At 44.2% G+C, this 112,787-nt stretch overlaps 2 protein-coding genes across 12 annotated transcripts; one reads left to right on the forward strand and one right to left on the reverse strand.

The window, feature by feature from the left end:
* Window positions 1-20,146: 20,146 nt before the first annotated feature.
* On the reverse strand, window positions 20,147-60,406 carry ZNF141 (zinc finger protein 141). 5 transcript variants are annotated; one of them, XM_055245531.2, is made up of 4 exons: window positions 60,332-60,406; window positions 58,597-58,909; window positions 56,870-56,996; window positions 20,147-28,489 (listed from the first exon to the last, which is right to left on the reverse strand). In XM_055245531.2, the coding sequence occupies exons 2-4, from the start codon at window positions 58,597-58,599 to the stop codon at window positions 27,285-27,287; spliced, it is 1,335 nt and encodes a 444-aa protein (XP_055101506.1). In that variant the 5' UTR covers window positions 58,600-58,909; window positions 60,332-60,406; the 3' UTR covers window positions 20,147-27,284. The 5 variants fall into 5 exon arrangements, with proteins under 5 accessions (XP_055101506.1, XP_063475716.1, XP_063475717.1 ...); XM_063619646.1 differs by having other exon boundaries at window positions 58,597-58,891; window positions 60,332-60,383; XM_063619647.1 differs by having other exon boundaries at window positions 58,597-58,703; window positions 60,332-60,348.
* Window positions 60,407-60,473: 67 nt separating this feature from the next.
* On the forward strand, window positions 60,474-101,789 carry PIGG (phosphatidylinositol glycan anchor biosynthesis class G (EMM blood group)). 7 transcript variants are annotated; one of them, XM_055245967.2, is made up of 13 exons: window positions 60,474-60,765; window positions 61,682-61,887; window positions 67,301-67,510; window positions 69,000-69,188; window positions 71,479-71,620; window positions 78,133-78,345; window positions 82,592-82,809; window positions 83,192-83,473; window positions 84,983-85,437; window positions 88,593-88,784; window positions 92,021-92,330; window positions 95,548-95,711; window positions 100,755-101,789. In XM_055245967.2, exons 1-13 carry the CDS (start codon window positions 60,612-60,614, stop codon window positions 100,969-100,971), a joined length of 2,952 nt encoding a protein of 983 aa, XP_055101942.1. In that variant the 5' UTR covers window positions 60,474-60,611; the 3' UTR covers window positions 100,972-101,789. The 7 variants fall into 7 exon arrangements, with proteins under 7 accessions (XP_055101942.1, XP_055101943.1, XP_055101947.1 ...); XM_055245968.2 differs by having other exon boundaries at window positions 60,478-60,765; window positions 82,592-82,785; XM_055245972.2 differs by having other exon boundaries at window positions 60,484-60,574.
* The last annotated feature ends 10,998 nt before the right edge of the window (window positions 101,790-112,787 follow it).

The raw sequence follows: 112,787 nt of genomic DNA on the forward strand, positions 1-112,787 counted from the left end.
ATTGATTTTTTTAAAAAAATGTATAGAATAGTTCAATATAGATAGATGAGAGAGAAACAGAAAGAAAGTGTTAAGTGCAATTCAGAGGAATTTTTTATTTTTGTATTTGTATTTACTTCGAGAATTGTAAAAACAAACAAACAAACACTAAAACTATAGGGCTGGAGAACTGATTGCTGGATGAGATGTCTCTAGAAACACTGGTTTTAATTTTATAAAAAAGAATTCAAGGCACAAAAGTATATTGCTTTTCTCCATTTATCTGCTTTTGTGTTTCAGGAAATTGGAAGCACCAGCTCTGGAGAGGCAGTAGGAGTAGCCACCCCAAACTCAGGCAGTAGGAGTAGCCACCCCAAACTCTGATCTCTAAGCAGTTCTGTGAGAGATTTCAGTGTGGGGTCAGACCTGGACAAGATTCAGCAGAGGGTGGATCTGGGCAGGGTTGGGATAGAAAGTGGGCCCTAGGCTTCTGCTCTCTAGGCCATTAAGTATTTTCAGTTTTGTTTTTTCTAAGCCTGCCCAAGAGAGATTTTATTCCCAGAGTTTGTGTAATTTTAATCTACTTTCGCCACTTCCCTGTCTATATTACAACATACAATAAGAAGGAACTTAACCAAAATCCTCATTTTTTCTAGACCAATTATATTAGGAGCCAAATACTTATTATTAGCAAGCTAAAAACAATACAAATAATAATAATAATAACAAATTCTCTTCAGTCCACGAATAGCCCTTCAGGTGGAGGCATCAAAACTCACAAAACAATAAAAGGGAAGTAACCCAAATGAAGCTTAAGTCTCCTGTACAGTTTCCATCTTTGTGCTCCAGACTGCAAGTTACTTGATGGTAGGGACCATGACTGGTTCATCTCTTTTTCTAATGACCATACGAAATAGAAGCAATTACTTATTGATCAGTTTGAGTCTCTAGATCTCCTCATTTTCACCAAAGAACCAAAAAAACTGGAACAACTCTTATCTGTTATGAACCAAGGAGATTCTTTCTGTGAGGGGAGGAACAAACCCTGGTTAAGTCATTTCTCTTTATCTGAAATGGAACCAGAATTAGACTTTGTTGTCAGACTGACCCCAGTCTGCACAGGACATCCTCAAATGTCTCAAATACTCACTGATGCTGGTGAGAGTGTCCTCAGTGACCCTGGGCTGAAGCCCCCATAGTGATCCAGGCAAGAGAGACTCAGGCTGACTTTGTGGAGTGCAAATAGAAAACAGAACTGCCCTGGTAGAGCTGCAGATCCTGGATCCAGATGTCATATGCACTGTCCCTGATCAGCTAATTCTGAAACAAGGGGAAAGATGAAAGTACTCCAGTACCCCAGTATACAGGGTGGCAGACTAGTGATTATGGTTGTGATTATGGCTCTGGATATTTTGTGGCCCTGACCTCCCACTGCTAAGGTGCTTGTTTACAACTTCAGATTCTGCCACAGGATTCTGTTCACACCAGAAGCCTCTCACATAGTTGTACCAAGTGACTAGACAAGACCTGGAAAACTCAAAGGGCTCCACTCTGAAAGTGGGGTTTAAGATGTCTATGTTGACCTCTCATGATGCAGAAAATGCCTTCTGTGAGTTTTCTGTATGTCTTCAATCCAAAGTCTGGCCCTATCTTGTGAATCCTAGGCAGAAGCCAGCTTTTATGTGCAGATTCTAGGTGGAATTGTAGCAGGACGAGCCACAGACAAAACCTCTCAGACACCGAGTTGTAGAAGGAAGGGCTTTATTCAGCTGGGAGCACCAGCCAGCTACTATCTCAAAATCCGAGCTCCCGAGTGCACAATTTCTGTCCCCTTTAAGGGCTCACAACACTAAAGATTTCACATGAAAGGGTCATGATTGATTTGAGCAAGCAAGGGGTACATGACAGGGGCTGCATGCACCGGTGATCAGGTAGAAACAGAAGAGGGCAGGGAGTTTCACAATGTTCTTCTATACAATGTCTGGAATCTATGAATAACATCGGCTTCTAATTCATAAGTTGATTTTTAACTACTGGGTTTAGGCCAGGCAGGCCCAGGCCTGGTTTCGGGCCTGACGCCGGGCTGCCTGTCTTTGATTTTACTTCCTTGTTGTTTTTACTGAGTATAAAACAATATAAAACAATATGAGAGGGTCTCTCTCTTCTCTCAGAATCACTGTGCCTCTGCATTCTTGGGGATTACAGCAAACAGAGTAAAACCAGAGAGATCCTCTCATGGAGGCTCCTTCAACACATTCTGAAGAGTATTTTGACCTACAAGGAAAAAGCTGGAGTAAACATAACTAGAGAGTTTATTTGGGCCAAAGCTTGAAGATTGCAACCCTGGAGTATAAACTGCCCTGAACATACACTCCAATTAGAAGCAGTTACAAGTGTATTTTTAAAGCCAAAAAAGAAGGCAGAGAGGGGATTGATAGAAAGTTCTCAGACATTCCTATTGGTTTATAGAAGTAACACTGGTTAGTGTCTGGCTATATATATTGTTAAGCCATAGGGTGTGCATTATAGTGTCCATTGTGGTATTATTAGGTTAATTTATAGCCGCTGGTAGCAATAGCAAGGACTTTCAAAAAATAAATAGTTCAAAGCGGGGAAGAGAAGGACTGCGGTCTCATTTTAACAAGTCTGGGTCTCATAATTAAAAGAACTTGTATTTCTCCGACAAAAGTGCCGTTTTTCTCTCAAATCCCAGGACACTAATTCAGAATTTGGAACTGCACACATTTAGGTCTCGGAAGGCTGGTAAGCTATGCACATTTGTGGGCATTTGGGCAAGGGGAGAAGAGCGAGAATTGAAGTTCTCTGGTTTAATTAATGCACTTATGTGATCCTGGTTGGGTTTATGGACCCCATGATGTCTGAACCAGTGTCAGATCTGAAGATGCCAGGAGCGCTAAAAGAAATGGAATAACTGATTGCTGTCCTGAAAAGTTATTTTTGTAGAAATCTAGTCTAACTGCTTTAGAAGTGACTGTAGAACCCAAATAGAGAGATTTTTTTTTTTTTTTGAGATGGTGTCTCACTCTGTTGCCCAGGCTGGAGTGTAGTCTCGTGACCTTGGCTCACTGCAATCTCTGACTCCGGGGTTCACACCATTCTCCTGCCCTAGCCTCCCCAGTAGCTGAGACTACAGGTGCCCGCCACCACGCCCAGCTAATTTTTTGTATTTTTAGTAGAGACGGGGTTTCACAGTATTAGCCAGGATGGTCTCAATCTCCTGACCTCGTGATCTGCCCACCTCAGCCTCCCAAAGTGCTGGGATTAAAGGCGTGAGCCACTGCACCCGGCTGTTTTTTTTTTTTTTTTTTTTTTTTTGCAGCTTTGGGGAGCACTTTGCTACACTTTGTGCACTTTGCCACAAAATTGTGGATTGTGACTGGAATCCTTAGAAAAAAGGTTTTCTCTCTGTGGGGAAAAGAAAGAGAGATCAGCCTGTTACTGTGTCTATATAGAAGGAAGTAGACATAAGAGAATCCATTTAGTTCTGTATTTGAGATGCTGTTAATCTGTGACCCTACCCCCAACCTTGTCCTTGCAAGAGACATGTGCTGTGGTGACTTAAGGTTAAAAGGATTTTGGGCGGTGCAGAATGTGCTTTGTTAAACAAGTGCCTAAAGGCTGCTTATGGTTAAAGGTCATCACCATTCTCTTTAATCTAGAGAAAAAGAAAAACATTTGTCTTCTGCCCGTCCCTAGGCGATGAGCACAGCACCGGTGATGGTAGAGATAATTGGGTGATGGTAAAGATAATTGTGAAAACCGCCTTTAGGAATAAGGTGGGGCTTGCTGGAGCAATACTGCTAAAAGGTTTATGGAGATATTCGCATATACATCTCAAAGCACAGCACCGGTGATGGTAAAGATAATTATGAATAAATACTAAGGGAACTCAGAGGCCGGTGCCGGTGTGGGTCCTCTGTAAGCACAGCACCAGTCCCCTGGGCCCCGCTTTTCCTTCTCTACATTTTGTCTCTGTGTCTTATTCCTTTTCTCAAGTCTTTCGTCCCACCTAACGAGAAGCACCCACAGGTGTGGAGGGGCAGGTCACCCCTTCATCTGGCGACCAACGTGGAGGCGCTTTTCTCTAAGGTGAAGGTACGCTAGAGCGTGGTCATTGAGGACAAGTCGACGAGAGACTCCCGAGTACGTCTACAGTCAGCCTTGCGGTAAGCTTGTGCGCTCGGAAGAACCTAGGGTAACAATGAGGCAAACTAAAAGTAAATATGCCTCTTATCGCAGCTTTATAAAAATTCTCTTAAAAAGAGGGGGAGTTAAAGTGTCTACCAAAAATCTAAATACGCTCTTTCAATCAATAGAACAGTTTTGCCCATGGTTTCCAGAACAGGGAACTTTAGATCTAAAAGATTGGGAAAAAATTGGCAAAGAATTAAAACAAGCAAGTAGGGAAGGTAAAATCATTCCACTTACAGTATGGAATGATTAGGTCATTATTAAAGTAGCTTTAGAACCGCTGCAAACAGAAGAAGATAGCGTTCCAGTTTCCGATGTCCCTAAAAGCTGTGCAGTAGATTGTGAAAAAGAGGCAAGGATAGAGTCCCAGAAAAGAAAAGAAAGTTCACACTGTAAATGTGTAGCAAAGCCGGTAATGGCTCGGTCAACGCAAAATGTTGACAATAATCAATTACAGGAGGTAATATATCCTGAAACGTTAAAATTAGAGGAAAAAGATCCAGAATTGACAGAGCCATCAGAGTCTAAACCACGAGGGCCAACTCCTCTTACAACAGCTCAGATGCCTGCAACCTTAGAACCTCAAATGCAGGTTAAACAAGTACAAACTCCAAAAAAAGATCAAGTAGAAAAAGATAGAGTCTCTGTCACGGCAATGCCAATCCAAATACAGTGTCCACAATATCAGCAGGTAGAAAGTAAGATCCAGCTGCCAGTAGCCTATCAATACTGGCCGCCAGCTGAACTGCAGTATCGGCAGCCTCCAGAAAATCTGTATGGACAGCCAGGAGCATTTCCAGTGCCACAGGGCAGGGTGCCATATCCTCAGCCGCCCACCATGAGACTTAATCCTACAGCACCGCCTAGTACACAGGGTAGTGCAATACATAAAATTATTGATGAGGCAAGAAAACAGGGAGATATTGAGGCGTGGCAATTCCCAGTAATATTAGAAGCAAGACCACCTGGAGAAGGGGCCCAAGAGGGAGAGCCTCCCGTAGCTGAAGCCAGATATCAGTCCTTTTCTATAAAAATGCTAAAAGAGATGAAAAAAGGAGTAAAACAGTATGGACCCAACTCTCCTTACATGAGAACATTATTAGATTCCATTGCTCATGGACATAGACTCATTCCTTATGATTGGGAGATTCTGGCAAAATCATCACTCTCACCCTCTCAATTTTTACAATTTAAGACTTGGTGGATTGATGGGGCACAAGTACAGGTCCGAAGAAATAGGACTGCCAATCCTCCAATTAACATAGATGCAGATCAACTATTAGGAATAGGTCAAAATTGGAGCACTGTTGACCAACAAGCAATAATGCCAAATGAGGCCATTGAGCAAATCAGGGCTATCTGCCTTAGGGCCTGGGAGAAATTCCAAGACCCAGGAACCGCCTGCCCTTCCTTTAATACAATAAGACAAGGCTCTAAAGAGCCATACCCTGATTTTGTAGCAAGACTTCAAGATGCTGCTCAAAAGTCAATTACCGATGAGAATGCCCGTAAAGTCATAGTGGAGTTGATGGCATATGAAAACGCCAATCCGGATTGTCAATCAGCCATTAAGCCATTAAAAGGAAGGGTTCCCACAGGATCAGATGTAATCTCAGAATATGTTAAAGCATGCGATGGAATTGGAGGAGCTATGCATAAAGCTATGCTTATGGCTCAGGCAATCACAGGAGTTGCTTTAGGAGGACAAGTGAAAACATTTGGGGGAAAATGTTATAATTGCGGTCAAATTGGTCATCTAAAAAAGAATTGCCTAGTCACAAATAAGCCAAATGTAACTACTCAAGCTACTACAACAACAGATAAAGGGCCACCTGGCCTATGTCCAAGATGTAAAAAGGGAAAACATTGAGGTAATCAATGTCATTCTAAATTTGATAAAAATGGGCAACCACTGTCAGGAAACGAGAGGAGGGTCCAGCCTCAGGCCCCGCAACAAACTAGGGCGTTCCAAATTCAACCCTTTGTTCCTCAGGGTTTTCAGGAACAACAACCCCCACTGTCGCAAGTGTCTCAAGGATTAAGCCAGTTATCACAATACAGCAATTATCCCCCGCCACAAGTGGCAGTGCAGCAGTAGATTTGTGTACTTTACAAGCAGTCTCTCTGCTTCCAGGGGAGCCTCCACAAAAAATCCCCACAGGGGTATATGGCCCATTGCCTGAGGGGACTGTAGGACTAATCTTAGGAAGATCAAGTTTAAATCTAAAAGGAGTTCAAATTCATACTGGTGTGGTTAATTCAGACTATGAAGGCGAAATTCAATTGGTTATTAGTTCCTCAATTCCTTGGAGTGCCAGTCCAGGAGACAGGATGGCTCAATTATTACTCCTACCTTATATTAAAATTGGAAACAGTGAGATAAAAAGAACAGGAGGGTTCGGAAGCACTGATCTGGCAGGAAAGGCTGCATACTAGGCAAGTCTGGTCTCTGAGAGCAGACCTGTGTGTAAGGTCATTATTCAAGGAAAACAGTTTGAAAGGTTGGTAGACACAGGAGCAGATATCTCTGTAATTGCTTTAAATCAGTGGCCAAAAAATTGGCCTAAACAAAAGGCTGAAACAAAACTTGTCGGCATAGGCACAGCTGCAGAAGTGTATGAAAGTACAATGATTTTACATTGTTTAGGGCCAGATAATCAAGAAAGTACTGTTCAGCCAATGATTACTTCAGTTCCTATTAATCTATGGGGTCGAGATTTGTTACAACAATGGGGTACAGAAATCATTATGCCCGCTCCATTATACAGCCCTATGAGTCAAAAAATCATGACTAAGATAGGATATATACCAGGGAAGGGATTAGGAAAAAATGAAAATGGCATTAAAGTCCCAATTGAGACTGAGAAAAATCTACAAAGAAAAGGAATAGGGTATCCTTTTTAGGGGCAGCCACTGTAGAGCCTCCTAAACCCATTCCATTAACTTGGAAAGCAGAAAAACCGGTATAGGTAAATCAGTGGCCGCTACCAAAGCAAAAACTGGAGGCTTTACACTTATTAGCAAAGGAACAATTAGAAAAAGGACACATTGAGCCTTCATTCTCACCCTGGAATTCTCCTGTATTTGTAATTCAGAAAAAGTCAGGCAAATGGCGTATGTTAATGGACTTAAGAGCCATAAACTCTGTAATTCAACCCATGGGGCCTCTCCAACCTGGATTGCCCTCTCCAGCCATGATCCCAAAAGACTGGCCTTTAATTATAATTGATCTTAAGGATTGCTTTTTTACCATTCCTCTGGCAGAGCAAGATTGTGAAAAATTTGCCTTTACTATACCAGCCATAAATAATAAGGAACCCGCCACCAGGTTTCAGTGGAAAGTATTACCTCAGGGAATGCTTAATAGTCCAACTATTTGTCAAACTTTCGTAGGCCAAGTCCTTCAACCAGTTAGAGACAAATTTTCAGATTGTTATATCATTCACTATATTGATGATATTTTATGTGCTGCAGAAACAAGAGACAAATTAATTGACTGTTACACATTTCTACAAGCAGAGGTTGCCAACGCAGGACTAACAATAGCATCTGATAAGATCCAAACCTCTGATCCTTTTCATTATTTGGGGATGCAAATAGAAAATAGAAAAATTAAGCCACAAAAAATAGAAATAAGAAAAGACACGTTAAAAACACTAAATAATTTTCAAAAATTGTTAGGTGATATTAATTAGATTCGGCCAACTCTAGGCATTCCTACCTATGCCATGTCAAATTTGTTCTCTATCCTAAGAGGAGATCCAGACTTAAATAGTAAAAGAATATTAACCCCAGAGGCAACAAAAGAAATTAAATTAGTGGAAGAAAAAATTCAGTCAGCGCAAATACATAGAATAGATTCTTTAGCTCCACTCCAACTTTTAATTTTTGCCACTGCACATTCTCCAACAGGCATCATTGTTCAAAATACTGATCTTGTGGAGTGGTCATTCCTTCCTCACAGTACAGTTAAGACTTTTACATTGTACTTGGACCAAATAGCTACATTAATTGGTCAGACAAGATTACGAATAATAAAATTGTGTGGTAATGACCCAGACAAAATAGTTGTTCCCTTAACCAAGGAACAAGTTAAACAAGCCTTTATCAATTCTGGTGCATGGCAAATTGGCCTTGCTGATTTTGTGGGAATTATTGATAATCATTACCCAAAATCAAAAATCTTCCAGTTTTTAAAATTGACTACTTGGATCTTACCTAAAATTACCAGACATGAACCTTTAGAAAATGCTCTGACAGTATTTACTGATGGTTCCAGCAATGGAAAAGCGGCTTACACAGGGCCAAAGGAGCGAGTAATCAAAACTCAATATCAATCAGCTCAGAGGGCAGAGTTGATTGCAGTCATTACAGTGTTAGAAGATTTTAATCAACCTGTTAATATTATATCAGATTCTGCATATGTAGTACAGGCTACAAAGGATGTTGAGACAGCTCTAATTAAATATAGCATGGATGATCAATTAAACCAGCTGTTCAATTTGTTACAACAAACTGTAAGAAAAAGGAATTTCCCATTTTATATTACTCATATTCGAGCACATACTAATGTACCAGGACTTTTAACTGAAGCAAATAAAAAAGCTAACTTACTGGTATCCTCTGCATTCATAAAAGCACAAGAACTTCATGCTTTGACCCATGTAAATGCAGCAGGGTTAAAAAACAAATTTGATGTCACGTGGAAACAGGCAAAAAATATTGTACAACATTGTACCCAGTGTCAAGTACTACACCTGCCCACCCAAGAGGCAGGAGTTAATCCCAGAGGTCTGTGTCCTAACGCATTATGGCAAATGGATGTTACCCATGTACCTTCATTTGGAAAATTATCATATGTTCATGTAACAGTTGATACTTATTCACATTTCATATAGGCAACATGCCAGACAGGAGAAAGTACTTCCCATGTTAAAAAACATTTATTATCTTGTTTTGCTGTGATGAGAGTTCCAGAAAAAATTAAAACTGACAATGGACCAGGTTATTGTAGTAAAGCTTTCCAAAAATTCTTAAATCAGTGGAATATTACACATACAACAGGAATTCCTTATAATTCCCAAGGACAGGCCATAGTTGAAAGAACTAATAGAACACTCAAAACTCAGTTAGTTAAACAAAAAAAAGGGGGAGACAGTAAGGAGTGTACCTCTCCTCAGATGCAGCTTAATCTAGCACTCTATACTTTAAATTTTTTAAACATTTATAGAGATCAGACTACTACTTCTGCAGAACAACATCTTACGGGTAAAAAGAACAGTCCACATGAAGGAAAACTGATTTGGTGGAAAGACAACAAAAATAGGACATGGGAGATAGGGAAGGTGATAACCTGGGGAAGAGGTTTTGCTTGTGTTTCACCAGGAGAAAATCAGCTTCCTGTTTGGATACCCACTAGACATTTGAAGTTCTACAATGAACCCATCAGAGATGCAAAGAAAAGCGCCTCCACGGAGACGGAAACACCGCAATCAGGCACCATTGACTCGCAGGATGAATCAAGTGGTGATATTAGAAAAACAGATGAAGTCACCATGCACATTTGGAACTGTTATAGATTAGGCACCTCGAGGTCAATTCTACCACGATTGCACAGGACAAACTCAATTCTGTCCCAATGCACTAGTGAGTCCAACTGTTGATAGTGACTTAACAAAAAATTTAGACAAACATAGGTACAAGAAATTTCAGTCTTTCTACCCTTAGAAATGGGGAGAAAAAGGAACCTCTACTCCAAGACCAAAAATAATAAGTCCGGTTTTTGGTCCTGAACATCCAGAATTATGGAGGCTTACTGTGGCTACATACCACCTTAGAATTTGGTCTGGGAACCAAACTATAGAAACAAGAGATTATAAAACATTTTACTCTATCAACCTAAATTCCAGTCTAACAGTTCCTTTACTAAGTTGTGTAAAACCCCCTTATATGTTAGTCATAGGAAATGTAGTTATTAAACCAGACTCCCAAACTATAACATGTGAAAATTGCAGATTGTTAACTTGCATTGATTCGACTTTTGATTGGCAGCACCGTATTCTGCTTGTGAGAGCAAGAGAAGGCGTGTGGATCCCTGTGTCCATGGATCGACCATGGGAGGCCTTGCCATCCATTCATATTTTGACTGAAGTATTAAAAGGCATTTTAAATAGATCCAAAAGATTCATTTTTACTTTAATTGCAGTGATTATAGGATTGATTGCAGTCACAGCTACAGCCGCTGTGGCAGGAGTCGCATTGCACTCTTCTGTTCAGACAGTAAGCTTCGTTGACAATTGGCAAAAGAATTCCACAAGGTTGTGGAATTCACAATCTGGTATCAATCAAAAATTGGCTAATCAAATTAATGACCTTAGACAAACTGTCATTTGGATGGGAGATAGGCTCATGAGCTTGGAACATCGTTTCCAGTTACAGTGTGACTGGAATACGTCAGATTTTTGTATTACACCCCAAGTTTATAATGAGTCTAGACATCACTGGGACATGGTAAGACGCCATTTACAGGGAAGAGAAGATAATCTCACTTTAGACATTTCTAAATTAAAAGAACAAATTTTTGAAGCCTCTCAGAGTCACTTAACTGTTGTGCCTGGAACTGAGGCATTAGATCAAGTGGCAAAAAATCTTTATGGATTAAACCCCACGACTTGGATTAAGTCTATTGGAAACTCTACTGCAGTAAATTTTGGAATTATGTGTCTCTGTTTAATCGGTTTGTTTTTAGTGTGCCGGACCAGTCGAAGAATCCTGCGCCAAAATCGAGAGAACGAACAAGCCTTCATCGCCATGGCACATTTATATAGAGGAAAAGGGAGGGAGAATGTTGCGGGAAGTCAGGGACCTTGAACTGAGGGACTGGCTGAAGCCACAACAGAAAAGCATAAAATATGAAGATTTCATGGACATTTTCCAAAATTTATACTTTTGTAATATCTTATGTCTTTACTTTAATCTCTTAATCCCATCATCTTCTTTGCAAGCTGAGGAGGATATATGTCACCTCAGGACCCCGTGATGATTGCCTTAACTACACAAATTGTTTGTAGAAGACGTGTGTTTGAACAATACGAAAACTGGGCATCTTGGAAAAAAAAAAAAAAAAAAACGTGATAACAGCGGTGTTCAGGAAACAAGGGAGGTAACCTTGAACTGGCCGCCGGTAAGCCGGACGGAACAGAGCCATATCTTTTCTCCTTTTGCACACAAATAGGAGAGATATCGCTGAATTCCTTTTCTCAGCAAGGAATATCCCTGAGAAAGAGAATGCGCTCTGAGGGTAGGCCTATAAACGACCCCCTTGGAGGTGTGCCGCCTTTTACGGTTGAAGCCAAAGGGATGAAATAAGCCCCGGCCTCCTGTAGTGTTCCCAGGCTTATTAGGATGAGGAAATTCCCACCTAATAAATTTTGGCCAGGTTGTCTGCTCTCAAACCCTATTTCCTGATAAAACGTTATCAATGACTATGCGTGCCCAAAAATTTCGTTGGCAATTTTAATTTCAATTTTAACACCGACCTGTGAACTCATCCTGCCTCCACTTGCTTTGTGATATTCTATTACCTTGTGAAGTATGTAATTTCTGTATCGTGATGACAATGGTAGTCTTGTTGAAAAGAAAAGGGGGAAATGTGGGGAAAAGAAAGAGAGATCAGCCTGTTACTGTGTCTATATAGAAGGAAGTAGACATAAGAGAATCCATTTAGTTCTATATTTGAGATGCTGTTAATCTGTGACCCTACCCCCAACCTTGTCCTTGCAAGAGACATGTGCTGTGGTGACTTAAGGTTAAAAGGATTTTGGGCGGTGCAGAATGTGCTTTGTTAAACAAGTGCCTAAAGGCTGCTTATGGTTAAAGGTCATCACCATTCTCTTTAATCTAGAGAAAAAGAAAAACATTTGTCTTCTGCCCGTCCCTAGGGGATGAGCACAGCACCGGTGATGGTAAAGATAATTGGGTGATGGTAAAGATAATTGTGAAAACCGCCTTTAGGAATAAGGTGGGGCTTGCTGGAGCAATACTGCTAAAAGGTTTATGGAGATATTCGCATATACATCTCAAAGCACAGCACCGGTGATGGTAAAGATAATTATGAATAAATACTAAGGGAACTCAGAGGCCGGTGCCGGTGTGGGTCCTCTGTAATCACAGCACCAGTCCCCTGGGCCCCGCTTTTCCTTCTCTACATTTTGTCTCTGTGTCTTATTCCTTTTCTCAAGTCTTTCGTCCCACCTAACGAGAAGCACCCACAGGTGTGGAGGGGCAGGCCACCCCTTCATCTCTCAAGTGAAGCCTAGTGGGCACTTTATGTATAAATCTGGTAATTCTGAACAGTGTGGTAACTATAACTAAAAGCAAAATCATCTCCAATCCTAAAATACTCTCCACAATAACAGAACAGCAAGAAAATGTTGTTATTTAATTATACCAAAATATGATATGCATCACAGGCAATCAACTAATAGATTGCAAATACAGAAAGAACATCACCGTAATTAGTTCTCAAGTACAAGACATGACAGCACCATTTGTCATACACAGTTTATGTCACCTAGTAATTTGGGAGGTCATCTGGGCGCCTGTAGTCCCAACAGGGTTTTCTAATTGGTAACATTCAACAACAACAAAAAAACTTCCCACATCTTCGTGATAAGACATAGTTTTGAAATGTTGAGCCAGGTACCTGCTGAAAGCAGCCCCCTACTCTCCTACAAAAGCTGTGGCATAGGGTGTATATTCTTGCGACTTACATTTCAAGACAATAGTTTCCAGGTCCTAGATAAAGACAATTTTCAGTCGAAAAAGACAAATGACCTAGTTAACTGATAAAAATGATTTATATATTTTTCAAAGAAGCAGATAAAATATTTAAATATAAAAGTTTTCAAATTAAATGCTTTAAGAAAAGGGAGAAAAGCAAAAATTCTTCCCACACTCTAAAGAGAAAGCATTAAGCTTCTAATTTGTATTTGGTCCTACAACAGCCTGGTCTAAAGGCATGGTCTTGAACTTATATCTGAATTCTTGTAGGCACCTGAGGGACGGACTTGGGCACACTGTGAACACAGGAAAGAGGATTTGTGGGGAAGGAAAGAGCAGAAGAGAGGAAGGTGCCATCAAGAGCCTTGGGTGGGGGCAAGGCAGGACTGACTAAAGCACTGGTTTGTACTACAAGTGCAAGCCGACGCAGGGCTACGCTCTGACTGATTCCTGAGTCCATAAGGGCAGAGGAGATTAGGATCAGGTGGTCTAGAAGACTGGGTGGTGAAGAACAGATTCCTGCTACAGATCTGGGGTTGAGATGAGTCAGGAGTCTTCTGGGCACTTTGTGTGTTCTTGAGAGAAAACTGTAGGAGCAAAGCTGCCAATGGGCACAATTTCTGAGGGTAGAACCCTATCCTGGAAGGAGTGTGGCCATGTCAATGCCCAGTGGGCAGGCTCAGGAGTGGGTTAGCATTGGGTGGGGGCTGGCAGCATGGTGTGGGGAAGGATGTTTCTCAGAACTCCTTTCCTCTGTTTCCAGTCCCCTCTCTGCCCGGGAGGAGACCTGGAGGAACAGGACAGTGCCCAGCAGGACCGCGCATGTGCAAAACCCAGTCGCGCCTCCGGCAGACACCAGGCAACTCCCTCCAGCCCAGGCTCAGCCAAGTCTTTCTTCTGACAGAAAACGTGCGGAGTTTGCTCAACACCAGTGAATGCTCCAACCCCAACTCACTAAAGACACCACCCAGAGTCAGCGCAGACCCCACAAGCTCAGCGCTCTTCTCGCAGTCGCCTCTTGCAGATGCCAGTCCCTGCCTCTGGACACCCGTCTTCATTTAACACTGCCTACAAACCAGGGGCGCCCACACCCTCCTCAAGTTCAATAATATGGCAGAACTACTCACAGAACTCAGCGAAGCGCTGTGCGCGCCCACACTAGCGTATTCTAAAAGATGCCACTCAGGAACAACCACGCAAAGGAGGCGCACAGGGCAAGGGGACTGGTGGGAAAGTTGGAGCGGGCGGGTGATTTGCTTCGCTTCTTCACACACCTCACAAAAGCCTTTCCTTCAAGGCCCTCTGGCAGCCCCCAAACCACGAGTCACGGCCGGCGCTGTCCCATTAATGAGTCCCCGTTTGCTCACATGAACTCTATGTTTTGATGGGGCCTTGGTATCATTCCAAACAGGGTCCAGTAGGGACGGACCCCCGGACCACAGCTCCTCCCAAGCGACCACCTCCCACGCCCCGCCGGCGTCTTCCAGATGAGCTCCTCCTCACCCCACAGCCCGGGGAAGGTGCGGGGCTGCCGGCGCAGAGCTGCACAAGGAGGGCTGCAGGCTGGGCCAGAGCCGCCCTGCGGGAACCGACAGGAACCAAGGTCCCTCCCCGGAGGGGACTGAGGACTGAGGGCTGAGCGGCGGCAGCGGGGACTCTGTTCACAGACTCGGTCCCGCCGCCGCCATTTCCCGTCGGTTCTGATGAGGCCTCCCCCGTCGCCTCGGGACGCCCTGCCCCCCACACTCACCATTTCCCCACTTCAGGGGTGTAGCGGAGTCTCAGCTACGAATCATCCAATACCCGCAGGTCACAGAGCGACGGAGGCTGAGGCCCAATCACCGAGGCCTCCCTGAGGGGTGGAAGCAGAGCGGTGAGGCCTTAACCGAGCTGAGGATGGAGCTACAGGCAAAAGCCGCGCCAGATCCCGGATGCCCCACCCTCCTCTCCGGCTGCGTCCCTGATTGGGCAGTTCTCAGTCCAGCGGCCTGATTCGATAGGGCTCCAAGCTTCACGCCCTCAGGCTTTGAGTGACAGAAATTGCGAAAACACAGTATACTAATTGAGGCAAGAGTGACAGACTCGTGCCTCCAGGCACTTAGAGCCAGGGCTTTCTCTCTGTGCTAGGCCTGGCTCTACACACTGTTCATTTTTAACCTTGTGCACGCACGCGCACACAGACACGCACTTGTTCACAATTGGAAACAATATAATGACAATTATTTTAATATTTTAGATGTCATAACTTTTCTGGCCTGTGGTCTTTTGAGTAGGATACCCGAGATTTGAAGAGGAAAGCGAACCTCTAAAAAATAAAATGTTAGCTATTTGTGAATTTTCAATTTTGTGTTAGCCACATCAAAACTAAGAAAAAGAAGCAAGTGAAATTGTGATAATTTTAACCTATTGTATCCAAAATATTGGCCAGGCCCAGTGGCTCACGGTTGTAATCCCAGCACTTTGGGAGGCTGATGTGGGTGGATCACATGGTCAGGTGATCCAGACCATCATGGCCAACCTGGTGAAACTCCGTCTCTACTAAAATACAAAAAATTACCTAGGCATGGTGGCATGTGCCTGTAGTCCCATCTACTGGGAAGGCTGAGGCAGGAAAATTGCTTGAACCCAGGAGGCGGAGGTTGCAGTGATCCGAGATCGTGCCACTGCACTCCAGCCTGGTGACAGAGCAAGACTCCATCTCAAAATAAATAAATAAATAAATAAATAAATAAATAAATAAAACCCCAAATATTGTTTTAACATGTGATCAATATATAATTAGAAATAAGGTATATTTCTGATCTCATTCTTCTAAACTCACTGTGTATTTTATGTTTCCAACACATTTTACCTCAAACCAGCCATATACCAGGTACCCAGTAGCTACCTATGGCAGGTGGCACCACAGTGAGTGCAGCCATGAGGGCTCTCTTCCCTCAGGGAAGTGAGGGCCTGAACACTTCTGCTGTAAGTGAGGGAACAGCCTCTCTTCCAACTTTTCTCCTCAGGCTAAAGTGTGGGTGGGACAGTGCCTCTAGAAAGAGCAGGGGCTGCAAGCTGAGAGTGTCCACGTGAAAACCACGGTCTCCCAGTTGCTGTTTGGTGCCAGTGTCATGGTATCCTCAGTTTAGCCAGGTGTGGACTCTCGTTCCATGGCCAGGAAGAATAAGGCACACGGACATCAGAGAGTGAATAAAGCAGAAAAGGGTTTATTAAGCAAAAGGAAAGCTCTCAGCAGAAAGGGGACATGAAAGCGAGTTGCCAGAAATGGGGCTGAGTTCTGGTCTTTTACGTGGCAAGAACAAGGAAGTCATCTGTGGGTTCTGCCCAAATGGGAGAGGTAAAGTTCCCCGCTAAGGGTGTTGTATCTGTGCATGCCTGGACTTGACCACAGTGACTCCATCTTGGTTATTACCCATGAGTGCCCAAGCAAAACCGATGGCAGGTGGAAAGAGTGAAGCTAAAACCAAAATATTTATGTAATGTTGGTAATATTATAAGGAGCTGGGTCAAGTTAATGACATTTAGGTTGATTTATTACACCTGGGCCTGAGTGGGGACAGTCCCTTCTGATTAACACCCTGGCATAAGAGGAAGTTCTTAACCACATTTCTTCCTGCTAGCTACAGGGGTGGTGCAGGTGTGGTCCCGTGGGTGTTTTTCATCTCCCAAGACCTTCCCTCCCTATCTTCCTAACCAGCCTCTGCCTCCTTTCTCAGGGGTTCCTCTTCCTTTCAAATATCAGATGGTGAACAAGGAATGATGGGTACACAGGAGGAGAGAGCACCATGTCTTCAGATCTCTTCACAGCCTTGCCCTCCAGAGTTTAGATGTGGAGGGAATAGATTAAAGGCAAACTTCTTGTTTTGCTATTTATCTTTGGACCTAATTGTCAGGCTGTAACTGTGTGTTTTTCTCCTGTGGTGTGGGGCACTGTGTGAGTTTAACGACCAATCACATGCATCCACATGTACCTGCACTTCTGTTCCCAGAAGGAAGGCCGTGCGAATTGTCCCGGTCCTTGACATTTTGAACAAAAAAATTGAACAAAACACACAAAGGAATGAAAAACAGGAAGAGAACAGCAAAAGCAAGATTTTATTAAAGTGAGGAAGCACTCCACAGGGTGGGTGTGGGCCCCAGCAAGCCGCCCAAGGACCCAGTTACAACGTTTTCTGGGTTTTAAGTACTCCTTTTGAGGTCCCTATCAGCTACCCCTTATCTGAATGAAGGATTTGGTCCTTGGCTAATCAAAGGTTGAGGCAAATTGGTACCCCATGCAGATGAAGGCATGGCCTGTGCTTGGCCCACAGCCACTCCAAGGCACTCTACTTTTCTATCAGAGAACTGGTGCAAGGGGGAGGGTTGTAGCGACAGTCGCCTTTGATCCTTTGCTACTTGGGTGTAGATGAGGTTTTTCCTTTTGGTTTATATGTAGGAAGTTCACGTTAACTGGCTTTAGGTTCCCTGCCCCCAGACCTTGGTGTTTTTTCTTTAAGGAAGTCAGCACGAATTGGCCTTAAGTTCCCTGCCTCCAGACCCTATTCTCCTGCCTCACTTCTGTGTAACTCAGTATCATCTTACAACAAATCTAACTTTAAATAAAGGAAAAAAGAAAACCAATACTCACAGGGTGCCAAGCATTTGCAGGTTTTTTGTAATCAATGTGTCCTGAGATCCTGTCTTTAATGGGTGTATATATTACTAAGTTATAACTGCATAACAAACAATCCTGAAACATACTAGCTCATGATTGAGCTGGTTAGAAATTTAGGCTGGGCTCAGCTGGGCCATTCTTCTGGGCTGTTTGACTCCTTCAGGTGTGAGTGGTCAGCTGCTGGTGAATTAGGTGGCTCTGCTTCTGGGAGTGAGCTGTCTGTAAACTGAGGCACTTTGGCTTTTCTCAGATGCTACTTTATTCTCCAGAAAGCTAAAATGGGCTTGTTGTTATAGAGATGGAAGAATTCTGAAAAAGATAACAGAAGCATTCAGGATCTTTAAACCTGGGCCCTAAACTGGCACCCTGTGCCAGTGCAATTAAGTCAAGAGATTCAAGTTTGGGAAACAGAATCTGTCTCTTGATAGGAACGACTATAAAAGCCATTTCCAAGGACATGAATACAATACGAAATTTTTCAAATTGCTGTTTTTGCAATCAATTTTATCATGACTTTTCTTGCAGATGTGTCTCGTATAACTATCCCACAAGCTACTAAGCAGCTGGCTGGGACTCAGGATCACCATTGGCCTGACTCTGAAGCCCATGCACCTCCATAGACCACACTACTCAGCCAGGTTTCCTGGACCTTCAAGGGGCTGGAGTGACACTTCTGAAATAGGAGCAAGATGTTTTTGAGAATCTCATGCCATCCATCCATTACTCTTCACCATTGGAAATAATTCACTCCAGGGAATGGTTCTGAAGTCTCTTGGAAAAACTGGAAACAATTTGAGAAAACTGCTGAGCATTGGGTTTAGGAAATTAATGCCCAACATTACGTTTTTAATTTCATAGCAGAAATTTGAAAACACCTATAATGCACTCATCATAGCTGCAAATTCTTTGTATTTTTTGTATTTGTTGACTATGATTTTTAATATACACAGTCAAATTACTGTTCCTCAATCAACTTTTGCTCTGCAGGGAAGTGACATAGCAATAGTGGTGCTATTTTTTCCCAGTGCAATTCCGCCAACCAGCAGAGTATGCTTCGAAGGGACAAGATGTTTTCTAAGACCCCACATTAAGGAGCAGCTACAAGGCAAGTGCCTAGAGCACTCATAGAAATCACACGCAACTAAGGCCGGGCGCGGTGGCTCACGTCTGTAATCCCAGCGATCTGGGAAGCTGAGGCGGGCGGATCACGAGGTCAGGAGATCAAGACCATCCTGGCTAACATGGTGAAACCCCGTCTCTACTAAAAATACAAAAAAAAATTAGCCGGGCATGGTAGCAGGTGCATGTAGTCCCAGCTACTCAGGAGGCTGAGGCAGGAGAACGGCGTGAACCTGGGAGGTGCAGCTTGCAGTGAGCCGAGATCGAGCCACACTGCACTGCAGCCTGGGCGAGAGCAAGACTCCATTTAAAACAACAACAACAAAAAATGTTCCCAGAGATGGTGGTGGCCCTAGCTGCTTGGTCAGCCCTCCTGTTTCTCTGAGCAATTTCATCTTGACCCTTCTGGTGGCCCCAGCAATGAACTACAGCTACTTTCTGTGGTAGGTGGATAGGCTGGACTAGGGTAAAAATCTGTGACCCATATTTAATAGGGGTATTCTCTGCTGTCAAAAGTCTCCTTTCTTTCCAGATGGCTGCATAAACGTGGAGTACTAAGAAGGCATATCTGAGGGCATGGTGGCTCACGCCTGTAATCCCAGCACTTTGGGAGGCTGACTGGGTGGGTCACTTAAGGTCAGGAGTTTGAGACCAGCCTGGCCAACATGGTGAAACCCCTTCTCTACTAAAAATACAAAAATTAGCCAGGCATGGTGGAGCGCACCTGTTAGTCCCAGCTACTCGGGAGACTGACGCAGGCAAATTGTGTGAACCCGGGAGGAAGAGGTTGCAGTGAGCCGAGATTGCACCACTGTGCTCCAGCCTGGGCGACAGAGCAAGACAACGTCTCCAAAAAAAAAAAAAAAAAAAAAAAAAAGCACATTTGAAGTCTGTAATAGTAAACTTTTTGGTTTTCTTAGTTCTAGGGGTTTGGTCAGAGCTGTGAGTTCTGACTGCTCGGCTGAGGTTCCTAGAGATAATTTAAAGATTTATAAACAAATAAAAAGCTATTTGGGGAGCCAGTGTAAGACAACTGGTAGCATTTAGGCAAAACTGAGAAATAGGCACAAAGGAAACTAAACTAATAGAGTGAAATATTTAACTCAAGAAATAAATTTGTATTTATAAAAGTAATAAAATCATAGTGTACTATGTGAGTTTGTAGTAAATAATATTTAATTACATTACAGCATTTACTGACTACAGGTATAGGTAAAAATTATGCTATAAATATTCTGAATTGCTAAAGCGGTGGTGAAGGACAGTTGAAAAGAAAGCTGTTCCCAAATACGTCAGTATCAAAGGGCAATTCTAGAGTTTATATGGTTTAAATACAGGAAGTATTTCTCTTTTCTGTATATTTTATACGTTTTGCACACACATATATGACAAGAAACATTTAACAATTTTTGTTAAATTTTTATTAAGAATGTGTTTAAGATAATCATGTATTTTCTGTCTGAAGAGGGATTTTACTGTAATAAGTGTTACCTCTAGAGTCAAAGTTGCCTGTGTTGTGAGCAAGTCATTTTTCTCTATGGCTGTTTCTTTCTCTGTAAAATGAGGATAATAATACCTATGCTATTAATTTTCTGTGAAAATTAATTTTTTTGGGGGGGGGATGGAGTTTTGCTCTTGTCACCCAGGCTGGAGTGCAATGGCGTGATCTTGGCTCACTGCAATCTGGCCAAAAATAAAATTTATTAACATATATACGGTATTATGGTTAGCATTTGGTAGAAATCAACTATTAATAAAACATGTATATACTGAATTACATGCTTTAATACAGAAATATCTTCTCATTACATGAGTTTTTCAACCAAGAAATGAATGTATTTTTCCAAAAATGTGGTATACACAAGGAAATACAATTCAACGTTAAAAGGGAGGAAATCTTTTCATTTGAAACAATGTGAATAAATGTGGAAGACACTATGCTAAGTGAAACAAGCCAGACAGTAGAATGCTGGTTACGAGATGCTTGGGTATTTACAAGAAAGGGGCATCTGGAGACATGTCTGTAAAATAACACATAGTTGCCTAGGAGGAATAAATTCAAGAAATCTATTGTACAGCATGGTGAATACAGTTAACAATAATGTATTTTTGGAAAATGCTAACACATTCAATGTTATGAGCTCTTATCCCAAAAGTAATTATATGCGGTGAAGAATTTGTTACGCAGCTAGAATTAAGCTTTTGACAATTTATATATACTACAAAACACCATGTTCTACAGGATATTTCATCTGTCAATTAACAAATATATTTTAAAAATTATAGAATAATGTTGCAAATGATGAGTATCTTTGTCAAACAACTTTAATATTATCAAAAATATATATTTTGTGCTGTTTTTGTAATATAATAACCATAGGGGCTGGGCACGGTGGCTCACGCCTGTAATTCCAGGACTTTGGGAGGCAGAGGTGGCAGGATCACAAGGTCAGGAGTTTGAGACCAGCCTGGCCAACATGGTCAAACCCCGTCTCTACTAACAATATAAAAATTAGCCAGGCATGGTGGTGCACACCTGTAACCCCAGCTAATAAGGAGGCTGAGGCAGGAGAATCGCCTGAACCCGAGAGGCGGAGGTTGCAGTGAGCTGAGATCGCACCACTGCACTCCAGCCTGGTGATAGAGCGAGACTCCGTCTCAAAAATAAAATAAAGAAGAAAATAATCATAGGAACTCTAATATTTACTAGCATGGCTTAGACCCCAGAACAATATATAATACAAGACAATACACTCTAGAGCTCTTACTTTTAAGCTTGAAGTACCTGGCATTTCCAGTGCTGATGGTAATCATACATATGACATTAAAAGGGCAAGTGATGCTAAAGGTCCCAAAATTGGCCACTTTGTGAACACAGTAAATGAATTTGCATCAAAAATCACTGAGAGGCTGGGCACAGTGGCTCATGCTGGTAAACCCAGCACTTTGGGAGGCTGACGTGTGTGGATCACGAGGACAGGACCTCAAGACCAGCCTGGCCAACATAGTGAAACCCCATCTCTATTAAAAATACAAAAATTAGCTGGGTGTGGCGGTGGGCACCTGTAATCCCAGCTACTCGGAAGGCTGAGGCAGGAGAATTGCTTGAACCCGGGAGGTGGAGGTTGCAATGAGCTGAGATTGTGCCACTGCACTCCAGCCTGGGCGACAGAGAAAGACTCCATCTCAAAAAAAAAAAAAAAAATCACTAAGAAATTGTTTGAATTCAACAGCTGCCATAATCTTCAGATTTTTTCCAGAGAAGGTGACCACGGACTTGGATAAAGTTAGGTGAGTAAAAATGAAAACTGTAGCCCATGAAATGCATCGACTAAAACAAAAAATTATGAGAAATTCCTCAAGATTGTAATATGAATCTGGACAAAAAAGATCAGTGCAGATTTTGAATCTACAGGATCATTCTATTGTTTCTCCACCATTTAACATTCACACTCAAAGATACAATATTCTGGCCAGGCGTGGTGGCTCATGCCTGTAATCCCAGTACTTTGGGAGGCCGAGGCAGGCAGATCATGAGGTCAAAAGATCGAGACCATCCTGGCCAACATGGTGAAACCTTATCTCTACTAAAAATATAAAAATTAACCAGGCGTGGTGGCAGGCGATTGTAGTCCCAGTTACTCAGGAGGCTGAGGAAGGAGAATCACTTGAACCTGGGAGGCGGAGGTTGCAGTGAGCGGAGATTGTGCCACTGCACTCCAGACTGGTGACAGAGTAGGGCTCCATCTAAAATAAATATATAAATAAATAAATAGAAGATTTGGTATGGAAAAATGTTTTGCTATGTCACAGAAAATTAAATGTAAAATTCTTCACTTACCATTGTCTCCTAAAAATTTTCTTCCTTTTTTTTCTTTGTTGTTGTTGAGACGGAGTCTTACTCTGTTGGCAGGCTGCACTGCAGTGGTGCAACATCAGCTCACTGCAACCTCTGCATCCTGGGTTCAAGCGATTCTCCTGCCTCAGCCTCTCGAGTAGCTGGGACTACAGGCACATGCCACCACACCCGGCTAATTTTTGTATTTTTAGTAGAGATGGGGTTTCACCATGTTTGCCAGGATGATCTTGCTCTCTTGACCTCATGACCCGCCCATCTCGGCCTCCCAAAGTGCTGGGATTACAGGTGTGAGCCACCGCACCTGGCCTAAAAATTTTATTTCTAAGATATATTTCCTCTTAAGAAATTTCAAAATTCTGATGTTTCTTCATATGGTGGTACAATATACAACCCACTTATATTAATGCTTTACTTATTCTAATTTTTGTTACATTTTACACACTTTGTGATAGAATCTCATACAATTTTTCTTTTACAAACACAGAAAAACAATGCCAACTGATTTAATCCTCTTGATAGTGAATTACTCTTATCTCAATTAAGTGATCTAAATGTTACACTGATAACCTACAAATAACCTAACACCCCAGTTAAAAACAATTTACCACAGTAAAAAACTTGAAACTTATCATCAGAACCTAAAGTCCATGTGAAATTACGTGGAATGAAGAGAACAGTGACAAACTAGCCATAATGCACAAATGAAGAAAGGCTCTGAGGCATACATAGCTAGGGATAAATCATAAAGACATCACAAAACTGAAGACAATTAGAAAATAAGAAAAGAAATCCTCTTTACATTCATAATGAATTGGTTCTCCAGCCTGGGAACAGATGTCCTCTCCACATGCACAATTAATGCCATTTGTTCACCACAGATTATTTTCCATCTCTTACTTGGAGCTACAAACTAGCTCCAGGAATATTTATGGCTAATTATGAAGCATCTATTACACACCCAGAACTTTGTTTGTTCACTACAATAATAGATCAAAACATCCCCATGACTAAGTTTTCCAAGTACTTAGCTGAACAAATTGGCAAAATAAACTCATTTATGTCAATTATAAAAACTGAAAGGAACAATAACTAAAGAAAACAGCTTATATAGGGTTCTTAAAACAACAAAATGAAATGTTCTAACTAAAATATAACTTAATACATATGAAATTACATCTAAAAATGTTATGTTCACTACATTTTATAAAAATCATTCTTATAATTTCTGACCAGCTCACATAATAAACACTTCATGAAGTGAAAACAAAAAAGATAATCAAAGAAATTATAGCTCTAGCATGAGCACCAGACAAATAAAAACAGGGAATTTGTATGGGGAGATTCTCAACAACAATCCATTAGATTTTAGAGTAATTAATTAAGTAAAAAGAAGAAAATATAGAATGTTTCAGGCTTCTAGATTTCCAGTAAATTATCCATGGTATTAACATAATCTTCTTTGTTCTAATATTGCTATTTTCTTTGGAAAATAGGTACAAACTCACATAAACACAATTGCTTGCTCCATAATTTTCTTACACCTAAGGTTTATGTTTAGGGCAACACATTTATATACTTAACTTCATGTAAATGTAACTAAAGTTCATATAAGTTTGCAGGAAAAGATGCCACATGTTCAAAGAGAAACGTAAAACATTTTTTAAAAGTATTCAGGATGCATAAATGTATGAATTATAATTATACTCTGATATAATACTACAATCATAATTGTACATTTAGAAATAATTAAAGTGTATAATTGGATTGCGTGCAATACAAAGGATGAATGCTTGAGGTGATGAATAACTCATTTACTCTGGTATATTACATGTTGTATGCCTGTATAAGAAAATAACCCATATATGCCATAGATAAATATGCACACTATGTACCCACAAAAATTTTAGAAAGTAACAAGAGTGAAAATGCAACACATGGGAATGATATTCTTCAATGTATTCGCTATTTAAAGCCACTGGAAAAAGAGAATACTAGAAATGTCATTCAACTATGTTACCATTGTTACCATCTTTTACCTACCTACACTCTTGAGTAAGGTGGGATAGGTTTAAGTTGGTGGCATAATGACACTTCATTCAAGCAACAATTATTTCAACACGTTAACAATTTTGTTTAGTTAAAAAATTATGTTCCCACATAATCTTAAAATAATTTTAAAATTTACTGTATTTTATTACGTAACTGTATAATTGGTAAAACAATTTACTACTAAAACAGATTTTCTCTCACTATAATGCAGAAGAATATTACTCTGAACACCTACCTCATGCATCACTCAATATTGTCAACTACAAAAAAGCCTCTCTGCTAGATTTTCATCATGGATCTTTCATTTCTGTCCTCACTCTTTATTGTAAAAATTCATGAATAATGTCCACCTAATGAAAAAGAATCTCTCTTATCTCTGATGCAGCAACAATTCATCACATGCTCTCATATAAACGGGAATGTTGAAATAGTATGAAATAATTTGAGTTGAATTAACTATTATATGCTTTTCAAAAAATCCATACTTTTTTCAAGTGAAAAAATATACTTTAAATGTAGTATCTCTTCAAAAATATTTTCAACTTATATACAAAGAAATTCTGTAACAGGTTCAACTTTGGATTTTTTTTATACTTAATACTCTGATTTACTGCAGTGTCTGAAGTGTTAGTTCCTTAGTTCTTTCTACTGTAAATCCTCTGATGTTTACATACTCTTAATTTTAGACTAAATATTTCTTCACATTTACTGCATCTACAAAATATTTTCTAGTGTAAACTCTGTTTTTTAAGCTGCAGTTTTTGAACAAATGTTTTTCCACATTTATTACATTTGTAGGATTTCTCTCCAATATAAATCTTCTGATGTTAAAGAAAGTCTCCTTCAGGGTTTTCCCCTATTACAAAATGCATACAACAAAATCCATGAGAGAAGTACAGGTACTACAACCCTCTTTATATTTGTATTGTCTGTCTTAAGAATACTCTTCTTCACTTTAAAGGCCTATATTTTCTGAAAAGTCTTTCAATAGAAATTACATTTATAATGTTTTTATTAAGTATGAACATTGCTAGTTAGTAAAATGTGAGTAGATATGACTTTTGTATATTTTTTATATTTCTACAACTTTTCTCGAGTATAAAGGCTATCATGTGCAAAAAGATGAGGATTGGTAAAAATTCTGCCACATTTTTTGCATTTCCAGGGGATTTCTTCAGTAGGAATTATATATATACACTAAGATGTGACAAGCATTTGAAGGCTTTGCCACATTTTTCATATTTTTGTGGCTTCTCACCAATATCATTTCTCTTATATTTAGAATAGATTGAGTGTGGTTGCAAGCTTTGTCACACTTTTCACATTTGCAGTTTCTCTTCAGTGTGAATTATCTGATTAGAAAAGACTGAGGAATGATTTAAAGACTGCCACATTCTTCACATTTGTAAGACTGTCCTCCAGTATAAGTTCTCGTATGTTTAAGAAGCCTGGAGTATGGCTTAAAGGTTTTGTCACATCCTTTACATTTCTATGGTTTTATACCTAGGATGAATTTTCTTATATTCATCTTTCTTTTTTTTTTTTTTTTTTTTTTTTTTTGAGACGGAGTCTTGCTCTTTCGCCCAGGCTGGAGTGCAGTGGCGCAATCTCGGCTCGCTGCAAGCTCCGCGTCCCGGGTTCACGCCATTCTCCTGCCTCAGCCTCTCCGAGTAGCTGGGACTACAGGCGCCCGCCACCACGCCCGGCTAATTTTTTGTATTTTTTAGTAGAGACGGGGTTTCACGGTGGTCTCGATCTCCTGACCTTGTGATCCGCCCGCCTCGGCCTCCCAAAGTGCTGGGATTACAAGCGTGAGCCACCGCGCCCGGCCAATATTCATCTTTCATATCTTCTCAATGTAAGTTGGTGGAATGAATCTTCTACGCTCAAATATGAATTTTCATAAAGGTTTGCGGATGGTCTGAAAGCTCTGCCACGTTTTTCACATTTGTAGCAATTTTTTCCCCAGAATGAATTATCTTGTGTACAGTAAGGGTTCAGAACCTATTAAAGGCTTTGCCACATTCTTTACATGTGTAGGGTTTCTCTCTGGTATAAATTCTCTTATGTTTAACAAAGTTTGAGGATGTGGTAAAGACTGTGCCACATTCTTCACATGTGAAGCATTTTGCTCCAGCATGAATTCGCTTATGTTCATTAAGGGTTGAGGACCATTTAAAGGCTTTGCCACATTGTTCACACGTGAAGTTTCTCTTCAGCATGAATTATATTTATTAAGCATTGAGGACCAATGAAATGCTTTGCCACATTCTGCCACATGTGTAGGGCTTCCCTCCAGCATGATTTTTCTTATGTTTATTCATCGGTGAGGGCTGTTTAAAGGCTTTGTTACATTCTTTACATTTGCAGGGTTTATCTCCAGTACTAATTTTCTTCTGCTCATTCAGGTTTGTGGACCATCCACAGGCTTTGCCACATTCTTCACATTTGTACAGTTTCTCTCCGGTATGAATTCTCTTGTTTATCAAGGTTTGAGAATGAGGTAAAGAACTTTGCCATGTTCTTCACATTTCCAGGGTTTCTCTACAGTATAAATTTTCTCATGTTCATTCAGGTTTGTAGACCATCCAAAGGTTTGCCACATTCTTTAAATTTGTAGGATTTCTCTCAAGTATGAATTTTCTTATGTTTATTCAGGTGTGAGAACCGTTTAAAGGCTTTGTCACAATCTTTACATTTGTAGGGTTTATCTACAGTATGAATTTTCTTATGTTGACTCAGGAGTGAGAATTGTTTAAAGGCTTTGTCACATTCTTTACATTTGTAGGGTTTATCTGCACTATGAATTTTCTTATGTTGACTCCGATCTGTGGACCGTCTAAAGGCTTTGCCACATTCTTCACATTTGTAGGGTTTCTCTCCAGTATGAATTTTTTTATGTTCATTCAGGACCCTGGACCGTCCAAAGGCTTTGCCACATTCATCACATTTGTAGGGCTTCTCTCCAGTATGAACTTTCTTATGTTCATTCAGTTTTGAGGACTGTCTAAAAGCTTTGCCACATTCTTCACATGTGTAGGGTTTCTCTCCAGTATGAATTCTCTTATGTTTAGTAAGGGTTGTGGACCTATTAAAGGCTTTGCCACATTCTTCACATTTGTAGGGTTTCTCTCCAGTATGAATTCGCTTATGTTTTGCAAAGTTTGAGGATGAGGTAAAGATTTTCCTACATTCTTCACATGTGATGGGTTTCTCCCCAGCATGAATTCTCTTATGTTTAGTAAGGGTTGTGAACCTATTAAAGGCTTTGCCACATTCTTCACATTTATAGGGTTTCTCTCCAGTATGAATTATTTTATGCTTAGCAAAGTGTGAGGATGTGGTAAAGATGCTGCCACATTCTTCACAAGTAAAAGGTTTCTCTCCAGTATGAATTCTCTTATGTTCATTAAATATTAAAGACCATTTAAAGGCTTTGCCACATTCTTCACAAGTGTAGGGTTTCTCTCCAGCATGAATTACCTTATGTTGAGTTAGGTGTGAAAACTTCTGAAATGATTTGCCACATTCTTTACATTTAAAGTGTTTCTCTCCAATATGTCTTGTCTTATGTTTGTTTGAATTTGAAAATTTACTAACAACTTTGACACTTGCTTTACACTGAAATATTTTGCTCTGGGTAGTTGACAAGCATTCATTAAATTCATTATAACCTCCTTTCTGCAACTTACACTCATTCAAACTTTTACAGCCTTTTCTTAATTGTAAATTATCATGTCCACATTTCTCATATCTTCTCAGTATAAGTTTGTGGAATGAATCTTCTATGCCCTGCACTGGCCAATGGTCTTGGGTGAAATGAGAACACACAGCTGAAAGAAATAAAAATTACAAATTATCCCACTTAGTAGATTCATATAAATATACTTTACAAATCTTACAAAATTATTCAAAATACATCAGTAAGATGGCGTAACAAAATCCCACAGGCCATAACTTCTTCACAGACATATACATGTAGCAAACATATACTAACAAAGACGCCTTTCTGTGAAATCTATAAATGAGTTAATTGTATGTAATGCCTCAGGTAAGCAAAATGCCAAGAGCCACATAGAACAGGAAGGAATATTTGTTAAATTTACCCACCAACAGCTCTTCCTCCCCAATATAGCACTGTGCCATTAAAAGAAAACTCTCAACTCCTGTCTTTTTCCTTAAAAGAGAAGAAAAATACTGACACACATATCCTTACTTCTGGCTTTTGGGGTCTTTACAAAAACTGATTTCTACCTCCAATAAAACAGTGCTGAAAGAAATGGTGATACTTTGGAAGAACAACTTGGGTATTCGAAGACAAAATATAAATATTTCAAAAGCAGACTGAAGTGCTAAATACAGGCAACACGTACAGCAAGTGATTAGAGACTTATTTATTTATTTATTTTTTGAGATGGAGTCTCACTCTGTTGCCCAGGCTAGAGTGCAGTGGCGGGATCTTGGCTCACTGCAAGCTCCACCTCCTGGGTGCATGCCATTCTCCTGCCTCAGCCTCCCCAATAGCTGGGACTACAGGTGCCCACCACCACGCCTGGCTAATTTTTCTATTTTTAGTAGAGATGGGCTTTCACCGTGTTAGCCAGGATGGTCTCATCTCCTGACCTCGTGATCCACCTGCCTCGGCCTCCTAAAGTGCTGGGATTACAGGAGTGAGCCACCATGCCCAGCCGATTAGAGACTCTTAAGAGGAAACATGAAGAAACCCTTTTAACTAAAAAATAAACACAAAATTCCAGATGAGACATCCTTCCAACATGTATGACAAGTTCCCATAATCTCTATCAAAGACAACTGACTTCATACTACATCATGACAAAGCAACATAATAAAGATTGTGACAAATAGCTTTTTGTTAATGTTCAAATAACAAGCAAATATTACAATGTATACAAAATATTAGAACACATTATAATAAATGATTTTAAAATTTTCAGAAAACCATAAAAAAAGTACAAATTTTTTAAATGTAACCTGAATAATGCTGAATCAGTTAACTGAAAACACATACAACTAAATGTAATCAGAAAAATTAGAACATCAATGAAAACATTAAAAACATAAAAAAAAACATGGAGGTGAAAAAATTTAAAATAATGACTCGGAAATTTTCAAAAGTTAAAAAAAGGATGTAATAAATGAAGCAGCTCAACAAACTTCAACTAGGATACACACACAGATTTATTGCAAGGCACATATATAGATAAGCAAAGTTTGAAAAATCAAACATAAGAAGGGCATCTTAGGAACTACAAAAAAAGTGATGTGTCATTTGTAAGCACGGTCTTATAAGACTACCAGTGAATCTGTCAACAAAACTATTTCACACCAGAAGGAATTGCAATATAATTAAGATCCTGGAGAAAAAAAAAATTCTACGTGGGAATAATATAACCCGCAAAACTGTCCTAAAAATGAAGAAAAAGTAAAGACCTTTCAAGATAAGCACATGCTGAAAAAGTATATTAACACAATACCTGTCTTACCAAAAAAATGCTGAAGAAAGTGTCTTCCAGTGAAAATAACATAATGCAAGAAAACCAAACATAATCATACGAAAATACGTAACTTTCTGAAAAAGATATGCACGTGCACAAAGTTCTGTACCACTATCATAATAGTGCAGAAAACATTTTAATTATTCTCTAAAATTTTAAAGTTAAAAGCATAAAAATGATCATAAACTATTGATCATTATCTGGTAATAATATATACAACATAAAAAATATGATTACTGACATCAATAGCAAACTTGAGGACAGATGTAATGAGGAAGTTTCCCTTTTTTTTTTTTTTGAGAGAGTCTCACTCTGTCACTCAGACTGGAGTGCAGTGGCACTATCTTGGCTCACTGCAACCTCCGCCTGCCCAGTTCAAGCAATTCTCCTGCCTCAGCCTCCTGAGTAGCTAGAACTACAGGTACACACCACCATGCTCTTCTATTTTTTGTATTTTTAATAGAGACGGGGTTTCACCATACTGGCCAGGCTGGTCTCGAATTCCTGACCTCACTATCTGCCTGCGTCAGCCTCCAAAAGTGCTGGGATTACATGGGATTACAGGCGTGAGCCACCACACCCAACCCCGAATTTTCTTTTTCTTTTTTTTTTTTTAGACGGAGTCTCACTCTGTTGCCAGGCTGGAGTGCAGCAGCGCAATCTTGGCTCACTGCAACCTCTCCTCCTGGGTTCAAGCAATTCTCCTGCCTCAGCCTCCCAAGTAGCTGGGACTACAGGCGCGACACCAAGCCCAGCAAATTTTTGCATTTCTGGTGAAGACGGGGTTTCAACATGTTGACCAGGATAGTCTCGATCTCTTTTCGTAATCTGCCTGCCTCAGCCTCCCAAACTGCTGGGATTACACACGTGAGTCACCGCACCTGGCTGAGGAAGAATTTTTCAAATGCAACTCAAGTTTTTACCAGTTTAAAATATATTATTTTGCAGGGCGCAGTGGCTCACACCTGTAATCCCAGCACTCTGGGAGGCCGAGGCAGGTGGATCACAACAAGGTCAGGAGATTGAGACCATCCTAGCTAACATGGATAAACCCCGTCTCTACTAAAAATACAAAAAAATCTAGCCAGGTGTGGTGGCGGGCACTGTACTCCCAGCTACCAGGAGGCTGAGGAAGGAGAATGGCATGAACCTGGCAGGCAGAGCTTGCAGTGAGCCGAGATCGCGCCACTGCACTCCATCCTGGGTGACTGAGCAAGACTCCATCTCAAAATAAATAAATAAATAAATAAAATAAAACAAAAAATAAAATATATTATTTTAAGAAATTTTATGTACTTTCCAAGATATTAGAAAAAAATATCTCTATAGATACACCAAAAAATAAGAAGTAAAGGTGTATCAGTACAAAAACCAAAAAGACACTAAGGAAGACAGAAAAAGAAAATAAGGGGCAAAACTGATATAATCCAGTAAAACAATCAATAAAATGTGTAAGTCTATTTCAGCAAATTATTCAAATATTTATGAAGTTTCCATTCAAAATACATGCACCAAATGAAGGGACTGATTGCAACAATTAACATGATCCAGCTTGCTTTTCTACAGAAGTCACTTGAGATGTAATGATTAAAAAAGACTGAAAAAGGAAAGAAGACATTTGATGCAAATAACCAAATTATATAACACAAAGTACATCTTAAGTCAAAACTGTCCTATTTCATAAAATATACTTTAAAAGTTCCTAAGAAAGGCCATTAAACAATAATAAAAACGTTCCTTTACTGGGAACTCATGACAAATGTGTGTATACATATGTTAATGTGTCTGTTTGTGTGTGTCCCACATTGAGTTCCAAATATACAAAAGCCAATACTGACAGAATTAAAGCAAGACAAAAAATATATATATATAATTATACTAGGATATTTAAATACCCCAATTTCTATAAAGAATAATGAAGCAAGATAAAATATTCATAAGGAAACAAGAGACGTGAAAGCAGTATTAAACAATTATGCCTAACAGAGTTTTAAAGAACACTGCTCAACAACGAGAATACACACCTTCCTGAATAGCTCATATAATATTCTCCTGGATAAACTACATATTAGGGCACAAAAAAAGTCTTAACAGAAGTTTTTAAAATTCAAATTTTACAGACTTCTTTTAATGACCAAACTGGAATGAATGTAGAATCAAAGGAAAGAAAACTATAAACCCCATCTCTACTAAAAATACGAAAAATTAGCCAGGCATGGTGGTGGGTGACTGTAGTCCCAGCTACTCGACAGGCTGAGGGAGGAGAATGGCATGAATCCGGGAGGCGGAGCTTGCAGTAAGCTGAGATCGCGCCACTGCACTCCAGCCTGGGCGACACGGCAAGACTCCGTATCCCAAATTAAAAAAAAAAAAAATTACATACTTACAGAAATTAAACAACACAAACTAAAGATTGAAATAATAAAGATATCTAGACTGCTTAACGTAATCTACAGATTAAATGCAATCCCTGTCAGATTTGTAATTAAATTATTGTAGTAACAGAAACAACAACGCCCATATTATATGGAATTAAGAAACAGTGAAGTACCCAACAATATTCAAAAAGACAAGCAATCTCAGAGGCTTCACAGCTCCTGATTTCAAAACACATACAAAGCTAAAGAATTAAAATAATTTGGGATAGATAGAAAGCTGAACAGCTAGATCAATAAAATAAAATCTGGCGAAAATATAAACTCACACACGGTCACATGAAGAGTTTTAGACACTCATAATTATTGCAGCATTGTTACTGAAAGCAAATAAATGCAACACAGATTTCTCTCACCAAATTGGTAAATTTGAAATATTAAAATAATGAAATATTACTCAGTTTGTAAAAAGCAAAAATTAAACAAGTACAGTAAAGATCAACCTTGATGACATTAACACAAAATAAGTCATGAAGAGACAGAAACTGTATGAATCAACTTACATCAGATATCTAAAGCAGTTTGACTTTAAAATAAAAAGCAGAATTGTTTTTGTAAAGGGCCAGAGAATAGAAAAAGTAGGTAGTTGTTTAATGTGTACTGAGTGTTAGCTTTGCAAGATAAACATATTCTAAAGATAGAGTGCATAACAATGTTAATATGACTAAGCTGAGTATTTAAAAATATATGATTGTAAAGTTTATGCATTTTTGAAAACAATTAAAAATAATATCTAAAAGATAGAGGTATGACAGTTTTGGACATTATCTTCAAATCACAAAAGTGTTTCTCCCACACACACAAAAATATAGATTTTCCAATAACATTTTTGTTATTGGAAAAAGACAATCTTTTCAATAAATGGTGCTAGGAAAATTATCTACAAGATAATAAAAAAAATAAAACTAGGCTCCTACCTCTTATGATATAAAAAAGTCAATCACAAATAAAGATTTAAATGGGAAACCCAAATAAAGCTATTTGAAGTAAACATACAGGAATGCTTTACCACACAGTACAGAGCAAAGAATCTTAAGACCTCAAAAGCACAGGCAAAAGAAGCAAAAATATGCAAATGGGATTACAACAAAGTAAAAATGCTTTGCATAGCAAAGACAGCAGAGTGAAGAGATAATCTACAGAATGAAGGAAAATATTTGCAAAATATACGTATGACAAAAGATAAATTTACAGAATATATAACAAACTTAACAAAAATAACACAATTTGAACATGGGCAAGAGACTTTAAGAGACATTTTTCAAAAGAAATACAAATAGCCAAAAAGTATATGCAAAGATGCTCAACATCACTAATTGTCAGAGAAATGCAAATCAAAACCACAAGATATCACTTCACTCCAATTAGAATGACTGTAATTAGAAAGACAAAAAAATGTTAGTGAGAATGAATAGAAAAGGAAACACACAGAGTTGGTAAAATTGTAAGTTAGTAGAGCCATTATAGAAAAAAATAAGTGTCACAGGATAACATATATTTAAACTATCAACAAATGGTATTTTAACAGTTTCTTTGACTCCTTGCCTACACAATAAACTGTGGACAACCACACACAGAAAAAATAATTGAAATTGCTGGATCACATGTTCTATTTTTAATTTTTTAATTAAATGGGATTGCTGGAACATATGTAAGTTCTATTTTCATTGTAGCTAAACAAAATCAGTATGTCAAAGAGAAATCTATACTCCCATGTTTATTACAGCACTGTTTACAATGGCCAAGATATGGAATCAATCCAAGTGTCCAAAACTTGGATGAATAAAGAAAATGTAGTATATAGACACAATAAAATATTATGCATCTACAATACAGAATACAATTTTGATATTTGCCACAACACAGATGAACCTGGAGGCTATTATGTTAAGTGAAATAAAAGATATACTGAGACAAATATCACATGATCTTACACATATGTGAAATCTAATATAAACATTTATGATGCAACTAGTCTCGGCAATCAGTTTTTGAATATAACATCAAAGGCTCAGGAAAAAAAATATGGACATACACATGGTACCACATCACTGTATAAAAAATATCTCAAAAATATTCAAGGCAGGGCTTTAATTACATGCTTACACATCTATTTAAAATATCCCAAAAAAGCAGGGTGCGGTGGCTCATGCCTGTAATCCCAGCACTTGGGGAGGCCAAGGCGGGCAGATCGAGACCATCCTGGCTAACACGGTCAAACCCCATCTCTACTAAAAATACAAAAAATTAGATGGGCATGGTGGCAGGTGCCTGTAGTCCCACCTACTTGGGAGGCTGAGGAAGGAGAATGGCGTGAACCCGGGAGGCGGAGCTTGCAGTGAGCCGAGATTGCACCACTGAACTCCAGCCTGGGCGACAGAGCAAGACTCTGTCTCAAAAAAAAAAAAATCCCAAAAATATTCAAGGCAGGGCTTTAAATACATGTTTACACATGCATGTTCATTATTATTTACAAAAGACAATTCCTTTTGTAAATAATAAAAAAATAAAAAAAGAAACACAAATGTCCCTTTAGAGATAAATATCAGATTTTTAAAATGTGACATATACATACAATTTTTTATTTTAAAACAAAGATATTCTGAGACATCTTTGTGGAGAAAAAGTTAAATATTACATTTGAACTCAATTGAACATGGACACAAACAATGATCACCAAGTCCCAGAACGGGTTGTGTGAGCCCCTTGACGTCTTCAGCCGGCACTGCTTTGAAGAAATCTCTATCTCAATCTATTCCTATACGTTAGTTATTGAAAAAGAATAGACAATCACAAAAACAAGTTGACCATTTTGTGTTCCTTGAGCCCAGTTCACAAAATGCCCTACTGATGGGACCTCATGCCAAACAACTCATTACAAAAACAGCTAGGGTCCCACAGCATGACGAAGCTACATGACACCCCTCCTCATCTGTGCACGGATGGTGGCCGACTCTGGAGCCCAGGCTGTTGCTTCCCAATCTGGTGGTGAATCCTCCACAGTCTGGTGAATGTAAATACATATACCCTTTTTCCCCTTCTCCCCTTCCCATTGCAATTTGGTTATAACATCATTTGCTTATTATATCTGCATTGCTATTTACATGAGATAAAGGTTGTTTATCCTTAAAGGTAATGTGTGTGTGTCTTCTTCTCCCCTTAACGCATTTCCTGCACAGAACATTTTGGGTGTCAGGCACAGGATCCAAAAGCGAAAACGTGCCATTTTTCAGCCACAAGGACTGGGCTGGGAGGTTGGGGGCTTCCCATATCCTGGGGTGGGAACTCCCCCAGTTCTCTCCCTTGGCCACCGAGTGATCCAAGGAACTGGCCTTTTTGAAAATTGGGAATCTAAATTAGTGCATTTTGAACCGTTGGCTGTGTGTGAGGTGCTGCAGGGAATCCCAGCTGGTAAAGGGAATGCTGAGGGAATTTCCCAGCATGGATGGTGCTTGCTTACTGCTTGTAAGTTAATGTGCCAAGATAGGGACTGGTTGCTACACGAGAAATGTAAGCTGGAAAAAAAAATGCTAATCTGACATCCTGACTGGCCCTGGCCAGGCCTGTGTCTTGACTGACCAGGCTCAAAGCTATCAGCCTATTGCTGAAAAAAGCAGCTGTCCAAATGGCCGGTCAGGGTAAAACTGAAGAACTAGTCAGCCGGGGCTTGGAGCAGGTAAAAGCCCAGCTCCTATCTCAAGGATGGGAAATTAACCCTAGGAAAATTCAAGAACCTACAAAAACTGTAAAATTCCTTGGCATCCTCTGAAATACACGGTAATAGTCCATTTTACGAAAGGCTATAGCTAAAATACTAGAATTTGCAACCCCTACCACTAAAAAGGAGGCCCAGAAATTTATTGGCTTGTTTGGATTGTGGAGACATCATATGCCCCACATGGGGTAACATTTTACAACCTAGAAAACGCTATGACTTTCACTGGGGACAGAAACAGAGCGTGGCTTTTCAACAAGCTAAACAAGCAGTGCAACTGACCCCGGATCTATGGCCCATACAAAACAGGCCAGTAGAACTGCAAATAGCTGTCCTAGATCAACATGCCAATTGGAGTCTTAGGCAGAAACAAGGTGGGAAGAGGGTACCTTTGGGGTTTTGGACCCAGAAACTGCCATAGGCTGGCAAAGCTTATAACCCTTCCAAGAAGCAATTGTTAGCTTTTTATTGGGTTTTGCTGCAAACAAGAGGACCTCTGCTTCAACCATGAGGTCTTTATGAGGCCTGAAATTCCTGTTATGACTTGGGTCATGAGTTTCCCCAATACTCACCAGATAGGGCACACTCAAGAAAGCAGCATTATAAAATGGAAATGGTATACACAAGATAGGGCTAAGCCAGGACCAAAGGGGATAGTGCTTTTGCATAAGGATGTACAAAACTTGCCAGCTCAGAAAACCACTAAGCAAGCCCTTCAGATAGGGAAGAAAACCTCCCCCATCCAATGGGACAAATCCTTTAAAAAACTAAGCCCAGAGGACCAGAAATATGCCTGGTTTACTAATGGAACACCAAATACATCGGTGGCACTTGACGCTAGAAGGCCGTGGCTTACAATCCTGTTAGAAAACATAAGCATTTCTGATGAAGGAAAAGGTGGAAGCAGCTAGCTGGTTAAACCAGTAACGGTCCTCTGAGCTATTTAGGAGGAGGCCAGAGGGATGTCAGTTGTATGCCAACTCTTGGTCAGTAGCAGATGGTCTTACTACCTGGTTGTCCCAATGGCAACGAAACAAATGGTTAATTGGGAATAAAGAGGTTTGGGGAAAAAAATACTGGGAAGATACCTGAATCCTGGCACACACCACCATTATCACTGTTCTCCATGTTGATGCTCATGCATCTCTGTTTTCTCTTGACAGACTATTTAACCAGCTGGCAGATCAACAGGCCAAAATTTCCACCACAACTGCAAACTTGAATGTGAACGAATGGATTACAACATGTTCAAGCCTTGCAATGAGAGGCATTATAATGGAATAACCTATCTACTAATGGTCAGCACCTGTGTCTTTGTGTCTGAGGCCAAGGATAAATTCATCAACTGGGTAGCCACCACTATAGAAGAAGCCAACCACAATCAATGTTGACTATGCGTCGAGTTGCCAGAGGCCGCCAGGAATGAGCTACCTTGAAGAATCGTCCCTGACAACATTTCTGAATGGCTATGTCACTACCAATGGGACCACAACAACAACACTTGCAATCCAACCTGGACTTCCTATGACCAAACCAAGCAATCTATTTATGCCCAAGTCAGGTGAAAGATGAACTCCACCCTCACCGTGCATCAAAAGCCTTGGTATCCTGCCCAATATGCCTGGAATGGTATATATTGGGAACCTGCTGTGCTGGTGGCCGGATTCCACATAGCCCCCCCGCCACTTTGTCTGGAGGCCTTCAATGGCTCCTCTAATGTTACTCTGGGTTTCTCCCACCAGACAACTGTCAACACATACTCCAAATCAACAACATTGTCCCTAATGAAACACAATCTCTTTCCCACTTTAATAATACATTAGTACACTATGATTACAGTAACTATATTGCAGTCCCCTGGGGGGGGCCCTCTGGATATGTGGATCCTACCGGTGGTGATACCTGCCCCTACAATGGACAGAGAGATACACTTGGGGGTGGCCATTAATTCCATCCACCATACAAATGCGCTGGACTCCCTGGTGGTGATAGCCTACTACAGTATTCTCCCCTGCTGCTGGTACAATCTTGCTTCAGCAGCAAATTAAAATATTAAGCTTACATGTAGACAAAGCTCTTAATGATAGTAGCACTGGACTTATGTTGTTGTCAGAGGAATTTGCTCAGCTGTGTACTGTTGTGTTGCAAAACTGAATGGCATTAGATATGCTTACCGCAGCCCAAGGAGGGGTTTGAGCCTTACTGCATACTGAATGTTATGTGTACATCCCTGCCAATTCTCACAATCACTCTCCTTGCAAAGCCATGGTGGGTGTGGTTTTTATTAACTGTGCTTTTAGTTCTCCTGTGCTTACCTGTATCTGTAATCTATATCAACTACGCCTTCTCCATGTATCTGTAAGGGTATTTTCCTACAACTGAGTATCAAACTGAGGCCGAATGTGGAGGAAAAGTTAAATATTAAATCTGAACTCAATTGAACATGGACACAATGGTCACCAAATCCCGGGACGGGCTGTGTGAGCCCCTTGACGTGTTCATCCAGTGCCGTTTTGGAGAAATCTCTATTTCAATCTATTCCTGTATGTTAATTATTGAAAAACAATAGACAATTGCAAAAACTAGTTGATCTATTTGTGTTCCTTGAGCTCAGGTGCAAAAGCCCCTCGTGACTGGGCCTCATGCCAAACAACTCATTACAAAAAGAGCTAGGGTCCCAGACTGCGCCAAAGCTTCACAAGACCTCTCCTCATCTGTGCATGGATGAATGGTGGACTCTAGAGCCCAGGCTGTTTTGCTTCCCAGTCTGGTGGTGAATCCTCCATAGTCTGGTAAATGTAAATATATGTATCCTTTTCCCTTCTCCCGTTTCCACTGCAATCTGCTTATTATATCATTTGCTTATATACCTACATTGCCATTTACATGGCATAAAGGTTGTTTACCCTTAAAGATATTGTGTGTGTCTCTTTCCTTCTCCCTTCACCCCGCAGCACAGAACAATCTTACAAAACCAAAAGCCTGAGGCCAGTTGTCCTGGCTCACACCTGTAATCCTAGCACTTTGGGAGGCCAAGGCGGGCAGATCACCTGAGGTCAAGAGATCGAGACCATCCTGGCCAACATGGTGAAACCCTGTCTCTACTAAAAATACAAAAATTAGCCGGTCGTGGTGGTGTGCACCTGTAGTCCCAGCTACTTGGGAGGCTGAGGCAGGAGAATCATTTGAATGTGGGAGGCAGAGGTTGCAATAAGCCGAGATCGTGCCACCACACTCTAGCCTGGCAACAGAGCAAGACTCCATCTCAAAACAACCAACCAACCAACCAACCAACCAACCAAAAACAAAGCCTAAGAACATTATGTGAAAATAGTAAAAAAAAAAAAAAAAAAAAAAAAAGAAAGAAAAGAAAAACACTACACCAATGACAATATAAAAATCAGTCAAAATTGCAGAAACAGTAAGTAAAATGGTGTTCTTCAGGAGCTGAAGAAAAAGAAAAAAATGGCAGTTTATAGTTCACGGAGTATTAAACTTTACTTTTGTAAGATAAAATGTAGAGATCCATTTCAAAATAATGTAAATGTACTTAACTCCACTAGACTGTACACTTGAAAACCTTTAGGCAATTTTATGTTTTTCATCACAACTAAATATTTACATCTACCTAAAAAGGTTCCATTTTTCAAAAATCACCTTCAAATAACAAAAGTGTTTCTCTCACAAAATAACATAATCAAACAATAAATAGGTAGTAATATTCCACTGTTTCTTTGACTACTCACCTACAAAAGAAAACAATGATGACCACCAAAAAAATTTTTATTTATTTATTTATTTATGTATTTATTTATTGAGATGGAATCTAGCTGTGTCGCCCAGGCTGGAGTGCAGTGGCACGATCTCGGCTCACTGCAACTTCCGCCTCCCGGGTTCAAGTGATTCTCCTGCCTCAGCCTCCTGGTAGCTGGGATTACAGGCATGCACCACCACGCCTGGCTAATTTTCTATCTTTAGTAGAGACGGGGTTTCTCCATGTTGATCAGGCTGGTCTTGAACTCCTGACCTCAGGTGATCCGCCCGCCTCGGCCTCCCAAAGTGCTGGGATTACAGGCGTGAGCCACCACGCCCGGCCCATCAAAAAAATAATTTATAAACCAGGTAAGGGCAATATTTATAAAGGCAAACACCACATAGATAACTTTTATAGGCAATAGAAATGTCTGAATTATACATGTATTTTAAATTGCTTTGAGTAAAACCCAATGATTTTTATTTGAATTAAACACCACATGGTCATAAAAGGTACAGAGTTGAAAATTACCATACAAATATGAAAATTAAAAACAAAAATAGGCCAGGCGCGGTGGCTCATGCCTGTAATCCCAACACTTTGGGAGGCCAAGGCGGGCGGATCATGAGGTCAAGAGATCAAGACCATTCTGGCTAACACGGTGAAACCCTATCTCTACTAAAAATACAAAAATTAGCTGGGTGTAGGAGCACATGCCTGTAGTCCCAGCTACATGGGAGCCTGAGGCAGAAGAATCAGTTGAACCTGGGAGGGGGAGGTTGCAGTGAGCTGAGACTGTGCCACTGCACTCCTGCCTAGCAACAGAGCAAGACTCCATAATAAATAAATTAATAAATAAATGATGGAGAACCTACATGAAAAAACACTCCCCAGTAAGACAGAGTTGAAAGTAAGAATAAAAATTCTGATCTAAAAAACACTGAATATAATATAGATGTATCATAAAAACAATCCTTTAAATAACTACAGTTTTCAACTCTGACTATGTACCTATGAAGATCTGGCATTTTGAATCCTTACATGCAATGAAAATGCATCTCAATTAAAAAATGCTCTAATAAGAATGAAGCATTTCAATACATTTATTTATTACACAATGAGTAAATGTGAGCATTTTATTTCAGAAATTTTGAAATTGAAATCAGATAAATTTGACACAGAATATATCAGAAACTGAAAACACAGTAAGATGGCAGGAGGTTCTCTACCCACAACTTCTACAGTTATAAAAAAGCAGCAGTTATGTCCTGAAAAAAGGAACTTTATGGGAGCTTTAGAATCCACGTCAAGGGTTGTGAACCCAAGACTGTGGAGGGCTGTATTGAAGAGGCATGCCCTTGCTTGAGTGGCATGCTTGCCCATCACAGTCCTAGCTACAGAATAAAATATGTCCAATTTTCATTGTAGACTTAGCTGTAGACCATTTGGTTTTGTTCCTGCCACTAGCACCATCTGCGAAGACACCTAAACCAAGACACCTATGCCTCAGGTGAAAGGCCTTAGAAGTTGGTTCTATCTGTGATCTCTGAATTAGCCCAAAATCCACCCTTTGCACATATCAGTCATGGTGTGGAAGAAATCCTGCCCAGACACCCACAGAGAGAAACATCCATCTGTGCCCCTGGATGTAGGCTTGCCAATATTTATTTGATGGTGGATCTTGATGTGGCACTATAAGCTGGCTCCAAGTCCATGCAATCAAAGTCCAGAAGAATTTTTTCCTAACCTGGGACCTGCCAAAAAAACACACCCGTATGTGCCCCTGTAGGCATGCTGACTTTATTCCCACTGTGAATTGTGAAGCAGTCCTATAACCAAGCTCTGGTCTCTGTCACCTAGAGTCTGAAAGAAGTCCTGCCAACCCAGAAATCTGGAGGGAGAAATGCCATGAATCCAAAAACAGACCTGAAGACTTTGATCTCAGCTGTGTATCCTGAAGCAGCCCTATGAATCAGTTCCACACCCTCTCAGCTGTGATCAAGGGTCAGTACTGCTCATCTAGGAACCTGTCCAATGACTGGGTTACAGCATTTCCAAACACCTCGCAAGAGCGACACAGCAGGAGCCACACCTGCTCAAATTGATTTTATCAGCACCTTAATCTGCAGATATAACTGGAGGCTTTTTTCCTCAGTGCCAGTCACACTGATCAACATCTTGAAGAAAGTTCAGTCTTGTCAGAAAATAGAATCCACAACTGTCTGATGCCCAGATAACAGGTCTGCCAAGCATGAATTTCACTGCAGACCCAGTAGTACTCAAGTGACCTGGATCCGAAACACTTTATTACAATCTCAGTGGAAATCTCATCAGCCCAGAAATCCAACAGGAGAAGATATTTACCTCCCCAAACTAGTCTATAATGACTGAAAGGTGTATTTACTCCTTCAGATGCAAGGACATCAAAACAAGGCTTCATGAATTATGAAGGATCAGGCAAACATAACACCACTAAAGGAAACGAAAAATGCTCCAGGAACCACTAACAATAAAACACAGATCTAGGCCAGGTGTGGTGGCTCACGCCTGTAATCCCAGCACTTTGGAGGCCAAGGAGGGCATATCACCCAAGGTCAGGAGTTCGAGACCAGCCTGGCCAACATGGCAAAACCCCATCTCTACTAAAAATACAAAAATTAGCAGGGCGTGGTGGCATGTGCCTGTAGTCCCAGCCACCCAGGAGGCTGAGGCAGGAAAATCACCGGAACCCAGGGGGCAGAGGCTGCAGTGAGCCGAGATCGTGCCACTGCACTCCAGCCTGGGCAACAGCGAGACTCTGTCTCAAAAAAAAAAAAAAAAAAAAAAAAAAAAAAAGTTCTAAAAAATGGCTAACAGAAAATGTTCAGGGCAGCCAGAGAGAAAGGTCAGGTTACCCACAAAGGGAAGCCCATCAGACTAACAGCAGATCTCTCTGCAGAAACCCTACAAGCCAGAAGAAAGTGGGGGCCAATATTCAACATTCTTAAAGAAAAGAATTTTCAACCCAGAATTTCATATCCAGCCAAACCAAGCTTCATAAGCGAAGGAAAAATAAAATCCTTTATAAACAAGCAAATGCTGAGAGATTTTGTCACCACTAGGCCTGCCTTAGAAGAGCTCTTGAAGGATGGACATATGAAAAAGAAAAACCGGTACTACCCACTGCAAAAACATACCAAACTGTAAAGACCATCGACACTATGAAGAAACTGCACCAACTAATGGGCAAAATAATCAGCTAGCATCATAATGACAGTATCAAATTTATATATAACAATATTAATCTTAAATGTAAAAGGGCTAAATGCCCCAATTAAAAGACACAGACTGGAAAATCAGATAAAGAGTCAAGACCCATCAGTGTGCTATATTGAGGAGACCCATCTCATGTGCAAAGACAAACATAGGCTCAAAATAAAGGGATGGAGGAATATTTACCAAGCAAATGGAAAGCAAAAAAAAAAAAAAAAAGCAGCAGTTGCAATCCTAGTCTCTGATAAAACAGACTTTAAACCAACAAAGATAAAAAACAGAAGGGGTCAGGCGCAGTGGCTCACACCTGTAACTCCCAGCACTTTGAGAGGCCGAGGTGGACAGATCACGAGGTCAAGAGATCGAGACCATCCGTGGCTAACATGGTGAAACCCCATCTCTACTAAAAATACAAAAAATTAGCCAGGCGTGGTGGTGGGCGCCTGTAGTCCCAGCTACTCAGGAGGCTGAGGCAGGAGAATGGCATGAACCCGGGAGGCAGAGCTTCCAGTGAGCTGAGATCGTGCCACTACACTCCAGCCTGGGCAAGAGAGCGAGACTCCGTCTCAAAAAAAAAAAAAGTGGGGGGGGGGGGGCATTACATAATGGTAAAGGGATGAATGCAACTAGAAGAGATAACTATCCTCAATATATATGCACCCAATACAGGAGCACCCAGATTCATAAAGCAAGTTTTTAGAGACCTACAAAGAGACTTAGACTCTCACACAATAATAATGGGAGACTTTAACACCCCACTGTCTATATTAGATCAATGAGACAGAAAATTAACAAGGATATTCAGGACTTGAACTCACCTCTGGATGAAGCAGACCTAATAGACAACGACAGAACTCTCCACCCCAAATCAATAGAACATACATTACTCTCAGCACCGCATCTCACTTAATCTAAAGTTGACCACATAACTGGAAGTAAAACACACTTCAGCAAATGCAAAAGAAGAAAATTATAACAGTCTCTCAGACAATAGTGCAATCAAATTAGGACTCAGGATTAAGAAACTCAAAACCGCACAACTACATGAAAACTGAACAACTTGCTCCTGGAAGACTACTGGGTAAATAACGAAATTAAGGTAGAAATAAATAAGTTCTTTGAAACCAATGAAAACAAAGACACAACCTACTAGAATCTCTGGTACACAGCCAAAGCAGTCTTTGGAGGGAAATCTACACCACTAAATGCCCACAAAAGAAAGCAGGGAAGACCTAAAATCGACACCTTATCATCACAATTAAAAGAACTAGAGAAGCAGGCGCAACAAATTCAAAAGCTAGCGGAAGACAAGAAATAACTAAGATCAGAGCAGAACTGGAGGAAACAGAGACACGAAAGACCCTTCAAAAAAAACAAAAAAATCAATGAATCCAGGAGGTGGCTTTTTGAAAAGATCAACAAAATAGAACACTAGCAACACTAACAAAGAAGAAAAGAGAGAAGAATCAAATAGACACAATAAAAAATGATAAAGGGGATATCAACACTGATCCCACAGAAACAAACCACCATCAGAGAATACTATAAACAACTCTACGCAAATAAACTAGAAAATCTAGAAGAAATGGATAAATTCCTGGACACATACACCCTCCCAAGACTTAACCAGGAAGAAGATGAATCCCTGAATAGACCAGTAACGAGTTCTGAAATTGAGGCAGTAATTAATAGCCTACCAACCAAAAAAAGCCAGGACCAGATGGATTCACAGCCAAATGGTACTAACGGTACAAAGGGGAGCTGGTACCATGCCTTCTGAAACTATTCCACATAATAGAAAAAGAGGGACTCCTCCCTAACTCATTTTATGAGGCCAGCATCATCCTGATAACAAAGCCTGGCAGAGACACAACAAAAGAAAAAATTTCAGACCAATATCCCTGATGAACATCAATGTGAAAATCCTCAATAAAATACTGGCAAACCAAATGAATCCAGCAGTGCATCAAAAAGCTTATCCGCCATGATCAACTCGGCTTCATCCCTAGCATGAAAAACTAGTTCAACATACGCCAATCAATAAATGTAACCAATTACATAAACAGAACCAATGACAAAAACCACATGATTATCTCAATAGATGCAGAAAAGGCCTTCAATAAAATTCAACACTCCTTCATGCTAAAAACTCTCAATCAACTAGGTACTGATGGAATGTATCTCAAAATAATAAGAGCTATTTATGACATACACAGCCAACATCATACTGAATGGGCAAAAGCTGGAAGCATTCCCTTTGAAAACCGGGACAAAACAAGGATGCCCTCTCTCACCACTCCTACTCAAAATAGTATTGGAAAGCCGAGAGTGGTGGCTCACGCCTGTAATCCCAGCACTTTGGGAGGCTAAGGTGGATGGATCACTTGAGTCAGGAGTTCAAGACCAGCCTGACCAATATGGTGAAACCCTGTCTCTACCAAAAATACAAAAATTAGCCAGGCGTGGTGGCACATGCCTGTAATCCCAGCTACTCGGGAGGCTGAGGTAGTAGAATTGCATGAACCCAGGAGATAGAGGTTCCAGTGAGCCAGTATCACGCCACTGCACTCCAACGTGGGTGACAAAGCAAGACTCCATCTCAAAAAATAAAAAAATAAAAAAATAGTATTGGAAATTCTGGCCAGGGCAATCAGGCAAGAGAAAGAAATAAAGCGTATTCAAATAGGAAGGGTGGAAGTCAAATTGTCTCTCTTTGCAGCTGACATGATTGTATATTTAGAAAACCTAATCGTCTCAGCCCAAAATCTCCTTAAGCTGATATGCAACTTCAGGAAAGTCTCAGGATACAAAATCGATTTGTAAAAATCACAACATTCCTATATACCAATAATAGAGAGCCAAATCATGAGTGAACTCCCATTCACAACTGCTACAAAAAGAATAAAATACCTAGGAATATAACTTATAAGGGATGTAAAAGACCTCTTCAAGGAGAACTACAAACCACTGTTCAAGGAAATAAGAGGACACAAACAAATGGAAAAACATTCCATGCTCATGGATAGGAAGAATCAATTATCATGAAATGGCCATACTGCCCAAAGTAATTTACAGATTCAATGCTATTCCCATCAAGCTACCACTGACTTTCTTCACAGAATTGGAGAAAACTACTTTAAATTTCATATGGAACCAAAAATAGCCCATATAGTCAAGACAATCCTAAGCAGAAAGAACAAAGCTGGAGGCATCAAGCTACCTGACTTCAAACTATACTACAAGGGTACAGTAACCAAAACAGCATGGTACTGATACCAAAACAGAGATACAGACCAATGAAACAGAACAAATGCCTCAGAAATAACACCACACATCTACAACCATCTGATGTTTGACAAACCTGACAAAAACAAGCAACAGGGAAAGGATTCCCTATTTAATAAATGGTGTTGGGAAAACTGGCTAGCCATATGCAGAAAACTGAAACTGGACCCCTTCCTTACACCTTATCCAATAATTAACTCAAGATGGATTAAAGACTTAAATGTAAGACCTAAAATCATAAAAACCCTAGAAGAAAACCTAGGCAATATCATTCACGACATGGGCATAGGCAAAGACTTCATGACTAAAACACCAAAACCAATGGCAACAAAAGCCAAATTGACAAATGGGACCTAATTAAACTAAAGAGCTTCTGCACAGCAAAAGAAATTATCATCAGAGTGAACAGGCAACCTACAGAATGGGAGAAAAATTTTTTGCAATCTACCCATCTGACAAAGGGATAATATCCAGAAACTACAAAGAACTTAAACAAATTTACAAGAGAAAACCAAACAACCCCATCAAAAAGTGGGCAATGGATATGAACAGACAATTCTCAAAAGAAGACATTTATGTGGCCAACAAACATATGAGAAAAAGCGCATCATCACTGGTCACTACAGAAATGCAAATCAAAACCACAATGAGATACCATCTTATGCCAGTTAGAATGGCAATCATTAAAAAGTCAGGAAACAACAGATGCTGGAGAGGATATGGAGAAATAGGAATGCTTTTACACTGTTGGTGAGAGTGTAAGTTAGTTCAATCATTGTGGAAGACAGTGTGGTGATTCCTCAAGGATCTAGACCCAGAAATACCATTTGACCCCATAATCCCATTACTGGATAGATACCCAAAGGATTATAAATCATTCTACTACAAAGACACATGAACACATATTTTTATTGCAGCACTGTTTACAGTAGCAAAGATTTGGAACCAACCCAAATGCCCATCAATGGTAGATTGGATAAAGAAAATGTGGCACATATACACCATGGAAAGCTACGGAGCCATAAAAAAGGATGAGTTCATGTCATATGCAGGGACATGGATGAAGCTGGAAACCATCATTCTCAGCAAACTAACACAAAGACAGGAAACCAAACACCACATGTTCTCACCCCTAAGTGGGAGGTGAACAATGAGAACACATGCACACACCAAGGGAAACATCATACACCGGGACTTGTAAGGGAATGGGTGGGGGGAGGCTACGGGAGGGATAGCATTAGGAGAAATACCTAATGTAGATGACGGGTTGATGGGTGCAGCAAACCACCATGGCATGTGTATACCTATGTAACAAACCTGCACATTCTACAAATACACCTCAGAACTTAAAGTATAATAATAAAATATAAATTGCTAATACAGATGAAAAAATGGCTAACAGAGAATTCAAAATATCTTTAAAAATCTCGATAAGATGCAAAAGTACAAAGATTACTAAATTTTTTGCAACAATGTATGAAGAAAATCAATTATAATAAAGAGAAACAAATCATTAAGAAGGAACCAAGGAGATATGCTGAAGCTGAAGTACACAATAGTAGAACTAAAAAATTTTAACAGAAAGCTTTAACAGGAGACTCAGTTATACACAGGATAAAATCAGCAAACTTTAACGTCATTTGAGGCCAGGCGCAGTTGCGCATGCCTGTAATCCCAGCACTTTGGGAGGCCAAGGCGGGTAGACCACTTAAGGTCAGGAGTTCAAGACCAGCCTGGCCAACATGGTGAAACCCGTCTCTACTAAAAATACAAAAATTGGCTGGACATGGTGGCAGGCGCCTGTAATCCTAGCTACTTGGGGGCTGAGGCAGGAGAATCGCTTGAACTTGGGAGGCAGAGATTGCAGTGAGCTGAGATCACACCACTGCACTCCAGCCTGGGCTACAGAGCGAGACTCCATCTCAAAAAAAAAAAAAAAAAAGAAAAAAAAAGTCGTTTGAAAGTTCCTAATTAAAAAAGAAAAAAATGAAAGAGTGAATAAAGCATATAGCTTCAATAATCTGTTAATGGTATATAATAATATAAAAAGATGTAAAGTGTGACATAAATAGTGTGTTGAAGGGAGTAAAACTGTTTAATATTTTTATACATAAAGGTTAACTTTTGCTTGAGGCCAGGAGTTCAAAACCAGCTGGTCAATATAGCAGGACCCTGTCTCTAAAATAAATACAGGAATAAAATAAAATAAAGATTTCAGAACGCTGTTTAGTCTTTTTTTAAAAAGCAGCAGCCGGGGCTGGGTGCGGTGGCTCACGCCTGTAATCCCAGCACTTTGGGAGGCCGAGGCAGGAGGATCACAAGGTCAGGAGATCGACACCATCATGGCTAACACAGTGAAACCCTGTCTCTACTAAAAATACAAAAAAAAAAAGTAGCCAGGTATGGTGGCAGGCGCCTGCAGTCCCAGCTACTCAGGAGGCTGAGGCAGGAGAATTGCTTGAACCCAGGAGACGGAAGTTGTGGTGAGCCAAGATCGTGCCACTGGACTCCAGCCTGGGCAATAAAGACTCCATCTAAAAAAACAAACAAACAAACAAACAAACACAGCAGCTGGGCCTGATAATGCATGCCTGTAAACCTAGCACTTTGGGAGGCCATGGCAGGTGGATTTCTGGAGCCCAGGAATTCAAGACCAGCCTGAGCAACATAGCAAAACCCTGTCTCTATAAAAAAATACCAAAAAACTTAGCTGGACCTGGTGGCATGTACTTGTATTCCCAGCTACTTGGGAGGCTGAGATGAGAAATTGTTTGATATTGGGGAGTTTGAGGCCAAACTGAGCTGTGAATGCACCACTGCACTACAGCCTGGGAAACAATGCCAGACCCTATGTGAATAAAAAAGAAGTTAGATTGTTATCTTAAGCTAGGCTTTTTTTTTTTTTTTTTGAGACGGAGTCTCACTCTGTCGCCCAGGCTGGAATGCAGTGGTGCCATCTCGGCTCACTGCAACCTCCGCCCCCTGGGTTCACGCCATTCTCCTGCTTCAGCCTCCCAAGTAGCTGGGACTACAGGCACCCACCACCACGCCTGGCTAATTTTTTTGTATTTTTAGTAGAGATGGGTTTCCACCATGTTAGCCAGGATGGTCTTGATCTCCTGACCTCGTGATCGGCCTCCCAAAGTGCTGGGATTACAGGCATGAGCCACTGTGCCTGGCCAAGCTACGCTTTTATAACTATGAGATATTTTATGTCTCTTGGAAATTACAAAAAAAAAAAAACTGTAGTAGATACACAAAAAAGGAAACCAAAGCATATAACAATAAAAACAAAACAAAAAATCAACACTACACAAGGGAAGACAGCATGAAAGAATTAAAAAACAGAAACTACTACATGGTCAGAAAACAATGAACAAAATGGTAGTCATAATTTATTTCTCTGCCTTTTATCTTTTTTGTTGTGGTTTCTTTTTTTTTTTTTTTTTTTTGAGGTGGAGTCTCACTCTGTCACTCAGGCTGGAATGCAGTGGCACGATCTCAGCTCACTGCAACCTCCGCCTGCAGAGTTGAAGCGATTCTCCTGCCTCAGCCTGTTACTAAAAGAAAACTGCAGAACTCCTCGTTGGTTTTCCTTTACCTAATGATTTCTGTGAAGTGAGACTTACGTAGCAAGAAAAAGGAATTAGACACTCTACCTGCCACCCTGCATGTGTGTGCACTGGCACACATGCTGTCTTCTTGTAATCCAGTACCTTTACTTTCCTTTGAAACTCGTAAGGTTAAAATAGGGGGGAAATCCTATATGTTTGCAATAATACCTTTTTGGAAAATTTAAGAACTCAAACTCCCCAGGCTCTCCATCTTCATTTATGCTTGAGTTGTTATGTGCTTTGAACTCTGATTATCAGAAGTTTACTAAAATGTTGAAGAAATATTTCACTTTCATCTGCTTTCTAGATTTTGTACGTCTCAGTTCATAAAGCAAAGCTTGTTGATAGTGTAGTTTTCTAAATGCTGCAAATTTGCAGCCATTACCACTACAAAGAAGTTTGAATGAGGGATTTTTTTGTTAAAATAGTTCATGTTTCTGTAGAAATTTCATTTATAGATTAAACTGCGATGGATGAGATATCAAAAAAAAAAAGAAAGTAAGTGACATCTCAGGAGAAATCACTCATTATGGCAAAGAGAGTACCAAAGGCAATGGTGTTAAATGATTCATGAGAATCCAACCATATAATCCAGTCACCTCCCACCAGGCCCCACCTACAACCCTAGGGCTTACAATTTGATGTGAGATTTGAATGGGGCCACAGATCCAAACCATATTACTTACAAAAGCCAAAAAGTGAAAAACCTCAAACATCCTTCAACAGATGAATAATTTAAAAGGATGTGGCTTGGCTGGGAGCGGTGGCTCACGCCTGTAATCCCAGCACTTTGGGAGGCCAAGGCAGGCAGATCACAAGGTCAGGAGATCAAGATCATTCTGGCTAACACGGTGAAACCCCGTCTCTACTAAAAATACAAAAAAAAAAAAAATTAGCCGGGTGTGGTGGCAGGCACCTGTAGTCCCAGCTGGAGGGTGAAGCAGGAGAATGGTGTGAACCCGGGAGGTAGAACTTGCAGTGAGTGGAGATTGCGCCACTGCACTCCAGCCTGGGTGACAGAGCAAGACTCCGTCTCAAAAAAAAAAAAAAAAAAAAAAAAAGGATGTGGCTTACATGGCTTACACATACAATGAAAAATTCTTTAGAATCAAATGAAAATATCTTGTCGGATCACACAGTAAGGATAAATCTCAAAACCATTATTTTAATAAGACATTATTTAGACACCATTATTTAATAAGACACTAACAAAGTGACAGTGTATGATTCCACTTACATAAGATATTTTAAGTAGTAAATTCCTAGAAAACATAAGTAGAATGGTGCTTGCCTATAGTTAGGGTTGTGAAACCTCAGTGGAGTAAAAGACCAAGGAAGGGTTATTTGGAAAAAGCAGGTCCTCACCCAGGTGGCCAACTCCAGAGCCCATAAACATGGCTACAGACAAGAAAATGGTGCATGCAGCTTGGTCTTACTGAGGATTATGAAGCAGTTCTCAATCTCCAGCTATAGTCCAGAAATGGTCCTTCCCATCAAGAGACCTGCAGGAAGACACACCCAGCCATGACCCTGGAGGCAGGCCTGCAGATCCTGGCCTCAGCTGTGCTCCTTGAAGCAGCCCTGTGACTCAACTCAAGCCATTTGTAGTCACAGTCCGTGGCCACTCATACACATTCAGAGGCCCACAGAGACCTATAAAAACTGTTCCCAGGGGCCGGGCGCGGTGGCTCACACCTGTAATCCCAGCACTTTGGGAGGCCGAGGCAGGCGGATCAGGAGGTCAGGAGATCAAGACCAGCCTGGCTAACACAGTGAAACCCCGTCTCTACTAAAAATACAAAAAATTAGCCGACTGTGCCGGGTGCAGTGGCTCACACCTGTAATCCCAGCACTTTGGGAGGCCGAGGCGGGCGGATCACGAGGTCAGGACATTGAGACCGTGGTGAAACCCCATCTCTATTAAAAATACAAAAAATTAGCCTGGCATGGTGACGGGTACCTGTAGTCTCAGCTACTCAGGAGGCTGAGGCAGGAGAATGGCATGAACCCGGGAAGAGGAGCTTGAAGTGAGCTGAGATAGCACCACTGCACTCCAGCCTGGGTGACAGAGTGAGACTCCGACTCAAAAAAAAAAAAAAAAAAATTAGCTAGGCATGGTGGAATGTGCCTGTATTCCCAGCTACTTGGGAGGCTGAGGCAGGAGAATCACTTGAACCCGGGAGGCAGAGGTTGCAGTGAGCCAAGTTCATGGCACTGCACTCCAGCCTGGGCGACAGAACCAGACTCCATCACAAAAAAAAAAAAAAAAAAAAAAACTGTTCCCAGGTAGTCAGTAAAAGCCAAACCCATTTATACACCTGATATTTGGCCCATCATATGCAGACAAACTTCAAAACCCAATCCTACTGCCTGCCATATAGATTAATGTCCTCAAGGAAATCTAATCTTTCCAGGGCCCAGAAAGAATCTATGACTGTCCAAATCTCTGGTAACACAACCCTCAAAGGCAGGCCCCACAGCAGACCCAGCAGCGCCCTTGTGACTCAGCTACAACCCTTTTCTCTGCAACCCCAGAGGTAATCTCATCAGCCTGGGAACCCAACAAAAGGAGATGTTTACCTGCCAAAAAACAATTATACAAACTGTAATCATTGTTAAATCCTTAAAATATACAGACACAGGGCTGCTTCAGGGACCACAGCTGAGGCCAAGATCTGCAAGCATGCCTCCAGGACCACAGCTTCTATCTTAACATAGTACCAAAAGTTTGTATCAGAACAATTAGGCAAGGAAAAGGAGAACAAAGCTCTCCTGCATGCAAAAGAAGAAAAAATGTTACTGTTTGTAGATAATATGATCATGCATATATATGAAACCCTAGAGTAGAATAACAAAAACTGAACTAATAAATGCATTCATTAAGGTATCAGGATACATAATCAACATGTAAATACTTGTGGGTTGTTTTTTTGTGTGTTTTTGAGACAGGGTCTCACTTTGAGGCCCAGGCTCATCTCAAACTCCTGTGCTCAAGTGATCCAAATGCCTTGGCCTCTGAAAGTGCTGGGATTACAAAAATGAACCACTATACCTGACCCAACATACAAATATTTGTTTCATTTCCATAAAGTAACAACAAAATTTCCAAAAAAAAGAAAAAAATTCAATTTGCAATACTACAAAAATAAAAAATTCAAAATAAATTTAACAAAGAAATAAAAAATCTAGTGTATAACAATAAATGTATATACTAAATACAATAATGACAGAAATTGAAGCAGACACAAACACATATTTCAGTAGGATCACTAATATTGTCAAAGTATATTATTGAAAGTGATTTGTAGATTCAAATGCAATCCCTATCAAAATTTTAGTGTCATTTTTCACAGTAATAGAAAACACAATTGTAAAATATAAGTGTAACCTTAAACAACTTTAAATAACCTGAGCCATCGTGAGAAAGAACAAAGCTAGGGGCATCATCATACTTCTTAGTTTTAAACTTTATGTAAAGGTTGTAGTAAGCAAGAGTATGGCATGTGCATAAATACACATACAAAAACCAATGAACAGAATAGAGAGCCCAGAAACAAATCCATGCATACAAGGTCAACGAATTTTGGCAAGGGGATCATGAATATACAATTCAGAAATAATAGTCTTGTCAATACATGGTGCTAGAAAAACTGGAGAGCCACAAGCAAAAGAATAAAAGTAGATCTTTTTATTTTTTTGAGACGGAGTCTCGCTCTGTTGCCCAGGCTGGAGTGCAGTGGCGCCATCTCGGCTCACTGCAAGCTCCTGCCTCCTGGGTTCACGCCATTCTCCTGTCTCAGCCTCCTGAGTAGCTGGGACTACAGGCGTCCGCCACCATGCCCAGCTAATTTTTTGTATTTTTAGTAGAGACGGGGTTTCACCATGTTAGCCAGGATGGTCTCGATCTCCCAACCTCGTGATCCACCCGCCTCGGCCTCCCAAAGTGCTGGGATTACAGGCGTGAGCCACTGCACCTGGCAAAAGTAGATCATTTTCTTATACCATACCCCAAAATTAACTCAAAATGAAACACTTACCTGTAAGACAAAAAAACCTTAGAACTCCTGAAGAAAACATATGGAAAAACCTTGATACTGGTCTTGGCAATAATTTTTTGATATGCCATCAAAAGCAAAGCAACAACAAAAAATACAAACAAGTGGGATTGTATCAAAGTAAACTGCTTCTTCACAGCAAAGGAAAAGAAAACAAAATGTCTAAAAACTCTACAGGATAGAAATATTTGCAAGCAATATATCTGATAACAGTTAATTTTGGTGGCCGGGCGCGGTGGCTCACGCTTGTAATCCCAGCACTTTGGGAGGCCGAGGCGGGCGGATCACGAGGTCAGGAGATCGAGACCACAGTGAAACCCCGTCTCTACCAAAAATACAAAAAATTAGCTGGGTGTGGTGGCGGGCACCTGTAGTCCCAGCTACTCGGAGAGGCTGAGGCAGGAGAATGGCGTGAACCCGGGAGGCGGAGCTTGCAGTGAGCCGAGACTGCGCCACTGCACTCCAGCCTGGGTGACAGAGCGAGACTCCGTCTCAAAAAAAAAAAAAACAGTTAATTTTGGGAGAACAAGGTGGGAGGATCACTTGAGGTCAGGAGATCGAGACCAGCCTGACCAACATAGAGAAACCCCAACTCTACTAAAAATACAAAATTAGCCAAGTGTGGTGGCGCATGCCTGTAATTCCCAGCTACTTGGGAGGCTGAGGCAGAGGCATCACTTGAACCTGGGAGGCAGAGATTGCAGTGAGCCAAGATCGTGCTACTGCACTCCAGCCCGGGCAACAAGAGTAAAACTCTGTCTCAAAAAATAAAATAAAAGGCCAGGCACAGCAGCTCACACCTGTAATTCCAGCAATTTGGGAGGCCAAGGCAAGTGTATCACGAGGTCAAGAGATCGAGACCATCCTGGCCAACATGGTGAAACCCCATCTCTACTAAAAAATACAAAACTTAGCTGGGTGTGGTGGTGTGCACCAGGAATCTCAGCTACTCAGGAGGCTGAGGCAGGAGAATTGCTTGAACCCAGGAGGCGGAGTTAGCAGTGAGCTGAGCTCGTACCAGCACTCCAGCCTGGTGACAGAGGAAGACTCCATCTCAAAAAAAAAAAAAGAAGTTAATATCCATATCCAAAATGTTTAAGAAACTTCTATAATTCAAAGCAAAACAATAATGATGATGATAACCCATTCAAAAATGGGCAAAAGGTTAGAATTTTTTTCCCAAAGATATACATACAAGGTATATGTTGTATGCTGTTGGTGAGATGTAAATTGACAAAATCATCATAAAAACCAGTAAAAAATAAAAATGGACATATCATATAATCCAGCAATACCACTTCTGGTCATACTACCAAAGGAAATTAAATTAACACCTTGAAGAAATATCTTCAGCCCCATGTTCATTGTAGTATATTTACAATAGCCAAAATATGGAGTGTATATATACACAGTAGAATATTATTCAGCCATAAGAGAAAAGAAAATCTAGCCATTTACAACATGGATAGACCTGGAGGGCATGATGCTAAATGAAATTAGCCAAACACAGACAGACAAAGAAACTGCTTCTTCTTACATAGATAGGTAAATCTAAAAATGTAAACTCATAAAAGCAGAAAGTAGAATGGCGATTTTTAGTGCCTAAGGGTGGGAATATGAGATGTTCAAAGAGTACAAATTTTTAGTTATAAGTTGAATAAGGAGAAACCTAATGTACATTAGCATTAGATTAGCAAAACAGTATTCCATTTATAATTAATAATACTGCAACGTATGCTTACAATCTGCTAGGACACTAGGCCTTAAGTGTTCTTATTACCAAAAAAAAAATCGTTATCTATATGAGGTAATAGATATGCTGATCAACTTGATTACGTTTTATTTTGCAATAAAATATATGCATATATTACAAAATATATGCATATCAAATCATTACATTGTACACATTAAATATAGTTAAACAATTTTTATTTAACAGAAAAATCCACGTCACACAAACATAGATGTAGAGTAAGTCCTCACTTAATGTTCAAAACAGGTTCTTGAAAACTGCAAATTTAAATGAAGCAATGTTGCTATATACCAAACATAACTCTTGTTTGTATCAGACTTTGCTAAAATTATTTTCTTTTTTTTTGTTTTTTGGTCTTTTTGAGACGGAGTTTTGCTCTTGTCGCCAGACAGGACACTGCAACCTCTGCCTCCCAGGTTCAAGTGATTCTCCGCCTAAGCTTCCCCAGTAGCTGGATTACAGGCGCCTGCCACCACACCCAGCTAGTTTTTTGTATTTTTAATAGAGACGGGGTTTTGCCATGTTGGCCAGGCTGGTCTCAAACTCCTAACCTCCTGATCTGCCCATCTCAGCCTCCCAAAGTGCTGGGATTACAGGCGTGAGCCACCGCGCCCAGCCCTAAAATTCATTTTCCTAAATGATATGTTGCTTCACTTACAGTTTGAGAATCTATCAACAATGTTAAGAATTTACTATACACATATATAACTTATATAGGTGTGTGTGAGAGACACACATTTTTATATAGACATAGATATATCTCAAAAGACATTCTACAAAAATAGAAAATAAAACTCAGAGGGATTAGGAATTATGCATTAAAGTTATCCTCACCCAGGGAGACCAGGTTTCTGTAGTTCTCCAACATCACATCTCTAAACAAATTCTGCTGGGCAGGGTCCAGGCATTTCCACTCTTCTGGAGAGAATTCTATGGCCACATCCCTGAATGTTAAGGGTTCCTGAAAACACATATGTATCAAGCAACAGAGTTCTTAATTTGACTACAGGTGAAATGTGTTAAGAGAACTAGTTCTGACATGTGACTGACTGGGATTATCTGATAAAATAACTTTCAACACAGTAATGTTCTCTATTCTATAGCTCTGCGGAAAAAGGAAGGCATTCCAACAGTTTCTGTTCCTGCAATAAAAATAATGGGCTAGGCCGGGCGCGGTGGCTCACGCTTGTAATCCCAGCACTTTGGGAGGCCGAGGCGGGCGGATCACGAGGTCAGGAGATCGAGACCACGGTGAAACCCCGTCTCTACTAAAAAATACAAAAAAATTAGCCGGGCGTAGTGGCGGGCGCCTGTAGTCCCAGCTACTCGGAGAGGCTGAGGCAGGAGAATGGTGTGAACCCGGGAGGCGGAGCTTGCAGTGAGCCGAGATAGCGCCACTGCACTCCAGCCTGGGTGACCCAGCGAAACTCCGTCTCAAAAAAAAAAAGAAAAAAAAAAAAAAAAAAAAAAATAATGGGCTACACTGACCTGCCCCTACCAAAACCAAGCAGAGTACGCCTTGTGACCTCCTGGAAAACAAGAGGAACTCACCTCTCATGAAAGTATCTGGAAGTCCTCATGCTTGACCTTGGCCTTGCTATAATATGCGAGGAACTTAACTTAAAAAACAGAAATGTTTCCACCCAGAACAATAGACAGGATGTGAGGGGAGGGCACAGGTGATGATTTCACTTCAAATTGTCCGTGTGATCCTATGGGAAAACTGGGCTGAGTCACTTAGCTAAGCACTGCCTCTCAAGCTTCAATGTACATATAAATTATTTGATGTTAAAGGCCTCACTGTAGCAAAATTTTGCAGGTTTGAGAAGAGTCCATGAGTTAGCGTCTTTTATCAAGTCTCCTGTTAATGCTGATGTTCCTCCACCTGGACCCATTATAGTACCACTCGGCTAGACAAAGCAGGCACAGCACAGAGTCCCTTACCCCAACACAAATGCTTTTCATCCCAAGACAAGACCACCAATCATCATCCTGATGCCACTCAGGAACAGCCACGCGGAAGAGGCGCACAGGGCAAGGGGACTGGTGGGAAGGTTGGGGCGGGCGGGTGATTCGCTTCACTTCCTCACACACCTCACAAAAGTCTTTTTTTCAAGACCCTCTAGCAGCTCGCAAGCCACGAGCCACAGCCGGCGCTGCCCCATTAATGAGTCCCGGTTTGCTCACATGAACTGTATGTTTTGATGGGGCCTCGATCTCATTCCGTAAAGTAGGGACAGGACCCCCGGACCACAGCTCCTCCCACGCGGTGCCTGCGCACGCCGCGCCCGGCGTCTTCCCGATGAGCTCCTCCTCATCCCACAGCCCGGAGAAGGTGCGGGGCTGCGGCGCAGAGCTGCACAAGGAGGGCTGCAGGCTGGGCCAGAGCAGCCGTGAGGGGACCGACAGGAGCCCAGGTCCCTCACCGGAGGGGGCTGAAGACCGAGGGCTGAGCGGCTGCAGCGGGGACACCGTTCGCAGACTCCGTCCCGCCGCCGCCATTTGCCGCCGGTTCTGATGAGGCCTCCCCAGCCTTGGGACGCCCTGCCCCGCACACTCACCATTTCTCAGCTTCAAGGGTGTCGCGAAGTCTCAGCTACGAATCATCCAATACCCGCAGGTCACAGAGCGATGGAGGCTGAGCTCTGGCAAAATCACCGAGGCCTCCCTGAGGGGTGGAAGCAGGGCGGTGACGCCCTAACCGAGCTCAGGCTGAAGCGAGTGGCCAAGGCCACCGAAGATCCCGGATGCCGCCCCCTCCTCTCCGACTGCGCGCCTGATTGGGCAGTTCTCAGTCGAGCGCTCTGATTGGATACGGGTCCAGGCTTCACGCCCACAGGCTTTGAATGACAGAAACTGTGACCATACAGTGCACTGAATGAGGCAAGAGTGACAGACTAGTACCTCCATGCACTTTCAAGCAGCGCTTAATCTCTGTGCTAGGCCTGGCTCCGCACAGGGTTCATTTTAACCTTCTGGTGTGTAAGGTTACGTCAATTTATAAATTGTGCACGCGCGCGCGCGCACACCCACAGACACACACTTGTTCACAAATGGAAACAATATAATGACAATTATTTTAATATTTTACATTTCATAACCTTTCTGGCCTGTGGTGTTTTGAGTAGGACACCTGAGATTCGAAGAGGAAAGCAAACCTCTAAAAAACAAAATGTTAGCAGGCTGACCACGGTTGCTCACGCCAGTAATCCCAAAGCTTTGGGAGGCCGAGGGGGGCGGATCACGAGGTCAGGAGTTCAAGACCAGCCTGGCCAAGACGGTGAAACCCCGTCTCTACTAAAAATATAAAAATTAGCCAGTCATGGTGGCATGCGCCTGTAATCCCAGCTACTCAGGAGGCTGAGGCAGGAGAATTGCTTGAACCCGGGAGGCAGAGGTTGCAGTGATCTGAGATCACGCCACTGCATTCCAGCCTGGGCGACAGAGTGAGATTTCATCCAAAAGAAAAAGAAAAGAAAAAAAAAAGAAGGACATTGGTTCTGTCCAGAAAGGCGGGGGCAACTTGGAGCAGGAAGGGGACTTCCAGGTCACAGGTAGGTGAGAGACAAATGGTTGCAGTTTCTGATAAGCCTCTCCAAAGGAAGCTATCAGAATATGCATTTATCTCAGTGAGCAGAGGAATGACTTTGAATAGAATGGGAGGCAGGTTTGTCCTGAGCAGTTCCGAGCTTGACTTTTCCCTTAGCTTAGTAATTTTGGGGCCCCAAGATTTTCCTTTCAGAACAAAGAAAATGTGGTATATATACACAATGGAGTACTATTCAGCTCTAATAAAAGCATGAAACCCTATCATTTGCCACAACATGGATAAACCTGAGGATATCATGTAAGCAAAATAAGACAGACACAGAAAGACAAATACCTCACGATCTCACTCATGTGGAATCTTTAAAACGAAGTTAATCATTAAGATATTTACCAGTTGCCTGAGGTATTGGATTGAATTTTTTTTTTTTTTTTTTGAGACGGAGTCTCGCTCTGTCGCCCAGGCTGGAGTGCAGTGGCGCGATCTCGGCTCACTGCAACCTCCGCCTCCCGGGTTCAAGCGATTCTCCGGCCTCGGCCTCCCGAGTAGCTGGGACAACAGGCACCCACCATAACGCCCCGCTAATTTTTTGTATTTTTAGTAGAGACGGGGTTTCACCATGTTGGCCAGGATGGTCTCAATCTCCTGACCTCGTGATTCGCCCGCCTCGGCCTCCCGAAGTACTGGGATTAAAGGCGTGAGCCACCGCACCCGGCCTTCCAAATTAAAACATTTTTAAAACCTCGTACCTCGCCGTGGGCGGCGACCGTCGCGGACTCGCCGGGAAAGCGGCCCCACGGAGCCGGGAGCACCGCTAGCTGTGCGTATTTCTGAGGTGACGCCCCGCTGCGGCGCGCTGGCGGAAGTGACGCGCCGCTGCGACGCGCCGGAGGACGTGACGCCACTGTCGCTGCGACGATTAGGCCTGGCGTTCTTGCTTAGAGGCGGCTACCTGGAGCCGGAAGCGCGGCTGCGGCAGGGCGAGACTCCAGGTGGGGTCGGTTCGGCATCCAGCCTGGCGTGTCCACGATGCGGCTGGGCTCCGGGACTTTCGCTACCTGTTGCGTAGCGATCGAGGTGCTAGGGATCGCGGTCTTCCTTCGGGGATTCTTCCCGGCTCCCGTTCGTTCCTCTGCCAGAGCGGAACACGGAGCGGAGCCCCCAGCGCCCGAACCCTCGGCTGGTACGGACCCCTCCCCGGCGTCTCCGCTCCCCTGACTCCACATCCCCTAGGAGACCTTTTTTCTGAGCCTCGCTGCTCGGATTTCTTCTCGGCTCTTCTCGGCGCTCCCCGGTGGTCTCTTCCATATGGTCCCCACTTCAGAAATTTTTTTTCTAACCGCTCCATCGTCTTTTTTCTGTATTCTTACAACCTTGTGGTAACCGCCTCTACTGGCCCCACTTCGACCTTCCTGCCTGATCACCACAAAGTAAGCTGTGTCCATACCTGAGATCCGGCCTCTCCAGTTCTACACGTCCAGAGCCCCCGCCCCTTTCCTGAGCAGCCTTTGGGTCACTCCCTGTTCCAGCACCTTTTTTGCCCCCTAGCACACAACAGCTAAGACCCCTGCCGATCCCCTCGCGTTTGGGTCTGTTACATTCCTCCAAGATGTTTTCCCTGCCTAGGGGCTAAGGCCTCTCTGCGTTAGGCCTCTTCCTAGCCTTCACCTACCCTGCCATATACAGCAAGTAAAGACGCCCTGGTTCTGGACCACGTGCACACACCACCAACCGCTGACCATGTAAACGCAGTATATAAACGCCCAGCCATCCCGTAGCTGCAGCTCTGCGTTTTAGGTCAAGCTCCCTAAATGTCCCATTCCACGACCCTTACGTAGGGATTCCCCTACCCCAGTACTCCTCACCATACTAGGGATAATTCACTGCTTGCTACTGTGGGCCTCTAAGATTACTCCTGTTAAGCCCCGTCTTTTCCCCCCAGCACTACCTACCAAGTACAAGGCGCCTCCTTTTGGGTTGGGTTATGTAGATATCACAGGGTATGTGCTGGATAAGTAGATAGAAGCTAGGTTGTGAAGGTGCTTGAATGCTAAGAAAAGCTTAAAGTTCAATTTCCTTTTCTTCTTTCAAACACTTAGGAGCCAGTTCTAACTGGACCACGCTGCCACCATCTCTCTTCAGTAAAGTTGTTATTGTTCTAATAGATGCCTTGAGAGATGATTTTGTGTTTGGGTCAAAGGGTGTGAAATTTATGCCCTACACAACTTACCTTGTGGAAAAAGGAGCATCTCACAGTTTTGTGGCTGAAGCAAAGCCACCTACAGTTACTATGCCTCGAATCAAGGTAAGTTTGCCTTTATGTTTTATGAATAATGGTTTGGCTGTTTTGAAGATTTAGAGGGGGCCTCTGTAGTCTTTCGCTTGGAGTTGCAATTTTAAGAAAGTGGAAATTTTGTGCTGTCAGTTGGCTGGGGCAATAGAATGCTGAAGGATTCTCACACAGGACGGAACTGAGACCCATCATTTGTGCCCCTTGTCAAGTAGCCAAAGCTCATGCTTCATGGGAAGTATAAAAGATTTAGAGCAAGATCATCCAGGCTAACCTACCCCAAGATATGCCATTCTTGGTAACCTACTTTCTTCTTTAATCGTCACTGGGTCATTTACAATCTTAGAAGGAGCCTTTAGAGTTAATCTAGTTCAGTCTGTAGACTTTATAGATAGGAAAGCAAACTCAGATTAGTTAAATGTCACTTCTCCAAAATTATCCACCAGTATACATAATGATCAAATCAGTATGATCTGGTCTCAACAGTTACCACTGTTTCCACCATATCCTTCAGGTGTCCAGCCTACTGACAGCAGCTTTGAAGTACATAGTGCGTTTCCCAAGAACCATGGGTAAAGAAAAAATAAGCCTTTATTGATTGGCTCAAAAACTTTTGAGCAACTACTATGTGGTGATATTTTAATGGGTACACAATTGGGGAAAAAATAGTATCTCTGCCTTCGTGTAGCTTTTAGTCTTTAGATATACAGCCACTCAACAAAGGAGCATATGAAAACATGCAGTTGTAAAGTGTGGTTAATGCATGATGAGAAAGAACAGGATGTGATTATTAGTGGGTGAGAAAGCCTGGCTGAGGAAATTGCATTTAAACTGAGACTGGAAGGATGAATAAAGGTGGGGACAGAAAGGAGCAGAGGGGTTGAAGTGTGTGTGTGAGTGTATCGCATGAGCACGGCATCAAGTCTCTGACGGAGCCTTAGCTGTGTCGTTGATCATGTAACACCTTATTATTTGGTGAGAAGGAGCTACTTACTGATTTAAGGCTTCGGGGCAGCCCCATTTGTGGATGCTCGGCAAACGTTCACTGGATGAAAGGAGGCATAGTGCCATATCGCTCACTGACGTTTTCCTTGAATTTCTTACTCTCTCTGCCACATTTAAATGTGATGTGACCTTCATTCAGCAATATTTATTTAGCATCTACTGTGTGCCACACTGTTCTAGACAGGAGGGATGCAGTGAAGAACAAGACAGCATTGTCCTCATGGAGCTTACTTTCTAATTGGAGGGATAGAAAATCGGTAAAATGTGAATCAATGAAGATCGTTTCAAACAGTGACAACTGCTCTGGAAGGAATGGAGGGGGAGGTGAGAGAGAACGAAGGGGAGAAGGGCAGGCTCCTTTGATCACAGCACTCAGAGTTTCTGCCGTTCTGCTGAAACTAGCTGTGGGAATCTGGAAGAAAGACATGCAGCCCCCTGATCTTCCAGAACACCGATTTCTTTATCTGCTCCATCAGAAGTGTGGAAGGAACCCTTTTCTCCTTTTTTTTTTTTTTTAAGATTTAACAGGCAGATTTGAGAAAATGTATAAGTGATTGTGCAGGCTCCAGGTTCTGTTCAGACCAGCACGCTGGCACTGTGGTTCTTGGGGCCTCTGTCTCCAGCTTACTGGTTTTATCTCACCTTTGCTGGGGAGCCTCACCCCAGAGCTAGTGTTTTGTTTCGTTTTCAGTCCTTTGAGGATTCTTGCTCCTTATTTCCCCATCAGGGAGGAGCTAGAACAGAAAGCCCATACTGGAGTTAGGATTGTACAGCTCGAGTTTGGTAGGTTGTGCAGTGTTGGTTGAGGAAAGTGTCCTCTGCCCTGCCTCCAGTCTGAGAAAGGGCTCAGAGCATCTCCTGGTGTTGATACATTTGTAAGCAGACACCAACCCTGACATGTCCGCTGTGCTTTCACTTGCTAAGACCCTGCAGCAGCTTTGTTTTAAAGTCGTGTAACTCGTTTTTGAATGCCTTTTCGTTCTTCAAGAACTTTCTAGTCATAATAATAGCTGACATTGACTGACAGACCTGAGCTTTCCCTTAGATTTCCTAGGACTGTGAGTGCAGCCCACTCGCTGCCTGAACACTTTCTGGGATGAGGGGATGCCAAGTAGTCCCTACCCTCTTTAAAAATATCGGTGGGAACCCAAGCTAATGTGAGGATGAGGGAGGTGCCTTGTAAAAGCCACAAAAGAAGGGATGAAAACAGAAAACTTTTATATTGTCAAATGTTGTAAACAAAGTCAACTAACATGATAAACTGAAAAAATTATTGACAGTGGACATGACATACAAGATGTTAAGTCCATGATGTATAAAGAGGTTCAGATCAAGGAGGGACAGTCCTATGGAAACTGGGCCGAGTATATAACGGAATCCACCGAGGAAGAAAGTGGAATGGCCAATAAACACATGCAGAGATTCTTGACTAGTAATCAGAGCAGGGCAAACAACCCATAAGCCAGTTTTGTTTATCATATTGTAAAAATTTAAAGGTTGATGATCTCTACCCCACACAAGAAACAAGGTGAACAGGTGCTCTTGAAATACTGTGGATGTGAATACAGGTTGACTGAGCCAGTATCTCCACTGCCACCACCGTCGTCCAGGCTGCTGTGGGCTCCAGTCTGAACTGTTATAAATGCCCTAGCGCCTTTTCTTGGCCCAAATCCCATCTGGACACAAATCAGACCCTGCTACACTACTCTTTAAAACCCTTCAGTAGTTTACGCTCTGCCGGATTTGAACACCGTACGCCGTCACCCGTGCCTCAAGGCTCTGTGCGGCCTCGCTCCCGTTTACCTCTTCATCCTCATATAGGCGCCCTTCCGTGTTCCCTCGCCCTTCATCCACACAGGTCACATGCAGTTGAGTTCCTCCTGGTGCTGCTGTCTTTTCTGCCTGGAGCCTTTGCAGTTTGCAGGTGTTTTACTCTGGAAAGTCCCACCTCACCTCCACAACTTTTCAACCTTCAGGTCTCAGCTCAAGTGGCATTTCCATAGGAAGCTGTTTAAAATAAATGCCCGGTAAAATGGTCTTGGTTAAAAACGTTATTGTGCAGCCACACACTGGAATGCTCTGTAGCTGTTTGGAAAAAAGATAAAACGCTTGTATTTTCCCTAGGTAAAGAGGTTCATGATATGCAATTAATTGAAGAAGTTTGAGAGTAATTTGTATAGTTTGCTACCATTTTGGTAAAAAATGTGTACCTTCATATATTTGTGATTTTATACACACACACACACACACACACACAGGAAAGAGTCTAAAAGGGTACTCACCAAGGGTAATTGGCTGCCTTTTAAGGAGTAGAATTTTGGGGTGAGAGAGGCTCACATTTTAAAAAATAACTTTATTGAAATATAATTTTTATACAATTACATTTTTGCATGTACAGCATTTAACAAATGTGTACATCCAGGCAAACCCCACCTCAGCTCAGTTCTGACCCCACCATAGGAATGTTGGTGGCTGTCAGGGTTATTTTGGTTGTTTGTACAGTGACTTCTTAAACGACTTCTGCAGTCTGTTTCCCCAGGAGCATGCGGCAACTGACATTTTGACTTAGGTCTTTTGGTTCTTTTGGTTTTTACGTTCTTGTTTTTATCTTTAAGCCTGTCTTCCTGAGTGCTGGCCCTGGCTCCGCATAGCTTAGTGGTCAGCCAGTGACTGGTCAGAGGTTGTGCTTCAGCACCCTCATGTGTTTTCATACCCTCCCTGGGCGTGGGGCTTCTCGGTGGCTGCAGCGTGGAGCTGGAAAGGAGGGAGGCGGGAGCCGCCCTGTGTGGAAACACCATGGGCACTTGCTGTTCTTACTGAGATTCCGTTTTTTTTCTTTTTTTTTTTTTTTTTTTTTTTTTTTTTTTTTTTTTTTTTGAGACAGAGTCTCGCTCTGTCGCCCGGGCTGGAGTGCAGTGGCGCAATCTCGGCTCACTGCAAGCTCCGCCTCCCGGGTTCACGCCATTCTCCTGCCTCAGCCTCCGAGTAGCTGGGACTACAGGCGCCCGCCACCGCGCCCGGCTAATTTTTTGTATTTTTTAGTAGAGACGGGGTTTCACCGTGGTCTCGATCTCCTGACCTCGTGATCCGCCCGCCTCGGCCTCCCAAAGTGCTGGGATTACAAGCGTGAGCCACCGCGCCCGGCCTCCGTTTTTTTTCTTAAATAAGCCCTTCTCAATCTGTTCTATAATTTTGGTGAATTTCCAAAGCACTAAAGTGATTGCTTTTGACAGTTTCATCCAGTTTTATTATTGCTCCTGGGAGAGAGATTTTGTTGAGCTCCTCCCTGTGGCATTCCAGAGGTCTGGATAATTCATACTTGCATTTATTTGCCGTTAAAGATGCCTTAGTAAAATTATTTCACCTGCTGGTGTTATCCAGGTTCCCGTTTATTTTCACTGCACAGGTTCCAGGATGTCAGTGCTGGCTGGGGTGGCTGTATAACTCTAAATTACAGAGATCTGTTACCCATTACTATGGCCTCTTAGGTTCTATGCTAAACTCAGGGAAATTCTTGACTCAATTCTATTATCAGAAGGGTATGAGGGCATGTCACCTCCCATCCCTCCCAGAAAATATGGGGCCACATTGAGGGTGGGAGCAGAAGAGACTATCCCACTGGCCTCCCTGGCCCCCAGTTCACTTTGCAAATTTCTGAAAGTTCATGCTTTAGGAGTGCTTTCATCCTGGTTTTCCACTCAAAGGAATTGCTGGATTGTTAGGAGTCGTATGGACTTTGCTTGTCACGTGCAGATTTGAATCTTAATTGGGAACCTGGCAGAGGCTTTGAATACACAGGTTAATGTTTCTAATGTATACCTCACTTTGCCGTTTGCTTCAGCTACGTCACGGACCCATAGCTGCTTCTCTGGCTGCTGCTGTTGTCTCTCTATCCCTAGCCGCCTCCTTTAACCTCTTGTCAATTGGAAAGATTATTAGGAGCCATGAATGTCCTTTAATATGGTTATCTTTGTTACTATTGAGTTTACAGTTTTTCACCAGAATCTATGTGCCTCTTTCCCTTCTTTACCCTAATTACTGTCCTAACATTGACCCAGCCACCAGTACTAGGGATACCCTAGCTTTATGCTCACCTGTTTTATCCATAAAAGCCTTCAGACCAGCCTGGGCAACATAACGAGACCCTGTATCTACCAAAAAAAAAAAAAAAAGCCGAAAAGCCGGGTATGGTGCCACACACCTGTAGTTCCAGCTACTTGGGAGGCCAAGGTGGGAGGATCGCTTGAGCCCAGGAGTTCAAACCTGCAGTGATCCATGATTGCGTGACTGCACTCCATCCTGAGCAACATAGAGGGACCCTGTCTCAAAAAAAAAAAAAAAAAAAAAAAAAAAAAACTTCAGTGCCCTTTTCATGCTCCGGTTTTGGATTCAGTGGCCTAATTCTTGCATTTTCTTACTGCAGGCATTGATGACGGGGACCCTTCCTGGCTTTGTTGATGTCATCAGGAACCTCAATTCTCCCGCGCTGCTGGAAGACAGTGTGATAAGACAAGCAAAAGCAGCTGGAAAAAGAATAATCTTTTATGGAGATGAAACCTGGGTTAAATTATTCCCAAAGCATTTTGTGGAATATGATGGAACAACCTCATTTTTCGTGTCAGATTACACAGAGGTCAGTTTTTAAAATAAGAAAATATATCATACTAGAATATCATACTAGATAGAGCCTGGCATCACCATTACTTAGTGAGAGATGATACTATTTTGTATTTGGTTTTATTAATTTATAGGGAGTACTATGGACAGTTATAAAAATTATTCACTCACATAATCAGTTAACAACCCAGAAATACAAACCTGAAGCAGGTGTGAGCAGAGTTTTATGGAACCCAAAGCTTGGAACAGCTGAGTGCCGTTGAGGGGCAGAGAGGATCAGGAAGGGTGACACAGCAAAGGGCCGTCTGAGCTGAGATGTGATGGGTGAGTGGGGACTCCCCAGGTGGGCAGAACAGGCTGGTAGCCTCTGCACATGGCAGAGCTGTAGGACTCCACAGCCTGTTGGTTCTGCTGCAAGCCGAGCCTCATCGTGCCCTGAGGGCAGGTGGCCGACTGGGTGGGGCCTGGTCCTGAGGGGGTTTTCCTGGAGCTTTTCCAACAAAAATTAGACCCGCGTGTTAGAAAGCAAACCCTGGGGCTGAGGCAGGAGCACACCAGCACACCTACCTGGCCTGAGGTCTAGCCAGCTTCACCTCGATGGCTGGGTCGTGTGGCGGCGCATCTGTAGTCCTGTCCTGTTCCGAAGTGTGGTGCTTTTCCACAGTTACGTGAAAAGTAACTAGAGACTGAGTTTTCCTGACTATATATGGCATCACTGAGAAACACTTCTCTTCATAGCAGATTTCTTTAGTGGGAGGGAGATGAGCTAGCTGAGGGGTCAGGGCTCACCAGGCTGACAGCTCTGTCTGGGGCTGATCAACTGCTCATCTCTCCTCCATGATGTGTTTATTTCAGAAATAAATGTGATCATTGAGTGCTGTGTCTTTTTCCCTCCGAGAACAGCCTTCTTGTAGGACACATGTAGATGCCCTCAGCTTCACCGTCCTGCTGGTTACTTTAATGCTGGGTACTGTCCTGTCTTTAATTAACTGCCCTTTGCCCTTAGTTACCTCATGACAACTTGTGATCTATTTAACTTGCCCATTTGCTCACCTTTAGTTATGCCCATTAAGCCCTGCAGTGATCCCACAGAAAAATATTTTTGTCAGAACAACCCTTGCTCATTTAAATTATCTGTATAATATATTTGATCCATAGCCTAGAAACATAAAAACAATATTAGCAAAAGTTTAATCCAGTGCTAATGTTCATTTATTTATTATAGACATGGGGTCTTGCTGTGTTGCCCAGGCGGGTCCTGAACTCTTGGCCTTAAGCAGTCTTCCCGCTTCAGCCTCCTCAAGTGTTGAGATGATAGGCATAAGCTGCTGTGTCCAGCCTATTTATTTATTTTTAATGACATAGATTTTGTTGTGTTTCAACTCCCCCAAATCCTGTTACCTGAATAAACCCCTAGACTGTAAGATGACTGTTGCCTTTTTCCCGGGGAGTGAAGATCCAGGGAAATTAGGTGAGCTGTTTATACATGTGTTTTCCCTTCAAAGGTGGATAATAATGTCACGAGGCATTTGGATAAAGTATTAAAAAGAGGAGATTGGGACATATTAATCCTCCACTACCTGGGGCTGGACCACATTGGCCACATTTCAGGGCCCAACAGCCCCCTGATTGGGCACAAGCTGAGCGAGATGGACAGCGTGCTGATGAAGATCCACAACTCGCTGCAGTCGAAGGTGAGGCTCGCCGTCGCGCACTGTGTGCTGATGTGGTTTCACGTGGATATTGCCTAGAATAAATGCAACTGCCTGAGTTATCAGGGTGCCTGTGTGAATGTCCACCATCAGTCAGCCAGCCAGGGGCCGCATGCCATGGGCAGCACCGTCTCAGTGTCTGCTGCACTGACTCCATCTTCCAGCAGCCCTGCAGAACAGCAGCTCTCACTCCTACCCGTGTATGCATTCATTCAACTAATACCTCCCGAAGACCTTCTGTGCCACTCTTTCTGTTCTGTGTCACTCTCTCTGTTCTGTGCCACTCTTTCTGTTCTGTGTCACTCTCTCTGTTCTGTGCCACTCTTTCTGTTCTGTGTCACTCTTTCTGTTCTGTGTCACTCTGTCCTGTGTCACTCTGTCTGTTCTGTGTCACTCTCTGTGTTCTGTGTCACTCTTTCTGTTCTGTGTCACTCTGTCCTGTGTCACTCTTTCTGTTCTGTGTCACTCTCTCTGTTCTGTGCCACTCTTTCTGTTCTGTGTCACTCTTTCTGTTCTGTGTCACTCTGTCCTGTGTCACTCTGTCTGTTCTGTGTCACTCTCTCTGTTCTGTGTCACTCTTTCTGTTCTGTGTCACTCTGTCCTGTGTCACTCTTTCTGTTCTGTGTCACTCTCTCTGTTCTGTGCCACTCTTTCTGTTCTGTGTCACTCTTTCTGTTCTGTGTCACTCTGTCCTGTGTCACTCTGTCTGTTCTGTGTCACTCTCTCTGTTCTGTGTCACTCTTTCTGTTCTGTGTCACTCTGTCCTGTGTCACTCTTTCTGTTCTGTGTCACTCTCTCTGTTCTGTGCCACTCTTTCTGTTCTGTGTCACTCTTTCTGTTCTGTGTCACTCTGTCCTGTGTCACTCTGTCTGTTCTGTGTCACTCTCTCTGTTCTGTGTCACTCTTTCTGTTCTGTGTCACTCTTTCTGTTCTGTGTCACTCTGTCCTGTGTCACTCTGTCTGTTCTGTGTCACTCTCTCTGTTCTGTGTCACTCTTTCTGTTCTGTGTCATTCTGTCCTGTGTCACTCTGTCTGTTCTGTGTCACTCTCTCTGTTCTGTGTCACTCTTTCTGTTCTGTGTCACTCTTTCTGTTCTGTGTCACTCTGTCCTGTGTCACTCTGTCTGTTCTGTGTCACTCTCTCTGTTCTGTGCCACTCTGTCCTGTGTCACTCTGTCTGTTCTGTGTCACTCTCTGTGTTCTGTGTCACTCTTTCTGTTCTGTGTCACTCTGTTCTGTGTCACTCTCTGTTCTGTGTCACTCTTTCTGTTCTGTGTCTTCTGTGTCACTGTTCTATGTCACTCTGTTCTGTGTCACTCTTTCTGTTCTGTGTCACTCTGTTCTGTGCCACTCTTTCTGTTCTGTGTCACTCTCTCTGTTCTGTGCCACTCTTTCTTTTCTGTGTCACTCTTTCTGTTCTGTGTCACTCTCTCTGTTCTGTGTCACTCTCTCTGTTCTGTGTCACTGTTCTGTGTCACTCTTTCTGTTCTATGTCACTCTTTTTGTCCATGCATTTGGGTGCATCAGTGAAGCAGTCGATAATCCCTTGTGAAGCTCACGTTCTAGCCAGGAGAGACGAGAAAGATGAGTAAATAAGTATGTGAGGAAGTGATGGGTGCTGCAGAAACTCAGAGGGCAGGAGGAGGGGCTTTCAGCAGTGCGTTGAGAGAAGGCTTCCCTGAAGACGTGTGCAGGGTGAGCAGAGACTTGAAGGGAGGGAGGGGCAGACCATGTGGTCTGTGCACGAGTGTTCCAGGAGGAGCAGCAGCGAGGGTCAGGCACAGCCTGCCTGGCTTGTCCCGGAGCAGCAAAGGCTGTATGGCTGCAGCCCCAGAGGCAGAGAAGCCTGGTGGGTGCCCGCTCATGGCTCAGTGCTCTTGCCTTGTGCTGTGTGTTGTGTTCTCACCAGAGTCCTGTGAAAGAGATGCCATTTGACAGATGAGGCGACCAAGGCATGGAGTAGAATGTGTCCAGAGTCTCACAGCTTGGCAGTGGCAAAGACAGAAACCAGATACAAACCGTCTGCCATCAGAGGGCAGAAATGCAGCCTGCTGTGCTCCATGAGCTGTGTACAATTCTGTGAACTTCATTTATGACATTATTTGACTGTAACCCTGTGATCTGGCTATGAGCTCATAGGAAAAAAAAGATCTAATTCATTGAGAAAGAGCAACAACTCTATAAAGTAAAGCTAAAACCGAAAATTGTCTTCTTAAGGTGATGTGCTCTCTTCAGTCTGAACGCCGTTGAAATGTTTTTCCTTTGCCTTGTAGGAGAGAGAGACGCCTTTACCCAATTTGCTGGTTCTTTGTGGTGACCATGGCATGTCTGAAGCAGGAAGTCACGGGGCCTCCTCCACGGAGGAAGTGAATACACCTCTGATTTTAATCAGTTCTGCGTTTGGAAGGAAACCTGGTAAGAATTTAGAAATGTTAACATTTGGAAACTATTATATTAGTTTTCTATAGTCTGGTTTTAATTTTGAAAACCTATTTTTTAGAAGCTCCATAAGGTTGAAGTCCCCGAGCAGTGTGAGAATGAAAAATAATGAATGGGGCAAAAGGCTTTTGGGATCTGAAGTTAAATTTCTTCCCCGAATCCTTAAAATACAGTTATTCTTTTGGGATCTGAAGTTATGTTCCTTCCCCAAATCCTTAAAATACAATTGTTCTTTGTCAGAATTTTGTTGTATGAATATTGCTGCCAGGATATCTGGAACTGTTGAGAAAAATTGCCAGTAGCTCAGAGACATCTGGACAGCATGTGTGAACTGAAGGAAACGTGAATACCTCGGCTTTTTTTAAAGTTTGCATTATCGTAAACCATCTGTTGAATAGCAGTGTCAACAAGAGTCATGGGACCCAGCCAGAGCAGGACAGACAGAGGCCCCATCTGTCAGTATTCAGACACGCCCCAAACACACACACCCCACTTTGACCTGTGCCCTGACTCAGCCGCCAGCCTATACACTCTGCCCTCACGGCCGTTGGCCTTGCTGTCCTGTCGGCGGCCTGCCTTCCACTTGCGCCTGGCTTCTGCTGCCACACTCGCTGACTCACTTGCGGTGAGCTCAGCGGTTATTTCTGCAGTGCCGTCAGGCACAGCAGACACTTTTGGGCGCCGCTCTCACTGACCCTTCAGCACCCTTAGTGCTGCTGGTCCCCTAGCTTCTGGGACCTCATGTCTTTCTGGTTTTCCTCCTTTTCTCTCCTTTGCCAGCCTAGTTTCCTTTCCCTGGTCTTTTTTACTGTACTGCCTTCTTGTTTCATTCTGCATTCGCCCTAGAGATATGGTCTCATCTGCCTCTGTGGTTGTAAATGCCATGGATAGGCCCCACACCGGTCAGATTGATCTCTCTAGCTGTCCCCGCTCATCATTCTTGGCGTAGTTTATCATTGCAGACTTACTGTTTATTGGTGGGATTCATGGAACATCTGCCTCCACATTACACTTTAAGCCAGGTGAGGACGGGACCATGTCTGTTTTGTCCACCATGAGCCTGAAACATTGCCTGGCACATGTTGCTGAGAAATATTTGCTGAATGAATGGCCCTTTCACTTAAGTGAGAGTTAATTGGGGAAGCATCTCCACCTGACCTCTTACATCTTTTTATGAAGCTTCTTTGCCCAGACCAGCTCAGTCCAGGAGACCTTAACCCTGTGGCGCTAGAGGAATTAAAGACACACACACAGAAATACAGAGGTGTGAAGTGGGAAATCAGGGGTCTCACAGCCCTCAGAGCTGAGAGCCCTGAAGAGAGATTTACCCACGTTTTTATTAACAGCAAACCAGTCATTAGGATTGTTTCTATAGATACTAAATTAACTAAAAGTATCCCTTATAGGAAGGAAGGGATGGGCCGAATTAAAGGAATAGGTTGGGCTAGTTAACTGCAGCAGGAGCATGTCCTTAAGGCACCGATCGCTCATGCTATTGTTTGTGGCTTAAGAATGCCTTTAAGCGGTTTTCCGCCCTGGGTGGGCCAGGTGTTCCTTGCCCTCATTCTGGTAAACCCACAACCTCCCAGCGTGGGCGTTATGGCCATCACGAACATGTCACGGTGCTGTAGAGATTCTGTTAATGGCCAGTTTAAGGCCGGATTTTGGGAGGCTAGTTCCCAACACTTCTTCATCTTGAATATCTGACCTGAGCAGAGCTAGGAGTGGTGGGGGCAGCTGCATGTGTGCAGGCTGTCTGAGTGCCAAACGCATCACCAGCTTCAGTCCTGAGAGTTGCTTCTGTTTTGTTTTCTTTATTCTCATCATACCTGTTTCATGAGCCAGGACTGTACTCTGGTGTATTCACAGCGTTGGGCCACCATCATCACAGTCAATTTTACATCATTTTCCTCACCTCAGAAAGAAACTCCATACTCTTCTGCAGCCACCTTCTTCTTCCCCAGCCCAGTCTTCTCTCCCTCCCCCAACCCTAGGTAATCAGCATCATTGTCTGTGGATTTGCCTCTTCTGCATGTTTTGTGTAAATGGAACCATATGGTCTCGTGTGCCCGGCTTCTTTCATGTAGGATCGTGTTTTTCCAGGTTCATAGTTAAAGCATGTATTAAGACTTCATTTCTAGGCTGAGCACCGTGGCTCTCGCCTGTAATCTCAGCACTTTGGGAGGCTGAGGTGGGTGGATCACCTGAGGTCGGGAGTTTGGGACCAGCCTGACCAACATGGAGAAACCCCATCTCTACTAAAAATACAAAATTGGCTGGGTGTGGTGGCACATGCCTGTAACCCCAGCTACTTGGGAGGCTGAGGCAGGAGAATCACTTGAGCCCAGGAGATGGAGGTTGCAGTGAGCCGAGATCGTGCCATTGCACTCCAGCCTGGGCAACAGGAGTGAAACTCCCCATCTTAAAAAAAAAAAAAAAGAAGAAGACTTCATTTCCTTTTGTTATTAAATAGTCTTCCATTGCATGGATTTAACACATTCATTGACCATTCGTAAGGTGATGGACGTTTGGGTTGTTTCCACTTTCTGGCTGTGATGAATAATGATGCTGTGATCATTTGTGTATAGCTTTTTGTGTGGATATATATTTTCCTATGTTGTCATTTTCTTACTCCAGTATAGCTGTGCCCCCACCCGCCACCTCTGTGCTGTTATTGTCAAATACGTCGCTTTTCTGTATGTTATAAACTGATGGCATAATTATATAGATATGGTTTTATATAATTGCTTTTAAATCAGGAGAGGAAAGAAGAAAATGCTTTTATACTGTCTTTCATAATTATATAATTACCTTTACTGATGCTCTTTGCTTTTTTACGTTTCTGAAATTTGATCTGGAGTCACTGGCTTTCAGCCTGAAGAATTTCTTTTAGTATTTCTTGTAAGGCAGATTTGCTAGCAAAGAATTTTTTGTTTTAGAAAAAATCTGGGATGTCTATTTTGTCTTCTTTTTGGAAAGATAGTTTTGCTGACTGTAAGACTGGGTTGGCTGTTTTTTTCTTTCAGCACTTTGAACATGCTGTCACACCACCTTCTGACCTCCATGGTTTCTGATGAAAAGTAAACTCTTAATCTAATTGGGTTTCCCATTTCTTTGTCTTTTACCATTTTTGCTATAATGTATCTGTATTTTATATTTACTCAACTTGGAGTTCATTGAGCTTCTTGCATGTGTAGGTTGATGTGTTTCATCAAATTTGGAAAATTTTCAGTTGTTTAAATTGCATAATCTCTGTTGATCTATTTTTAAATTGCTGGTTCTTTCTTCTGCCAGTTCAAGTCTATTGTTAAACCCCTTTAGTGAATTTTCTGTTTCAGTTATCATACTTTTTTTTTTTTTTTTGAGATGGAGTCTTGCTCTGTCACCCAGGCTGGAGTGCAGTGGTGTGATCTCAGCTCACTGCAACCTCCGCCTCCTGGGTTCAAGCTCTTCTCCTGCCTCAGCCTCCCGAGTAGCTGGGATTACAGGCGCCTGCCACCGCGCCCGGCTAATTTTTTGTATTTTTAGTAGAGACGGGGTTTCACCGTGCTAGCCAGGATGGTCTCGATCTCCTGACCTCGTGATCCACCCGCCTCGGCCTCCCAAAGTGCTGGGATTACAGGCGTGAGCCACCGTGCCCAGCCCGGATTTTCTTGACTAAAGATTTCTTTGTTTGTTCTGTACCCCTAGAAAATTTCCAGAGACTGTGAACGGTGGTAGTGGTGGTTTTTAAAATTTTTACCATTTATGCTTGTTTCATTGATAAGCAAGTTCATGGAGCTACTCTTAACACTATTCCATACAGTTCTGAAGGATTTTTATCTTAAAAATGCACGCAAATTTTTGTTTTGTTATGTTAATAATAACGAATGTTAAAATGTTTATTATTTTGAAAATGAGCAGTTTTGGATTGTGTAGTGAGTGACTTCAGAGGCCTTCACCCCACCACTGCCCACCCCCAGAGTGCTGACCTCCCCGTGTGGGCAGCACAGGTCTGGCCACTCCAGAGTCCAGGGGTGTGGGAAGGAGCGCATGCCTGTACCTGGACTTCCACAGAGGGCAAAGCGGGTCTGTTTTATCTTCAGCCTCTTGCTACTAGAATGTTTGGCCCTATTTGTTGTTCTGTCCCCCTGGTACCTGGCACCTAGCAGATGTTCTGTCATTTGTGGATTGAATGTTGAAGACTCTGCAGGCGAGCCAGTGGAGGTAGAGACCGCAGTGAAAGGATGCTGCTGGGCTGGGGGAATGGTTTTCTGAAGTGCTGGAGCTTCTTTCATGGCCCCTCATCGTCGGGGGCGCAATCCACAGGCCTACCCTGTGTTTGTATTTCAGAATTACAGTTATTAAAATAGTTTGTGCAGGCAAGAACTGGCCACAAACCAATCAAAGATGCAAAATCAAGAGGCCAGAAATAGACCTCAGTGTATCTGGGGATTTGTCGACAAAGGTGGCATCTCAGATTAGTGCAGAAAAGACATGGTGCTCAATAAATGGTGCTGATACCCCCGGCTGACCTTTTGGAAAAAGGTAATGCAGACTCTCTGCCTTATTCTTTACAACAGTATCAATCCAGGTCAAAGCATGTTAACGTCTTTAAAAGACTACAGTACAGAAAATTTTAGATGTGGAACAGTAGTCACAGTCATATAATAAACCCCCAAGTCCAGCTTCACCAGTTACTGGCCAGTTACAGCCAATCTTCTTTCATCTGTGCCCACACTCATTTCCCTTCTCCTTTATTATTTGGAAGCAGACCTCTAAAAGATACATGCTCTTTACCCCCATAATCTTGATACCCTTATCACATTTAAAAAATAGTGTTAATTCCTTAATATCACTGAGTAGTGTTCATATCTCTAATATCTGTCTCTCTGTCTTTAGGTGTTTCAGCTTGTTTGAATCAGGCTACAAATAAGACCATACACTGTGCTTTGTTTATGTGTCTCTTAAGTCTCTAAATCTGTAGGTCCCCAGCCCCAAAACTCTTTGATTTACTACAGTTTCCTCGTGCACATTTCCTTCTTGAGACCTGCAGTCAGCGATTTCTCCAGGATGCCCTGCTACTTTTTAGTGGAAGGTGGTATTTCAAGACCACTGTCTCAGAGCTATCAGTGCTAGCTCTGAGTGGTTGGTCATTGTTTCTAGACAGAAAGAAGAAATTGTTTTAAGATAAAATGATCTTGTGTGTGTATCGATTCACCTTCAAAACTGTAAAATTGACTTCTTAGGTCTTACATCTGTACTTTCTTCTTCCTAAGTTTAGAATCTTGGTTGTCAACAACTCCAGATATGATAGAATTAGAATATCACATAATGACTCATTGGCTTTATCCCGCAATAGACACGCAACAGTCTCAGAATAACAATAACAGCACTGCCACTACCAGTATGAGGGTCAAAAGCAGTTTAAGGTGGGTTTGTTTTTGTTTTTGTGTTTTATTTTTTGTGTCAGCTCAAAGCACTTAATGTGAGAAAATACTAGACGAAAGAAGTACTGGAAGAAAATGGCCACACTGGAGTGGAAGGTTCTTTCTAAGCATGACCTAGAAGCCGTCATTAGAGAGTTGGCCAAGACCTGATTAATAAATTTGAACAAATTAAAAACTTGCTACAAAAAATTTACCACAATCAAAGTAAGACTCACACCTGAGTATCTAAAGACACCTCACACACCATCTCTCCTGAGTAGCCGTCCCTGTGGCCTGTTGGCGCCCTGCCGGTGTACATTGAATTCCAGGGTGTGGAGCTGTTTGCTGTCTTTACAGATGAAAACTCTCCGGCCAAGTTGAGTTTCTCCTCCGAAATTCTAGTGGATGGTGGCAGAGCAGTGGCCTAGGCCCATCATGCTGACATCACAGCCATTCTTGCAAGGAGATGGTAGGATAGCCACTCACTGTTCAGGCTTGAGCTTTAGCCAACAGGCAGATGTCCAGCTTGTCCAGGTTGATTAGAGCACCTGGCCCAGCTGAACCTGCCTCATTCTGCGCTCCCCTATAGAAGCACCCACAGCTGCCCAGGAGCCGTGAAGGGTTTATTTTCTCCATGAGCAACGGCATGTGTGCTCATAGAGGGCAGAGCATGGGACGCTCTGAATCCAGAGAGGCCGGGCTGCCAGTGATCCCAGCCTCACTTCATTCTCGGGTTGGCTGTTGACCTTGCCAGAGTGACAGTCCCTCCGTGTCTGCTGGACCACCTGCTTCCTCTGTGTTCAGCCCGTGCTTCGTAGCCCTCACTGTATGGAATTCCTCACATGAGCCTCTCTCCCAGCCTATTGCAGGCTACTGAAGGAAAGACACCATCCCTGGCATAGAATGGGTTCGGTAACTATATCAACACAGCAAGCAGCGAGGTGATTCCTGTACGATTCTGTGTTAAGTGGTGTGAAGAGACCATTTGGCTCATGTTAGTTGTAGAAGGTCTAATTCAAGAATGACTACCATCTTACACTTTCTAGAAGTCTGTTACTTAAAATGTTTTCTTTTTTCTAGGTGATATCCGACATCCAAAGCATGTCCAACAGACGGATGTGGCTGCGACACTGGCGATAGCACTTGGCTTACCGATTCCAAAAGACAGTGTAGGGAGCCTCCTATTCCCAGTTGTGGAAGGAAGACCAATGAGAGAGCAGTTGAGATTTTTACATTTGAATACAGTGCAGCTTAGTAAACTGTTGCAAGAGAATGTACCGTCATATGAAAAAGGTCAGTCAACTCACCGTTTCGAGCTCTGTCAGAGCTGTCTGTTTCCACTGAGCTCGTGTTTCTCCGATGTGTTTCTGTGGTATGCAGTTTGTCACAGGAGTATTTTTTCACCACTACTCTTTGATTATACAGATTGTGTTTCAGTTTTCTTAGAACTTTAAACTATCACCATTGGCAACACCCTCAGATGCGGTTATCTAAAGTTCTTTCATAAATTTATTCATTCAACAACTATTTACCAGGATCTTGTTATGAATGAGAGGCTGTTACAGGCACTGGAGACAGAGCAGGTACGAGGCTCTGCCCTCATGGAACCTTCCAGAGGGAGGAGAGAAAAGGAAGTGATTGATGGCCGATGGTGATGAGTACCTTAGGAAAAGAATAAACAGGGCCGGGCGCGGTGGCTAACGCTTGTAATCCCAGCACTTTGGGAGGCCGAGGCAGGCGGATCACGAAGTCAGGAGTTCAAGACCAGCCTGACTAACACAGTGAAACCGCGTCTCTACTAAATATACAAAAATTAGCCAGGCATGGTGGCGGGCACCTGTAATCCCAGCTACTCAGGAGGCTGAGGCAGGAGAATCGCTTGAACCCAGGAGGTGGAGGTTGCAGTGAACTGAGATTGCACCACTGCACTCCAGCCTGGCAACAGAGCGAGACTCTGCCTCAAAAAAAAAAAAAAAAAGAATAAACAGGCGTGGGGTGGGAAGTGAAGCAGCTGGGGGAGCCGCTGGGGCAGGCTGGCCGCAGGCCATCTGGGAGGGCACATTACAGGCTGTGGGGGCAGCAGACAGGGTCCTCCATGGGGCACACATTCAGGGGATAGTCAGAGCAGGGGCCAGAGTAGCAAGGGCAGGGCAGAGGAGATGGCATTAAGGCATGAGGGCCCCTAGGCACTGGAGGGGCTTGCACTTGTGTTCGGAGTTAAGTGGGGAGCTGCTGCAGGGTTTGGTGAGGGCCACAGTCTTCCACTCGCATTTTCAAAGGCTGTCTCAGGTGCCCTCGTGGAGGATTCTGTTTTGTGCTGTAGGAGGAGACCAGTCAGGAGACAGTGGCTGTACTTCTGTGAGAGGTGAGGGTGGCCAGGACCCAGGCAGTGGTGGTGGAGAAGTGGTTGCATTCTGGAAAAATTTTGAAGGTCATGAAGACAGGATTTGCTCATATGCTGCGATACTGGGTACGAGCAGACCAGAGGCATTAGGTACGACTCCGGGGCTTTCAGCTGAAAGCGAAGGAACAGAGTAATAATTTCCTCAGGAGGGCACAACTTAGGAGGAAGAGTTCTGCAAGGCAGGTGCTTGTGAGTGGGGGTGTTGGTGTCCAGGAAGCCAGGTAAAGAAGTAATTTCAGGAAGCAGGGAGTGGGCAGCTGCGTCAAAGGTTGGTATCGAATAAAATCAGGAATTGAGAAGTGAGCTTTGGATCTGGCCGTGGGGGGTGATGAGTGGCTTCATCAGATGGAGAGTTGGGGAGGGCCTGGCTGGTACTGGGCAGGCAAGAGCCTTAGGCAGCAGACACTGCGACTCTAATGGGAGTAGGAGGTGGAGTTGCCTGAGGCGGGTGTGGGGCCAAGGGAGGTGCCAGGAGACAGCTACAGGAAGGATCCAGGAGAGGAACGTTTGTCTCCCTGGGACGCCTTCAGACAGTCGGCCCTGATGCACCGTGTTCATCGAAGAATCATGTTTGACACTGGGGCTCCTTTGAGAGCCTGGAGGAAGTCGACTCTTACTTGGGGGCAGCAGTTAATGTGGTGTTGGCAGATGTCCCTGCTTGAAGTAGAGGGATACTATTACTACCAAGTAGAGTGAGCGTCCACAAGTTTGCGCTGAGGTGTAAACCGGCCTCCTAGAGTCATGTGTGGAAGACAAACCCGGCCAGCCAAGGAGTGCTTGGGAACCGGACGTGATGAGTGGCTGGAGGCCCCACCAAGCACCAGCTCTCACCCTGTGAGGTGGCCAGGTGGAGGACTTTGGCCATGGAGACATTTTAGTCAAGACCAGGAACAACGGTGACTTGTGCTTTTGGTTTTTTAAAAAATAATATGAGTTTGGTAGCTTTTGCGTATTGCTTGTTTTGTTAATGTGTCCTTTTTTCTACGCTAAGAGTGATAAAAACAGCAACAAAATTGGCCGAGCACGCCTGTCATCCCAGCACTTTGGGAGGCCGAGGCGGGCGGATCACGAGGTCAGGAGCTGGAGACCATCCTGGCTAACACGGTGAAACCCCATCTCTACTAAAAATACAAAAAATTAGTTGGGCGTGGTGGCGGGCACCTATAATCCCAGCTACAGGAGGCTGAGGCAGGAGAATGGCGTGAACCCGGGAGGCAGAGGTTGCAGTGAGCTGAGATGGCGCCACTGCACTCCAGCCTGGGCCACAGAGCAACTCTGTCTTGAAAAACAAAACAAAAAAGATACCAAGAAAATCAAAACAACGGTGGAAGGGTTACTTGCCGGTTCCAGAAGTAGTGGCTGGGGGAAGCTGGGACCACAGTGGGTGTGAGAGGAAACCAGCCTATTAAAGGAATGCAGGAGCCTCCCTTGACTGAAAACACAGCCACAGCGTCTGGGACCCCCCTTGGCGACCCATTGTCTACACCGCTGGGGATCATATTTCCTAAAACAAAATGGGGTGTGTGTTCTGACGCTGAAATACGTTTTAGAACCCACAGCCAGGCCCGTGCAGTCCTTCGGTGGCGTCCAGTCTGTTGGAGGCGTTGTGCCCACCCGGCTCTCTCAGTGTAGTGAGACTGGCTTCTTCTCGCCTCTGGACTTTTGCACGTGCTGTTCCCATCAACTTGATGGTCTTCCTGCAGTTTTTTGCCTGGCGAATTCCTGGGCACCGTTTACATTTCAGCGTAAATATCAGACCTTCCTGGTCCAGCGCCCACTCCCAATCTAAAATCAGTTCCTCCCCATTACCAAAATCCCTCATTGATACCCTCTGCTTTTCCTTCCTGGGAAACTTGTAATTACAACTGTAATGCAGTCACAGTTTGTAATTACGCTCGTGTGTGTGAGTGCGTGCATGCGTGCCTGTGAGCCCTACTGGATCCAAGCCCCAGTGGGCAAGGATTGCACCTGCTTGCTCGCCATGCTGTGTCTCCCCATGCGCCCAGCAGAGCTCACCCTTGTGAGCAGAGAGGGCTCAGGGACCTGGTGCTGGCAGCAGTGGGGTGGGCCTGCGGGCATGTGGGTTCATACTTAGGGAGTTGGTGCCGGCAGCAGTGGGGTGGGCCTGCAGGTGTGTGGGTTCACGCTCAGGGACTTGTGCCACAGCACCCTGGACGTCAGTGGCTCGAGCGCCTGTGGCAGCTCTTTCACTGCTGTGATAGCAGGCCTGGGGCATGCAGAGCCACAGGGTGGGGCAAGCCTCCTTGGCATGGCTCTTCTGGAGGAGGAAGCTCATGTCAAATACCGAGGGGGTCTCGGGAAGGAAGTTGTTGCTTTGCAGACCAGTCTAATCACAAGTGAGTGTGGTCCAGGCAGAGGCTCACGCATCAGCCAGCTCTGGAAAGAAAGGACATCAGCTATGCCGTGAGCAGCATGGCACTGTGGTCTAAAAGAGGGCGCCATAGCAGAGGGGCAGGGCTCCATCCAGAGGCAGGGCATCCATGCGCCCAGCGGAACTCACCCTTGTGAGCAGAGAGGGCTGGAAACTGCTCTCTCTTTCCAAAGAGGATGTGAGGAAGTAACCCAGGCTGCAGAACGAGAGATGTTAGAGGTCGGGAAGGGCCAGTCTGCACTGGGGAAGTGAGTGTGGCAGAGAAGGGTCAGGCCGCTGCCTGCCCAGTCCCCATACAGTGCTGTAAGGGTTAGAAAGACTCTGTAAAACCTGACTGTTGACATAATGCACTTCAGGATTGTTCTTATATTGCACGTTGACAAGAAGGAGAGAGTGGAAAGAGACAGAACAGGGAGGAGGAAGTAAGAGCGATGAGGGAGGCAGAGAAAGAGGCCAGGCAGCACAGGGGGCAGTCACTGCCATCCGTGGGGTGTATGCCAAGGACCAAGGCCCATATCGCCGGAGGGCAGATGGATGCACATCGGCAGCTTTCCCGGCTTTACAGAAGGCATTGCAGGCCCCCCACCCAAAGGAATGATTCATCTTCATTAAGTGTCAGTTCTAAAAAGTGAAGGCTTTGCCGTGTGCCATGCATAACTGAATACTTTGAGATTATGTATGTATATATATATCTGTGTTCACGGTGTGTGTGCACGCATGTAACCTTTCTGTCTTCTTAATAGATCCTGGGTTTGAGCAGTTTAAAATGTCAGAAAGATTGCATGGGAACTGGATCAGACTGTACTTGGAGGAAAAGCATTCAGAAGTCCTGTTCAACCTGGGCTCCAAGGTTCTCAGGCAGTACCTGGATGCTCTGAAGACGCTGAGCTTGTCCCTGAGCGCACAAGTGGCCCAGTATGACATCTATTCGATGATGGTGGGGACTGTCGTGGTTTTGGAGGTACAGATGCTCACACAGTCGTGGCTCAGGTGTTGCATTGATTTGATAGCCAAATATTTATAGTTTTAAATATATGTATATATATTGCTGTTATTAAAAATGAGAAAATAGTAATTTTCTTGTTTAACTCTTTCGTGGTGTGTCCTGATTTGTGACAAGACCCAGAGTATTGTCAGTGTCAATTGGCCTCACTCAGTATTGCTGCAGGTGATAAAATCACGCCATGCATTTTGGGGCAGTTAATTAGGAATCGTCTTTTCCTGAGCTTTCTTTTCTGTTTTTACTGTGTGGACAGCTGACACGAGAGCGGGAGCTGGGCTTATTTTTAAGTGGGTTTCTCCAAGCCCAGCAGTCTGTGGACGCTGCTGTTTCTCTGTTCCAGGTTCTCACCCTGCTCCTGCTCAGCGTCCCACAGGCACTGCACAGAAAGGCTGAGCTGGAAGTCTCACTGTCATCTCCTGGGTTTTCTCTGCTCTTTTATTTGGTGATCCTGGTTCTTTCGGCCGTTCACGTCATTGTGTGCACCTCAGCTGAAAGTTCGTGCTACTTCTGTGGCCTCTCGTGGCTGGCGGCAGGTGGGGTGATGGTGCTGGCCTCGGCGCTGCTGTGTGTGATTGTGTCTGTTCTGACCAACGTGCTCGTGGGTGGAAACACCCCAAGGAAGGTACGTACGGCTGGTTCCTGGGAACGTGACGTGGTCCTTCTGCTCAGGCTGTTGTTATTTCAGGCTGCCTTTCATTTACCGGACTTTGGTTGAACACCTGCTGTGTGCCAAGTGCTGGCAGTGCCCTGGACAGGGCCTCAGGGAAGGATGTGGAGCAGCCTTATCCCAGGCCTCTGGGTGTCCTGACACAGGTGTTCACATCTGTGCTGTCAGGGCAGATGCCTTAGTTCTTGGAAAGCTAGGTTCCTGTGACGGTTACCAAGGTGACTGTAAAGAGCTGGCGGTCACAGAGGAATGAGCCCCCACTGAGGGGATGTGTGAATCAGACAGCCTCCCAGCAGAGGTGTGGGAGCTGCAGCTGAGCAAAGAAGAGACAATCGGCCTGGACACTCAGGAGGGTCAGAAGGAGACTTGGTTGCACCACTCATCCTGCCACCTCCAGAATGCACCCTGCCTCATCAGGTCCAGATTTCTTTCCAACGCGGACGTTTTCTGTTGGAATTCTTAGTCTTTGGCCTCGGACACCTTCATTCGTTAGCTGGGGGGTGGTGGTGAGGCAGTGAGGAAGAGGCGGATGGTCGCACTCAGATCCACAGAGCCCAGGATCAAGGGAACCACTGCAGTGGCAGCAGGACTGTTGGGCCCCCACCCCAACCCTGTGCAGCCCCCATCCCCTCTTGGCTTGAGCCATCAGAGGCCCTGTGCCGAGTGTCTGACCGAGACACTCACAGCGTTGTCATCAGGCCAGAGGCTTCCTCGGAGCCAGGATGATCTGCGCCCACGCTTGCACCTCGGGCCCATCTGGGCTCATGCTGTCTCTCCCGCTATTGAATTAGTACCTAGCTGCCCGCAATATATAGTTATCAAAAGAATAAACGGCAATAATTGAGTCCTCATCTTTACTTTTGACTGCTTTAAGTTAGTATATTTAAGAGATAGTACTGTGACGACAACTTTGTCATTTCAACAGAATTAACCATTTTAGTGGAAATGTTCTGGATTTCTAGAATATTCCTGGAGAAATTCAAGATCTGGTTTGGTGGGATGTATTGTTGAGGTTCTTTGGTTTCAAGAAGCAGGAACTGGCGACACGCATCTGAAGACCTAAGCTCTTCTAGATCCTGGAAGCGGGAGCGTGGAGGGCCAGGTCCGGGAGCCTCTGGGCAAGCTCTTTGGGCTGCATCACTGCCCAGAGGGTTCTGACCATTTTCAGTCTTTGTCACTCAGCTTGGGACTTGCAGTCCAGTGTGAGAACAGCTGGCTGGCCGTGTGGTGTCCGGCTCCCCTGCCTGGGCTGAGGGCGTCTCCACTCCTGCAGGCTGCGTCCCAAGAGGAAGGTTCTTGCCATTGGAGCAGACGGGCTGTTCCAGAGTAGGGGCCCAGGTGCTGGGTGTGAGGAACAACGGTGTGTGTCCAGGGCATTCGCTGCTGTGGGCAAGGACTTGACGTGCAGCAAGATGTGTGTAGTTATCAGACCGTCTCTTACAAAGTGCACTTTCCTTTTCACAGAACCCCGTGCATCCCAGCTCAAGGTGGTCAGAGCTAGACCTTCTTATTCTGTTGGGGACGGCGGGCCACGTCTTGAGCCTGGGCGCCAGCAGCTTTGTGGAGGAGGAGCACCAGACCTGGTACTTCCTCGTGAACACCCTGTGTCTAGCTCTGAGCCAAGAAACCTACAGAAACTACTTTCTGGGAGATGACGGTGAGCCTCCATGTGGCCTCCATGTGGAACAAGGGCTTGACGGGGCCACAGCAACGTGGCAGGACGGGCCTGGCTATGACGTGCTGGAGCGAGACAAAGGCCACAGAAGCCCCTCTACCTCCAAAGTGCTCAGAGGCCACGAGAAGTGGATGGTGCTGGCCAGTCCGTGGCTAATACTGGCCTGCTGCCGGCTGCTGCGCTCCCTAAACCAGACAGGTGTGCAGTGGGCTCACCGGCCTGACCTCGGCCACTGGCTCACCAGGTGAGAGTGTGGGCCCGTGGCCACAGGCCAGACTTTCTATGGCCCATTGGTCCCCTGCCAAGCTCTTCTTTTTCTAAATTGAGACCATTTTTCATATTAAGAATGGGATAGTATTTGAGATCTGAAGAATTGGGAAAATACACCAAAACTAGTGTTTTACTAGATACTAGAATCAGTGTTGAGAAGTGAATTTATTTGGGGGCTAGCCTAACAGGTTTCATTTATTAGTGCTGAACCACCGTAACTGTTCATGATTGAAAACTTCTGTTTCAATGATCATTATATAGTAAAGATGCTATTTGGGGGTCAAGCTTGCCAGTGGCTTGTTCCGGACGCCCCGTCCGTGCCCTGGCTGCGTGCCCCCCGCCCATCACTCACCGTCTCCCTGTGTCAGGCTGTTCCTGTGTTGCTATAAAGAAATACCTGAGGCCGGGTCAGGTGTAAGGAAAGAGGTTCATCTTGGCTCTCAGCTCTGCAGGCTGCACGGGAGGCATGGTGTCGGCATCTGCTCCTGGAGAGGCCTCAGGAAACTGGCAGTCATGGTGAGGGCAAAGCAGGAGCCAACACTTCACATGGCAAGAGCAGGAGAAAGAGCGGGATGGGGGAGGTGTCCAGCGCTTTTAAACATCAGCTCTCTTGCGAACAGCCAGAGCGAGAATTCACTCATTACTGCGAAGATGGCACCAAGCCATTCGTGAGGAATCTGCCCCCATGACCCAGACATCTCCCACCAGGCTCACTTCCAACACTGGAGGTCCAATGTCTTTTTTTTTTTTTTGAAACGGAGTTTCACTCTGTTGCCCATGCTGGAGTGCAGTGGTACCATCTTGGCTTACTGCAACCTCTGCCCCCTGGGTTCAAGAGATTCTCCTGTCTCAGCCCCCTGAGTAGCTGGGATAACAGGTGCCCGCCACCATGCCTGGCTAATTTTTGTGTTTTTAGTGGAGACGGGGTGTCACCATGGTGGCTGGGCTGGCCCCGAACTCCTGACCTCAAGTGATCCACCCACCTTGGCCTCCCAAAGTGCTGGGATTACAGGCATGAGCCACCGCGCCCAGCCTGAAGGTCCAACTTCAATGTGAGATTTGCAGTGGACAAACATCTAAGCCGTGTCATTCCCCCAGACCCCTATCCTGCTGCTGATGATCCCCAGGGCAGCAGGAAGGACAGGGTCAGCCAGGCAAGGTGGGTGCAGCCTCTGTGGGCCAGCTTTGCCCTTAGCAAAGCTCCTTTCTCCTCTCCATCCTCCCTTTTCTCTCTCCTCATCCTGAAGGGGCAGAGCTGTGTGGGGGAATCAGCCACATCCTGAGCCTTTCACTGGCGACTGGAAACCACCTAGAAAGTGTAGCAAATCACGTAGCAAATCATTTCAGGCAAGGCCCCAAATAAGGAGAAGAAACCAGGACAGAAAAATGATTAAGATTTGCCTAGACTTAAACTTTAACTGTCTGGCAGTGAAGACTTAGGAAACTAAAGCAAAAAAAGAACAGCACAATGAGAGTATCTGCGGTGAGAGTAACAGGCACAGGTTGCGGTCCCGTCACTGCAGAGAACTCCTGTAAGAAATGGCAGCAGAAGGAAAAGAGAAATGCCCAGTCCTAGTAATGAGGGCACTTCCGTTAAATGACAGGGTGTGACTTCATACCTGCTGAGGCAGAGAAGCAGAATTGAATGACGAGACTCAGTCTTGGTGAGCACGTGAGGATTCCTGGGGCCACGTTAGTGCCACAGTTCTTTTGGAAGATACTTGTAAATTTACATCAGAAGCTGCGAAATTACAGATTCTTCTGATTAAGTAATTCTTGTGGGAGGCTAAGCATTAACTAAATTACTAAAACCTCGGTTAGCCAAGACATCACAGATGGGTCCTTCTATCTGCCTGCCGTGTGCCTACATGTTTCCTTTCCAGAGAAACCCCGGAGAGGGGACTTTGGTTGGTCCCCACTCCAGAGGTGAGGAAGCGGAGCGGGGACGGGCTGGTGGGAGGTTGTGCTGGGCACGCCAGCATCGGGGTCGGATCCCAGGCATGTAGAGCAGCCGGGTGTGTCACGGAGCTCCGTGTCCCAGAATAGCACTGTGACACCTTGTTTCTTACTTTCCTGGAAAATTAAAGCATTAGGAGAGAATTGGCTGGCTTTCCACCCCACATGCAAGAGCCACCCCCAACCGCATTATCCACAGTTTTGCTTACGCGAGGTCAACCATAGTCTGAAAATATTACAGTATTTTGAGGCAGCCCACATTCATACAATTTCTATGACAGTAACAATTATATTGTTATAAATGTTCTACTTTATTATTATAACAATCCTGAAGATTGTGTAAAAACACGTGCCATTTAAAAAGCAACAATACACAAACACCCAGGTACCCCTTCCCGGGGTGAGGCCCAGGCCCCTGTGTGGCCCCAGTCTCCCCCTGTCATCATGGGAGGCTTTGAAGTGAGAGCTGCAGTGAGAGAAACAGAAGGGAGCCCAGCCTTCCCCGCCCTCACTCAGGCCAGGGCTGGCTGCTGCTGCACCACCACAGTGCGGTCAGGACTCCGGGCTCTGCCCTCTGACAAGCTGTCAACCTCTGCACCATCTCCTCACCCAGGAGCGGGTGACAGCAGACCTTGTGAGAGGCCATGTGGCTCTAGGGACATATCGTGCGTTACTGAGTTAATGGGAGAAGGCAGGAGAGAGGAGGTGAGCTGGTAGGTGCAGGGCTGACCCCGAGGGTACCAGGGAACAAGAGGACGGTTTCTGTTTGTCACTGCCTGGCCTCTGGGCATCCACATCTGATGGTGGGAGACCCATTTGTGAATGAGAAGTGGGAGTTCGAGTTGACTGTCTTTTTTTTTTTAATAAAATGAGGTCTCACCATGTGGCCCAGACTGGTCTCAAACTCCTGGCCTCAAGCGATCCTTCCGTGTTGGCATCCTAAAGTGCTGGGATTGCAGGCGTGAGCCACCACACCCCACCGAGGTTGACCATCTTTTATTTGTTACACTTTAAGAACCTTTGTTTGAAAATAAAAACCAACAATTTCATGTAATCTTTGGTTTTTGGGAAAATCAGCTATTTTTTAATACAGTTCTTTGAAAGCCACTTGGTGTAGATTGATCTCATTGCTGTTTGTTTGCTGTAATGCTGGCATTTTCCATCTCATTTCAGCTCTGACCACAAAGCCGAGCTCTCTGTCCTGGCTGCCCTCTCCCTCCTCGTAGTTTTTGTGCTGGTGCAGAGGGGGTGCTCGCCTGTGTCCAAGGCTGCCCTGGCGCTGGGGCTGCTGGGCGTCTACTGCTACCGGGCGGCCATTGGGAGTGTCCGGTTCCCGTGGCAGCCGGACAGCAAGGACATTTCCAAGTAAGTGCATGGCAGACACGGGGTGCGTAGAGCCATTTTACTCTTTGATGAACTGGCGGACACAGGGCGCGTGGAACCACTTTACTCTGATGAACTGGCAGACACAGGGCGCGTGGAACCATTTTACTCTTTGATGAACTGAGAAGACCAAGCCAGTCTTCAGAGCACTGGAGTTTGGTGTTTGTGAATTGTGATTGTGTCAACAGCTACTGGAGTGTAACTAAGAAAACCTCAACTAGCCACGTTGTTAGCACTTTTTATGTTTTATGTGTTACTTTTAGGAGAGAAATCACTTGGAAGTAAGATTTTTTTAATTTAAAATAAAACCTTCAGGGTGTGTGATGGGACAGACAGATGAGCGTGAATCGGTTTCTAAGTCAGTGGCAGCATGTGATGGCCAGGGTTCTGTCTTCCTGGTCAGGGTGTAATTGGTGATGAGGATGATGAGTGGATGTTTCCCAGCAGCTGGAAAATGAAGCTTGCTGGAAAATCAGACCATCCTCATAATTTATAACAGGCGCCCGTGAGGGGCCAGGAGCTCCTGTTGATTGATGGGAGGGCTCAGCCAGGAGGGCCATTTTCTTTGTGTCAAAGCAACCGTGTTTCTGATTTTAATTGTGTTGTGGTGGTGAACACAGGAGTGGGATGAGCAGAGGCCGTTCTGGAGGGCAGCTTGTAACATGTGGGTTAAATTTAAATTTAAATTTAAATAGCTGACTGTTTCCATTTATCTCAAGAATATAAGCAGAGGCAGGAGCCTGGGATGGGACAGAGGCATGTCCACCGAAGTGTCCTTCACACTTGCAAAAAGGAACAACCAGGGTAATTATCCAGCAGCAATACGGTGATCCTCCCAGTGAGGTCGGTGCTCTGTAAAGGGGTCTTCTGGCTGTTAGGCAGCCTGTTTTTACAGAACAGAGAAGCGTGTTGTGGAACAGTGGGCTGTAAAATGGTAGTGTGACCCCAGCTTACTAATTGTGTACCTGTTTTTTTTTTTTTCATACTTATATGAAAGACTACATACTTAAAATACTGGTGATTATATTTAGGACCTGAAATCATAAGATTGTGGTATTGCTTTTTACTTATTTTTGTATCTTAGCAATGTCTAGAGTTAATAAGTGTTGCTTTTCTAATCACAGCAAAAGTCAAGGTGATTGCTGAGGGCTGTGGCCAGCCTGAGGGGTGGCCTTGGGGCTCCGGGGGCACCCCTGGAAATACTTCCTGGCTGAGTGGGGAGTAAGGGGTGGGAGTTAGGGTGAGCTGAGGCCTGGCTGAGGCAGTGAGAGTGTAGCAGGCCGTCATCCGAGGCTGGGGCCTGGTGCAGAGAGGATGCTGACGGGCAGGTACCAGTGGTGTTCTGTGGAGATATCTCAAAGGCTGTTGACTTTGGAATCTGAGACTTTGGGCTCATCCAAATGGATGTTACATCTGGGGGTGTGTGTTTAAGGTGCAGCGTATGAATAAATTCATTTCCTCGCAGATCTATACACTGAATTTCAGCATCGCTCATCTCAAGACCTTGGCTCTCTTCCCTTCCCTGGCCTGCTTCCTGCAGCATGTAATTTGCTAGTGTCCAGAACTAGCCAGTGTGCCTTTTCTTTCCACACGCACTGCCTGATTCACCTTCTTCCTGTAAAGTGCCTCCGTCCTTTGTCCCCATCTGTCCCGATCGTAAATAGGTCCTGGCTACAGAGGCATCCTGGATCTAGATCATTGTAACAGCTGCTGCTCTCCTGTCAGTCCCCCGGGCCCTGCCATCCACTGAAAGTCTGAAATCCTTTGCACTCAGTTCCTGACTATCCTCCACTCAGAAGCCCGGGGATGGCTGGAGTGGAGGTGGAAGCGGGGTGGGCCTGGATGAGCAGGATCAGGCGCTGCCCGGCCAGGGGAGGAGGAGGACCCACCAAAGGCCCCGGATGATGCCCCTCCTGCTCATCACCCTGCCTGCCCTGGCGTCCTCTCTTGACACAGAAACCAGTCCCTTTTCTTCTATGAAACTTCTCCAGTGATTGTGACCTTTGCTGATTTCTCCCTTCTTTGAATGCAGATGGGCCTATAATTCACTCTCAACTTAGCACACACCTTGGCCTGTGGGGGTTGCCAGGTACCTGACCCCAGCTCCTCAGCCAGGATGTGGGCCCCTCCTGGCAGCCACACTGCCAGTCACATGGTATACAGTGCTCAGGCTGTTTGAACTAAAGTGGTCAAAGTTTACTTTCTTAATGTACAAAGCTTTCTAAGAAAATCTAATATAGGAAAATTCAGTTTTCACAATATTATTACGATATAAAAAATTTATAATTATTTTAAATGATCAGCTTTTGCAGGCTATATGAAGCATTTCATTTACAAAATTTATTTAAAATATGTTTTCGGAACATCCGTGTTTTGTAAGATGAAATTTTTTGGGTAATTGTATCCTTTACAGATAACTATCATAAGAGTACTTAATTTTACTGAGCTTACTGGGTGCCAAACACTCCCTGCATTCCCTTGCTTAATTCCTAGGATGACTTTGTGAAGTGTAGAACCATTTTCTCTCCATTTCACAATTAGCAAAGCCGAGGGTCAGAAGTCTTGATTGACATGATTGACATGATTGACATGATTGACGTGATTGACATGCCCGAGTAGGAGAGCTAGTGAGCTGCAGAGCTCGGACTGAGCAGAGCTCTGCCTTTTCTCAGAGCCCGCGGGTTGGACGACTGCACCATTGCACGCGTGTGCGCCTGTGAATGTGCAGGTGTTTATTTACCTAAAACTGCATGCGTGTGTACCCGTAAATGTGCAAACGCTTCTTTAAATCTGCTCAGTTGTGCAGTGAACATTTATGAACTTAACAGCAGTTTCTTAGAGTTGAATCTTACACTAGTGCATTGGGTTTTTTTAATTAACTGTGCAAAGCAGGCAGGCCACAAGGGCACCGCTTGGGTCGTGCCACCAGATGAGCCAAATGAGCAAGATCCTCCCCGAAGCCAACCCCAGCAGAAGAGTCTGCACGAGGACACACCTGTGGGCCTCTGGCGGCGGCTCCTCAGGGCTGCTGTGCGGAGGAGACGTGCCCACTGCCGTGACAGGACCTGGGGGGTAGGGAGGGTGCCGCGGCTCCTTTAGTCAGCAGTGCTGGGACATTTACTGGTTCCCTAGGTAGATAGGTGTGTTTTTCATGGGAAAATGTTTTTGAATTTTTCTCACTGGTGCTAATGAATCTAACTTGTTTTGCTCTTTTTTAGGGGTATTATTGAAGCTCGTTTTGTTTATGTCTTTGTCCTTGGCATTCTGTTCACGGGCACCAAAGACTTACTTAAATCTCAAGTCATTGCTGCAGACTTCAAACTCAAGACTGTAGGTTTATGGGAGATATATAGTGGATTAGTTCTTCTGGCAGCCTTGCTCTTTAGACCACATAATCTTCCGGTCTTAGCATTTAGCCTCTTGATTCAGACTCTAATGACTAAATTCATCTGGAAGCCCCTGAGACACGATGCAGCTGAGATTACTGTGATGCATTATTGGTTTGGTCAAGCATTCTTCTATTTTCAGGTAGGTTTTCATTATTATCATGGGTAGAAGACTTCACTTTTTACATATTTATTTTAAATTTTTCTTTGAGAAAATGTTACCATAAGTTGGAAAGTTACAATGTTTGTTTAGCAAAAGAACTGTCAGTGTGGCATGGTGAATTATGCTGAACTCTCGTGTGTATTTTATAAGATAAAATACAGCCAGTTGTTTAAGACAGACGTCCCAGGTGTGGATGTGTGGGTGCTTAAGACAGCAGATTGCTGCTCTGCTGGGCCAGGCCTGGGTCTATTTATTACAAGCAGTTCAGGAAGCACAGACATCACGTCGTTCACTTGCTTCATTGATGAATGTAATAATTGTTTTTGTTCATGCCCTTTGCCCCTGGTGTCAAGGCTGTCCACACTGGGGACCTTTGGTGCCCCCATGACTGTTAGCTCCCTGAAGCCTGGTGGGTCGCCAGGGCTTCTGTCCGGTGTTTAAAGGCCCATCCCAGACAAGCCCAAACCACCTCAGTTATGAAGAGACAGAGGGACAGGCAGACGGGGCCTCAGAGGGATCCAGCCTCATCCAGCCTCCCGGCAACCTCAGGAGAGTGGGCACAGCCCTGCTGGTTCCCTTCCAGCCCCGACTCCCAGGCTGAGTCACTTTGCACCAGCTGAACATCGTGGTTCCATTTTGGTCTTTACTGTGAGGTCTGTATTTTCTTGGTGTGCACCGGTGTCTGCCTGTCTGCTGTCTCATACCCAGGAGGCTTGTGCAGTTCTTTGTGTCCCGACGGGGCCTCTCCTCCATCCTCTCCTCCTTTCCTGGTGCTCCCAGCCTTTCCCTGGAACAGCCCACAGTTGCAGGGTTTTCTGTCTGTATGTCTGTCCCTCTGATCCTGAAGCCCAAAGGTGGTAGGCGTGAAGTTACAGAAATCTGTGTCTTCAGGTACAATGAGTAGGTGGCCAGTGGCCAGCTTCTTCGCCCCGTCCTGGTGCTTCCCCAACCCTTCTGACCCGCTCGGGCCCCTGTCCTCCTTGTACACAGCTGCAGCTCTCCCTGCCATGTCCACACAAGGCACAAGGGTGTCCCCAGCAGAACTGCAGGCCTGGATGCCGGTGTCCAGCACGTTCAAGCCAGGCGGCCTCCGGCAGGCCCTTGCCACACCTTCGTTTCCTTATCTGTTAACCGGGGATAGTGGTCTCCCCACCTCCCCACGGCCCCTGTTTTGAGGCTGAGTCCACTGCCCCTCAGTGTTAGATCTCCTCGGGGAGGCACCTGTGGCTTTGCTGCCCATCCCTGCTTCCTGCCCTCGGCTGGGCAGTTCCTTAACAGATCAGGGGTCAGGAATGTGACTGCCCTTGCTCATCTGCTGGCCCTCCACATTCGCTCAGTCCCTGGGTCTCTCTGCCTCCGTTTCCTCCCTATTTGACGAGGACAATCACGAAGCACACGTCAGGACTGTCGGGTTAGATGAAGTCATGCAGGTAAAGCCGCTGTGCAGCTGCAGACATGTCAGCATGGCTGGCAGTCTCTGTGCCTGGCTGAGCCTGCTCAGAGCCACAGTGGCCTCCCCAGTGTCCTCCTCCCCTGCTCCCGTCGTGGCATCCGGGACTGTGTCCCCCTTCCGCCCTCCAGGGTCTCCTGCTGCTTCTGCCTGTTTGCTCTCTCCTCAGTCTCCCTGCAGAAGAGCTTCAAAGTGGAGAAGTCACATGACTGGGGCAGCACCGTCCAGGAGGGGCAGTAGCCTCGAGTCCAGTGGGTCTCAGGGGAAGCCAAGTCAAAGGGCTGGGGCCTAAGACAACAGGGATAGGAGTCAACCCACATCTGTGAGATGCTGGGGAAGCAGCATCAACATGACTTGGGGACCCCCTGGGCCCACAGCTGTCTGCATGGAAAGGGTGGAAGGAGCCAAGCTGGTGAGCACCCAGCCAGTGTTTTGTGGACATGAACAGTTCTGGTTCTGGAGAGGGATCTTCGTTGGGCTTGATAGAGACATGTGCTGTCGGACTGTAGATGTCATGAGTTTTTGAGGAAAGGTCAGCATGACAGGCCAGTGACAGATATCAGTCAGTAAAGATGGAGCATGGAGAGGCAGGGCCTGGGAGTGGAGAGGTGGGGCCTAGTAGTGGAAGGGTGTGGTCTTGGAGTGGAGAGGCGGGGCCTGGGAGCCAAGAAGGGGGGCCTAGGAATGGAGAGGTGGGGCCTAGGAGTGGAAGAGTGTGGTCTTGAAGTGGAGAGGTGGGGCCTGGGAGTGGAAGAGTGTGGTCTTGGAGTGGAGAGGCGGGGCCTGGGAGCCAAGAAGGGGAGCCTAGGAATGGAGAGGTGGGGCCTAGGAGTGGAAGGGTGTGGTCTTGGAGTGGAGAGGCGGGGCCTGGGAGTGGAAGGGTGTGGTCTTGGAGTGGAGAGGCGGGGCCTGGGAGCCAAGAAGGGGAGCCTAGGAATGGAGAGGTGGGGCCTAGGAGTGGAAGGGTGTGGTCTTGGAGTGGAGAGGCGGGGCCTGCGACCGGAGAGGCAGGGTCTCAGAAGACCCCTTTTTGGGATCCAGAATCACTAGGAGCAGGGTAAGCTGTGTGGCATCAGCGCTTGCATCCTGCAGGGAGTTACCTACCAGGGCTGGGCCAGGACTGGCCAGAACCTTGACAGATGAAGTTTGACCAGACCAAGTGAGTCCTCATGGTCTGATAGGTAAGCCAGATGTGAGTTACCAATTTGCACCAGGGGCTGTGCTCCCCCAGCAGCTGGCCTGCCCTCTACCATATAACCCACTGGCAGCACCTCACCGTAGATGGGACCTGGCTGGGTGCCCCTTCTAGTCTTCAGCCCAACTCCCCCCTTGGCTGGTCCCAGCAGCAGTGCCTCTCAGGGCCATATGTGCCCCCTCGGATGTGGGTCCTTGAGGGGAGGTTCATGTGCTTGTCTTAAGAAAAGTCGATGTGTCTGGACAAAGGTCTTAGATGTGTCACAGTCAGCCAGCCGGTCTGTGTGTGCGTCCTTCCTCAGAGGGGGCCCCAGCTTCTGCACAGTCAGCTCACGTGCCCCTCTGCAGCCTGGGCACTGCGGGCAGGGGGAGGGGGTGCCACCCAGGCAAGGCCAGCTCGGCAGTCTGAAGGAACGGCTGGGCAGCCACCTCTGACCACACGTGTGTCCGTGCTGGCGTGGTTATCTGGGCTGCTACATGGTTCACGCTAACATCATGGCTGTTGATGCCACGTGTTGTGAGGCCTGTGTCAGCTCTTCTCCTGTATTCCAGGGCAACTCCAACAACATTGCCACCGTGGACATCTCCGCAGGCTTCGTGGGCTTAGACACCTACGTGGAAATCCCAGCCGTGCTCCTGACAGCGTTTGGGACGTACGCAGGGCCTGTGCTGTGGGCCAGCCACTTAGTGCACTTCCTGAGCTCAGAAACACACAGGTGAGGCACCTCTCTGCCGTCAGCACAGTTCTGGGGGCCGGCTGCCTGGTTTTAAGGGTCGTACTTTGTTCCAGATGCAAGGGGGTCTAAGCTCCATGGGTCCAACAGTCTTTCTAACAGTTTTCTTTTCTTTAAATAAGGAAACGGTCCAAAGCTCAAGGGCCAGAAGCCGGCCTGAGGGGTCCGTGTAGGGCCAGGGTCGGGTCTGACGGGGCCTCGCTGGGCTCCCCAGGTCACACCAGCACATGGTTTCTAGAGACACAGGAAGGAAAATTCCTTTTCCTGCCACCCCTGGTTTTTCTGCTTACTGGTGGCCAGATGGAGGGTGGGTCGTCCTTCCCCTTTGGGGACATGAAGATAAAAGACGGCTCTCGGCCCCCGGAGACCCTGATGGAGCGCGCAGGACCCTGGGAAGGCTCCTGGCCGGGGCTGTGCCTGTTCTGAGTCGTCCTTGAGTAGCTGGGGGCGTGTCCCTTCCACACATACGCTGATGAGTTGGGTTGGAAAAACAAGGTGGGGGGCACAGGGAAGTTCAGAGACGTGAGCGCCGTCCCCTGTCGCTGAGAAGTCCCTTCAAGCCACGTCTGGCCTGCCCTCATGCTCTCCTGCCTGGTCCGCTTCGTTCCCTCCAGTGAGCCTGAGGTCTCCTCTCCAAAACCCACCTGTCTCCTGGCAGCTTTGTGCAGAAGTTCCCCCGGGGGACCCCAGAACAAGGGTGCAGCCCCCCATCCACACGCCCATCTCCTGGCAGCTTTGTGCAGACTTCCCCCCGGGGAACCCCAGATCAAGGGTGCAGCCCCCCATCCACACGCCCGTCTCCTGGCAGCTTTGTGCAGACTTCCCCCCGGGGAACCCCAGATCAAGGGTGCAGCCCCCTCCATCCACACACCCGTCTCCTGGCGATTTTGTGCAGAAGTTCCCCCGGGGGACCCCAGATCAAGGCTGCAGCCCCCCATCCACACGCCTGTGTTCTCTGCAGCATTCCCACCGCTGCACACTCTCTGCTTCCTCATCGTATGTTTCTCTCTTGCTCCCCCAAGAAAGGAGGCTTCGTGAAGCAGGGGCTTCACCAGCTCTGTTCACCATAGCAGCCTCAGTGCCTGGCCTGGCGGAGTCAGGTGCTGAATGGAGTGCGGGGGGTTGATTCTCTACCTCCCAACTTGGTCTGGCAGAGACCCCAGGGCCTGCAAAGTTATTTGACTCACATGTGCCTGGTTTTCCCATCTGTAAAATGGGAGTTGCTGGGGGCTCAGTGGGGGGCATTGGAAGCGTTCACAGCCTTGGAGGGGCTAGTGGCCCCTGCGGCATCTGCCAGAGTGCCCCGTGCTCCACGCTTGTTCCTGCTGCCAGCCACAGTCACGAATCCCCGCAGCGCCTGTGCGTTTCTCCGTGTGCTGAAACCGCGCGCCGCGGCCCGGCCTCCTCCCAGGCAGGCGAGCGTCTGAGGCACTGACTGGACCAGCCCCCCGCACTTGCTGGGTGGCTTTGGGCAGGTCAGCCAGAGCTTTGCGTGTGTCCTGTGGGGACCGGAGGCCCCAGTCCTGCTGGGAGCGCGCTGTGGCCTCTCCGCTGAGCGTTGAGGCTGGAGGGCTCCTGCGTCCTCCCGTGACTGAACAGTCGCTCTCGCGGTGCTGACTGCTGAGCCCCCGTGCTAGCCCTCCCAGGACACTTGGGGGCTTCTCCTGCCGAGCTCCCGGTGACTCCACAGAGCATCTGCACGTTTCTGTGGCCCCGCTCCGCCCTCTGGCTTCTCCACAGCCTCCTTCGCCAGGTCATCCTCTCAGCTCCACCCAGGTCCTCTCCCCGCCTCACTCCCCTCCCAGACCAGCTCCTGAGACCCGGGCCACAGGGACCCTTGGCCTTGCCTCCAGGCCCAGATGCCCAGCTCCCTGTCGACGTTCCACAGAGGTGTCCTCGGGCTGACAGGACATGCGGGCAGGGCCCACGCACCCAGGCACACACACCTGTGCCTGCCTTTGAGCTTTTCCCACCCTGAAAGGAGCCCCTCGCCGCTCACGTCCTGTGTTGAGGCTCTTACAGCATGAGTGCTTCTGAGCCAGAGGAACCATCCACCATGGTGGAAGTGCTCACGCCCCGCAGACTCGGCGGGCCCGGGCTGGACCGCTCAGTCGCTCACAGGTTTCCATTAAGGGGTCAGGGGAGCACTGGCCTTGCTTCAGCAGTGATGGGCGCGTGCCTTCCCACAGCTGACATGGAGCCTTTCCAAGGTGAGAATCGCCTCCTGGCCAGACTGCAAGCTTCCCGGGGACAAGAATGCCTGAGATTCACCTGTGTTTTCTTCAGGTGCCTGTGGACGCTTGACACGCCCACTTTGGGGCAGTCTGTGGACAGACCCCCGTAATTTACAGTCACCGCTGAGCTTGTCATCCCAGCAGAAAGCTGAGGCTCTGGGGGCGGAAGCCACCAACAGACCGGCCTGGGAGACACGCCCCGTGGCCGGGCTGTGTGGAGACGTCCTTCCAGACTTCGATTCTGCATAGAAACAAACGTCTGCCACGAGACCCCTGCTCGGCGCCCGCCTGTCAGCAGCTGCCCTGGGACGTCTCTCTCTGACTTGGTTTTGAGGCCAGCTGCGTGCTCACACTGGGCTTACAGAAACAGGAGACCCCGTCCTCGGCTGTCTGGGGTGGGCTGTCAGCACGTCGTGTGGTCAGGTGTCAGGACAAGCGGGCGTGAGCGTGTGCAGGTGCATCCACCTCCGCCCTGGAGAACGGATGTGCTACAGCTGTGCGGGCGTGATCAAGCACCTGTTGGGTGGACGGCACACCTCTCAGTGGCCAGCTGGGGACTGAAGGCTGGAAGTACTTGCCCGGCTCCTCTCTGTGTAGGTTTGGTCATCGGCCTTGCAGCCGCCCTGGTGCTTGCAGATTCCAGTTTGATGGACCAGGCACTTTTCATCTCTTACATTGCCAGGCACGTTTGTATTTGGGAGGGAAAAAGACAAATATTAAGTGAGGTGAAAGCATTTTGATCAATTGGAGAGTATCATATGATATTTTTCCTAGTCAAGGAGCATTTCTCCTTCATTTTATAGGGTTTTCTTCTTCCCTTTCAAAAGCTTAAAGCATCAAGTTTTACTTATGGTTTCTATTTTGTTTCAATAGAGTAGGAAAACTATAACCAGGTCTAAATGGTAGACAGAGAAAATACGTTTCCATAAGGTCAAAAACGTGGCCTTGAGTGGTCGGCAACCCTCTGTTCCGGGGGCTGGTACCCTGGGCTGCCTGCCCCCCTGCAGTGCAAATGGCTCTTTGCTGAGGTGGTGAGAACAGCAAGCCGCCATCTTCTAGAAGAGTAATGCTAAAAACTGTTAAACTGAAGTCAAGGTGGTGCCATGTCTAAGCCACAACTTCCCACGCACTGTCTGGGTAGGATGGGGCCACGGCCCACTTAGCCACGAAGCTTCCTGCCCAGTATGTTCACCTTTTCCCGGGTGTTGCTGTCACCAGGGGGTGTATTGAGGACACCTTGGGGTCCACCTCCCTGTGGGGTCCCCAGCCTGTGGGGCTGGATAGCAAGTGGTGACCAGCGGTACGGGTTTGGGGGACCCGCCTAAGGAGCCAGGGTCTGGCAAGGAAAGCAATGAAAGGACCAGAGGCACCGGCCACCCACCGGGAGATCCCAGGATCTGAGTGTTTGACCGGAGCACATGGCAGGCTGAGGTGAAGGCGTGTTTGGAGAAGCCAGGAGGGAGAAGGGGCCCTCCAAGGCCTGAGATGGGGAGCCAATGAGGGGCTGAGGTGAGACTCTGGAGGAGTCAGAGACAGTCGCTGGGGGCATGAGGTACCGGGCACCTCCCGCCAGAGACAGCCCCGTCCTTGGCCCTTTGTGGCTGTTGACACCCTTTCCTGAGCAGTGAGCACTGAAGCAGGAGCCGCTTACAGGACACCCTCAAGTAACACCTGGTGGAGCTGCTGGGCCGACAGGTGTGAGGAGCCCTTTACGGGACATGCAGCGGGGCCCACACACCCAGACACACACACGTGCCGACAGGACTGAGGATCTGGGGGCTGCCCCCGGGCTCTTTCTAACAGAACTTGATCAGAGGTCATGGATGAGGCATGGAAAGTGCCCAATAATGTAATTTATCATTTTTCAATAATCACAGACTCACAGGAAGTTGCTTTGAGGAAGAGATTTATGTAGTGTGTTGGTGGTTTGAAAACTAGTGGGGGTACATTAACGTACTTCGAGGGGTGGCTCTTATTCCGAGAATTTGCTCAACAAACCCCGCTGGGCCAGTGTCCCCAGACCAGACGGACTGACATGGTCCTCCACACAACAGCAGGGAGAAAAGCTCAGAACTTGTATTTGTTTATTTGTATCTCGCCCTTTTGTGATTTTGTATTCATCGTTTGTATTTTATAATGCATGTGATATAGTAGCACATGGATATATAATTTTTAAATAACTGCAAAGTCTGGGGGTGCGTTTTTCAGAGCTGTTTTACAGACGACGGTGGCAGACAGTGGCTGAGCAGTTGGGGATGCAGCTCATGTCCCCTCGGGCGCCTCCGTGCCTTGTGGAGACGCAGACCTCTGCCCACCCCAGACCAACCACATCCAGATTTCTGTTGGGGTGGGGGAGGCCTCCAGAGTGGCACTTCCAGCACATACTGTAGGTGATTTTTACATACAGTCAAGTTTTAGAAGCATTTCTAGAGAGCTCAAGGTGTGTGTATGGGGGGACATGGTGGCCCTCACCCATCCTTCTTCTGTTTACTCTGCTTCATTTTTCTTCATGAATTTGTCTCTTCCTGACATGTTACATGTCTGGTTTCTCCTGCCTCCTTCACTAGAACACAGCCTCCAAGGGGGCAGGATGGGTTTTCCCGTCTCCAGGGCATCTGGAGAGGCACCTGTCCCAGCACCATAGTGACTGGATGTGTGTGCGGAAGAAGGAACACGGTGCCCTCTAGTCCAAGGGCAGGAGCTACTGGAGTCTTTTTGAAAGTAAAAGCGTTGTTACATGTGTGATATGTAAGTGGCATGTGCTAATACACATTTTCTTTCTTATTAACAGCGGTTCAGCACTGAGTCATGCTTGCTTCTGCTACGCACTGATTTGTTCTATTCCAGTTTCCACATATATCGTTTTGGTGACATCTCTGCGTTATCATTTATTTATATGGAGTGTATTTTCTCCAAAACTTCTCTACGAGGGAATGCATCTGCTCATTACAGCTGCTGTCTGTGTATTCTTCACGGCAATGGATCAAACCAGACTCACACAGTCTTAGACTAAGCTAAACACTGGAAAAATAATACATGCTTAAAGTCTGCTGTTATTCTAAAATGAAAGATGTGAATTCAACAGAGTTGATGAATAACTCTAATTTCTTTGACTGCTGTACCTGAATTTAGACTAAGCAGTTAATAGTTTCATAAAAGATCACTTTAATATACAGTTTGTATCATATTTCCCCCATTGACAATCACTGTAGAAGCTTCTGAACTTTTAATTTCCTCTAAATAAGCTATGTGTGTTTAAATCAATGAATGAAAAGGTTCTGGACTTTGTTAGAGAGTCCAGGAGCTCTGTGGGAGGAGGCACCCAGATTACCTTAGGGAGCACTGAGCTCTTAGAATCCTACAAACCACTGAGGGCCTCAAGGAGCCTTGGTTTATGAGGGTTACATATATCAGTGTTGATGGCATTTGAGATGAAAACTAAGATAAAAAAGGTATTCATTTATAAAGAATCTATTGCATATTAATATAACATTTGAAGGAAAAGTAACTATATTTTCCAAAACAAAAAAATTCAGTGAGACCCAGCACTTTGGGAGGCCAGAGTGGGGGAATCACTTGAGCCCAGGTGTTTGAGATCAGCCTGGGAAACATAGTGAGACCCTCATCTCTCCAAAAACTTCAAAAATTAGCTGGGCGTGATGGCACACACCTGTGGTCCCAGCTACTCAGGTGGCTGAGGAAAGAGTATTGTTTCAGTTCAGAAGTTCAAGGCTGCAGTGAGCCATGATTGCACCACTGTGCTCCAGCCAGGACAACAGAGTGAGACTCTGTCTTTAAAATAAAAAATAAATGTTTAATGAGAAAAGTGATACTGTTTTACATTTTTACAAACGTCTTTAATGCCTGGCCTAATTGAAGGTAGTTGGATTCTGTGTTCGACCTGTTGTGATATGTGTGTTTGGTTAAAATATGAGAAGAAAATTGGCTGGGCACAGTGGCTCACGCCTGTAATATCAGCACTTCGGGAGGCTGAGTGGGGGCAGATCACCTGAGGTCAGGAGTTCAAGACCAGCCTGGCCAACATGGTGAAACCCGCCTCTCTACAAAAATACAAAAATTAGCTAGGCATGATGACAGGTGCCTGTAATCCCGGCTACTCGGGAGGCTGAGGTGGAAGAATCGCTTGAACTGGGGAGGTGAAGGTTGCAGTGAGACAAGATCGTGCCATTGCACTCCAGCCTGGGGGTGAGAGTGAGACTCCATCTCAAAAAGTAATAATTATATGTATATGAAGAAAATCTAGCCTCAGATCAGTAGTTGCAAAGAGGAGGAATATTTTAATGTCCTTTTTCTGATTATTGTGGATGTTCTTTTTTGATACCAACACCAAGTCTTTTTTGATGCCAACACCAAAACTCAACAAATGTTAGTTTGCTGAAGGTTAGTTGGACAAAAAGAAAAGAAACGAGTGCATATAAAAACTGGTGAAATGCTACAGAGGGCTGTATTCAAATTAATAGAATTGTGCCCACATCATTTTCCTGGTTTTTATCTGGTTGTGTAAGATACCATCATTGGGGGGAGCTGGGTGAAGGATACATAGAACTCTCTATACTATTTTTGCAACTTCTTGTGAGTCTTCAACTATTTCAAAATAAACATTATTTTGAAAAAGAAAAGGTTAGCTGCCATGTGGAATCTGAAATCGTATCAATGAACTTTCATGTCCTGATGCATTACAACACATTGACCTGTCTTGCACCCTGAATGGAATTTTTACCCAGATGTGATTCTTAACATCTGCATTGTTGTTTGGAAAATAACAGTTCACTGGATGATAGAAATTTCCAAATGTTTTTCATTATTCCGTACCAAAATCACATATTTATATCACAACTGAGCTCACCAGAAAAGTCTTTAAAGAGTGAATGGTGGCTCACACTTGTAATCCCAGCACTTTGGGAGGTTGGGGAAGCAGGAGGATCGCTTGAAGCCTGGAGTTTGTGACCAGCCTGGGCAACGTAGTGAGACCCTATCTCTAAAAAAAAATTAGAAAATTAGCTAGGTGCAGTGGTATGCAACTGTAGTCCCAACTACTCAGGAGGCTGAGGCAGGAGGACCACTTGAGCCCAAGAGTTCAAGGCTGCAGTGAGTTAGCATTGCACCACTGCACTCCAGCCTGGGCAACAGAGCCAGGGCCCATCTCTAAAAAAATGAAAATGTGAAGAAAAAAAATCTCACTATTCAGAAGAAACAGTCACTAACAGTTAGTGAATACAGTTCACTAAATGGAAGAAGCAGGGAGGATGCATAGATGCGTATATGAAAATCATACTATATAAATATTTTATATAAATATATATACAAATAATATATATAAATATTATATATAACTTTAATCCAAAGTAGTTCTATAATTTTTTAACAGGAAAAGTGAAACCAAAGAAAAGGCTGAATTTTGAATAAATATTTCTTCAAGAAATATACAATATTCTTATAAAATTAAAATTAATTTCTTATAACAGCTATTAAGAGAGCTGGTAGCTAACAAAGAGAAAGGGCAGCTTCTCAGGCAGAGGATACACAAAGCCTTGTTTCAATATGGAAGGCTGATTGTCAACATCAAAGGAAGAGTTTCTGCCTCTTCATACCTGTAACTATGGAATATTGATAGGACAATTCAATGACAAGATTGATACTGTTTTAAAGTATTGTTTATGCTATACTTTAACTGATTTATGCTCAGTGGAGACCTGTGACCAAGTGGATTTTTTTTGTAACACCAATAACTTGATCAACTTTGACAATACAATCATAAGATGTTTGGAGGGAAAACACTAGAGGGATCATTACATGGTAAAGTGATTTTTCATCCATTCAGCCACTCTATGTCTTGATTGGAGAGTTTAATCCATTTACATTCATTATTGTTATTTATAAATAAGGACTTACTCTTGCCATATTACTTGTTTTTTGGCTGTTTTGTGGCCTTCTTTCTTGCCTTCCTGTCTTCCTTTAGTGAAGGCGATTTTCTCTGGTGATATGATTTAGTTTCTCACTTTTATTTTTTGTGTATCCACTGTATGTTTTCTGGTTTGAGGCTACCATGAGGCTTGCAGATACTATCTTATAACCCATTATTTTAAGCTGGTAACAAGTTAACACTGTTTGCATAAACACACAAAAAGAAAACTAATAAAAAAACTCTAGTTTTTATTAGTCCCCTTAACTAACTTAATTAAAAAGAACCAAGCAGGAATTCTGGAACTGCATTTGTCCCCCTGCTTTTTAGCTTTTTGTTGTTTCTATTTATATGTTAATTGTACTGTCTATGTCTTGAAAAATTATGTTTTATTGGTTCATTGTTTAGTCTTTCTACTTAGGATAAGGGTATTACACACCACAGTTAGAGTGTTACGATATTCTGTATTTTTCTACATATTTACTATCACCAGTGAGTTTTGTACCTTCAAAGTGATCACTTATTGCTTGACACCCTTTTCTTTCTGACTGAAATATTCCCTTCAGCATTTCTTGTCATACAGGTCTAGTGTTGATGAAATCCCTCAGCTTTTGTCCGGGAAAGTTTATTTTTCCTCCATGTTTGAAGGATATTTTCACCAGATACACTATTCTAGGGTAAAACTTTTTTTCTTTCAGCACTTTAAGTATGTCATGCCACTCTCCTGGTCTGTAAGGTTTCCACGGAAAAGTCTGCTACCAGACATACTGGATTTCCATTATAGGATATTCGTTTCTTTTGTCTTGCTGCTTTCAGGATGCTTTCTTTATCCTTGATCTTTGGGAGTTTGATTATTAAATGCCTTGAGGTCGTGTTCTTTGGGTTAAATCTGCTTGGTGTTCTATAGCCTGCTGGTACTTGGATATTGATATCTTTCTCCACGTTTGAGAAGTTCTCTTTTATTATGCCTTTGAATAAACTTTCTACCCGTCTGTACCTCCTCTTAAAGGCCAATAACTCAGATTTGCCCATTTGAGGCTATTTTCTAGACCCTGTAGACATGCTTCATTTTTTTTTATTCTTTTTTCTTTTGTCTCCTCTGACCATGTATTTTCAAATAGCCTGTCTTCAAGTTTATTAATTCTTCCTTCTCCTTGATCAGGTCTGCTATTAAAGGACTCTGATGCATTCTTCAGTATGCCAGTTGCAGTTTTGAGCTCCTGCTTGAATCTTTTTAATTATTTCAATCTCTGTATTAAATTGATAGAATGCTGAATTCCTTCTCTGTGTCATCTTAAATTCATTGAGTTTCCTCAGCTATTTTGAATTCTTTGTCCGGAAGGTGACATATCTCATTTCTCCATGATTGCTTCCTGGTGCCTTATTTAGGTCATTTGGTGAGGTCATGTTTTCCTGGATGGTACTGATATTAGTAAAGACCACAGTTACTTTTGCACTAACCTAGTAGATGTTCTTCAGTGTCTGGGCGTTGAAGAGGTAGACATTTATTATAGTCTTCACTGTCTGAGCTTGTTTGTACCCCCCCTTTGGAAGGCTTTCCAGGTATCTGAAAGGACTTGGTGTTGTGATCTATGCTCTATCTGCCTTAGGGAGCACCCCAAGCCCAGTAACACTGTGGTTCTTGAAGACCCGTAAAGGCATCACCTTGATGGTCTTGAATAAGATCCAGGAGAACTCTCTGGATTACCCGGCAGAAGCTCTTGTTTTCTTCCCTTACTTTCTCCCAAACAAATGGAGTCTGTCTGTTCTGAGCCACCTAAAGCTGGGGTGGAGTGACACAAGCACCTCTGTGGCCACATCACTGACTGCACTGGGTCAGACCTGAAGCCAGCACAGCACTGGGTCTGTAACCACTTCCTGGCTGCTGCCTATGTTCACTCAACGCCCTGGGGCTCTGCCATCTGCAGTTGGCAAAGCCAGCCAGGCATGTGTCTTTCTCCTCAGGGTGGCAAGTTCCCCCAGACCCTGGATGGTCCAGAGGTGCTTTCGGGTACTAGGATCAAAAATGTTGGAAGCCTACCTGGTGTTCTGTTGTACTGCAGCTGATCTGGCAGTGAACGACAAGACACAGTTCTCCCCACTCTTTCCTCCTCTTTCCAAAAGCAGGGGAGCCTCACCCCTTAGCCACCACCACCACAGGCCCTGGGGAGTACCGCCAGACCACCACTCATGTTCCCTTACGGCCTGAGGGCTCTTCAGTCAGCTTGTGGTGAACGCTGCCTGGCCTGGGACTCACCGTTCGAGGCAGGGGGCTCCATTCTGGCCCAGGGCAGGTCCAGAGATGCCGTCCAAGAGTCAAGTTCTGGAATTGGGGACCCCGAGAGCCCACCTGGTGCTCTGCCCCTCTATGGTGGTGCTGCTACTACCTAAAGTGCAAGACAAGGTCCTCTTTGCTTTTCCCTCCACTTTTCTCAAGCAGGAGGAGTTTTGCCTGCAGCACAGGTGGGAATGTGCCGAGTCTCACCTGAAGCCAGCAATTCTGAGGCTCACCAAGGCCCTCAGTGTAGTACCTGGGTGTCGCTGCTGGTTATTCAGGGCCCAAGGGCTCTTCAGTTAGCAGGTGATGAATGCTGCCAGGACTGGGTCTTTCCCTTAAGTGAAATGGGTTCCCTTCTCACCCAGGATGTGTCTAGAAATGTCATCCAGGAGCTAGATCCTGGAACAGGGCCTCACAAATCTGACCGGTGCCCTGTCCTGCTGTGGCTGAGCTGGTATCCGAGATGCGAGACAACGTCCTCCCCACTCTTCCCTCTTCTCTCATCAAGCAGAAGGAAGGAGGCTCTTTTGGAGCTTCCAGCTGTGCAGCCTGGGATTAGGGGAGGGGTGATGCCAGCACTTCCTTGGCTACCCCAGCTGGTTTCTCCGTAAGTTGCATGCCCCTCAGTCCACTATCTGTGGGCCCAGTTCAGCACTAAGACTCACCTATGAGTTGCAGTCTTTATGGCCTAGACTGCCTTTCAAATTTCTTTACAGACCCGAGCACTTTAGCTCTTGCTGCTAAAGGTTTGCAGGAACTCAAGTTCCCAACCACTGTGATCAGCGATCCCCTCTGGCTAGGGCTGGCTTAAATGCTCCCTCTGTGGGCAGGTGTCAGCTGAGCTTGGTCTGGCACTGAGTTCTATGTCTCTCAACTGCTGTGTTCTCCTCCCCCAGTGCCCACAGACTGCACCACGCCTCCCCTACTGGGGTGGGGACGGGTGGCGTCTGCAATTCAGGACTGTTTTCTCTATCTCTTCAGTGCCTCTTTCAGCTATACGGAGTTAAGACCAGGTACTATGAGGGCTCACCTGATTTTTGGTTCTCATGAAAGTGTTTTTTCTGTGTAGATAGTTGTTAGATTGGTGTCCTTGTAGGGGTGGGGTTGGGGGATCGGTAGCGCCGTCTGTTCTGCCATCTTGCTCTGCCTCCCCATGATAAAACTGAGCATAATTAAGTAAACATAGTTCCCATATTTCCAAGTTTGGGGGTTCCCCACCCAAACATCACCCTCCAACTTTCACAGGACCACAAACAGACATTCATATAAATAAACACACGGCAATATGTAGGAACAAAATACTGAGTCACTGGGAGCCCCAGCACAGTGGCTGTGGTGCCTGTTTTCAAATGCTCATCAGACAACTCAGTGGTGTCCCATTCAACTATTTCCTCTCCCTTTCGTGAAAATCAGTGTCTTCCGTGGAAAATTACAGATTGAATTGCATAGTTGGTTTTTGATGTGATAAATTTTCTGATACTAACTATAAAGCTCATTATAGGAAAACATTCAGATGATATACTTCTTTGGATCAGGCATGTCGATACTTATGTAAACTTAACAATGATCATTGAATAAAGTAGAACTGCAGATTATTTTTTAGAGAATGAGAAACTTTTTAAATATCTTTGAGCATCAAAGTTATGCAGATAGTGACTGGTAGAGCCCAGATTTCAACCCGGATGTCCTATTTCACACCCCTCCATGCTTTCTCTAGGATGTGCTGCTGTTCACTGTTTTTTTTTGCAGTCTCACTCTGTTGCCCAGGCTAAAGTGAGTGGTGCAATCTTGGCTCACTGCAGCCTCGACCTCCTGGGGCTCAAATGATTCTTTCACTTCAGTCTCCTGAGTAGCTGGGATTACAGGCTCACACCACCACACCCAGCTAAATTTTTTTTTTTTTAATAGAGATGAGGTTTCACCATGTTGCCCAGGCTTGTCTTGAACCCCTGGGCTCAGGCCATCTGCCTGCCTCGGCCTCCGAAAGTGCTAGAATTACAGACGTGAGCCACCGCACCCGGCCCATTCACTTTTTTCCAATCACAACCAAAAGCCCTTTACGTCTAAGGCACCCAGATAGTCTCAAATTTTATCACATTTCCAATTATAGGTATTTGTTTGTTTAGAAAAGGAAGTTGACTATTAAAATTCTAATGATAAAGAAATGATAATTATTCAGTTAGGAAATATTATAAGGTCACTATAAATCGCATTTGGTACATGCTGATATAATGAATTATAATCTTGTTTGGAAAGAATTCAATGCACGAATCCTCGTATAATGAAATGGCTGTTTGTCTTTGCAACACCAGAATCAAAGACTTGAGAATTTATTTCTCCTCCTATTATTCAAGAAATATTAGAAAATGCACTTTCATTATCATTAGGATATACGTAAACTACTGGGTGTTACAAGATTAATCTCTGGGACAATATCTGCATTAAAGACTCTGTCAGCTCAACCCCTTCTATGCAAATAATAACAAAATATGTAACTAAATGATCTTTTTTTTTTCTTTTTTTGGAGACAGAGTCTCGCTCTGTTGCCCAGGCTGGAGTCCAGTGGTGCAATCTCAGCTCACTGCAAACCTCCACCTCCCAGGTTCAAGTGATTCTTTTGCCTCAGCCTCCCGAGTAGCTGGGACTACAGGCGCATGTCACCACACCCAGCTAATTTTTGTATTTTTAATAGAGACAGGGTTTCACCATATTGGCCAGGCTGGTCTCAAACTCCTGACCTCGTGATCAGCCTGCCTCAGCCTCCCAAAGTGTTGGGATTACAGGCGTGAGCCACTGCACCCCAGCCAACTAAATGATCTTTAAGATGCCAATAAGAGCTTTCCCTGCTATACACACACACACACACACAGAGTTAAGAAACTGGAGTAATGTTGATTTCAAAAATTACTCTTTCTTACTTTAATTTATATCGATTGACTCCCTGCTATAAAAGATGACAGTTATCACACATTCTTCCTTCATCCCCCACTTTCCAAATTTTCTGTAGAGTTATAATTTGTAAAGTAGTATATTTTGTCCTGTAATTTACACAATTGGTCAGTTTTGATTCTGTAATAAACGATTCACTGCTCACCCCTAGCCCTTTTCCCTGGCGAAATTCCTATTAACACAATTTGCAGGATGGATTTTATTGTCTAGTAATTCTTTGAAGAAGCATTCAAGGATGTTGGACTCCTACATGTTTGCGTCTCTGTCATGTCAGTCGGCTGTCTTCATGGTTTGCTGTAGGATTCTCGTGCAGCAGTTTCTTCCCTCAAGACATGATAGAAATTGCCGTGCCTTGGCGTTACCTGAGGTTGGGCCTGATCTAAAACCAAACTGATTTTCTCCTCTTGTGCTTAACTTGCTTTTCCTGGTACTTTCTTTCTTTTTTTCTCCTTCCCTCTTTCCTTTCTACTTTCCTTCCTCCCTTCTATTTTTTTGCCTTTGTCTTTTTTTGAGTTTACCTTTCCTTTTCATTGTCCTCTATATAGTTCACGATTTTCTTTCCATTCCAAAAGTTTTCTAGGAGATTGTTTCTTAATGTACAAATACTTAATGTTTACTTTACAAATATTCAAGATTTTTTTTTTTGAGACAGGTTTTGCTGTGTCACCCAGGCTGGAGTGCAGTGGTGTGGTCGGCTCCTTGAAGCCTCAGCCTCCTGGTCTCAAGCAATCCTCCCACCTCCCAGCCTTCCAAGTAGCTGGGACTACAAAGCACACGCCACCACACCTGGCTAATTTTTTTTTTTTGTATAGACAAGGTTTCACCATGTTGCCCAGGCTGGTGTCGAACTGCTGGGCTTAAGTGATCCGCCTGCCTTGGCCTCACAAAGTGCCGGGATTATAGGCATGAACTACCGCCCCTGAGCCAAATATTTAAGATTTTTATCACTTTCTAAATTTTTTTCTATTTACAAGACATCTCCCACTTAGCATCAGTAATTCATTCTGAAAATCCACTGTTTCATGCTGAAATGTCAGTGGGGGATCTATTTCCCATTGTCTTCAATGGAAAATTATGATAATACCTTTGCCTTATATATCCTACGCAGGCTCCCAGTTTCCTGAAGGGTAACTGAGCAGTGAGATACCCACATGGAAGGAACACGACATCACGTTAGGGTGCAAACTGCTTAAAACATCACTTCCAGGTCACTAAACAGTTAATATGCCTATGACATCATTGCTCTGTGTCTGCCAGCGGGGGCCGGGCATCCCCACAGCACCAGCACCTCCCACAGTGTCTACAGAGATTCAGATGTGTTGACAATTATATTTGGAACGCAACAAGGGATATTTCCCACATATTTTTATGTTAAGGTTGGTACTTATTAAGTTTTAAGGATGTAAATTAAATTTTCTATAGAAAGAAGCCTGGGAAATGTTGCATAGAGAGGTGCATATAGCCTAAGAATTTAGGTATTAAAAATAAAAAAGCATTATCCTAGGAAAAAATTAACCAGGAGACATTCTTAAAGGGCATACCTGTATTTATCCTTTTTTTAAAGAGTTATATCTTGGAAATGTTTGAAGTATATACAAAGTAAACAGAGTAGTCTGATTACTTTGGCAACCCTGGCACCCATTACTCACCTTCAGCAATCAACACATGGACATTCTTCTATCATCTTTGACTCCCTGCCTCCCAGTCAATTATTTCTTTTACAGTTTTTAGTTTTTGAGGTAAAATTTATATACATTGAAATGCAAAAAGCAAACCCAGACAATTTCAACCAGTGGATACATCCATGTAATTCATACCTCTCTCAAGGTGTAGAATATTTTGCTCTTCCAGAAAATTCCGTCATGGTCTTTCCCAGAGACAACCACTGTTTTAATTATATTACAGATGCTCCATGACTTACAGTGGGGTTATGTTCCAATACACCCATTGTCAGTTGAAAATATCCTAAGTTGAAAATGCATTTAACCCACCTAACCTACCAAACATAGCTTAGCCTCGCCTACCTTAAACATTCTCAGAACACTTACATTAGCCTACAGTTGGACAAAATTAACACAAAGCCTATTTTATAACAAAGTGTTGACACTAGTTGGAAAGAAAAAATTTTTAAGTGTCGAATACTGTACTGAAAGTGAAAAAGTATGGTCGCGTGAGTACAATTACTACTGAATGCATGTCACCTTTGCACCGTCATAAAGTCGAAAAATTAAGTCAGCCATCACAAGTTGGGGACCGTCTGTACTTTTACCTGTTCTAGAACTTCAGTTAAGTGAGTTCATGCAGACAATGTGTACTCTTCCTCTTCCAGCTTCTTTCACTCGGGATAGCGTCTGTGGGTTCACCATGTGAGGTGAATCTAATTCCATTCCTTTCGAGAGCCAAGTGAGACTCCATTGTGTGACACACCACGACTTGTTTATTCATTCTGCTGCTGGTGGGCATTTGGATTCTCTCCAGTTTTTTGGCTGTTAGGAATAAAGCCGCTGTGAATTTTCTTATACACATCTTGTTGTGGACATATGTTTTCCCATTTCTTGGAAGAATCTCTGGGACTGGGATTGCTAGGTCATGTAGTAAATGTATGCCCAGATTCTCAGAGCACTTTCCAAAGCAGGTTTGCCGGCCTATATTCACAGCAGGCTGTGGAAGTTCTCAGTGCCGACGTCACAGCCAACATTGCGTCTTTTAAATTTTATTCATTCTGATGGGTGCATAATGTTATCTCATGGTTTTTATTTGCATTTTTCTGATGACTAATGATGTTGAGAACTTTTTTGTGTGTGCTTATTGTCCATTTGTACATCTTTTTCTGTGAAGTGTCTATTCAAGTTTTTTGACCATTTTAAAGGTTGGCTTCTTGATCTTTTCCTTGCTGAGTAATGAAAGTTCTTTATACATTCAGAATACAAGTTCTTCATCAGAGGTTTTTTTGTGAATGTTTCTCCCCAATCTATTGCTTGTGTATTCCTTTCTAAAATGGTGTCTTTTGATGAACAGAGGTTTTCCTTTGGATTAAAGCTAATGTATCTGTTATTTCTCGTGTGGTTATTGCCTTCTGTGTCTTATCTAAGAAATCTTTGTTCAGGTCACAAAGATATTCTCATGATTTTTTTCTAAAATTTCTACAGTTTTAGCTTTTATATTTAGGTTTGTGATGCATCTCAAAATAATGTTTGTGTATAATGTGGTACGGATGTTCAGTTTCTTTTTTTTCTTTCTTCCTTTCCTTACCCACCTCTCACCGTAATGCAGATAGCCATCGATTTCAGCACTACTAGTTGAAAACACTTTTCTTTCCTCATTGAATTATTCTGGCTTCTTTGTCAAAAATCAATTGATGGAAAAAGTGTGGGGTCTATTTCTGGACTCTCTGGTATGTTCCAGGAATCTTTTTGTCTCTTCTTATGCCAGAACCAGACCATTTGGATTCCTGTGGCTTTGGATTGTCTTGAAGTTAGATAGTGAAGTCCTCTAGCCGTAGTCTTCTTTTTCAAGATTGTTTCAACTTTTCTAGGTTCTTTGAGTTTTCATGTAAATTTTACACTCAGCTTATCCATTTCTATTTTTAAAAACATGCTGGATTGTGAGTGGGGTTGCATTAAATCTACAGATAAACTTGGAGAAAACAAGGCACTTAATCTGGAGTCTTCCAA

This window comes from Symphalangus syndactylus, chromosome 16 (assembly GCF_028878055.3).
Source record: "Symphalangus syndactylus isolate Jambi chromosome 16, NHGRI_mSymSyn1-v2.1_pri, whole genome shotgun sequence".
In the NCBI taxonomy this organism is placed as follows: Eukaryota; Metazoa; Chordata; class Mammalia; order Primates; family Hylobatidae; genus Symphalangus; species Symphalangus syndactylus.

What these genes read in the sequence shown, in the direction of transcription:
- ZNF141 (XM_055245531.2), bottom strand. An exon ending in CAGAAACCTGGTCTCCCTGG is followed by an intron (nt 28,490 to 56,869) that starts GTGAGGATAACT and finishes TATTTCTTTCAG; the next exon opens with CTGTGTGTTCTCATTTCACC.
- PIGG (XM_055245967.2), top strand. Translation starts at nt 60,612, where the DNA reads ATGCGGCTGGGCTCCGGGACTTTCGCTACCTGTTGCGTAGCGATCGAG. An exon ending in TGTACCGTCATATGAAAAAG is followed by an intron (nt 78,346 to 82,591) that starts GTCAGTCAACTC and finishes TCTTCTTAATAG; the next exon opens with ATCCTGGGTTTGAGCAGTTT. An exon ending in GTGGAAACACCCCAAGGAAG is followed by an intron (nt 83,474 to 84,982) that starts GTACGTACGGCT and finishes TCCTTTTCACAG; the next exon opens with AACCCCGTGCATCCCAGCTC.